Consider the following 122,448-nt stretch of genomic DNA (forward strand, 5'->3'; position numbering starts at 1 on the left):
CTCGTTTTGTTTTGCCAACATGAATGAAATTGCAGTAACCAGAACTCTAACAACACGGCAGCTAACATTGTCCGGTAGTTCTTGTGTATTTAGCCGTTTACAATAAAATCTCTTTAATCTCTTCATTATAAGATCCCCTCACAAGGAGATCCCCTTACAATATCTCGACTGAAAAAAAGTGTCATCGAACTACTTAGACTTGAGAATTCAATTCAAACACATGAATATAGTTAGAACTTTATAAATATAATTATACGAGATGGTTCGTAATATTAAGTTCAAACCTGTTTACAATTCTTAGTTAGAACTTTTAAGGCAAGTTTTAGATACAATAGGATGGTTTACAAATAGTTCACGTGAAGCAAAGAGCATCACCCAAACATAAAGATAATTATAATAAATGCTTATCCTATACACTGTGCAAGTGAGCTTAAAATGATTATGCTTATGAAATATTTCGTGAGTAATTTCAACAGTTTTTTACATGATGAATGTTGAAAAACTTTTTCACCTATTCCAGAGCACCTATCTTGTCTGCATGGACGCTCTTGTGGTATGACGTTGAATTGATCTCCGTTTAATTCGCAGATTTTGACTCTTTCTTGTGTGCACTGGCTGGTGCAAGTATCCCACTTGGTCCATTCTGAATATCGTCCTTTTCCACGACAAGGCCTTGTGTCCAGCCTACTTCCTTTGCAATCGTCGCCCTCAATATTATTCGAGTAAAGACATCTTCTAGATCGTGTTTGTATTCCTTCATCGCAAGGTGGAATGCAAGCACTCCATTCGCTCCATCGTGTCCAGGATTGAACTGCAAAAATAATAACCACACATTTCACAAACGAAACCGTTTTCTCCTTCATCAAGCATGAATTTGAATACTTAAGTGCTAATGAATATAGGAAAGTAATTTTTGAAACGCTTAATGTGATGTGATGGCTATTACTCGTTTTCGAGGATGATAGTCCTCGCAATAAGTCTTGCGAAGACGCCTGTGCGTGGGTTGATTAACGTGGACTCGATGGCGCACACTCAACAAGCACACATAAACTTGACAAGGCCATCAGCTTTGTCAAATGGCAAGCCAAGACGATTGGAGCTGGTGACATGCTGCAGCCTTCATCCGCCTTCACAGTCGTTGCGCTTGATTGACTTCCTCCGCCTGCTCCGCCGTTAGGGACTTGGGTACTTTGGACTAAACGTTTAATAGAGTACAGCCCAGGGTCAGCGTCTGTTTATTCTAACAGATTTTTGTTACATGTTAAATGTTGAAAAACTTTTTCACCTATTCTAGAACATCTTCCGTGTTTGCATGGACGCTCTTGAGGTATGACGTTGAATTGATCTCCGTTCAATTCGCAGATTTTCACTCTTTCTTGTGAACATTGGCTACTGCAAGTATCCCACTTTGTCCATTCTGAATATCGTCCTTTTCCACGACAAGGCCTTGTATCTAGTCTACTCCCCTCACAATTGGTGCCCTCAATGTTATTCGAGTAAAGACATCTTCTAGATCTTGTTTGTATTCCTTCACCGCAAGGTGGAATGCAAGCACTCCATTCGGTCCATCGAGTCCACGATTGAACTGCAAAAATAATAACAAAACGTTTCAAAACTGACACTGTTTTCTTATTCAGCAATCAAGTATAACGTCAATCTGAGTACTAAAGATGATAGCAATGTAGTTTACGAAACACTCAATAGTCTATGTGTTGAATTTTTGTTATTCCATCATTTTTTTTTACATGTAAGTGTTGAAAAACTTTTTTACCTATTCTATGGCATCTTCCGTGTCTGCATGGACGCTCTTGTGGTATGACGTTAAATTGTTCTCCGTTTAATTCGCAGATTTTCATTCTTTCTTGTGTGCACTGGCTGGTGCAAGTATCCCACTTTGTCCATTCTGAATATCGTCCTTTTCCACGACAAGGCCTTGTGTCAAGTCTACTCCCCTCACAATTGTTGCCCTCAATATTATTCGAGTAAAGACATCTTCTAGATCTTGTTTGTTTTCCTTCACCGCAAGGTGGAATGCAAGCACTCCATTTGGTCCATCTTGTCCAGGATTGAACTGCAAAAAGTAATTACACGTTTTACAAACAAAAGTGGCTTCTTCTTCAGCAAACAAGACATAACTGTTAGAACCCTCGAGAGTCCATGCATTTTGAATTCACCTGCATAGCCAACATTCTGTTTATATTCTTCATGCTTTTCAGCCATTTTGATCCTAACGAGCACTCTCTTAATGTTGTTAGTATAACAGAGAGTACAGCACAATTCATGGATGCAACACTCACAGATACACTACTGCCACTAGAAGTGGTGACTGTATACATAGTGGAGTATTTAAGGTTTTATGCGTTGAAAGACAATCTGTAGATAAAGAGCTTTCGGCCACATTTTCAATCGATCTAACAACAAAATACCGGCACAGTTGATTTTTGTTACAACAATTATTTTGCCAGGATTAGAATGTTTACCACTATCAAACTGGTGTACGGTCGATTGGTCGACAGACATTTGGTCGACAGCACGTTTGGTCGACAAGACATTTGGTCGACAGGACGATAGGTCGACAGAACGATTCATTTTAGGGTTAGGGTTAGAGTTAGGGTTAAGGTTAGTTAACTAACCCTAACCCTAAAATAAATCGTTCAGTCAACCTAACGTCCTGTCGACCAAACGTCCTGTCGACCTAATGTCTGTCGACCAATTGTCCTGTCGATCAACTGACCGGGTACCAGCAAACTCAGGGTATAGGCTGTAATGCTCTTAAAAACGACACAGAACAGCCACCAACATTAAACTGCTCACCGTTTCTACACAAACCCCCGGAGCATAAGCGAGTGTCCCTGGAAGGCCCCTTGCAGTCGTTGCTAATTACTTTTGAATTAGATCCGGAGCGGCACGTTCTTGTGCGAGATTGCAGACAGTTTAATCCACACTTTTTAAACCTGCTCCAAGAGGTCCAATACGAAGCTGGGAAACAAAGGTGTTAGAGATTGTTAATACAAACAAGTTAAACACATCTGCTCCGTTAGCTCAGTGGTTAGGCGCCCGACTCAAGATCACGTGGCACTGGTTCGGCTCGGGGTGTGGCTTGAGCAACACGTGTCAGAACTGCTTTCCATTCAACGGCACCTAATGGATGGAATAATTCCCCGGCAACAACACTTCAACAATCGGAAACTTTACTCTGTCAGTCTCGGTATCCGGCCTTGCGTCAAGAGCCTCTGCAAGTATGCGAAACTACCAGGAATAACCTGTCAAGGTTTTGTCAGTCCGAGGATGAAGATTTAAAAACCAACCGAACCAACCAAACTTCTCATCATTGCTTACATCAAAAAAACTACTGCAGTCTAACAATCGTCATTGTCAAATTATCAAGTGATTGTTGATTTTAGGTTTTACTCACGCGATGGAAAAAATTGCCTTCCACAGAATTGAAGTGGCCTCCGCAATGAAGCGTCTGATCTTGTTAATGCTACGAACCTGTAGGGCCACCTAGGGTCCGTTCGCATTTCCATCGGCCCAGCATCGCATCTAGTTCAAGCGATATGATTGATGATTTTGGCGAGGACAAGGTTCTTCATTGCTCCAAGTTGCACTACTATTCAGTACAATGAGAAAAGTAGTGCAGCTTCGAGGCAATGAAAGACTATTTGCTCGTTATTTTCAAGTTTTGTTGGCCGACTACAAATCATCTTTTCAGATATTATGGTAGTCAGAGATGGGCAAGATCACCGGTATTGGTGATCTTGAAGATCAAGATCACCCAACAGTGTGATCTTGAAGATCAAGATCAAGATCGTGATCTTGAAGATCAAGATCACTTTCAAGATCACTTTTGTGGTAGGCCTACTTGAAAAAATGTAGTTTTTGATCGATGAGGGTGCAAAAAAAATTGACTCGTAAGCAATCTAGTTAAAGGTGATTGGTATTGCAAACTTTTGTTTTTAACTACTCGAGCACTGGCCTAAAAACTGTGGAAAGTTAATGACTGTTGCTATCATCAATCGTTGCTGTAGTTTGAGTAGGATCGTAAGTTTGCAACCTCAAGGCCGAGGGTTATTTTTGGACTACTTCGGTCGTGTATAGTCCGCCCGTATTGGATGCCTGCGCATAATTTGAGCTGCTATACAGTTCTATCTTCATCAAGGGCTTTCAGACCATCCAGCTCTGATAGAGGTAGGCGCAAATGGTTGTTTTGATTTGTATCTAATGGAATAGTTCTCCAATAGATCACTTGAGAAAGAAACCTCAAGATCGAACAGCGCTGGTTCGGCTCTCTATAAACCGTTTCAAACAAAATCAAAAACTATATAAAAAAGGATAGCATCTATTTACACATTTTATGTACTATTTTTTATTTTTAACCTATATTATCCTAAACAATTCTCAGTCTGGTTGGTGCACTGCAGTGTGGAGTGTGCAATAAGCCACTTCACGTGACCAAAGTCGACTATACTGTAGAGTAAATTTTTTTTATCATCGCTCACTTAAACTTTTCAAACATCTAAGATTGGATCAACGAAAGCAAACAAGTTTTTGGAATTCACAAAACAGATATGTAAACAAACTTTAGTCATTTTTTGTCATTCTTTGATGGACAGTCGTGGGCTAGGTTACCACAGAAAGCTTTTTCAATTTTGAAATGGCAACACTAACCAAACTCGATTGAGACTTCAAATCGATTTTTATTAGACGCAAGAGTCATATTAGCAGTAGCTAAATGGTAGTAGTTACCATTAATTAGGCTACTCCGTACAGTACCAGTTCAAAAAAAATGTCTCTATAATATGTAGTAGGTCAACTTAAATTTCAAAGTGATCTTGATCTTATTGACTTTCAAGATCAAGATCACACAAAAAAAAGTGATCTTAGATCAAGATCACCAAAATAAATGTGATCTTGTGATCTTCAAGATAAAGATCACTTGTGATCTTCAAGATCAAGATCACTTGTGATCTTCAAGATCAAGATCACGCCCATCTCTGATGGTAGTTGTTACTTGTTCGCATTGATAGTTAATTTGACCGACAACAATAGCAACTTTAAAATAACATTGAAAAACACAGCCTTTTTTAATTGGACTTTTTGTAATTTAAGCTGCATTTCGATGTTAGGTAAAGAGCTGTATCACTTGTTTGTCGTATCCAGGCTTACACCCGGTGGTTGAAGATTTAGATTAAGTGGATGGGAAAGCAAGGAAGCCAATCTTCGTGTCTACCTTCAGGCATGTCTTCAAGTGTCCTGCCAGAGACACAGCCGCATGCTCTTGAGCGGTGTCGAACCGGCGCCCTTTCGATTGCCGTTCCAGGCCCCCACAACGGCTATGCAGCCGACAGCTGTATCACTGTCACGCGTGACAGAGAGAAAAAAAGTAGACGAGCACCAAGCTAAAAGCAATGTTAATACTACTTACGGATCTCTAGTGTCGTTTCGTATGAAAAACGACAATCTTTCGAAATCAGGTCTTTGCGATATCCTCGGCCCATCCATCATCACACAGTCAGCGTACCTAGGGAGCTCAGTCTCGTAATAGTTGTGTCTGGGTTTAGTCGGGATTTGTCGTTTAGTCCGACTGATCAAATGCTGATAGCGATCTGTGAGGTAGAATATTGGATTTACAAGAGGAAACAAACGCAGATACAGTAAGATTAGCTATAACTTTAAAAACGAAAATTGATTGAATCTTGATTCCCGGACTAGGAAAGCTTCTTGCAGAGCTTAATCCTGGCATTTTCGCATACTTGTAGTAGACTAGAGGCTTTGAATCACTGACGCAGGCCCGGTCACCGAGATTGAAAAAGTGAAGTATCCGACAGTTGAAGTTTTGTTGCCGGAAAATTATTTCATCCATTAGGTGCCGCTGAATGGAGAGCAATCCTTAGAATGCGTGCTCAAGTGCACACCCCGAGAGTCGAACCAGCGCCGCTTGATCTTGAAGATTCGTCGTTTTAGAAGTCGCTCCCGAACCAACTGAGCTATCTGGGCGGAAGCAAAAGACACGCAAAGAAATAACATAAATCAACAACAAAGCCATATAGGCAGAAGCACTAATCCTAAAAAGAAGGGTATAGGGCCTAGTCAGGGGCCTAGTTATAGGGCCTAGTTATAGGGCCTAGTTATAGGGCCTAGTTATAGGGCCTAGTCAGGGCTATAATTAGATGTGGTGCAATGAATTGTTATTTATTTATATGTTTTTCTTGTAAATGTTGCAAGTGTCAGCAAATTATCTCCTACTTTCCTCAAGTGGTTGATCTTCTGAGTAATGCGCTATGCACGTACGAGCAGGATACAACAGGTTCGATTCTGGGACAAGGTAGCTAGCTATTTTTTCTTGCCAGCACTCCCGAGTAGATCCCCCACCAGAGGCGCTGCAAGTATTCGATTTCAAAGTAAACAATTAAATTTTTGTAAATATTAAATAAAAACAATTTGTTGGGTTTGTTTACAATACTAGGCCTAATAGTAATTAAGCCTATGCGAGCAGTATAGGCTTAGTAAAATTACTATAAGCTTATAACGTGTCACACAATATTGTAGATACAAAATGGTTTTCGCTCTACAGGCTATTTAAAGTATTTAGACACATGATGAAGAATGTCTAAAAGCGGTTGATTAACATTCCAAAGAAAAACCTAACCCACATGAATTGTACAGAATTTTCAAAATTTGATTTCTATCAGCTCAGTGTGATACTATTATGCGAAGTAAAATGTTAGTTCCAGTAGACTAGTAATACAATAATGTGTGCTGAAACAAAAATTATGATAATATAATAGCCTATATATGATATCATAATAAATTGTAGGCTACAGCTTGCAATTTATGTAGTTCTACTGCTATGCTGAAATACCTGCAATAAACTGATCCAGTGTTCAAATGCCACAAGCTCTCTAGAACAGTATAGTCCACAGTGGTAGACCAATCATAGTTTGAATCGGGAACCTATACCAAGAATAAATGACATACGTTGGATAGTGGTGGACAAGTTTATGTTTTGGACGTTTTAGAATCAAAGACGGCAGCAAAAAAAACGAAACAGGAGAAAAAAAGGACATTTAGGCTACGTGCTTTATCTCTCTGGGTTACTCTTCAACTATTCGTAACAATTAATTAGATGACTTTAATATAGCACCGTGATAGGTTCTTCCGTGCTCTAATCAGTATCGCAAGGCTTATTCCAAAATATGTTCAGTTCAACGCTGGCAATGAGGGCTAGACCAAACTGCTTATGTTTGTATTTTAAACTGACATGACAATCACAAAGCACAGCCCGGAAGAACTGCGACAGTTAGCCTAACTGAAAATCGCCAATTATGGAGACATTTAATTGACGCCAATTTGCATCCAAGTCAGGGCCTGATTTAGCTGATGGGGGGCCCTGGGCACTTTTAGATCGGGGGGCCCCAGTGAAAAACAATTTTTTTTGCGCCACCCCCCCCTAAATCCGGGTCTGATCCAAGTGGTATGAAATCAATTAATATTATTTGCTAGTATTTTGGTAATTACCCAGGTCAACAATTTGAATCAACATTCTGGTGCATGAACAAAAAAATTGTTTCTAGGGTAAATTTGGGTCGTTGAGTTTGAAAATAACGTTCGTTTTGCAGTATCAAATCTGTTTCTTCTTTCGCTATAGCTTCAGTAAGAAACATAACATATTTGGTACGTGAAAATGGACTGTATTTTTGGATTCCCTACCCTCGAAGACCCCAAAAGTATCTTATCTGTTGTACCAACAATTGCATTGACCAATGATGAAAACCATCTTTAATGGTTTCTTCATTAATTACAATAAAAAATTTTCAAAAGTTTGATCGAATTGATTTAAATTTACTCTTAGTAAAGTACGTATAGCTCTCACCATAAAGTTCATACACGCCGTGAAATAAGCTCGAAGTCCTGCAGTCACATCTGCTTCTGTTAGGGCTGCTCTTTTAAAGCGGACTTCTTCTTGGAGTGAATGCTGACACCCTAAATTACATTAATGTTAATTGTATCAATCTCAGTTTTACTCTCAAAGTTTTAGCTTAAGCTACAAAGATAAGAAAACTATTTGCTTTTAATTATATCTAATGTCACGAGAGTCATGTGTGTGCCATAAATAAGTATTGACTTTATTAGATTTGACAATAAGTTAGATCAGGATGAATCAAAAGTGCCACTTCATTTATTGCATGACAACCAGCTCAGTGGCTGAGTGGTTATTGCTCTTGGCTTTATCTCTGGTAGATCTGGGTTTGATTCCAGGTAAGGTCATACGAAAGATTTAAAAACGACACCGATTGTGATCTTTCTTGCATATATAACGCAGTGATGATACGTCGGGTAAGTCGAGAAATGATGTGATGACATCTTGATTGTAATGCAAGATGGAAACAGATTGCTGAAGATCTCAACTGCTGTAGAGCAAACCATGCGACTATTCATTACGTTTTAACATTTGCGCCATTGATCAATGGACGAGTGAGAATTGGTAGTAGTCACCACTGCACAATAACGATGAACTAGAGTAGACAGCAAAACCTGCTAAAAATGACGGAATTCGGTGTCTGGGGAGTATAATGAAATTTATAAACAAGTTAGGTCGATGAAGGAAATACTTTTCCGTGTTTCAGTTATGTTTGCATTGTTGAAGTGCTTTCCAGCTTATTTAAAAATAAATCTTGAAATCTAAAGTTTTAGGTTAAATGTACCAACACTAGGTCATTTATGATCAAATAAAACTTGCCGATTATGAAATTTAATATGTGGACAATTTCTCTCCTTTGTATAACAACCGTAATTCTCTGATTAGAATTGCGGATTACTGGTCTACCAATAAATTTGGGATAAGATGATACTCGATAAATTAAGCAGAGAATTTTCTTAATTGGCCTGTCCATCCAACCATTAAAACCAACTAATAATCATCATTAACCAACCTTTAATTGTAAAGTTTCAGGGACGCACGCCTTTGCCACGATTGATTTGTATGTTTCATAGGACGTGCAGAAAAAAAAACCTTTTAACTAAAACAGGAAGTAAAAGCCAAAGGATAAACACGCAAAAATACCGCCAGACATTTGTTGCTTGTATCTCATATTACGCTACAAACAGGCCCGCAACCAGCAAATATTTTCGGGGGGGGGCATTTAATTTTTATCAAAGAACAAACATTAAAATAAACACACCAGTGCTGTGCCCTGTGATTCATAACTGCTTACTCATTTAAAATCAAATTTAAAAATGCCTAAGCCCAACTGAGTAGCTTATTCACCACGCTATCGCAGCTGCTTTTGATCTCGAATTATTTAGTTGTTTTAAACGCTTTTTATAGTGATGATGGATGCTGACATTGTGTATACGCTAACGAAACAGATAATGAGGATGCCAGCCTAATTTATCGAACACAATCGTTAGCATGGCTTCCAACCAGCGTAGCCTACTTTCGGTCTCCATAGTCTACACTCTACACTGCAGGGGTCACCAACCTTTTTTGCATGCGGGCCACTTTGGAACTAAGAAGGGCTGTGGCGGGCCGCACTAATAAAATTTTAGGTATAGGTTGACTCTCATGCTAGAGAAGAACGCATTTCGTACCCAGTATCTAGAGTTATATGTTGTTCATATTTAGGCTATGTTAGAATTCCACAGCAACAAAATTAATCGAACAACGCTACTGCCAGGCCAAGCTCCTTTTACAACACTTTTGACTTTTTTAACAATGCCTAATAAACGAGGCCACTTGTTTTGCGCACTTATAACGATCGGAAGCGAGCGGTTTCATCAGAATATTTATCGCAAGAGTGGTATTGTCACTTCGCTTCACAAAAGATATCTTGCAATTAACAATTTCAGTAAATAAGGAAATGTTTGACACATCGCAATACAGGCAACAATAGTGACCTGCAAACATATCAGCGAAAAATATGCTCTAATAACAGAAAAAAGAAACCAGGCACCATGAAACAAACTCTTGTGGAAATCATCGAAAAATCGCAACTCTGTCGTAATTCATGAAGAGTCTTCTTCCCTCTAAAAAAGCAATGAGTTGATTTTTCATCCTTTTTGTGAGAGTCTATAAAACCTTCTTTCTTTTATTATAGACAACTGTCGCTTGCGGTGCTTATCAGCGTGGCAAGAATTTGTTGATTAACCACATTTTGCAGTAGGTTACTTCAGTGTTTTTCAACCTTTTTTGAGCCACGGAACAGTTTATGCATTAAAATAATCTTGCGGAACACCAAACGAAATTTTATAATGATGCAATAATATAAACAGCACAACAACAATTTATTGGCTGTCAGCTTTCTCAGTGCGATATCTGGGCCTGTTTGGATGAGCACAAAGCTGATATTCGGGCAGGAATTGCAGAAAGACAAACGCGAAGCTCTTCCTCAACAGTTCTCAATTTTTCTCGTTTTTTAACTTTTATAGCAGTCATGCTTGCAAAACTCATCTCACACAGATAAGTTGTTGAAAATGGAAGCAAAGTCAAAATAGCATTGTTTGCCACAATAGGAAACTCCTTGGAAGTCATCACCCAAAAACGTTCCAAAGGTAGATCGGAACTGTTCTTTATCTGTAGTCTATAGTCCTGTTGCTCAACACAACAAACAGTGTACCAGCCTCATTTTTTTAATCAAAAATCGATTTCGCTTTTAAAGCATCTTCAGTTTGATATTGTCAAGAGAAAAATAATAATAAAAAATTCTTCAAAGGTTAAAAGTTTAGATATTATGACGTAACAATGCATGTTGCGCCACCATGGAAACAATGAAACAAATTATATGATCTATTACTACGTAATTACTAATGAAGAAAACGTAACAAGTAAAATTAAATAGCATGAAAACCAAAAGAGTCTACAAGTTTTATCAAATGAAGTAAAAGATAATTAATAAGTTTCTACACTGTCGATTCGATAATCAAGAAATTGACAAAATTAATGGATGTTCTAAAACAATTACGCAGGCAAATAACAATAAAACAATTAACTAATCAATGAAATCAAAAGTATTGACTGTCTATGCATAGTGATATTATTGAGATTTTGCTAAAAAACTTAACCAGAGCAATTGCATGAAGTGCACAGCAAACAAATGTGCTATAGTAGGCCCACAAGTGTTTTTCATTTAAATTTAGGCAAAAACATTTTTTGAACATTTATTTTGGCATCTAACAATTGATACCACAATTCTTCTTTGTGGTCAAGTTTGATTGGGTTTGGTTCTTCTACAAACGTGACTTCAAAGCAGTCTGATAATTGAAGATTTCCCAGTGAAGCATCAGTATGTATTTTTTGGTAATGTTGTAACAGTGCCGTTCTGTCGGTTTTGTCGGAGGAGTTGCCGCAGTTACCCGAATTCCAAATGGAGCGATGTTTGTTCCAACGTGCAGAAAATGAATTTTTTGTTTGTCCAACGTACTGCTCTTTGCAAATTTTGCAGGTAGCTACGTAAATTCCAAAGTTCTTACATGTCAAATTCTGTTTAAGACGAAAAAGTTTTCCTGATTGCGATGTAAGACTGTGTGTGTCACTGACCATACAAGAAAAGTTTTTTCTACCGCCACACAATGCACAATTTCCGCACCTTTTTGAAGATCCAATGTTTTTAATTTTTTTATTTGAAAAAGCCAAATCCTTGTAAGTCGTGACATAAGATGCAATAGTTGGTGGTCTTTTGAAGACAATACTGGCTGAAGATTTTAATTTCTTTTCTTTGTCTGAAAGCGTCAAAATGTTCGTAAAAGAGGAAGCCCAAATGATTCTTTTTTTGTCTGCGTTGGTTTTCTTCTCCGGTGCAAGTCTAGATTTCCAAGTTTTTGCCAAGTCAATAATGCTTTTGGTCATTTTTTTATTAAAGCCAGAGGCTATGCATTTATTGTACAAGCGAGTTAAACTCTTCAAGTAATATGGTTCAGTTTCATTTAATCGACGCATTCGAATGCATTCTCCATACACAATTGATCTGAACACACTCTGTGGATGATGTGAATTTCCATGAAGAAATTTTGAAATCTGTTCTTTATCTGAACCCTAAGTTTCTGCTGACGAAAATTACTCTTGATATTATGATGCAATAATTAATACAATAATTTTTGATATTATGATGCAATAATTAAAACTTTCTTCGTTTCAACCTGAAATGCGCTGCTTTTTGCGATCGCGAGGAGTGTGGATTAATTGTGTCAAAGGAGTGATTTTCGACCGGTGTTCCATGGAACACTAGTCAAACTAATAAATTTCTTGCGGAACACCTGACGATCTTTCACGGAACACCAGTGTTCCGCGGAACACCGGTTGAAAATCACTGGGTTACTTGCTTCGGCAGTACATATGCTAAAATTGGAGCGATACTGAGATGATTAGTACGGCCCCTGCGCAAGAATGACACGCAAAATCGTGAAGCGTTCCATGTGTCATTAAAAACAAAAAACTTTTTGCAGTACTAAGCTAAATATTTTCATTATACAATCAGAAAAAGTCTTTAAATTTATATATAATATTTTGCCAATTTATTATAAATTGAGTTGGTAGGCTACAGTGCTCTTCAACCTTTTTGTCCGTGGTACACCTTTTTTCAATTTTTAATAACTTTGTATACCTCACAAATAGCAATGTTTAATTGTGCACAGGAAGTAAAAAAAACTAATAATTAATTAATTGTTTGTTAAAGTAATTATAGTAGTCTTGAACTAGGCACAAGAAACTACGCATGCAAAAGTGTAAAAAACGTCAAAATTGAAGTTGATTTAATAGCTAGCTTGTTGTTGCATTGTTTCGGCAAGTTGGACAGAACGTGGTGTTAGCTCTTTCTCTATTCTTCCCCGCATTGAAGAATCAATGTCAAGTATCGAGTTTCGTTTGCTTGACTTGATCTCAACAAGACTGGAAAATCCTTCTTCACACAAATAAGTGGTAGGCATCTGCACCAAGACATCAATGGCTTTTTGCGCGAGTTTCTGTATTCGGGAAATTCAAAATAAGAAACCCAACATTCTGTGTAATCCACTTCTCGAAAAGAGTACGGTATTTTTGATTTAAATCAGCCCGTAGTTCCAATAATTCCTCATCCTCAGTTGGTTCGTCATTAAATGGTTGGATAATCCATGAGTTGCTTCCAGGCATTGTTTGTTATCTTCAGGAAAATACGTAGTCAAATTGTCGGCAAGTAATTTCAGGTGACTAACAATAAGGGCAGACAAGTTATCTTCAGTAGAAACGTCCTCGAACTCCCAGCTAAACTCTTTCATGTATTGACTTAATACAGGAAAGTCATTGAAGTTCCTCGACAAAGCATTCTCTTTCCAGAGTGCAATTTTCATCATCAGCGCATTGATCTTGCTAGTTGACCGAAATATATCACCCCTCTCCCTTGAAGACTGATGTTCACTTGGTTCAAACGATCAAAAATCGACGCCATATATGCCAATTTTGCAATCCAGAATATGTCACGAAACTTGGAAGCCCTTGGGTCACCGTGTTCAGTGTAAAATGCCCCTAATTGTTTGCGAAGTTCAAACACACGGGAAAGAACTTTCCCTCGCGATAACCACCGTACCTTTGTTGTGACTTCCACTATCACAGATCTAAGCTGTATACCTTTCGTATACCCCTCTCCAGCTGTATACCCTAGTTTTGATTTGGTATACACTTGGGTATACAGTATACCCGGTTGAAGAGCACTGGGCTACACCGACCTATTTTGCCAACAAAAACTTGCATAAAAAGAACACTGCTCGAGAAACACAATAACGGTGACACGCACACTAGTGTTTACATGACATTTGCAAACTTAAAATAAGCAACCCTATATTATGCTCACAGACAATTTCGAAAACAGACGTTTTAATCAACCACTGGGACAGTGTGGCTGGACATCGCATTGGAATAATTGTAAGAAACCTCCATCTAGAACTATAATCTGATTGGTCGGTCGGTGGAATCGTATATAAGCGAAAATATGCTTTCCGGAAAGTATTTTTTGCCTTCGTGCTCTTTAACTCCTCAAGAAAAGTATTTTTGGTTATACTTGTACGCTGATACCTTCCGCGGGCCGCAGCGATACAGCGTGACGGGCCGCCAGTTGGTGACCCCTGCAGTCTACAGTATGGCTGTACGTGTATAGTCCATTATAGTAGCCTACATTTCATACTGCATAAAACGCCTAAAAAATTTTCAAAAATTTTTGGGGGGGGCAAATGCCCTCAATGCCCCCCCCTGGTTGCGGGCTTGGCTACAAACTAAAGGAAAAGCTTATGACCATGTTGCACACCTGGCCAAGAGTGTTATTCCCCAAGCAACAAAAGCTGTCATTTTTATGTTTAGTTACCTTCTGCAGACGTTAAATCAATGTAAAAATGACAGATTTTGCTGTCTGGGTCCATTTTCATTATGTACGCTTCATTACATCCGGTCAATATTTGATTGTCACTGCTTTGAGTTTGTTTGTGATTAAGGAGTTGCCTCTAACACGGCTTTGGTACGAAGCAACTTAAAAATTAAAACTGTTCCATGGCTACTTGCGCTTTGCCCTTAGAATACCCCATAAGCATCACAAAGGGGAGACCAATTGGGCACTTCAAGGTCAGTTTGCTCTATATGCCATAAACGTTACTGCGACGTCGCTGCGTTGCCTACACCTAAGGGGTACTTTATTGGTTAGATTGTATATTCAATTTAAAGAAAATCAACCTGCTAGTATAAACCTATATCAATCCTATAATAACCTTGTTAAACTAAGCCAATCATCAGACTCCAACTTTTGATTCACGTTTGTCCCCTTACTCAGATCCTAAAGATCTCGATGGTTGTGAGAAGATATCAGTAAGTTTTGTTTTAGCGTAAGACATTTACATATAATAATAATGTTAAATCAGTACTGTACCTTGGTTGATGGCGATCATGGAACTAAATACTGCAACCAAAACGATAAAGTCCAATTGTTTCATATTTTTATCCTTGCAACAGCGCTGCCATTTCCAAATTACTGATTTTTCGCTCCACGTTTTGCTTATATCTGTTAATTACATTTTTTTCTTTCCCGATTGAAAAAATATGTTGACAACCTTAAAACTTGCTGGTGTTTCAAAATATCCGGTTTAATGAAACCCATCCATCGTGACTTTAATGAAACCCATCCATCGTGACTTTAATGAGAGCCATCCATCGTGACTTTAATCATGTTGTGGTGGACAAGTCTTGTGATACTAGAACTTGCCGGAAAATAATTGGAAAAGACTTTTTCTCTTTAGTGGCTTTAAATGCATGTCACCAGCTTTGCAATATTTTGGAAGTCTTTTGCTGGTCAAAACCGAAATTAGTCAATTGTTTTGTCTGTTTTATTACGTGCTAATGTTAAATACAATTGTAAAAACAAGATTAAAGCCACTCTTTTTTTAGATTTAAACCTCTTTTTTAATCGAGCTAATTATAATTGACATGCAAGATTTTAAACAAAAGATTGAATTAAAAATACTTTGTGACGTACTTGATCAATCCCATGGTTTTAACATGAGATGCGTCACAAATAGCAACAAACATAAAGATATGCGATTTTAAAAGTCCATAGTCTGTTACGTCACAATTTATGATTAGGCCACAATCGGCTAGACAGAAGGAAATTTCCAAGATTAAGTTTTGCTAATTCGGAAATGAAGTCAAGAATAAATGCGCACTGCTGATACAAGCTAGAGATTACCACGCAATGTAAATTAAATATTTCGAGGTTTTTTTCACATTGTCATATATTTGTGTGGATCTATTTTGGAACAACTTTCTTCTTTAGTTTTTCCATTTGAACAATCGGGATAACGAGCAAAATTAATGTTGGAACTATCCCATCTGCAGTCCGGTAAACGTTTTGTCAAGCCGAAATTTAAAAATTGCAGCCTGCTACAAACAAAGTTGAAAATACAATTTCATAAGTTTGGCCTATCTTTAGGCAGCCATAGTTTGTCAGATATCTGACTATGCTGGCGATGAACCATACTAATTTAACCAGGATGTATGGTAATGTATTACGTAGGTTGAAAAAAAAATGGAGATTCATAAAAAAATTGCTTCGAAAGTCATTTGAGTAAGCAGTGTTTACTTCGAAGTATTGCATATTAATTTGTTAGTTTTTGTGCGACACAAAAAAGTTTACTGTACCCCCTTAATCCACTGCTTAAACTATGCATGCCCAATAGGACAATTGCCCAATATCGTTGGTTAAGTGAATAAAATGTAGTTGAGCAAGCAAAGAAAGCGAGAGAGTTTTGTAAAGATAGAAAAAAGTACATACCAACCTTCATACATTACAAAAATTACATGCATTAAATGTTACATGAAAAATTAAAAGCCGCAAAACGCTGCACGAACTAAATATGCGTGGGCTCCTAGACGGAGGTGGGTCCCCAGCCGGGAGCTTGGCAAGCAGTAAATACGACCTTGCGTCATTTAAGTTAATGAGTATCGAGGTTTTGTAGAAACTTTTTCTTTTTTAAACAGCCAAAAAACATTGAACAGACTGAAATGACTGGGCTTCTAAACAGTTGTGCCCTCCCCCCAGCCAGGAGGTGCGGTTACAGCTGTGCCTTCCCCGGAGGTGCCGGAGTGCGGTTAACAGGCGGCCGCGAGGTGCTGTCGCGAGCTGTAGTTGTTGCGGTTGGTCGCGAGGTGTCGTTAACATATATTGCATAATGCATATAGCTTACCACTGCATACTGCATGTTGATACAAAAGTGTTTAACTTAATCTGAGAACTTTTCTACTGCATGTTTGCCTACCACGCTCATTTGTGAAATCTTCAAATTTATTAAACTAAACCAAAATTAGACAGTTACGTCATAGACCAGTCATTTTTCTGTTTGTTTGAAAGTAGATAGTGGTCACGTGGTCTGCCGGCCAACTTTCATTTAACGACTTCTTTACGGAGGTTACGCAACAATGAAACATCGTATCCTGCAAGATCGTATGTCGTCACTGCGTCCTCTGCATCGGGTAAAACGAGTCTGTGTGAAACAAAATAGAACATTGTATTGAAAGTACAAGAATCAAGTCAATATCCATTACGTCTAAAAAATTATTATCGCTTGCATTATAAATACTTTTTGTTTGTTCAACTGTTTGCGAACAATCAGTTTAAAGAAGATTTCGTCTGGAACGAGAGATGCATTCTTATTTGGTTAGGTCTTTAATGATAAACTTTCTTCGCTCACATTGCGTAAGACCCACTTACGGGATTTCGACAGATTCTAGTTCTTTCTTGTGTTCCAAATCCACAAGAGTTGCCACGAGGTAATTGACATCTTCCAAAGGAAGACCAAGAGCTCCAAGAAGTAGGTCTACCTGAAATATAAGGATATTTCTCGGTATTGTTATCAGTAACGAGATCAAAGAAGATGTTGTAGATTCTGAAACCCCACTGTGATACATGCGTGGTTACGAAAAATAAATCAATAAGAATGAAATAGTGCAGTACTCTAATGCAGCGGTTTTCAACCAGGTGTACGTGGAACGTTTTCAGGAGGTCTGTGAAAGTTTTCTAATTTGCAACATGATTGATAAATTACGACGTTTAAAAATTAGTTGTGCTTTATCAGGGTATTACAGTGGTTTTCAAAGTGTGTAACGCGATACCCTGGTGCATCGTTTCAAACTTCAAAAGGCTTCACACAAAGATTTCCTAACTAAACAACTTTTATGTAAAAGAGTTAAACATGGCCAGTTAAATCTTTTGATCAAGCTATGTAAGCCTATGTTCAACTTAATTCTTGAACTTGATTTACAACGAAATATTGATTACAAATAAAAAAGAGAAAATTTATTAGTAAATCTAGTTTATAACCAAACTTTGTCAATGTCAACAACAGTTGTAGGTGCGTCGCTTCGAGACTTACGAAACATTTTTTTAGGGGTCCGCAACCGCTTTGTGTGCACCAAGACAAAAAGGCTGAGAACAACTTGTGTAATGTTTATTGTTGATACTGTTATCATAACGTAACCAGGATTGTGGAGTCGTGTCAGAAATATACGACTCCGACCGCTCGGTTTATAATGGGCCGACTCCGACTTCGAGTTCAGTGTTGCCAGATGTATGAGAGTTGTCAGATCGTTTAAGTTTTTTTCTTTATTCATTTTATTTTTTAATTTAGTTCCACGTTGTGATCGAAATTGAAACGGCAATTTTCACAAAAACTAACAAGAACAAGCACTTCTATTTTCTGGAAAAGTTTAAGAGCGCAATACAGAGAATGAAAAACATTATTTTGAAAATTGATTGCAAACAAAAATTTAATGTTTGTAGTTTTGCATTAAGTCGGAGTCTGCCTTTTCTTTTAACAACTCCGACTCCAGACATGCCAAATTTGTTTTAATTCCGACTTCACGACAAAATGCCATGACGTCTTTTAACTTGGCTTTCTGCATGATTTGGAGCAGGACTCATACAGCAACCACTTACCCCGACTGTACCTCCTGGGGGGGCACGACCCTCCACGACAAGATTCTGTTTCCCGGTCAAAAGTAATTGAACCCAGACAAGACTTGGACCTCGTACGGCTGCAGCGTATGGAACACCGGCTCCATTTACTCCAAGTTGATAGGCGTTTTCCTGTGCACGGGCGCCGATCCGTACGTGGTCCACGACAATTGGGTCTTTGGGCACTGTCGATTGGGCGTGACATGCACGTTCTTGACCTGGTTTGGGTTCCTCGGCCGCAACCAGCCGAACATGAACCCCAGGTACCCCATGCACTCCATAACGATTCTGAAAAAGTGTGTTAAAATATAAATATGTAGGTTATTTTGTTTTATATGTTTTAATACTCTTTCTGTGCTTTTGCTCTTCTGTATAAGCAACTGCTTGTAAAGTATATTCTAAGTGGAAGTTAATTTTGTGTTGAACTTTGTATCGCATTTTTATGATCATATTGTCTAGATTACGTTACATTATCACAAAACAGAAAAAAATCTTAAATAGTTTTTATGAGTAAAACATTTCAAGTAAACGATAAAACTAAGAAAAAAATAACGATTTGTTTGACGCTTTATGTTTTGATGAGTTCGTAATATTCAAAACTATAAAACACCGGGCGTTAACATTGTCCAGTAGTTGCCTTTTCATCTGGCCATTTCATCATAAGTATTTTTTGTGTAAGACTCACTATTTTTTGTATCATTATTCACTTTCACACCCCTTGGACTGGCAAAAAAAGATATTTTTTTATCGAAAGATTTGAATATAGTTTATTTCTAGGGCATAAATATCCTACTTTAGATAGTCTGCAGTAGGCAATGATGATTTCAGAACAATTAACGTGAAGTAAAAGCGTTGCACAAACTTGAAAATGTATATGCTTGTGCTGTAATGGTACGCTGTAACATTACACATTAAAAACATACGTTTTCAAAAATATGCAAACCAACTCAACAAGTTTTCTTTTATAGTTTTATGCTATGAAATAAATAAATCACCTATTCTATGGCATCTTCCATTTTTGCATGAACGCTTTTGTGGTATGACGTTAAATTGTTCTCCGTTTAATTCGCAGATTTTCACTCTTTCTTGCGTGCACTGGCTAGTGCAAGTATCCCACTTTGTCCATTCTGAATATCGTCCTTTTCCACGACAAGGCCTTGTGTCAAGTCTACTCCCCTCACAATTGTTGCCCTCAATGTTATTCGAGTAAAGGCATCTTCTAGATCGTGTTTGCTTTCCTTCACCGCAAGGTGGAATGCAAGCACTCCATTCGCTCCATTGTGTCCAGAATTGAACTGCAAAAATGATAATCACACATTTCACAAACGAAACCGTTTTCGTCTTTTTTTGCAATAAAGTATAAAGTAGAACATCTAGTTAATGACCATATAGTTTTCGAAATACTCGATTGCCTATAAAGAGACTTTTTGCATTTGGAGTAAATTAAATTTTATTTACTTTAACTAAGCGTGTCCGCCATTTTCATCTTTAGTAACACTCCTGTAGTGTCAATAGATAGCACCACACAATACATAATTGAAGATGCAAAGCCTATAGATACACTGCTGGCGTATTTGAAGGTTTGTGCATTGGAAGAATATCTATAGCAAAAGAGCCAAATGAGCAACATTTTCAATATTTTTCTCACCATATAGCCTACCAAAGAATATACAATAGTTTTAACAGTTATTGTGCCAGACAAATTTTTTTGGCTGTTAACTTCTTGTTGGCTAAACAACCTACTTAAAAACTACACAGAACCATGTGTAGATGACTTACCGTTTTTACACAACCCCCCGGAACATGAGCGAGTGTCTCTAGAAGGCCCCTTGCAGTCGTTGCTAAACACTTTTGAATTAGATCCGGAGCGGCACGTTCTTATTCGAGATTGCAGACAGTTTGATCCACACTTTCTAAACCTACTCCAAGAGGTCCAATACGAAGCTGGGAAACAAAACTTTTGACACAAACTTGGTACAGTAATATGTTTTGCGTAAGATATTGGTGTTGTCTGATGTGAAAAAATGATTCAGCTACTACGAATATACTTAACTACTTATGCAATATAATATTCTTCCATTGTCACAAGTACAAGTATAGCATGTGAAGCCTCCACAAGTGTGCGAAACTGCCAGGATTAAGCTCTCAAAGAAGCTTTGCCAGTCCGAGGATAAAGAATCATTCAATCAATCAATCAACCAATCAATCGTCTACATTTTCTGGAGCCTGATCACTGTCATTATTATTTTAGAAGTTTCAATTAAGATATTGCTAAAAATCAAAGCTCAATTTGGAACATAACTGCTATTTGGTTTAGCTCGGAGGTTATTTTATCAGCAAGAAGTTTGTTTGTAAGATTATTTTATAGCTAAGTTGTGTTTGTGGTGCAAATGTTGACAACAATCTTATCTGTGGAGTGGCCCATAGTGACTGTATAACATTGGCTGCATCAAGGAAGCTTTTTTAGCCTAATACTGTAATTAGGAAATTAAAAATTCGTTCTTGATTTTTAGGTTGTACTTACAAGATGGAAAGAATTGTCTTCCACAGAACCGGAGTTGCCTCCGCAATAGAGTGTCCGATCTCGTCAGCGCTACGAACCTGTGGGGCCACACAGGGGCCGTTCTCATTTCAACCGGTCCAGCGTCGCATCTGAAGCAATATGACACCGTTTAGTATTGTTTTATGATAAATTGACTTCAGCGACAGCAACAAAACTTTGAGAGCATATCTAAAAAGCAATGCGTTTATCAAAACAGATATGATCCATTAAATATTTCTTTATTTTTAGTTTGTTTTTTTGAAATTTTCATGTCAATTTGACATCTACATGTCATCTAGCTAGCTGTATCGCTGTCATGCCATAGTAAAACAAAGAAAAAGAAGTTAACAAAGTAGGGGAAGTGTGGGACCTATGGAACACTTTTTTTGAAATGGTCATAACTTTTGTATTTTAACTTTAAACAACCTAAAAACTCTACCCCTCCAAATCCAAACTTTCTTACTGAAGTGCAGGCGTTTCCAAGATATCACCTTTCAAAGTGAATTCCTTATTTCGAAGTTTTCAGTAGAAACACTATGCAACAAACGTTATATATTGAACAGTGTTGCCACTAACAAATTTTGGGTAATAGGGTTCACATTGAACAGTAACATTTCGGCAACGACTGTATGCAGAGCTCATTTAAAACCGCAGTGTCTCTTTCTTAGTTTTTTTACCATTTAAATGACAAATCCAGCCAGAATAATGATAGCGCCCCTTAGAGATCACACATAAGAACACCTATGTGAAACAGTGTTCCACAGGTCCCACATAGCCATGATGTTTAGATAACTGGTTGTAAATTTGAAATGATGCACTTCACTGTGCTGCATTCTTGTCTATATACTGTTTAAATAAATGGTTTCATCGGAGATTCTGCGCTAAGAGTCTTGCTTGCCCTAAACTCCTGAAGAATTCTTACAAAGTTAGACCTCAAAGGTACATTTTCAAGCTCAAAGACATAAAAAAGCGTTTGCGTCTTTCAAAACAACCTTTTCCAGAATTTTTGAAGTTGATTTCTGCTTACATGTCAAAACGGTGTTTCCAAATATAAATATTTTTTAAAATCCACTTTTGGTTTGGGAGCAAATCTGGTGTTCCATAGGTCCCGGCGTTCCATACGTCCCACACTTCCTCTACCAAGCTATTTAAATAATGTCAATATGACTCACGGATCTCTTGTGTCGTTTTGTATAAAAAATGACAATCTTTCGAAATCAGGTCTTTGCATTATTCCTGGCTCAGCTATTGTCACACAGTCAACGTATCTGGAAAGCTCATTCTCGTAGTAGTTGTGCCTGGGTTTAGTGGGGATTTGTCGTTTAGTCCGACTGATCAAATGCTGGTAGCGATCTGTGAGGTACAATATTTAATTTACAAGAGCAAACGTGTACAGTAACTAAAGACAAAAGCACTAACTCTAAAAAGGATATAAAACCAGAGAAACAAGTAAATTATGCTTTGGAGACATTTTATTTAACAATCCTTTTCCTAGAATTGTAAAATATCCATTCAGGCATGCGTTATGCTGAACTTTGCTTCACAGTCTCTAGTGCAACACTAACTGTATAGCTGAGAAACAGTAAAATTAAAATAATCTTCATAAATTATTTCATTAATCTTAGAACTACCATACCAGTCAATTGACCGATAGGATATTTTTTTTGCAAATGAACAAGCACTTAAATGATAATCAGTCTAATTTCAAATTAGGTATGAACTACGTGTTCTATCAAGATAATCACTTCACACCAAAACTCTTGTTTAAAAACAAAAATATAGCTAAATCTACCATACCGATCAGTTGATCGGTAAATGTGGGCTACAATGCTGAAATGCTTTTGTAAATTTGGTCAAGAACGCAGAACAAGTCAAAAAAAGGTAAGTATAGGGCTATACAGTATACAAGGTCCAGTTAGCAGAAAAAGGGAAAAAAGGGACCATTGTACAAATATAGAACAGTCGTTTTGGTTAATTACACATTTTGTTTGTAGACATAAACATATCTAAACAGGAAGGTGTTTTATCAGTTTATTCAACGTTTTAATTCTTACGCAAAAACATTTTTAGTAGTTTCAAGATTAGGTTAATTTAAAAAAAGTAGTTAAAGAATTATTATAATTTCTTTATATAAATGTTGCAAATGTCAGCGAATTATTTCCTACTTTTCCCAAGTGGTTGATCTTCTGAGTAATGCGCTATGCACGTACGAGCAGGATACAACAGGTTCGATTCCGGGACAAGGTAGCTAGCTATTTTTTCTTGCCAGCACTCCCGAGTAGATCCACCACCAGAGGCGCTGTAAGTATCCGATTTAAAGTAAAGAACTTAAGTTTATCAAAGGAAAAATAAAACAATTTGTCGGATTTGTTTGTAGAAGGCTAAGCCTATGTTAAAAGTCCCTACAACGTCCCTACACCTAAAAACCCCTACAATCCCTACAACAGAGTTTTTTGCTCTATGCTGTGAAATAAGTCTTTGAAATATTTAGCATGATGAACAATATCTGAGAAGGTTTTCTTAATTTTCCAAAGAAAACTCTACTCAGATGCTTTAAGAAAATTTTTTAAATTCAAATTCTTTTCTGCCAAGTGCGAAAAGCTACTGTTATGCGAGATACTATGTTGATTGCTTTACTACTACAAAAATAATGATGTGTGTTGAAACAATATTTTCATTAATAATAGTATGTTATTTATAACTAGCCTAGGCTAGGTGGCTATATAATAGGTTACAGCCTACAGTTTAAGATATGTGGTTCTACTGCTATGCTGTGATACCTGCAATAAACTTCTCCAGTGTTCAAGTGCCACAAGCTCTCTAGCACAGTATAGTCCACAGTTGCTGACCAATCATAGTTTGAATTGGGAACCTATACGAAGTACGATCAATTAACGTTCAGTGGACAATGGCTTCATGGTCATGGACAAGTTGATCTTTTACATTAGATTTTATAATTCCGCCCCGATAGCTCGAGTAGGTTAGCGTGTGACTTCATACACGAAAAAGCTCTAAAAAGACCAAACTGCAGATGTATATATTTTATATTGATGTGAGAATTATGAAAAAACAACTTCAAGAACTTTTATTAGCTTTATTGATATTTTGATCAATGATAATTTTCAAAAATTTTATCAAATTAATTTAAATTTTAACCTTACTATGGAACGTTGTTCTTACCATAAAGTTCATACACGCCGTGAAATAAGCTCGAAGTCCTGCAGTCACATCTGCTTCTGTTCGGGCTGCTCTTTTGAAGCGGACTTCTTCTTGGAGTGAATGCTGACACCCTAAATTGAATCAACGTTGTATGAATCTAACTGAGTTATGCTTCCAAAGTTTAGATGTTCTCATCTCAAAGAAACTGGCAACCTTACTCTCGTTAGTGCCGAAGACTAAGCATAATGAAAACCTTATCTTATCATCCCCGATGCTTGGATCAAGTATGGGATTAATCTTTCATTGTGACCCGAGCAATATACATGCTCCAGAAACTTGCATGGTGATTATTTTTATTTTAATTTTGACTATGATAGGCCTATACTGTATAGCAGAATAGGCCTAGAATGAATTAAGAATCATTGATCAAGTGGTTATTATCTTTCGCTCTCGTGAAGGTAGGTCTAGATTCGTTTCCAGATGAGTTACGTTCAAGACTTTGAAAACTGCAAAAAACTAATCGAATCTATGCCAAACCGTGTTTGTGCAATATTGAAAGAAGGTGGAGGCCACATTAGGTATTAAACAATATGCATCTGTTAAATTATTGCAATAAGCTAAATATACACAAATTCAGCCTGTTTTCTTGACAGTTTCAATTAATTCGAACAATACTGTAGTACTGTATGCAGCATACCTTCAGATGCCTAATTTGACAAGGAAATAGACTCTATAGAGTGCAGACTGGCTAAAGCAAACTCTGCCTTCGAAAGACTTCACAGACGGGCTTGGAACAATCACGACTAACAAAAGAGAACAAAAATCATGGTATATGATGCAGTCATTTTAACATCTCTCTTCTATAGATCAGAATGCTGGGTGCTATATCGCCAGCATGTACGACTCCTGGAACGTTTTCACCAGCGTTGCCTCAGGCTTATTCTGAACATTCACTGGAGCAAACATATCCCAGACACTGAAGTCCTTCAACAGGCATCTATCTCTAGCATTGACTCATATCTGAAAGACAGCAAGGCTACGCTAGTTCGGCCATGTTTCCAGGACGAACAATCACAGACTCCCCAAGATCACCTTATTTGGAGAGTTTTTCACAGGCCACCGCAATGTTAGTGCCCCCACGAAGCGCTTCAAAGACACTGTATAACATCACTGAAGTTATGCAACTTTGACATTCAACATTGGGTAAACCTTGCTGAAGATAGAAATTTTGAGGCCGTCTGCATGTATGAGAAAAGGTGTATCCCCAACCAAGAGGAAAAGCGTCGCAATAGATAAAACTGTTAAAATTATTCATGTTTAAACTACTATCGTCGTTCCGAAGTACTGCCATGTATACTGTTGAAGGGAGATATCATTCAGTTTTGTGGTAACCCAACACATTTATAGTTATTAATTATGTTAGATGTAGTACCAGTAGCGTTAACAAAGGGTTCCAGTGGTACTTTGTGCCCCAAGCCAGAAATAATTTTAGAAGCCCGGAACATTTTCAAGGGGTCGGGAAACATAAAGAAATCACGGCGATTTCTTTAGATACGGTGCGTTTTTTCTAATTTCTTCACTTGAGATCCAGGGTGTCATTGGTACCGGGCCAAAATGGCCTCTCAACTGCCCTGTATAGTACTATAGGCTATATCTTACCTTGGTTGATGTGGATTATGGAACTAAACACTGCAACAAAAACGATAAAGTCCAATTGTTTCATATTTTTATCCTTGCAACAACGCTGCCATTTCCAAATTACTGATTTTTTGCTCCACGTCTTGCTTATATAAGTTTATCACAGCTTTTTTCTCTATTGTAAAATTACGTTTGCAGCCTTGAAACTAGCTGGTGTTTCAAAATATCCCTAAAAGCAGACACTTACTATTATGTCGTCATGAACGTATGGTGACTCTTGTCATGTGCGATCGGTAAGTCTTTCAATCCTGGAACATGCCCTAAAAAGACTGGTTTGTTCGGTAGCTTCAAATACATGTTACCAACTCCGCAATTTTTTGGAAGACCTTTGCTGGCAAAACCGAAATTAGTGAATTGATTTGTGTATTCTTTCTCCTGCTAATTTAAATATAATCGGAAAATTAAGATTAAAACGATTTCTTTTGAGTTTTAAATCTATCTTTTGCAGCGAGCTAATAGTAATTTACATAGAAAGTTTATAAAAAGGTTAAAGAAAAAAACATTTTGTGACGTACTTGATCTTAACTTGATCAGTCTCATGGTTTTAACATGATGTGCGTGACAAACAGAAAAAAGATTTGTCACTTGTAAAGTCTCTGATGTAAATAAACTGCTGAAAATAAACAAAACCAGTAGGATTGTGGGACCTTTATGCTTTATCACAACACAAAGCATTTCACACGTCATCGTAATGTTTTTGCAGATTGGCGAAACCTGGAGTGCGGCTGTTTTTGTGTGTTTTGCTTTCGTTGTGTTTTTCTGTGCGCTGCATGTTAGGATTTATGCTGAAACAATAATGATATGATATTATTTATTGTCGCTCTACAACAGCTAAGGTCTTTTAGCGACAGGGCTCATGTTTAATTTTATATCAAGTTTACGATGTTATCACATTATTACCCGATGTATTCTCACTACGTTATGCAAGAAAGAACACAATCGGTATCGTTTTTAAAGTCTTCGGTTTGACCCGACCTGGAATCGATCTCAGATCTACCAGCACCAGAGCCGAAGGCGATAACCACTCGGCCACTGAGCTGGTTTGTGCTGTAACAAGCTTGCTTTCTCGTGTTCCCTTCACCATGTTGCTGTGTGTTCATAACGCAGGCATGCTTTTGGCATTGCGAAAGTTCGACAATTTATTATTATTTTTCTTTTAATTGTCTATGTAGTTTAAATGTAAGTTTGACGATGCTTGGCATCTGTTGCATTTAGGACACGATAAGCAGCTGACTCGATGACTGATATACTGTAGTCTTCCGTTGCTTTCTGTCTGTTGTGGAACTTGGTTTTCAAGATGCTCGCATTTCCTCGTACTGACTATTCTTGTACCGTACTATTTTCACAACAAACGAAATAAAAGTTTTCTCTCTTCTCTCTCTCTTCTCTCTCTCTTCTCTCTCTCTTTAATTTTTCTAATTGAGGTGATTTTACGGCTTTTCGTTTGGAAATTTTTACCCAAAAACTTTGAAAGTTTCTGCTCCAAACAGGGCCGCTTTTTGACAACGGGGGAGAGGGGGACAATTACAACCTTTACCATGACTCGTATGCCTACGATAATGGCGGTCATGCATATATCAAAAACAAGTAAAGAATATTCAATGCAGGGTATTTTATTTGTTTTTCTGTGAAATTTCCTAACCAGGCCAAGGAGCACTGCCTTTTATCACATTAAGGCAGTTAGGTGCATTAGTGTACTGTACAGTAGACTATATTAAAGCAAATATCAAACAGTCAATTTTGTGATGATGTAGATTGTAGAGTGTAGAGTAGACAATGGACTACGTATAAAGCCCGTTTTTAGAAAAGCAGCCATCAAAAGCCAAAAATAGTGCGAAACTCAGAGCCAACAAAATTTCTGATGCTAAGGTTTTAAGTCTATTTATAAAAATGTATTACATAAACAGTTGAAATTTCTGGCTATGTTTCGACTGCTTTAAAAATAAAGTGTGTAGCCTAACTCCAATACGGCCACATTTAGGTTTCGTGTTATTTTCGGTGTAGCTTACAGTATATTTATAAAATCAATTTTCCAATCGCTTCATTGTCGAAAATTCTATATTTTTCCACAATGTCGCAAACATCAGTACCTACAAACTTTAGCTAATTGTATGAAGCAAACTGCAGAAAAGCAACAAGTTGTCAGAGGAATTACAGCAACAAAAAATGTCTTAGGCTACAACCTATAAACAAAATGAATTACTACTGTACAGCAGTTCGCCGTGGTGACATTTACCAAAAACGCTCAACATGAGTAAATGTAAACAACTTTTAGGCGGTAGTAGTCATCACTTGAGAAGATACTATATGTCAGTTTCCTTCCTGTAATTTTAAAACATAACTTTTCAAGGAAATTGCAAGGTTTTAAGGAAATGTGATATTATCACTTGATCCTTTAGTGATATTATTTTCAAGCCTCGTTTTATTTTGTCAGACTTTTGTTAAACATGATAAACTTCTACCATGCTTTTAGTTTAAAGCATTCTAAGTCAGGCCCGGATTTAAGGGGGGGGGCAGAGGGTGCAGGTGCCCCGGGCCGCCCGACTTTTGAAGTGCCCCCTACGTGGAAAAAATGTGGTTTGTGTTATTTTTTTTGCTTACAGCCTTTGAAGTTTCCGCAAAATGCTGTGCAGTGCTGGATTAATGCTACTGTAAACGTAGAGGAGGTATTTCGCGCCGAAGGCGCGAACAATTTTTTTGCTCAGGGGCCCCCCGATCTAAAAGTGCCCCGGGCCCCCCATCAGCTAAATCCGGCCCTGTTCTAAGTATTGCAATTTGTTTGACTTGGAATTGTAAAAAAGACAACCTTGCCTTAAAATTAAACCAACTCAATCACTGTAATACCTTTCGTTGCTTCCAGTTTTCTGTTGCGTAACATGTAAAATTCATAATGTAACACAATGGCAGAAATCAATGTCCAAATGATTTGATGGCAGCTGTCAGACACGTGAACTAGGTAAATTTGTATTTTTTTGTTTGAATATTAGGCCTACTGGCAACCTTGGTAGCAATAAAAACAGCTCCTTGCTACAGGCGACATAAAGTAGATTCTTTTAAACTCCACAACAGTAAGTTATAGAACCGTTTAAAAAAAATTAGCACCACGTCACTGGACATATTTAGTTCTATTTCACTGCCTCCATACTGACAACATCAGTGTAATGCTCATCTTCATTTACTTTACAACGGGCATAGTATTTTTGAATTTATATTTTAAACTATAACATTGCACTTGCTGTTTAGTTCTTGTTTATTTTTGACTATTTTTAGCTTTTGTACGGTCAAGCACGAAGTCTATCTTTCCAACAAATACTACACGTTAATGCAACGTCGCAAGAAGATAGTTTTTACGTTTTTTGTTGTAATAGAATGATTTTTTGAATATTACGTTCCAACTCAATGTGGCAAAGTGAAGACAAATGCTAAGTTTCCCAGATAACACATAAACGTGGAAACAATCTGGACAACCACGTTTATGACGGTTTATTCAGGGCGGTGGTTCCAATGAGTTTCTCTTTGTTAGGGTGCTGCCTATAGGGCTACTTTTTGTTCTTTTACGGTTTTGCCTTCTTTTCGTGTTGGTTTGGTTTTGAATCTTCATCCTCGGACTCACAAAGCCTTGATAGATTATTTCTGGCAGTTTCGCATACTTGTAGAGGCTCTTGACGCAGGGCCGGTTACCGAGATTGACAGAGTGAAGTTTTCCGATTATTGAAGTCTTGTTGCCGGGGAATTATTCCATCCAGGCATTAGGTGCCGCTGAATGGAGAGCAGTTCTTAAAATACGTTGCTCAAGCGCACACTCCGAGATTCGAACCAGAGCCACTTGATCTTGAAGCTTTTTCGTTCACGAAGTCAAGCGCTAACCAACTGAACTATCGGGGCGGATTGACCCTTGCTACAGCTGGTAATTTTTTCTTTTTCCAAGACCCGTTAATTACTAAAAAACTGATGTAATAAGTTCCTAAGTTTTTAACATGGTCAGATCGTGAAATGGTCAGAGATGGTAAACGGAAATGAACTAGTTGAGATTGAGAAGCGATGCTGCTGCATATACTGCTGTCTCTTTTCAAGAACAAGCGGAAATCTTTTTTGCTGCAGGCGCTGCAAAAAAAAAGGATTTCGGTGGTTCTAGTATGTCTGATTGTTTTGTGGTCACCGCACTTTCCGCTGTTGTCTAGCACTCTAGCAGATGCAGTAATAGCCTACACCCTACACTATAAACAATGGCTACTGTTTGTTGCGAGAAAGTGGCGATTAGCGCCAAGAAGAACATTATAGAAGTGCAATGGCAAGATGGCCACAGAAGCAGGTAAGCTATTAAATAAACACTTTTTATACACAGTAAGTTTGCTTTGTTGTAGTTAGAGCAAGTTTTTATTGACTTAATAGAAATCGGCAAGATCACCACTTTGGTAATCTTGAAGATCAAGATCACTAAGAGCTGGTGATCTTAAAGATCAAGATCACTAAGAGCTGGTGATCTTGAAGATCAAAATCACTAAGAGCTGGTGATCTTGAAGACCAAGATCACTAAGAGCTGGTGATCTTGAAGATCAAGATCACTAAGAGTTGGTAATCTTGAAGTTCAAGATCAATTTTTCTGTAGCCTACATGAAAAATATAATGCAGTTTTTGATCAATAAAATTGCAAAAAAAACTAGGTTTACTTGTAAGCAATTTGGTTAAAAATAGTTGGTACCGTATTGCTAACTTTTGCTTAACTGCTCGATCGCTGGCCTGATAATTATGGACTATTGCCATCACTATCAGGCCTATCAATCGTTATCGTAGTTTGGCTAGCATCGCAATGTCACACCTTAGGTCGAGGGTTATTAAAATACTGAAGGAGTGGCAAAAGTTTCAATTTTTTTTTTTTTTAATGAACGTCTTTGAATGACATCATTTTTGTCTCGTTCACATGGAAAGCATTTATTAGTGTAAAGTAGTTCTAACTTTCACTAAATTAAATCAATATTTATTGAACCAAGGTTTTGCTTCTTTGGTTTGCTTATTTTGCTTTAAATTTATTGTTGCTTTTTAAAAGGACACCGGCGACATGGCCAAATTTTTTTGGCTGTTTTCAGCTTTTCTATTGTCAATAAAGAAAAGTGTCTAAGACTCTAGACTACCTCTGCGCCGGCCCTCGCTTCGATACGCCGTAATGTGCAAGCTTACGTCAGTGGTCTGATGCCATTGCTAGACCATGTGTCTGAAAAAAATATTGGTGGAACAGGAACCATTCGAAGTAACTGTATTAGCAAAACAACACTGACCAATCAAAGTGAGTTGAAGAAAATGCCACGTGGGTCATATTCTTATGCATCCGATCCATCAAGAATTTTTCTTGCAAGGTGGCACTACAACAGTACATTGACACTTACATCCAACTGCATAGGTGTTGCTTTGTTTTGTATGGCACAGCGATGGAGCCAAAGCGAAAAAAAGAAGATCGATATCCCCCAACCTTATTTGATTCAGATGTAGGCTACAATAAGTGCATGGGCGGAGTCGATCGCATTGATCAAAACATCGCCAAACTCCGAATCGGGATCCGCATGAAAAAATGGTGGTGGCCAATGTTTTCGTGATTACTCAATGTGTCAGTGCAAAACTTGTGGCAAGTGTACCTTGGAATCAGGGAAGAGCAAGAGCTTGAAACTGGACTACTGCACTTTACACGCAGAATCTATCATTACTATTTAGCTTGCCATTCGTTCAAGAAAAGAAGTGGTGCGGTGAGATCAAAGGTTTCACCAGAAATCCGTCATGACAAGCGGAATCATCTGATAATATCCTGCAAGGCTCAGGTGCGCTGTGCAATCTGCAGTGGGAAAGTACAGCAGAAGTGTAGAAAGTCTGACATTGGTTTACATAATTGATTGCTTTGTCCCTTATCACAGCAAATACAAGCATAGAGTACTATGCTACCAGCACAAGCGTATCATTGTTATTACGCAGTAACGGTGTTGACTCGCATTATCTTCTTCTATCGAGTCTTCTAAAGTTTGTTGATACACCACAGATTGACACATTGACACATTCTTCCGCAACGGAGTTGTACACTGAGACTCGCATTATATGATGCTTGCTAATTTTAATAAAATTTAAATTTAATTGCAAAACTGATTGAGAAAATGAGTTGTTACTTTCAGTGGCGTATAGCTAGGGTTTGTGCGGGCCGGGGCGGACCATGATTTTTCTTCCCCTGATTGCGTTAAGTAGGAACCAGCAAATAGAATTTTAATAAAGGTTTCAAAAAATATTTTACTATGCTTTTTCGTTTACATGTGAAAATTCCGCCGCCTACAAGCTGCCGACCGGGTGGGACTGCTCACTGGGGGACCGTCCTCCCACTAGCTACGCCGATGGTTACCGTGAATGTAATATGTTTATACAATAATTTTGACACGTTCTTCAAGAAAGATCTGACAAATATCTACCGAAACAAACACCTGCTTCTGTTAAGGTATCGCGAGATTTATATTTGACCATGTAGCCGGTGTCCTTTTAAAAGGCAAACAAAAAATGCATTAAAAAAGCAAAAATCACCAGATTTTTTTGATCTAATTAGAAAGTTATGACAATACAACTTTGTGGCTGAAATATCACCTAAGAAGAGCAATGGGAACTTGTGGCGGCTTTAAAGTGTAAAAAAATTGACTTTATGTACCCAACAGAAACTTGGCTAAACAAAAAATAGTTCCGGAGTTTTATATTAAAAGAACTACTGATTCTGACAGGAAACATGAAATATAAAACCTAAAGAAGCATCGTGAATGCTTCTACGTTGCAAGCGTTTTCTTTTCAACACATAATATAAAGCTTTGCAGCTCCAAAAACGCTGTGTCAAACAGTTTGTTGCCTTGGTATTGTTCTATACCAGGGGTCACCAAACTACGGCCCGCGGCCGGAACCGGCCCGCGAACTGATTTCATCCAGCCCGCCACGTGCTGCGGAAATAACAGGCTCTGCACTACAACTGTTAAGAAAAAAGTTACCAAACTGTTTGTAAAGGACTGACGTTGCTGTTTATCATTAGGCCACCGCAAATGGGGACAGCCTAGGTCAAATTTGGAAAGATGTAACGTTTTTTTCAAGAGCACGATGCCCTGTAGTGTATCACAGCAGGGGATAACTTTTCCAGCAACCATTCGATTTTCATCACAGCTTTGCTATGACACCGCTGACTTTGTTATTTATTGTGCTCAATTCAAGTCAATGGAGATTTTGAATAATTGTATATCTTTTCTTTTCGCAATTTGCATCCGGCCAGCAGCTGTTAATCTCGCAGCAATCCGGCCCTCAAAGAAAAAAGTTTTTGTATACAAATAAAAGCCCTTTTGCTTCGCTTTCGATTTGAAATTGCTTGCAGCATAGGTTTATGACGTCATTGGTCAGTTAACCCTGAATCATCATCAACCTTTAAATCCTGCTTGATTGTAAGATGAAGTGAGAAGCTTGTTTACCGGGTATTTATCTCACATTCTGAGTTGGAGGTTAGCCTACCTTTTCGCCATTCTAGGAAGAGTACGAAAACTAGTTGGTAATTTCAAGGTGGAGCCAACGAGGAACAGGTTGAGAACTACTGAGTTAATGATTCGCACTTAAATTTCACTCTTGCCGAAACGAATTGTTTTTGTGGCTACGAACTGTTTTAACGCTTTAATTTCTTAACCAATTTTGAACCTCTTTCAATGTGCTCAAATTGTAAAAATATTTTATAGGTGATTTTGGTAGAAAGGTTAGTTTGATTATGTAGATAACAGAGAAAAGTTTCACTTAAAGAAATCGCAGTTTATCTCACAAAGTATAAGCAGCGTGTTCAACTTATCTAAGGCAAAGTTGAAACAAATACTTCGCTTCGTGACTGAACAAGAGAGCCCAAGTAATTTTTGCAAAAGCATGTTGCAAAATCACATCGGTGCAAAAGATTTAAATCTTTTCTCAAACTAGTCAGGTTCACTATGTCAAAAAAAAGAGTTTCGTTCAAATTTTTTGGAGATTAGCAAACCTATACATTTTCGGAAAGCTTAGACCATGAGGAATCCGAAAAACGTTGATTACATTTGCAGAGATGTCCCCATGGCCGCCATTTTGAATTTTCAAAATGGCCGCCGCAAAATATATATTTTGATATATCTCGGCTCCTAATAAACTTAGAAACTTTATCAAACATGCTAATTCTATGTTTTAAGGGTCAAGAAATCCATTAGAAGCATACCTAGATACCAAGCGTTAACTACTTTGCAATTATCCTCCATATTGGTTTTCAAAATGGCCGCCGAAATTATATTTTTTTACATTACTACTTGCTAATTGAGATATAGATTTCATTCAACAATAACATGCTAGTACTAAGTTATTTTAACTAAAAACTTCATTAGAAGCAAGCCTGCACGCCATTGTCATATTTTGGACAAACATTTTCCAACAGCTGCTGTCTTGAGTCTTATTTCCAGCATTACAACCAACATCATTTTCGCAGGCTATCCCACACAGGCACAAGTCGGTGCAGGTCAAGTTGTTTCTTCGACACGAACATCTCTGGGTTGAGCAATTGGTTTTGCATTGGCATCAGTCTAGCTGAATAATGGCTTGTGGTTCAAGTAGAATCTTTGTGGTGATAGGTGAAATCCCACTTTCATGCTGATGGTAGCCATGCCGAAGTGGATCAAGGAGCTGTTGCCACATGACAGTGGTGTGGCACCAGACACGACTCTGAACTCGCACGCGTTCAACGTGCTCCTCTAATGCACCAATTGTTGGAGGCAAGTTTTGATTCTCCGCCAAGTTCTTGCAAAACAGGTGCCATTTCAGTTCTGGAATGTTGTTTATGTGGACACCCTTCGGGCAGTACATCGTGCAGACAAAGCTGCCAGCATTTCTTTAACATTTGGAGATAGTGTGCTGTCCTCAGATAAGTGTATTAGTGCACTGATTGTTTCCATTCCTGCCTTCAAGTACTGTTGGAACCACTTGGTTTTGTCCAATCCTGAGAATCTGCCAACATTATCAGCTCCACTGAAAGTATGGAATACGGGTAATGCCTTTGCCTTCTCTTGTCCTAGAGCTCTCCATATTGGTGCGATCACCAGTGTAGCTGATAGCATGGAAATGGACGAGTGTTTGCAGAGTTGGTCGTAGTTTGCAACAGCAAGGACAAGAACGTCTGTGTCCAGACTAAAGAATGTGGACCTAACGTTGTTAGGTCCACATGTCTATCTTGTGGTCGATATACAGGACATTGATAGATAATGTGGTGTGCAGTTTGAAAATCTGAGCCACACGCACAAGATGGTGAATCGGCGAGGCCCCACTGGAACATGTTGCTGCTAAAACGGCCCACTCCAGTCCGCAGGCGATTGAGCTTCACCCATTCCTTCCGGGGTAGTGCAGAGTGCGGACCCATTCCTTCTGGTCAATGTCCCGGCTTGATCTGGATAGGACCATGAAGCGCCCGTAGGGATCTTTTGTTTCTTTCAGATCGACCGACTGGTCACGAACCTTGACTGTTTCCTACTTGTTTTTTTACATGTAAATGGGGTTGTTCTGCTTCTTAACTGGTGCCCATAAGCTGACATCACCATTAATGCGTTCTGCAGCATACTCTTTGTAGAGCTGTTGTCCCTGCTCATTGACGGTCAGGATCAGTTTGACATTTTCTTGTGGAACACATGCGTGTGTGATGAAGTTATACAACTCATCACCTTCAACTGCGAATGGATTTCCGTGACTCAGTATGGTAGCTTTTTTCTTGTCAACAGCTTCATGCTCTTTCCTGACAATGGCTGGTTGTACTTCAGGGTGACTTTTTTTTTTGGAAGAAGTGTCTCCAAATTGCTCTTTGAACTTTTCTCAGAGGCGCGACATCTTTGGTGCAGCCAGGAAAAACCGTTGCCGGGCATTCGTGTTGTTAGAAATGCCAATTAGTCCAGAGCGGACTTTCATCATCTTGTTGAACTGCTCTCATGCACGATCTGCACCAATGGACACAAATGGGATCTCATCCTTGGTAACAGACACATTGCCTTCTTGAAGTTCGCACCAAGTCTCTGGGTAGCTGATCTTCAGGTCATGCATATCTGCAATATACCGTGGCCAAATGCGCTTGTATTTTATACGATCTAGGGCTTATTCAGTTCCTCACCAACTTGCAAATGGAGATTGAGATCTGCATTCCGGGATACTTCGACAAAGAATAAGATCGTTTCCACACAATGAACATAGTTCATCATTGACTTGAACATTGCATTAAAGGACTTTTCCGTTTCCCATGCTTTCGATTGCTGCATCACATCTTCATCTATGAGGATGCGTTCCAGATGGTCATGAGCAGTCGAGATGGATTCAAGAGTAATGTTTCTGTTATCAGATAACGATGTACATGCCTCCTGGACCTTATCTGCTAATCTTGAGCAGATAATCTTCAGATGTGGTTTCTCTGTGAAAAACTGATTCAAGGCCAGTTTTACAAAGCTATGTAGGCTAAGTGTGGATGTGTGCACGAAGAGTTCTCTTGTCGTCCGCACACTTGAGAATTTGTCTTGTGATCGCAGATCTATACACATCGGCTTCGATCCAGGCATCATCAACCCCAGAGTTCTCTATGAAAGTTCCGAGAGCTCTTAGTGCAGCCATCACAGCATGCAGCTCACCCAGTCTGGAAACAATTTCTCTTTTCAGGTCGACCCGTGCGTCTAGCAACTATACTGCCTTTTCGTAGAGGGCCATGTCGAAGGTTATCACAGTTGGGTACCCCTGGCCAACGAGTAACGTCTTCTGCTGGGATACTTGTAGAATCACAGTCAGCATAGTAGGCCACTCGTGGCAAATTCAGGTAGCAGGGGCAGTGCACCAACGTGAGTGAGTGGTTGGCAAGATGAGATGAGTGACTTGTACCCTGCCCATCCGGGGATCTTGCTCTGTTCATCATTTTCTCTTGCTTTGGACAAAGTAGATGCTGTGACCCACCCTAACTGGGTCAGTTCATTTGACTGAGCAACACCTATTGTGTTGGCCTCAAACCTCCGTGCTCTGTTGTCAAGTTCTGATTTTGGCTTGGCACATGGCTTAATGTGCACATGACATGGAAAGATTGATAAGTTCTTACCTGCAGTAAGTTCGAGCTTTGGTGCGACTAGTTCTCCTGGAACATTTGCTTTCTGATACACTGCAGTGATTGTTCCATGTGTGGTGCCTTTCCAGTACGCGGACAACAAATACGAATAAATACTTTTTCATTTCATTATTTTCATTTTTTATACTTAATTACGGACAAATACGACGTAATACTGAAATAAGTAGTAATGTAACGAAATATAATTTCTGCGGCCATTTTGAAAACCAATATGGCGGATAATTGCAAAGTAGTTAACGCTTGGTATCTAGGTATGCTTCTAATGAATTTCTTGACCCTTAAAATATAGAATTAGCATGTTTGATAAAGTTTCTAAGTTTATTAGGAGCCGAGATATATCAAAATATATATTTTGCGGCGGCCATTTTGAAAATTCAAAATGGCGGCCATGGGGACATCTCTGCAAATGTAATCAACGTTTTTCGGATTCCTCATGGTCTAAGCTTTCCGAAAATGTATAGGTTTGCTAATCTCCAAAAATTTTGAACGAAATTACGTAACGAACCTGACTAAACCAAGCAATCGCAGCTTATCGCGTGATCTTGCGATATCTTGTTTGTTTACATTTTCAAAGAAAACGATTTCCTGCTTTGTGTTGTAGTCACTACGCATTGCAGGTTCCATTCCTGTTGGCTGCGTTTCAATTGTCGATGTGATCGATGCAAGCGAAAGATTGTTGGACAAGGAAATGTTATACGAACGGACTTTTCAGATCAACTTGAAGTTGACAAAGTTGAAATCAACGGAGCTAAGAGTAAAATATAATTTTAATATATTTTTATTATTATAATTGCACATATGCTTTGTTACCACGTAGGAGCTATTTTTTATTTGTTGTATATTATTTTCTTTAAATATTTTTGTTCTCCACTTATTGGTCTCAAGTAAACTCTAGTCTAGAGTCAAACAAAATATTTAAATTGTTAAAACCAGTGTTGAAAATCGATTTTTTTTTTATCTAAAAAATAAAATTCGCAAAAGTTTTGTATATGAAAATTTCTCCTTCTTCTTCTTCTTCTTCTTCTTCTTCTCCAAAGCGGAATGATATATAAAGTAGAAATGGTTTAATCTGATCACAACACCTTGAGAAAGTTAAGCAAAGAAACAGCAAAAAAAAATAACCGCGTTGCTTTGCACGTTGTTTTTCATTGCATGGCAACTTTTTAAAAACGTGGAAATGCGAAGCATTGCATTTACATAAATTTGCTGCGTGGCAAATCGTTATGTTTCAACATTAGAACCTATATAGCTTAGTACCCAAATGCTTCAGGGAGACTCATTAGTCATAACATAGGCCTACAATCTTTAGACCACATTCTAATTGCCATTTGATATACCACCAATTTTATGTGGAATTTCACCAACATTTTTTCAATCTATTCTGACATAACAATAGCAGCAGATTCTTGAACAATATGCTGATGTCATCACTCATCAAGGACATGATTCGTTTACAGGCGGTAAAAGCACTAAATAGAAACCGGTTGTCAATGACAAAATGCATACTTGTGCGACATTATTAGCCTTACGTCATCAAGTTACAATTGTTTAGTCATGAGCAACGAGAAAGGTGTATTTGTTAAAAAAAATTAAGTAAATCTTTTTAGATGGTCTCAGTATTTGGATAAATGGCGACGCAACCAAAGACCACGTGACTTTCATGGATTGTGATTGGTTGAGAGAGATGTGTTATTGTGACCAATGTCTTTACAAAATGATCCAAGAAAAGGATATGAAAGTCAACGATCCCTCCATAATTCCAATAATCGATTATAAAAGCATGGATAACGACGAATGTCTATTTAGGTAAGAACTTGGTTCAAGGAAATCATGGATTAGTTTTTCTTGTTGCTTGTTTATATAAACTTTATTATTGGTTTTGCGCTTTCAACAAAATCTAATTATTCTTTCACTTGGTATCAGCCTATTATAAACAACTTGCTATAGGCCTACAGGACTGCATAATGCTGCATGTGAGAAGGTCTGTGGCCTTGCTGCCCTATATGTTATAAAATTTTACTGCATTTCTTGAAAGAGTCAAAGGTTTTCCTTATATTTGCTGTTCATGAATAAATAGTAATATAAAATGATTATGACTGTTGTTATATCAAACATAAGCAAGAAAGAAATATTGTTTGCAGAATGCTTGAAGATATTTTTAATGTTGGTTTTGTGGTTGTGTCTAACGTCCCATGCAAAGAAGGTTCTGTTGCTGAGGTAATTACTGTTGGAAATCTGCAAATAATCTCTTTCTCAATTTTGCTAGAAGCTCTTCATCACGAAATACCAGTTAGATTTATAAATTACCTCATTGAAGCTGTCTCATAAAACTATCAGCAGTAATTAACATTTTTTTATAACATCTAACTTCTCATCTTAATTTGTACCCAACTTAGGTTGGCGAAACGCTGGGGTCTCTCGTCATCACTAAACAGTTTAGTGTTATCACTAAACAGTAAGAGCCCACTACTTTATTTCTAAATAAAATGAGGCGAGGTGATGCTCATACAGCACTGATACCTTGATTTACAATATTATAAAGTTACTAGATTATTTTTTTGAAAAATTAGCATGCTTGTATTTTTGTTATTAATGTGTCGAAAACAAAGTGAAGTTAATTGTAAGACATGCATTATATCAGCCATAACCAAGAAATATTGTTTGCAGAATGCTTGAAGATATTTTTAATGTTGGTTTTGTGGTTGTGTCTAACGTCCCGTGCAAAGAAGGTTCTGTTGCTGAGGTAATTACTGTTGGAAAGCAATACTATTTAGGTTATAGGCTACACCAGAAGTGCCATCCTAATATGGCACCTGACTAGGCCTTGAAATGTTACCAATAAAAAGCAGCAATCTTTGGTTGCCAAAGTTCTAAAGACTAGACAACAAACAACAGCAGCAATAATTGTATTTACTGTTAGTTTTTTTACTTGTGATCTTTCAAGACACCACAAAGCAAAACAATCACAGCCTTTAGAATAAGTGATAAATCCTTTGTAGTTTTGTAATATAGAAGGAATGCTGGGATAGCCTACTGTTTGCATTTGTGTGTTTATGATACATACAAAGATAAGGAGAAAAATTGTTGCTATAGGTAAGGGGAGAGAAAAAAAAATCACCGCACTAACACACGTAGCCTACGTGGGTCGAAAACGTTTGTGTCATTAAATTAGGAAATCAACAAATGAAGAGCTTGTTTCCAAAACAGGGTTGTCAGATTAGTTGTAGCCTTCCCTTCCAGATTGCATGCCAGTTTGATTCTAAATTATTCTAAATTTATTCTAGACATTTCATTTCAAGTCTAAAACAAAATACCATTAAATACGCAGTGTATATTGTAAATATGATATAACTTACAATAAGTAGTGGTGAGAATCTTCATGTTGAAATGAAAATATCCCTAAGATAAGATGATGCCAGCACATTTTTTATCAAGTTTTGTAGCCTTTGTTCATCCAAATTTTATGTCTGTGCCTGCGTGCTTGTTGAAAAAGTTTGTCAAATGATTGGCAGTGTAAACGATGTATGCTGACAAATGAACACAGCAAGCGAAAGAGCAACTGTTTTTTCTTTATATCATTAGAATTCTTGAAAAATGTACGTAGGGTTGCTTCCTGCTGAGAAGCCTTGCCCAGTTTTTGCCCGTTTGTGTAAGAGCTACCTTTAATAAGTTAATCGCTGTATATCTGCTAAAAAATTTCATACCATACGTACATACAAATATTAGCCTACCCTAAAAGTGTTTCCAGAAAGCACTACATATAATCTATTATTTGAGTGTAATTTTGCAAAATTTTTCCAGGGGGCATGCCCTCGGACCCCCTAGAATACGCGTGCCTTCGGAACGTTCTTACCCCCACGAGTTTCATTGCTTCCCTTCAATCCCTTGCTCAACCCACCAGGATACGCCACTGCGTAGAGCCATATTCTTCCTACAATAAACTTCACATACGCTTGGATTTTTGAACTTCTTATCTAACTGCTTCGATGCAACAAAATATGAAAATCAATAAATATCGTACCGGTACTTAACAATAACTACGGTACTGCATTCTGTAACAACCTAAAAACATAACAGATTAAAAGTAAACTTAACATACATGGAAATAGGCTACAACCCAGTGTTAGGTGAGCGGAAAGTCCTGTCAGCTAACTAGGTTGCGTCACACTTCTCACAGACAGGCTTTCGTGCCAGAGAGCGTGCAATTCAGCAACACAGTTTCAATCAAAGAGACGGAACTAGGGCAGAAAGTTACGCGCACGCGTTGCAGCTAGTAAATGCAATGAAAAAAAGACAATTACCGAAACAATCTAGACTTGTCTAAACAATCCCAATTTGCTTCTAAAAATTATTCCAGATTCCAGACATTTTTTTTCCCTACTAGACAGTTCGTTTTGATTCCAGATCTGGAATCAATTATTCCAATCTGACAACCCTGTTCCAAAACCGCTTACATCCACTTTCGGTGATTTCGAGAAAACCACGAAAAACGTTTATGACAGTTTCGCTTGGTAAATGTAATGCGCTTTTGATTTCTAACGATGTATAACTACCTACTGAATTGAGCCATGACGTTTGTCCAGATCTAAGGAATATTAGATGGCTTAGAATCGCCTTTTTATAAAATTAGAAATGTGGATATAAGCGGTTTTGGAAATAAACTGGAGAATAAAAATTGCCAGAATGACAGAAACCAATTTTTGAAACCATTTTTCCAAGCTGACCACCACTAATTCATCACCACAATCCAAATCCACTTTAAACAAAGCAAAAAAACACAGTTATAAAGCTCAAGTAGACTACTAAGCACCGTTGGTAACTGCAACAATAGGCTGCAAGCCTACAACAGTGCTTATCAGTGTTGCCAGATAGTAGATGCTTCAAACTACCAAACACATTTCAAATTTTGCCAAACTGACCAGAGACTGACTGTCAACTCACCAAAAATGTTTGCCAAAATTCTGCCAACTCAAAATTTTACTGCCAAACAACGTAAAATTCTGCCAAATCTCGAATTTGGTAGTGAAATTTGCCAAATGGTAACACTGCTGCTTATCACGAAACGATGACGAAAACGGTTTAACAATCAGCGATATGTCACGTGACACAATGGCTTAATATGATTGGTTAATTGTGGATACAAGTGGTTTTGGAAACAAAGTGTGATGGCGCGTAAGCGGTTTTGGAAGAAAACGCAATTTTTAGTGTCGAATTTGAAGCAGAAAAAGAAGGTTTTGGAAAAAAAGGAATGGATAGTAGGTACCTATGGTAATACTCTACCTAATGACACTCTAAACTCAATTTTGGTAAAAGTGGCGCCTAAGCGGTTTTGGAACTGGGCTCTTCAAATAGATATTAGATAGGAATTATAGTTATAGTTATTAATAATTAGTTATTAATTGTTATAGTTATTAGATAGAATATCAACAAATAGGCCTAGATATTATTTTTAACTTTAAATCAATCAAAAACTGTTTCTTTGAATTATTTCCGCATGTTGTTCGTCAACATGGTTTTTCAAAACTTGTGAATTTTAAAGTTTTGACATTTTAGTTTGCAGAGAAGTTAGGCCCTCTCCTGGACAATACATACGGAAAGGTAATTAATTTGCTTCCGCTGTTTAAACAATTTATTTGCTTATTATTTCATAAAGATTGGTGTTTTGAATTAGAGATGCAGCGAACCCAAAATTTTTATCCGCACACCGCACCGCAACTGACTCATCTATCCGCGCACCGCACCGCACACCGCAATTTATCTGGAACTTTGACACTGCACCGCACCGCACACCGCAAATTACAAAATTAAAAAAAAATATTTTAACGAGTTATTGTTTAGAAAGTCAATTGTAGGAAAAAGCATCCATGGCATATAACTGGTAACCTAGTACCAATACAGTTGTGCACTAATTGGCCAGGCTAACCAGATCATATTCTCTTATCAGCAATGCATCTAAGTTCTAAGACATAATACAAACTAAGACAAATAGAATGTTCCTGGATCCAGTATCAGGACTTTTGAACACTTTTTGTAAGCAATAATGCAATTATAATGCCAGTGGCTATATGAACTACACACACAAGAGTAAAACTTATAGCCTGAACTCACTGGGCTAACTGATATAGTAAATAATGCGGTAGTTGCGCTAGGCCTATAGCCTGGTAACTGAGCTTATCAGCTAGGCTACTAACCAAAAACATTCGTACAGCTTCCCTGACAAGCAAGCCCTAAAACCCTGTCAACTGCAAGCCATTTGCAATTTGCATTTGCATAGCTTTCCATCTTAGGGTTTCCGAAGGGAAAAATAACTGATCCGTGTTTCCAATTTAAATTTGAAGTTTCATAGCTGATTCTTGAAAAGTTGAAAGTTTACGTTTACGAAAGTTTAATTTCTTGAAAGTTTACGTTTACGAAAAATTAATTTCTTGAAAGTTTACGCGGCAAGCGGCGCGGCGCGGCTTTGTCATTTCAACCTTCCACGCGGCGCGGCGCGGCACGCGGCGAAAAAGTCAAAAGCGGCCGCGTACGCGGCGCGGCGCGGCTTGCATCACTATTTTGAATGGCAGTTGACTTTATTTCTTGCCATAAAACAAGGGCACCTGTGGCAACACTATTTTCACTCAATCATTTTTGAAACCGACTAAATGCAAACTGCAACTCTGCTGTAAGATTGCATTTATTTAAAACAAACGACATATGGTAAAAACGTTATCATAAGAATTGTATGAATACAAGGAAATGTAGTAGAACTCATGATAAAATGACAGTAGGCCTACTTGTATAGAAGTAGCTTAAAATTGTATACACTTGTAATTAGCCTCAATAAAACATCATACGTCCCATTGAAATACAAAGCAGAAAAGATGCTTGTATAAGGAATATCAGATCGTTTAATTTGTAAGCGAGGTCATCCAGAGTCCGTTTCGCAACAAAATGTTGTCCACTTAGTGAGGTTCTTGTTGAAACGGAATTGAATACAACTTTATCTTTTCTATTGTAGGCTACTATTTACATTATTGAAATTGCCTTTAGGCTATTTAATTAGCTAAGATACTTGTGAGGTGCTTTTAACTGCTTTGCAAGACAAGTCTTGGCCTGCAACAAACTAAATGCTCTATCAACCCACTATCAACCCATTTTACATTCTGTAAAAGTGACAAGTTTTGTTGTCTGGGAATATTTCATCTTAAAAATCGCCATACGACTGCATCATTCGCTTGCAGTTTTGTTTGGATAAATCAAGCGTCACTGAGACATTTATACGTATAGCATGTAGCCAAAATACACGTAAAACCCCATAGCATAAGCTTCATAAGTCTCATGAATAAAATAAGTCACGCCCCATTTCAAATAAAATGCATTAGGTGTTTGTTTCAGTTTTACATTAGTGTTTGTTAAACTTTATTCATCCTTTTCGTTGCCCATTAGGCTACAACGATAACGCTCTATCAGAGACTAATTGCATCTTTTTAAGGTACCAATGACAACAGCACAAATATACTTGAGCCACATGCCCACATCCATAACAAGAACCATGCTCCGTAACACAACAATAAGAAACAAAGCATATAATATAATACTTTACCAATTAATAAATAAGTAACAGGTCAGTAGGCAATCAACAAAATATTTTTTGTGTGCAAAGGTGTTTAGTGTCGTGGACTTGGGAAAGACAGATCATGTTGCAAATTCAACAGCCGGACTTCCTTTCCACACCGACCAATGTCATTATGAATCAGGACCAGGGATACAAATATTACACGCTCTTCGGTGAGTTCCCTACCAAACTACGCCAATAAAAGCTGCATCTTATTAATACTAGAGCTTCTATCGGCATACTAACCTTGTTGAAATCAACCGTTATAAACGTTTGCCACAATAATTTATTTATTTTTTCTAAAAATGCTATCTTCATATTTTTGTCATAACATAAACATAATTATACACAATATATTTCTAATGGTTTTATTGTAAACAAGAATGTAGTTGCAATTAAAATTTGATAGCATTTATTTTTTTATACTCAAGCACGTACCAGGTAAGTAAAGTTTTGGATTACAGTAATTGGGAAGGTGCGAAAAACAAGCTGTAGGCTATAACCACCTGCAAGCAAATAAAATGTGTTTCCAAGACAGAGCCTAGTGCAGTGGTTCTCAACTGGGGGTCCGCGGACCCCTTGGGGTCCGCGAAGCAATTTCAGGGGGTCCGTGAAAGCTTCCGAGTTTGCAGCATGATTGATAAATTACGAAATGTAAAAATTGGTTGGTTGTGCTTTGTTTGTGTATTAGGCTACCGTGATTTTCAAACTGTACTTCCCAACGAACCGGTGCGATGTCCTTTGAAAGTTCAAAGGTTTGGTTTCTAACTAAAAAAATATCATATAAATGAATAATTTTTTAATAAGGCTATGTTCAATTTAATTTTTTTGAGACAGTAGTCTATTGGTCAATGCTTTTAACTTAGAAATACAAACGTTGGTCAGCAGTCTATCACCACTCACAGTTTTGCGATGACAAAGATTATAACGTATTGATATTGATTAGAAACGAAAAAAGGAAGAAATTGTTTGTAACGGTCGCAAAATTCTATTGGTTTTTGATAAAATTTATAGAAAAACATCAAATCAACATAATTATAGATTATATAGCCTACTGATTTTTGATATGCCAACGTAAAGCTCATAACATAATTTCTCTAATGTCATCAATAGTCATAAGTGCGTCGCGAGTTCACCAAATTCTTTTAAGTGTGTCGTTTCGAAACTCATAAAACATTTGATTCCATTATAATTATAGGAAAAGCGATATACCAATATTTCAGATAAAATTTTTTTGGGGGTCCGCGACCGCTTCGAAGGTACCAAAAGGGGTCCGCCAAAACAAAAAGGTTGAGAACCACTGGCCTAGTGCAATCGCAGGGTATCCACTGTCCAAGTGACAACCTCTCAAAGCTGATAACATTACTACTGCACTTACCACACAGCTGACTTACGTTTCATATTTGAGCACATGGTGTCACTGGTGAAGCATTGCGTAACATCAGCATCAGAAAGGAACATAATTGATTTGCCATTTTTGCACACCTCACGACAGCATGGTCAGCTCCGATAGCTCAGTTTGTTAAGCGCTGGATTTGAGAACGAAGATCAAACATTCCTAGTTCGACTCTCTGGATATGCGCTTTAGCAACGTATTTCAAGGGCTATATACATTCAGCAGCACCTAGTGAATGGAATAATTTACAGACAACATTTTAACACAATCGGTAACTCCATTGTCAATCTCGGTGACCGGCCCTGCGTCAATAGTTCAAAGCCTTCACAAGTACGTGAAACTACCAGGATTAACCTCACTAAGAAGCTTTTCTCACTAAGAAAGACTAGATTCCGGCAATGAATGCAGTTTCAACTTGTACCTTGTCACATAATACTTTTGATTTTACTTTAAATTTCAACATCTCGGTGTTTTAATATGACTGAGTTTATTGTTTTCATTGTTGATCAATTCGTTTCTATATTCTTTGTAGTTATAGCTTTTCTAAAATATTTCATTCGATTCCAGATTTGACGAGTGTGTGGAAGGAGGGGATTCCCAACTTGTCGACATGTTTCGCATCATGGAACTTTTCAGGAAGGAATCCCCCGAAGACTTTCGCGTCCTCACCCGAGTTCCGTGCACGTTCTCAATGGTAAATTACAAACCTACACGAGGTGCCTCAAGAAAGCCGATCATCCAAGTCGATTACGACGACCAGGTATGTTCCATTGTTCCTGTTTAAAAACTTTTGTACTTACTAATGGGAAACTGTATGTTTTCAATGCGATGCTCACTCGGCTCTGTGCTTTTTTTCATCATCATCCAATCGGGTGCACTGAATTTTAAAATGAGGTTGCCAACTATCAAGAAGTTACAGAATTTGGAATACTTCAGTTTCCCTAACCTCAGCAGTGGACTTATTTGTTTGGCAAAATCGATTCTACAAATTTTGCATCTTAAATAAGTTCGCTTCTAAAAAAAAGAACAACAAAGGCATGTAAATTTCACTTTGTCTGGAGCTACACGTACTTGAGAGGTTAACTGTTATTTTTTTATTCATTAAATGATATTGTGTTTGCATTATGCAACAGTTGGTGTTGCCTTCCTTGTTGCTTTCAACATTTTGATATCATGATAATAATGTTAGATGATCATGATTACGTGATTTTACTCATGAGGTTCATTGCCCAATAGAGAAAGTCTTTTTCCAGCTCCCGGTCAAATTCTAAATGTTGCATTGCATAATATTTTTGACATCAAGGTTGTACATTTTCTTTATTAAAAATAGGAAAATCAAAATAAAAAGGCGAAATAAAGAATTGATTTTCAGTTCCATTTCCATTCATCCAATCAATTCAAAAAATAATATAACTTGTCATAACATAGCAGGGGCTAGAAAAAGGCAATGAAAAGTTTAATAGAGTATGCCTAACATAGAATTGCACAAATACGTTTATTTTTGCTTCTTTTTCTTCAGTTGTAATTTTGAGTTTTCAATACAATGACTAACAAAAAGTAGGCATCCATTGTGCAGCATAATCTTTTTGCACAGTTGAAAAAAATAATTCAACTATGTGTGCTTGTAATGTATTTGCTGAGGGAGTTCTTGAAAGATGAAAAACGGTTCCTTGGAAAATTACGCAAATTGGTTCCATTTTTTAGAGGGGGTTTTAAATGGGTCTATTCGATATAAATTGCTGCTTGCGATTGTATTTTAACTACATATACGTGCCTGTCTGAAACGAAGCATTCTTTCTATTGCTATTCTAAGACCGTGGTTCTTCAAGAAAAAGATGCAAAAAATATAATGTTTCTTAGATTGTAGCTTTTGCTTGGAACCCCGGCACTGAAGACACTCTCCGCGTTCATGAAGAAGACGTAGAGCCTTTCTATAGAGCGCACAAGAAACTTCAAGCATTGATCGAAAGACAAGATTTTGTGGTGAATTATATGACATTTATTGAAATGTTCGTTTTAGTCTATTTGCATCTAAATTGAAATGGGCAACGAAAATAGTTTGGTTGGATTCATCAAATCAATCATTTAATCTTAGATTGTTTACGGACTGTACTATCCGGTGGCTGCATACAGTGCACTAGCGTGGACTTGCGAACCTGCCATACGCAACTATTATATAATTCACACCAATAGTCTATTGAATTGCTAATAGTGAGTAGGCTAATGCCATTTTTTGAGTTTTTTCAGCTTTTACTTTGTAATTTTTGCTTATGTTATGTGATGTTTATTTTCTTAGCTTTGTACCACAGATTAGCAAAAAACATGAAAACGATCAAATAATTTTTTCTTCTGTTTTTGTTCCTCAGACTCACTTTCGATTGAAGAGTGGTGACTTGGTGATGTTCAACAATAGAAGAATGATGCATGCTCGAGCGTCGTATCGAAGCAACGGCGGCGTGCGCCACTTGCAGGTATGTTCGTATGCTTAGTTATTAAATTTCTTAAAACGTTATCAGGCATTCAACCAGCACTGCCGGCCCCAGACAAACTATAGTAGCTAGATTCTTTGTTGGTGCTATTTTATGACAAGCATTGGCCCTAATATAGTCTGAAGCCATGTCTTATATATATGCTCATATAGTCTACCATACAGCAATCGCATAGAAGGTTTCATGAACGTTTGTGATTATGACCTCTACCCTATGGTCTGAGCGAATTGCGTTCAGACAAGAAGGAGGATTCCTTTACCCCGGCAGTTGATTGCAATTGAAAGGCTACCAAGGTCTTCAGGGATCTCAAACTGCTCAACACACAAATGAATAGCAACAGACTTGCTTGTAATAATGGTGTTCTAAAATGGATAGGACGTTTATTTGCATGGATTCGTTTTGTTTATAAAAACAATCAACATTCTATTGTGAACGTCACATTATTTACTCTAGGGTTGCTACATCAACTTCGAAGAACTGAGGAACAAATATGTAGAACTCGGAGGAAAGCTTGGAAGGAAGGTCATCGCTCCAAAGATTGGAAACAAAAGTGCAATTTGATGAAAAACATATTTATCAATAAAGTGATGGTTTGGCAGCCGGTTGTTAACCACTTTCTCACTTACATTAATTTAATTGGAAATAAACACTTGCAGTTCAGTTCAGCAAGCCAACGCCCTACCGCTGCGTAGCCGAGTGGTGAGAACGTCTGCGCGACGTTCGAAAGGACGTGGGTTCGACACACGGCTGTCTCGGCAAAGGCACTTAATGGCAAGCCAAATAAGGGGAACAGCTGACTCGAAGACTATATGTCACTTCGCTGCTTCCTGTCGTCTGTCGTTTGTTGTATCGCAGTGTAGCTTACTGCATGTTATCGCAATGGGCGAAAATAAAAGCATGATTATTATTATTTATTACTAAAAAGGGCATAAGCATTTCTCTCAGAGAAATCAAGAGCTACAGACGGCACTCTGCTCCACAATCGATAGCATCCCTTGCCAAAGTTACAGCCACATGCACTTGAGCGATGTCAAACTATCGCCCTTTTGAAAGCGAACTAGAGCTTGCACCACTCGGCATTGCAGAACACAGCAACACTTGCATCTGGGTGCAAACATATGCTTTGGAGTGGGAGACTTGATCAATAACTAGGTTTGATGTTTGATTTAGCTGGTCGGCTGCATAGGCGAGTGGTGAGAGCGCTGGAACGGCAATCGAAAGGACGCCGGTTCGACACCGCTCAAGAGCATACGGCTGTGTCTGTGGCAGGACACATGAAGACATGCAAACTAGGTTTGATGAGCCAGAAAATGTAGGTCAATAGCTTATTGAGAATTGAAAACGTTTCGGTGGAGTTGATTTTTACTAGCCTATATTAGCTTTTTCCTGTATTGGACTAAATTGTCATTCCAATAAAGCTGTTTGCAAACTAGCTCGTGAGTTTTAAATTGAACAAAATTCTGGTTTAAAAAAGTTTTGAAATTGCTTTTGTTTTGAATTATTTTAGATCAACAAACATATTACCTGACAAAGCTCCTTTCCATTTGACACTTTTTTTTTTCTCGTTTTTAAATTAATTACACAGATCAACCATTTGAAACCAACCTTCTGGTGCACAAAAAAAAATCTTTTTAGGTAAAGTTGGAGCCATTTTACGTTAACTAATATATAATGTTAAAAACGAATCATATATACACAAGGCTCTTTCATTTAAGATGAAACTGAACGATTAAACATAACCATAAAAAAGTGATTAATTCAATTAAAAGAGAAAAATGTAAAATATTTTTAACTTACAGTATCCCAAAAAAAATATTTGTGTAATTAAAGTTTTGTTCTCAAATATCAGAGCAAATATTGCCACCAAAATAGCCAAACAGACTTGTGAGGATTTGATTAGGCGATACACCCGGTGCCGGTGGAGAGTCTATAGAGGGTGCTCCATGAAAATTATCAACAAAGTAGTTTGAAATTGAGCATTCTGAGAGTATATTCAGCCTAAATCATTAGTAGCCTAAAACCCTGTCAAATGATGCTGTAACAGAGTGAATGGTTTAATTAAGTTAAAGAAAACCAAACCAGTTCTAAGAATTAATAGAGGGCTAGGTTGCTGGTACTAGCCTATACTGGTTGCCAGTGGCGTATATTCAGGGTGTTCAAGGTGTGCACTGCACACCCCAAGAAATCCAGAAAAAAGAAAATTTCCATCGGTTGTCGATGTTTTTTACTTTCATGATATTCTAACATCTTGCTGCATGCTGATTGCTTTCTTTTCAATTGCAAAACTCGTCCCCTTCTAATTTTAATATTCCAACGTTTGAGGTCATCGCCTTTAATTTTTTTCGGTCATTACCTTTAAGCTGGGTGTGCACTGACAGCTTGGCGAGTGCTATTTAAAATAAACAATTAAGAAAAATGACGTCACAAGGCAGCGAAAACAGCAATGGTTTTAGCATGGTTTTAGGTCAGCCAGGCTGTGCACTCGCTGATATGCACACCTTGGCGCGTCATTGGGGGAATCCCAGGCAATAGCAAGTTTTAGCTTGTTGGATTAGAGTTTGAGGTGATCAATGATCAGCGTTGGAATAACTTTTGCTAGAACTGAAGCAAAGGCAAGCTTTCTACGACGATGTAATTCAAAAATTTATTGCACAAACAAGAAGAATCGAATTATGCTATAGATGAATTTTCCTTCTGTAGTCGAGGTGTTAAACATTTTCGTTTTTACTAAGTAGTAGCCTACGGCGGATAAAAGTACAGCCGACCAACATAGCAATCGACTTTCTTGTCTTGTTTATTATCGAGTTGCTTTGCTATTGTTTTTTGTTTTAACTTTCACCTGTTTGTTTTTAATTCGCTTGTACATTTCTCAAGGTGTTGCGACCGTGCCTAATCCTTGCATGAAGTAAATCATTTCCATCTCGAGCACGCTTTAACTTTCGCGTTTTTTCAGACTCCTGCTGTGTTATGGCTAGTAATATTGTTCGTTTTGATGGTCGGAAATAAAAAGTGAACTGAAGTATGTGACCTTAGAAATGCAACTTAATGTTTGATATTATTGATTGATTGAATCTTTATCCTCGGACTGGGAAAGCTTCTTGCAGAGCTTCATCCTGGCAGTTTCGCATACTTGTAGAGGCTTTGAATCACTGACGCAGGCCCGGTCACCGAGATTGACAGAGTGAAGTTTCCGATTGTTGAAGTCTTGTTGCCGGGGAGCTATTCCATCCATTAGATGCCGCTGCATGGAGAGCAGTCCTTAACGTGCGTTGCTCAAGCGCACACCCCGAGAGTCGAACCAGCGCCGCTTGATCTTGAAGCTTCTTCGTTCCAGAAGTGACGCGCTAACCAATTGAGCTATCGGGGCGGATATTAAGTCTTTCATTCAATGCGCTGTCAAATAAATATCTATTTTGTATTCTTCTCCATTTCGACAACATTATTTTTGTCAGTTCTGTTCATGTTCAGAATTTGTGCTGAAAATGCTCTCTGAACGCACCAAATTCAATGTTAATTTTAAAAAATTTCTGGGGGAGGCCCCCCAGACCCCCCGCTGTTGCTTTGCCGTCACTGAACACCCTGTCAAAGTGGTCACGGTACGCCACTGCTGGTTGCTCCAATGGTTGGCTTCAGTTTGTCAATAAATACTTTTCGCACGAAATACAACACTATAGGCTACTTAATCTTATGTTCGATCTGATGTGTACGCAGTAGGCTACGTAGTAGGCTACGTAGTGACAAGCATTCGATAATAGAGTAGGCTACCGGTAAGAAAACGTTAAACAACAAATTTTCATGTCACTACCTCGGACTGCTGTTAAAGTGAAAGTGTTACATGGCTAAATACCGCAAAAATTTGATCAAAATTACATTTTTTGTAATAAATTTTACTACATCGTTTCAATAGCTTAAAAGTCTGTTAGTCGGTTGCATATTATACAAAATAGTTTTTGGAGGGGGCATTTACCTCTGCCTATGCAGGTATGGCAAAACTGCCAAGAAAAAGCTTCAACACAACTTGTCTCAAAAGATTCCTGCAATCAAGCAATCCTACGTTGGCTTCCTTGCTCAACACATAGTAGAAGGTGCAGTATCAGTGACCTTAGGAATCTCTATATTAATATGTCTCATCTATTAATTGGACAGATTTGCACTGAGCATTAAAACGCAAACCAAGCACTCATCCATTAACAGTTTTAATCCATCTTGACACTTTTTGCACCAACCCATGTTTTCATAAACCAAGGTTACTGTTTATCAATTCACAGACATGAATCACGATTGCAAAAAGTGTGTCAATTATAAAATAATTCTTTAAACTCCAACAAATCCACCTCGAATGTGTATTATAAAATGTGCCATTAACTGGCAGTGAGGTCAACATTGTGACAACGGCAGTAATGTTTTGACGTCCATCTTGGACAATCAAGTCTTAGTCATGGCAAAAAAAGTAATAATGTACCAACATACACGCCATGACAAAATAACTTTTTTTTCGTTAGTGGTTGCACTTACTTAGCTACCGGTACAATTAATTATTATTACTAGTGGAAAAGCTGATCTAATGATTAGCCTACTTCAAGCTCTTACGACTCGACTGCCTGTTTTGTAGCGGATAAGTTATTGCTCTGTTGCAATTAACTGTGGTGTGCACGATTTTATGATGTGAAGCCAATGCAAGAAACTTCAGGTAAACAAAAAAATGCATTGCGGCAACATATAATTAGCAACAAATTGATTAACAAAAAAACTAAAATCAAAGCATCAAATTGCGCTTCTGTTTCCAATCTTAGGTGCTATAACTGATTTCCCAAACTTTCTTCCAAGAAGCACATATTTGCTGCGTAGTTCTTCCGCATTTATATAGCAGCCCTGCAAAATACCATTTGAGCTGAGCCTCAAAGCAAATTATTGCAACACTAGTGTCAATATTCAAGCACTATGGATAGGCCTATTCGTTTATAATTCGTTTATATTGCAAGACATGTAACCGAGTCGTTCATATCAAGCATTGTTGTGGGTTTGGCAACTGTCAGAAGATGCTTCATTTTCTTGTTTATTTTGTTTAAGGTTGTTATTCTACTTTAATTGACGCCATTTTATCCATTCCTCTGGTTGTATTTATGTCGGACAAGTGCAAAATAGGCTAAATACAGATCTTAATATTTTTGAGTGAAAAAGATTGTACTATAGTCTTGAAAACTCCAATAACAACAAAAACTGCTTCCAATACACTCAAATTAGTGACAATGAAGTTGTAGCCTACCTGCAAACGGCGCACTCCACCATTGCTTCGATACGACGCCCGAGCATGCATCATTCTTCTGTTATTGAACATCACCAAGTCACCACAGTGCAAGCGAAATTGAGACTAAGGAAAAAAAACAAACAAAGGAAAACTTTGTTAATAAATTTTAAGACAGCATGTCGGGATTTTATTACGGTTAAGGGTTTATTGTTCGACAATAAAATGATTAAGCTTTGGTAGAAAGTTTGCTTTGTTCAAGCATAGACAAGCAAAACAAAGTAACTTTAGCGGGTTTAACGTGTTTTTATTACAAAGAGATACAACGTAATTAAAAAATCAACTCAAACGTTTTCAACACGTAGGCTACGTTAAACCGGTTAAGTAATTCCTGATGAGAACACACGTACCTGTCGAAAACGTTTGAGTTGATTTTTTAATTATATCTCTTTATAATAAAACATGTTAAACCCGTTAAAGTTACTTTGTTTTGTCTGTCTATGATTCAATAAACTGATTATGTGATACCCAACAAACCCATAAAATAAAAAGTTTGTTGAAAGAATAGATAGATCAAGCTACAAGGATGTAACTCAGAGGCACCTTGTTTAGAGAAATACAGTTAAACGTATAACGAGCCTTCAAAACCTTGCCTGGTTGACAAATTTAAAGCATCTTAAAATTGATCAGATATCGTTCCTACATACAAAAAAGTTTATCCAGAGATTTAACGTGTCCATCGCTAAATCAATAAGTTCAAAGCTTAGTGATGGCATGCGTGCAAAAACAGTTTCTCAATTTTATACAAAATAGTTACAAATGCCAATCGATATCTTTAAGAGTTTCAATCAACCCAACACCAAACAGTTTTGCTTATCCACCATAAATTCTGGTCGATCAGCCATAGCTTGCAGTTTCTTGTAAGCTTTATAGAACGGTTCTACGTCTTCCTCATGGACACGGAGCGTGTCCTCAATGCCAGCATTCCAAGCAAATCCAACGATCTGAATAAAGTATATCAAACGCTATAGCTATAAATAGTTTAAATACCATAAAACGAGGCCGGGAATCTACAAAGAATCGAAAACAAATGATCTGTATCTATGAAGGAGTCAACTCACTTTCAAAAGGATTGTTTTAAAGAATAAAGTTTAAATTACATTCTGCTACTAAAGTAATACCCTGCTTATAACTAAAAAAAATTAGTACAACAATATTGGCAGAATTCCCTTATCTATTCAGCAAGGTGAGCTTGACAAGAGAGGACGCGTTAGACAGATCGATGTGGAGGCAGGATGTGAAGGCGATTGCGGCACTTAGAGGTAAATCCGGCCACCTTCAGTAACGGGGACATTACCGGATGAAAACTGGACTACTACTAGCCTACTATTATATGTCGCTTGTTCCGAATAAGAATTTTTGTCTAAGGTTGAAATATTTGTACTTTTGGATATAAACCTGATCGTCATAATCGACTTGGATGATTGGTTTTCTTGTGGTCAAATGGACGGGAGAACTACGATCATAGTCGATTGTTGAGAACGTGCACGGGACTCGGGTGAGGACGCGAAAGTCTTCGGGGGATTCCTTCCTGAAAAGTTCCATGACGCGAAACATGTCGACAAGTTGGGAATCCCCTCCTTCCACACATTCGTCGAATCTGAAATCAACAAACATGCAAATTGGTGAGATATGAAGCTATTACTAAACTCATGTTGGAATGAAAACATCAGTTGGTCTCTGGAAAGCATCCAGCGTTATTTTAGATAGTGTGTAATATTTTCTTTTAGGTCTGTTAAGGGCTATATGTCTAGCCGAAAACGTTCGCGTTATTTTATTTTTGTTTGTTATAATGTTAAATGCTGTAGTGTTGGTCAGCTATGCTTTTTCATGGTTGAAAAAAGTAACATTTCTACCCAAATTATTTTACTTTACTGTAGGTACAAAAGTATACAAAGCTTGATAGATGATACCTAAGAAGGTATGCTGCGTTTGAATTTTGCATTATTTCTGGGCTGATGGATACAATATCAGGTAGTATCGTTTGTACTGTTAAACACAGTTCGTCTTCATATGCGGCTCAGACTTTCTGATTGTGCACATCACATTATCTATCAATGTCTAATTCACCGACCCTAGGATAGAAATTTGGACGCTACAACGTTCTATGAACTCGAAATCCATCGGCTGCTGTACCTGAATCTAACAACGTGACCTGTTGCGGCCTCAGCACACACAAGATGAATACAGCTCTTCTTCAAAATCGAGTTCAGTAAATATCAGTGTTTAAGATACTCACTGAATAGCGTGCAGTATTTGTATTCCTGGCCCAGCTTCATAATGGCACTGGTCGGTGTGGAATGGAAGTCCAATTGTTGACAATGCGATGTTCTCTGATACTTTCGAGGAATCAACAACATTGAAAATCTAATAAAAAAATAAACAGCATTTAACAATGTTCACTTCAAAATAATGGAATTGCTCCGATAGCTCAGTTGGTCAGTGCGTTACTTCGTGAACGATAAAGCTTCAAGATCAAGCGGTGCTGGTTCGACTTTCTGTGTGCGCTTGAGCAACTCACGTTAAGGATTGCTCTCTATTTAGCGGCACCTAATGGGCGGAATAATTCCCCGGCAACAACACTTCAAGAATCGGAAACTTTACTCTGTCAATTTCGGTGACCGGGCCTGCGTCAGTGGTTTAATGGCTCTATACAAGTATGCGAAACTAAAAGGAGTAAGCTCTTGAAGAAGCTTTCCCAGTCCGAGAATAAAGATTCAATCAATCGAGTATTGGTCATTTTCAAAAATATATTGCAACATACGCTCGTATTTGTATGTGTATAGGCATATAAAAAACAAAACCTTTCAAAAAAGAAAAATGGAGAAAATATTTTTAATATTAGTGTGAAAATAAGAAGGAGCTGTCTCAAAATAGACGGAATAAGACACAACCAGCCAAATTTTAATGCGCTGTGGTTTCTTTAACTTTCTGGACCCTAAATCATCCCCGTCCTAGTGCAATAGTCCTTCTTGGACCCCTTTGTCAACTCTACTGGCTAACAGACTTAATGATACTGATTTATCAAAACTAAGGTGGCTACCACCACTTGCAGTTTACGGCTGCAAGTTATCTATTCGGTGACGTCATTACAAGCTTATTTAAGCCAAAGCCACCAGATCGAGACAACCGACGTGCGTTTGTTACGTCACTTCAACTGATAGTTTCGTTAAAGTAGGAAATGTAAACATTACAAGCAGGTTAAGATATCGAAAAGAATGCAAACTAATTTTCTCAAGGTTCTCGATAAAATAATAATTAACTCAATAGGTCTATCCTTCACTTCCGATCAATAGCGTTTTGCTAAAGACAAGGCTAAGCAGAGATGCCATGTTGAGGCCATAAGATTATTTGGTAATGTACTTCTTAGGATTAGGTTAATTATTGGCAAAACAGTAAACTTGTGGAAGTTTGCTGCATGTATTAACAAAGAATAAAACGTTTCGACAATTCGACCTAAAGCTCTTATGATGAAGCACAATATCACTGCACCAGATTTGCAAACTAGCCAACAAGAGAACTTCTGCATTCATAATAGTCCTACCTGAAAGATAATAATTGGAGTAAAAATTTACACGCCATTCAAAGGCTTTTCACTTCTTGCTATCATTGTTATGAATGGTATCAAGGTTTCAATTTGGTTCGATATTCATTTTGAAGCCTGATAAAAGATCCAATTTCTCCAAATGGTTGATTTACAAAGTTAAAATACTTTCTTTAGCCCCTTAAAAGTGTGCCACTGTCTGCAGTGATAGATAGATATATGTACAGTATAAATAACATGCAATGATACTAAATATTGTTTGTGTATAGAGTCAGACTCCTTTAAATCAGACTACTTTATCTGACTCTTCTGAAGAAGGCCAGATAAAAAGCCTGCAGCTTCGAGCTATGTGCAAACTTCTAATCGCAATGTTCAAGTTTTGTACCACAAATCAACTCTTCAACTATTCGTATATTATACTATAATTCCAGTCAGCAAAGCTGGTCCTTTTCACATTGATTCAACGTATGCAGACGATAAGTCAATGTAAAAAGAATCAGTTTTGCTGGCTGGGATGGTCGAGTGAAAGAAACTGGTCACCTTACTCTCGTAAAGAAGAGTACAATAAGAATAGTTTTATTACATTTCCAGAGGTTTTACTTTTGCATATATATAGCCTGCTGTAATAAATATAAGCGGGTCAAGTGTCTTGGCCGTACAAGTTTGAGGAAAAGAAACTTTCGAGCTTTTAAATTTTAAGTTGGTATAAGGTGGCTCATTTCCACTAAGAACATAGGCTACTCACTTTTCCGTAGGTGTTGTCAATCAATGGAGCTAAGCTTTCAGCGACCTGAAACACACAAGAAGAGAAAACGCAAATTCCCAAGGTTACTGGATTTGAACTCCTTTTGATGATTAAATTATACCTCTTCACGTCATAACAAGCGCTTTGTTGTCTAATTGTGTAGTTAGTTGTGGTCTTCTATGATATACAAATTGGCAAAATCGTTTTTTTTTGAAGTGCCCTATAAAACGGCACACGGAGGCTACAAAAGTGAATGTATGGCTTATAAATAATAAAATAATTTCATATATTTATTCTTGTAATAAGATAGTAGCTATTTTTATGTTCTCTCTTCAAACATGTCAAGTACGTCATAACTGAGGTTTCAGTGAATTACTGTACATTGTATTGTATTAAAGTAGTCAGTGCTCAATATTGATTCGTAGTTGTATGTTTAATTTGAAATGAAACAACGCAAAAACAAAACGTACAACAAAGAACACCAAGTCCATGGTGCACAGGTCTGGTTATTACTGTACTTTAAAGAAAAAAGCATAAAAGCACTTGTTGTTTGGAAAGGTCAAAAGAGATGCAATAGCTTGCAACAGCTCAAATATGAAGTCACAATTACCTCGAGAACGGTACCTTCTTTGCACGGCACATTGGACATGACTACAAAGCCAATGTTGAAGAAATCCTCCAACATCCTGCAAACAACACATGTACAGTAGAAACCATCTAACTCGATACCTGAAAGAGAATCGAAAATGTCGTCGCGTTAGGCAGAACGTCGAGTTAGGCATCACGTGAATTTTCCACCCAAATAAGGCAAATCCTGTGTATTTTTGCTTATTAGTAGACGCTATTCATCTGCGTAAGATAAAGTGAGTGTTGGATGAGAATAAGTTGGTACCATAAAAAGAACAGTTATGGCAGAACATAGCGTCTGGAAAGCGGAAATGATCGCGTGGGTTTTCATTAATGAGCGGATTATATCTTGCTACTGAAGCGAACAGCTGTTTGAAACAGTGTTCCGAAATATATCCGGTGTCGAATTAGCCGGGTTGGCTATGTATGAACCGATACAATTTTACCTGGACCAGGGAAAAAGCGTCGACTCAGGCAGAATGTCGAGTTAACCCATGTCGAGTTAGGCGGTTTCTACTGTACTTACACTTTATGTTTGTTCTCAAATTTTCAGTAATAGAATATATTATTTTGATTTCTAAATTACATTTTATGTTAAAAGCAGAACTTAAATAATGAAATGGTGTTAAGTTAAACCTGTCACATTCACATCCATGTTGTTTTTGTTGAGTTTGCAATCAATAGTATTCCAATGGTCGATTTATTGGCAATTTTTTTGATGATTTTATATGCAGTTTGGTCGTGTACAGACACACACGATAGCTGGGAATTTGAATTAAATTGATGGTAGACTAGAAAGTTTAGTTTTCATATCCACATCCAAGTCAATTGAAACGTATAGATAGATAGTCGGTATGACACCGGTATTTTTACCGGTATTTTTAGGCAACCAAAATCTATAATGTTTAATATAGCACTAGAAAGTATTTCAATACCACATAAGCTTTGATCATCGAACAGAAAAAAGACAATTTGGTGACTTTTTCGTCCTCTCAAAACACAGTGGTTGTTTGAGGTCTTTTGGCTGCTGTTTAATCTCCTCGACCGCAAAGCATGATAAGATTAATCCATAGTCTACTTACCGAAATAAATACTCATCTTGTGCCATGTCTTTATAATCGATTCTTGGAATTATGGAAGTATCGTTCACTTTCATATCTTTTTCATGGATCATTGTGTACAGACACTGGTCACAGTAGCACATTTCTCTCAACCAATCACAATCCATGAATGTCACGTGATCTTTTACAGTGTCGCCATTTATCCAAACACTGATACCACCTGTGATAATAACTGATTGTCTGAGTTTCCTGCATCATTTTAAAGAGTCATAAAAATAATATTTTGAGGCTTTTATTTACTGCATGCGTGGAATTTACTGCACTGAAGAGACCATTAGGGCGGAACAGTGGCGTCCTGTTTGCATTTATGTACTTTGTATATGTATACTTTATGTGCTACTTCCTATTTTTTAAATGGTATTCACTTTTAGCTTCGTTGACTTCAACTTTGTCAACTTCAAGTTGATCCGGAAAGTCCGATCTTTTCACATTTCGCTCTCCAACAATCTTTCGCTTGCATCGATCACATCGACAATTGAAACGAAGCCAACAAGAATGGAACCTGCAATTTATGTTACCACTGAGCAGAGCACAGACCAAAATGGGACTCGTACAAAAAATTAGTTTTACAATCATTAGTATGTGTAGACTGTAGCCTATACTGTGATGATTAAATCAGCAATTTAAGTATAGGCTAGTAGGCTACTTATAATACGAATCGTCATATTCATTCATAGCTTGTCACGCCAGTGTCAGAGCCACATCTTTGGATACAAAATTTTAAGCATTTCATTTTAGGGTGAAAAAAATTGGTAAAAAAGCTTTGATAATGGTGATTTTATGTTTAACCACGTTAGGTTTGGTTAGTACGACAAGGAACATTGTTTTGTAGTTATCCCTAATATCGAGTAGAATGTACTCAAAGAAACATCAGCTTGCTGTTAAACTCCTGTTGACACGTGACACGCTTGCCACTTCAAGTAGCCTACAGTGAAGATAGCTAAGTGTAGGTGGCTTTTTAACGTTGCTTACATTATAACCACACAAGCTAGGCCACACGCAGACAACAAACACATAGGCTTCCCTTACAGCAAATCAACTGTTTTTTTACATTGATTCAGACGTTGAATCGATGTAACAAACGGTTCGTTTACTGGTTTGGTTACAACTTGACTTTAAGTTGAAATCCAGCGTTTGTGCTGCAAGTAACAAATCATTGCAAGCCAAACTTGTCAAGCCTGAATAACCTTATTCTAGTACAGTAAGTCTGAATTCTGGACTAAAACGTAACATTGGAAAACGACGTGAAAGCTTTTTCATATAAGCCAAATACTGTAGCAACTATCACTTCTCAACTTACCTGCTTCTGTGGCCATCTTGCCATTCCACTTCCACAATGTTCTTCTTGGCGCTAATCGCCGCTTTCTTGCAAATAGCAGCGGTCAAGTCAGACATTGTTGATGCAACACTGTAAATGGATCCGCGACAATGCACGAGCGCTCGAATGGCAAAGCTTTTTTCGGTTGTCTTCTCGTCGCAGTGATTCGATTGAATGTAAGCACATGTAGCCTACACAAGCCAACAAGCAACGAATGCAATTTCCAACACCGTAAAGTGCAAATCGCAAACGGACGGTAATCTACAGTAATTATTATTTTTTTAAAAAAACAGGCTTAAAGTTTGATATTCTTATTTCTTGTCATATGTAGGCTAATGCTAAAGGGATGAATATTTACATTTACTGTAGATTCTTGCCAACTTAGGCTACAATACAACCGTGGGCTCTGTAAAGACGTCTAACTGAAGCCTCCCTTTCGAACATCATACAAGCGCTTCCACCTTTCGGCTACGCAACCATGCACTGTAATTGCTAGTAATATAAAACATGACATGATTTTTGGTGTAAATTAACCTAAACTATTGCAAAGTTGACGCAATTTAAAGACTGTATTTATTCTGATATTGCGGCGATGACAGCGAAAGGGATTGCAGGCAAACACATTGTGTGGCAGTTCACCTCACTTCACACCAGACGAATGTAGCCTAAATTAGGTTACATGCTTTGGGAACAGGCCTCATTTAATTTAAAATGTTTCCAAGATTTTGCAAAAACGTTTTTTTTCTCATTTACAAATCACCTTTGAAGCCTGCGCTCCGTTTTTGAGAGAACACATTTCAATCACAATTGCAGCTGAGTGGAACCACTAGATCACTTTATCTCTAGTGGAACTCGGACCCAATTTGGGTCAATGCTCTCTCCAACATGTCTACACGGCCAGTCGGCCACTAATGAAGCTCTGAGCAACTTTTCTGTTCTGCTGTGGCGTTAACCCTTGAAGCTTCTTCTCAAAGAAGCCATATCGTTCCTTTCACAACAGAAAATAAACCAAAACTATATAATCCACTCCAAAACGTGTACTCATTCTCAGTGGCGTAACTACCCATTGGATCTTGTGGATAAATCCAGGGGCGGCACGTTGCTAGAGGGCGGCAGAATTTGATAACGTTTTTAAACGAACAAAGACAGTCACATTAGTTTATTCTCAAACAACTGACAAAGAAATCTAGATTCTTATGAATAAGGAAAAAATAAATGGAGAAAAATCTTCCAGAGCGTAATCGCAATCATAAAGTGTTTTAATTAATTAAACTACCATTCAACGTTTTATAAGCAGAGAAAACTTTTTCTCAAACCGTAGAAAATTTCATTATCAGATCACCGCTTCAATGCGTGATGGAAATCTACAGATAAATCTGCATCAAGCATTGCAGAGTGCAAAAAACAGTGTTGCAGAACGCGTTTTCGAATATTAAATTCTCATCAGTGCAACTACGTTTATGAAAGCAATAACAACGGTTAAATTTAAAGTTTGAGAAAAAGTTTTCTCTGCTTATAAAACGTTGAATGGTAGTTTAATTAATTATTTCTGAAAGTTCCTTGGTTTCATATTATCTGAATAAAGTGTTTTAGTAAACAAAATCTTCCTCTTTGTGGTCATCTGGAAGATTCTAATTCAAGGAACCAGGAAAATTTTCTTGAAATTTTAAAACTCCTTGCAAATTACAGTACAGTCATTTACGAGCACATTTTAGTACCGAACTCGCCAAAAAGAGCATGACAGCATACCTTTCACCAGCTATCCAAAATGAATTAGTTGAGCTTTTTGGTAAAAAGGTTAAAGATCACATGCTGGAGGAGATAGACAGCAAAGTATGTCTCAATTTTACTTGACTGTAGCCTACTCCTGACGACTCTCATATCGATAAAATGGCTTTTATTGTTAGATAGCTCAAAATCGACAGCAATAACGAAGTAGGCTACAAATAAAGGAATCCTTTCTGAATTTTTTTTCCACTGCACGGAAAAAATGCAGACGAAATTACTATGTCTATTCTCAATGAGCTTCAGCAAATAGCTTAAACATAATGATGTGTAGAGGCCAAGCATACGACAATGCTTCCACCATGGCAGGAGTCCGTACTGGAGTACAATGCAGAATAAAAAAAATATTAGTTCTGAAGCCTTGTTTATCTCGTGTCAAGCCACTCACCCTTGCAGGAGTTCACGCAGTTGGATCGTCGTCGGAAGTTTCTGAACCATTTTTTGCTGTTGTGGAAAGGATTTATTTCTTCTCTTCTGCTTCTACTCACAGATGGGAGGTGTTGCTTAAGTATGTGCCAAATGTGGTAAAACGAGTGGCTGACACACGATGAAGTGCGCACTATGAAGCTGTGAAAGCGCTTCAGCAATATTTCATTGGTGTGGTGGGTGCATTAAACAAACTTTGTGATCAAAATGAAAATATTGATGCACGAGGAAGAGGGTGGAATCTTTGATGCGATATTTTACAATTTTGGTTGGAAGTCCCAAAAGAATCTTATGACACTCAAAAATAATTACAGCGAAAAGGTCTGTCTCTGGGAAAATGTACCCACAGGATGGAAGCATTTATTGTTTTTTTTTTAACAATGAGCGCAATGCGCTGGTAAAGCAATGCATTGAAAGAGCGATCAAGATCTGCAAAAAGCAAGGAATACTGGTCGAAGAGAATCGGATCAGAAGGAAGAAAAGGATGCCTGGCGAATATGCAGACGTAGTCACTCGGCTGTTGAAGAAATCAAGAGATGCATGTTAGAAGCTGTGGACCGGTTTCGGAGTGAAGCGGAAAAGTGTTTCAGCGATATGTGCTTGCTAAATGAAGTATTCGGCTTTTTAAATCTCTACTCCTTGTTGCGAAGTGACAGTATCGAAATAGATATGGACAAATTTGAGAAAATGTATGCTGATGACGTAAATTTTACTGAGTTAAGACTAGAAATCTCTAAATTTAATCGACTAGTACAATCTAGTGGTTTTACATTTAAAAATGACGCTAAAGCACTGCTGGACGTGCTGCAGTGGTTAAGCAAACATTGTTTATGTGAATCAACACCTTATTCATTGATGAGCCATAAGCTTCACCTCAATGTTGCCGTTTTCATCGCAAGCTGTGAAAGAAGTTTTTTCAAAACTAAAGTGATAAAATCTTACTTGAGATCGACTATGGGAGAAAGCAGGCGGTCTGCGCTAGCAATACCCTACTGTTCATTGAAAGTGATTTAGTCGAGACATTATCTTTTGATGATTTAATTGCTGAATTTGCTTCAATGAAAGCTGGACGTATTGAATTTTGAACTTTCAATAAAAACTAAACAAACACTGCTGTAGCCTAATTTTTCTATTGTGTGGAATTTTAATCAGCATTTACGACAGTGTTAAGGGGGGGGGGGGGGGCGGCATTTCGTGCAAAAATCCAAGGGCGGCATATTGCGTTGCTACGCCACTGCGAGTCATTCTATTGTACGTTCTTCTAAATCGAGGTTGTTTGTGCCACTCGCTGAGTATACTTTGTAAAAAAGACAACGTAAACCTATTAATTTGCACTTTGCTGATGATGAATTAATGCGTTCAAAAACGTTATCAATAGAAACGGAGATGCCTGAAGGAGTCCCTAAAAACCAGATCTGATGACAAGCACATCGAGACACAGAAGCACGTAGGCTACTACGTAGGTCGTGAACTTTTAAGGTTCCGAGCTCAGTCGTCTCACTTCTGCCTCAACCACGCAGAGTAAATAGGATGAAAACTAAAGACTTCTTATTCAATGACAGCTAGTGATTCAACTAGACCAGGGGTCCTCAAACACCGGGTCAAGAAACGATTGCTGCCGGGTCGCGAGAGCACTTGATCAAAATAATGGTTAAGAATCTGAATTGGTTGAAAGTGGGTTCTCAACGATAAAATAAATTAATTACAGTGAAGCCAATTACAATACAAATACAATTAATTACAATACAATCATGTAGTCTACATGAGTAGGATTCTAACCTGCTGCATATCTACCTGAACAGTGACGGATCCAGGGTGGGTATGTCGTGTGCCTTAGTCATGTGCCACCCAAAGACAATTTAAAAAAACATGTATTTTTTCTTCATTTTTGCAAAAAAATTTCGCTGGCTTTACTCGCTCCATTCCCTGCTACAACCTAATTGCAGCTGGCATTTGAAGCGCATGGCTTTGGCAAATGAATTTAAATAGGAAATACAAAATACAAATAGGAAATTTAGTGTGTTTTAATCGCTATATAACTTATTGGTAATAATTTGTTTAAAAGGGTGTTAAAAAATAAATTACAAGAGAATTTATTATATTTTGAATGCTCAAACATAAAATGTTTTTTATGATGATTAAATGTGTAAACATAAATAGTTAGGCAAACAATATTTCCCAAAACCCTCTTGTAGGCGAGTAAGAATTGACATAAAAATAGCCGAACCCGGACATTTTTGATAACAACCATTTTTCTTCATAAAAAGATGGGTTACCTGTTTGACACCCCAAATCTAAAATTCGGCAAAATTCGGACATGGGGAAAGGCCTTTTTGGCTGGGGCAAATATTGATTGGCGCGCCATCTAGCGGAAGAAAAACATATGTATTTTCTGTAGTGCTAATTCCCGAATTTCAAGTGAGACAAGGATGATTAACATAGTGTCTAGAATAACCCTTCAGCAAAATTTGCTATTTTACGTTGATTCAACGTCTGGCGACGTTGAATCGACGCAAAATAACGTATTTTGTTTGCTGAGTGCCTCATGTAACAGAAATAAGGCTCTAATGATAATGTAAAAAGGTGGTCCCATATTTGATTCAAGTGTTGGGTATAAGAAGATAAGGTTCTCATTGTACTAAGCCTTCGGCACTAAGGAGAGTAGGGTGGCCAGTTCCTTTCTTTCGGCCAGTGGCCAGTTCCTTTCTCTCTCTCACATGCAGCAATTATGCCCACCCAATTTATTACACCTTAGGTAGAGGTGAGCGGTGTTTTCAACAACCAGCTGAAGCCGGGAGTCGAACCAGGTTTGCATAATTGGAAAGCTAACGCCTTATCCGTTGTGCCATCCCACAGTGCAGTGGTTGTAAAATTTTACAAAATACTTATTAACTAAGATTGATTTCGGAAAATGTAATTTCGTCTGTTACAAAGTATCTGACGAACATGAAAATTATGGGCACATAAAGTTTGGTAATGATTTATACCTTGAACTTTCACAAAGAAAAAACTTTAGAAAAAGCATAATTAAGGAGTTGGATAACAGCTATAACATCATACCAGCCAACTCATTAAATCCATTGCATCATCGCCAAAGCTGCACAAAAATACTTACCAGAAGAAACAGGTCGTTACATAGGTAGGCTATAGCCATTCTTACGTCGATGCAATATCGCCAGACTTTTATTGTCAATTGGCATTTTTATACATCAGGTCACAAGATCGAGTATTCTCTTGGATGTACTATCATCCCTTGGTTGTTGTGCAAGTTATGGTCAAGTAATAGCGTTTAAACCAGGGGTTCCCAACCTTTTTTACACCGTGGCCCCTTTTGAAAACTTTGATAAATCAATGGCTCCCCTGTTTTTTCAATCTTTTGAAAAAATTAAGAAACGTCATTTTAATCAAAAAAACTTGTTTATGCAGTTAGCCTATGAAGATTTGGGCAAAATATGCAAGTATTTTTATTAAAATTTAATTTATTTCTTTTGTCATGTAGTGTTGAAGTAGATTTAGTGATGAAAAATTAAAAAAATTATTATTTTTCAAATATTTCCATGGCCCCCTTGAAAAATGCTTATGGCCCACTAGGGGGGCATGGCACCCAGGTTGGGAACCCCTGGTTTAAACGATCAGCTACTGTAAGCCAAGCGAATGGTGATAATATCAATGAGGTAATGGACTCTACAAGCCATCCCGGCTCTTTCAGTCAGTGGGTAGCAGATATCTTCGATTTTACCGAAGATACTCTGACAGGTCATGAACTCATGATACAACGGCATGTGATGAGCATTATAAATTGTCAAACACCAAGAATGGCAACTCGACCACTAGTTATTGAAAAACGACACGTCAGTGCAACTGAATTACTGGAATCATGCAATTTTGGCAATTTAGTCAAGTCGTGATCGTATACTGCTGCAAAGACAGGTACCGTACTTGGAAAGACGTACGAATCAAGCAGCTGAATGCCTCTTCCGTGTTATTTACGCACCATGAATTGCTTGACACTCTATGGCTGAGTTCAAACATATTCAATTCTAAGCCAGTACAATGGCAAGGGTTCATGGCTATTGTAGTTAAAGGTAAGTTACAGGTTTCATTAGTATTATTTAATCCTATGATACTGCTTAATCCAGCAACAGATGAAGCTGTTTACAATGCAATGATATTCGTTCAAGACCAAGCGAGAAAAATGAGCATACGTTGTGCACTGCTAACGTTTGACCAACCCTGGATCAACCACTCTACTTCAGAGCATTCAAGATTAAACAGGACAATTTTGGTAGTTTCAAAAATGTTCACCTACGACTTGGTGGTTTTCATCAACTGATGTCCTTTGTTTTTCGGCAGTCGAGTGTAGCAAGAACTTAGCGATAGACACGTGTAGGCCGTAAGGTGCAAACTGATGGAAAGAAGTGGTTTAGACTTTAGATGATTTATGGTAAACTGTGTAGGCTATGCATCGAAATCTTTGCCAAAAATGATGGAGAAGGTTTGTAGGCTACAACGTTTCAACAGGGCATTATTGCTGATACTCGTGTAATTGTGGATAACGCCTTAATTGGTAACGATATTATTCGCAAAATATGTGGAAAGAAACTGAAAGACATTTCGCTAAAAAGATCTGACCAAGCAAGTAGGCTACCTTTGCCGTGATGCAAAAAGCCTTAAAATATGGAGATGAAGAGATACACATGTCATCCACCGAAATCTTTCACAGATTACTGTCTATAGTCTGTTTGCAGGGGTCACTGGAACTGGACATATGTTCGTATGAACTTGCCAATGTTCCACCATCACTTTTCTCAGATAACAGAAGTATACGGAAATCTCAGACATCTGCATTGTTCAAATACATAATCTCGCAAAATGAGGATATTTTGTGGACTAATTCTCGATTATCTTGTGTTTCGATTGTATTTGATGGCTGTGCTCTCATTCACCGACTTCTCTGGCCAAAAGTTGGGAATATGAAAAATTTGTTTGAAATCTTCATTCAATATCTTCTACGCGAGGAAAATACCAATATCAGCGTTGTTTTTGACAATTGTGATATTGAAACAACCAAAAGAGCAGAGCAAAAGCGCATAAAGCTGACCACCACATCTTGTCCCGACGTTGCAATTCGCTTAGACATACCCATCCCGGCAAATAAACCCGCATTTTTATCAAATAAACGTAACAAGCAAAAATTTATAAACTTACTCTAGGAAAATCTTAGTAACTTAGTAATGACATTACTGTGGACAAGGCCGAAGGAGAAAGAGACGCTGATGTTGCTATCGTTCGTAAGGTTCTGGAAGAACATGAAACCTGTGGTCAAGTATAATCTAACTGTGATGGCTGACGATACTGATATACTCATCCTTTTGCTTTATCAGGTACCATGCGGAAACAGCATTTATATGATAACGTCTAACGTGAAAATTTCCATTCGTCGAGATCAGCTTTCTCGGAGAAAATATGTACCGATCTTTGCTATTTTGCCACGCATTCTCTGGATGCGATACAACATCTTGCTTTTAGGAAACGGGAAAAGTAAAAGTTTTTAAAATCTTGAAAGATCTGGACAAAGTGCAACGTAAGCTAAATGTGCCGCCTTCGGAGACAAGGAAGCTTTAAAAGAAAAGACACTTCCAGAATTGGAGAAGAATTTGTCCAAAATCTGCACAAGCAAGTGTTTTCCATGAATATACTTTAAATTTATTGCGCTACCATTACGCTGTATCCCCGTAAATATATATCAGTTGAAAGAATGCCTCCAACAAGTAGAGCATGCTACTTTCACAGCCTTTGTGTGCATCATCAAGTGTCAACATGGCGTCATTTGAAAACTGTGCTGAATCCTACTTTCTATGGATACAAGGAAACAGCTTCTGGTCTGGTCTCAATAATGACAGATAATCAATGTGCACCCAAAACCTTTCTGAAAGAAACTAGCCGCAATTGCAGGAGCGCTAAATGTTTATGCACATCTTGTGGTTGCTCCAAGAAAGGCTTTAAATGCAGTATTCACTGTGCTTGTGAAGCTCAGTGTGAAAATTCATCACTTTTAGAGTGTTAAATACCCAAGAGCTGTGAGTGTAGAAATAAACTTACTTTAATAAAAATAGTTGCATCCCTAGAACGGGACCTCAAATTGTTACTGTGGTAGTTTTTGCAAGTAAAATATTTTTTGTAATAAATGATTTGTAAATGAAAATGAACGCATATATTAAATATACGCTACCTTTTCTGTTGAAGCAAAGCAATAGTACTGAATAAACGACATTAAATGGTCTCCAGATAAGCATTAATTTCTCAAATCGCTGATGTTTATCTTTCTATTATACGTTGATTCTACATCTGTCAACGTTGTATCCCCATTTGTTTCAGTTGCTAATGTTGTTGAAGTGTCATATAGCGTACATTGATTATTACACTTTAACGTAGGCAATTATAATTGCGTGAAAATAATTAGACTGTAATAAATGGCCAAATACGCCACAAACATGGGCGTCGGCAGAAAAAATGCAGGGGTGGGGGAGAAGCGGGGGTTGGGAGGGCACAATTTTTGAAGCCAAATTCCATCTTGTAAGCTGCAACATAAGTTAAAAAAAGTTCTAAATTTAAAGTAACATTTGAGTGGTCAGGTGCAAAAATTGTGAAAAAAATTATTATTAACGTATGATGGAAATGGTTGTTGCGCCTACGGCGCAAAACTATTTAGAGAAATCAAAAAACTGAAGTAGAGTTGGTTGAAAACTTATAAGAAAGTGTTTGCGTGGAAGACAAATCCAATTTTTGAAAATTGCACTCTCCCGAGCAAATTACATGTAAAATCATAATCCTTGGGGAGGGGGGTAAGTGCCCCTTCCCTGCCGACACCCATGATCACAACCTTTTTTAAAAAGTTTTAATACACTTATTTAAGTGTTAATTACGTGTACATGCTTCCAAAGTTGCATTTTACTTAGAACAAATATGTACAACCGCTAGATGGCGCGCTATGAAAATTTAAAATGCGGTTTTGGGGCAGTTCCCCAAGTCCGATTTTTGCCGAATTTTGGAATCGTCGGTCTGACTACCAGACAAGCCTCATGCAACTAAAAAATGGTTGTTATCAAAAATGTCCGGGTCCAATGTCACTTCTTACTCGCCTATTGTGGCTGTAACGCATTAAAATGTTCTGAGAAAGAAAAGAAAAAATGCAACTCATTGAAAGGATTTTCGTGTTCGCCTGTAGCGCTTCCGCTTGCAAAGGTACTTTGTATAAACAATGGCCGCTGTTCGTTGTGAGAAAGCGGCGATTAGCTCCAAGAAGAACATTGTAGAATTGCAATGGCAAGATGGCCACAGAAGCAGGTAAGGTTTCAGTTAGGACTTGTATAGCCTACCTCAGACTACAAAATCCGTCATTTTGACATTGATTTGACGTTTGCAGACGTTGAATCAATGTGGAAATGACAGATTATGTTGTCTGGGTACGTTTTTTCATTTAACCCAGCAGACTTTTAAATTTTATTTCTTTTGAAGTTGATATGCAAAGTTCACTTTTGCAACTTGTCGTACCAACACGCAATTGAATGGGGACGTTTTGTTTTGTGCATTGTTATTTTTACCCAGACAGCAAAATCCACTTTTTACATTGATTCAAGGTTTACAGACATTGAATCAATGTCAAAATGGCGGATTTTGCTCTCTGGGTAATTTGTATCGGCTGTGCTGATGTATAAAAGGAAAGTTCTCAAAATATTCTGTAAGTAGGCTAATATTTATTTAGTTTTTGATGTTTTGTAAGTCGGACTGAACTATTTCAAGAGACCACAAGTTATAGTAAAAGTTAAACCTTATCGTGGTTTGGACCAAATTAGTTCAAGCCATGATGTGTGAGCCATGTGTCGTCCGAGATGCAGGCTACAGTATTTTGGCTGCACATAAAACTTTTGGTTTATCATGTGAACACTGAGTGATCATGCACAATTGCACGCTTGTATGGCGGCGCATAGTTTTCTTGGGTATCTTGACGTTTTGCTTTGCACACTTGATCGAATTTCCGCAAGACATTTTAAGGTGACAATGTAATGGTTTAGGTTTACAATAAAGCAACTGGTATGTTTAAGCAATCAATCAGTTTTTGATTAAATGTAAGATTTATGGTTTCATCCACGAATTGTTTTTACTGCTTTAACACGGTTCTTCTTTCGAGGTTGCAGTAGTTACTGTCCAGTCTCATTCTGCGGCCCCATGGGCCCATTCGCAGGTCATTCCTAGGATCATCAGTTTGTTAGGGTATCAAAACTATCAATATTTTTCAATTACTTTTTCTTGGATTGCCAATGACAGCAGCAACTGTGAATCAAGTGTCCCGATGATCAGACAGAACATTCTTTATACCAGTATTTGGAGCTGGTTGGATGAAAAAACTCTTCTTGCAGCATGCTTGTTTTGAAATGATAGGCTCTTGTCTCAGAAATTATAATCTTGCCGTTACTACGCCGACAAAGGTGATAAAAAGTTGAGGTCATATAATCGGTAAAACATTTCACAGATCGCTTGCTGTCTCAGAAAGCAAACTATGACATTACCTTGACTTGAGGAACGGTTGCATAAATTTCTTGAGTGCAAGGGAAAGAAGTGATTTTGGTGTAGGCCTATACTGTGCTTGAGGGTGTTTAGGGTGCAGTGACAAGGTTATTGAAGTATTGAAAGAAGCATTTGCGAATACGACAAAGACAAAACAAAAAACACGATCATTAAAATATTAAAACAATCGCACCGATTCAAGATCAATCGGCGTGTTCGGCTTTCGGGATGTGCGCTTAAGCAACGTATTTCAAGGACAGCTCTCCAAAGTCTCCATTCAGCGGCACCTGGTGAGTAGAACAATTCTTCGTCAACAACATTTCAACACTCGGAAACTTCACTCTGTCAATCTCGGTAACCGGCCCTGCGTCAGTGGTTCAAAGCCTCTACAAGTACGCGCCGCATCTGCCAGGTTTAAGCTCTCAAAAACGCTTCCTTCGGTCTGAGGATTAACATCAAATCTATCAATCAAATGAGTGTTGCGGAAAGAACTGTGCGCAGCGATAGCCTATTCAGCATACCAACCTATCGCTGGAGCGTATAACATCTGTTTTGTTTACGTTTTCAAAGAAGCTATCTGTTTTATTTCCTGATTTATGTTGCGGTCGTTACGCATTGCAGGTTCCATTCCTGTTGGTTGCGTTTCAATTGTCGATGTGATCGATGCAAGCGAAAGATTGTTGGAGAGCGAAATGTCAAAAGATCGGACTTTCCAGATCAACTTGAAGTTAAAAAAGTTGAAATCAATGAAGCTAAAAGTAAATATGCAATAAAAATAATATTAACTTTTAAATATGTTGTGGGTTGTTTTAAAATTAGATAAAATTAGAGATAATCAGATAACGTATACCAAAGTGTTTTGCCAGTCAATTGATATCTTACGGTCAGGGGCGTAATTAAAGAGGGGAAAAAGGGGAAACTTTCCCCTTCCCCGAAATATTTTAAATAAACATTTCGCAGTCACACTCTGTTACAGCATCATTTGACAAAGTTTTATTATTAATTTAAACTGAAAGTACTCTCAAAATGCCACATTTTATGATGTTTGATTCAAATTTTTCGGGAAAAACCCCTCCAGATTACTCTGTAGGGTTAGGGTTAGGGTTAGGGTTAGGGTCCACTTTTGTTCCACACGTTACCAGGATCACTCAGATATACAAAAATGATAAGTTACCCCCTCTCCCCGAAGTTTTGTGCTAGCTTCGCTCCTGCTTGCGGGTTGCTTATATTTTATCGGAATCTGAACTGATGAATTACCGGCGTTTGGTTCATACGAAAGCCACATGCTCTTGAACGTTGTCGAACCTACACCTTTTGGAGCGTCGTTCCAGGCCTCTCATCAGTCGGCTATGCAGCCGACACATTTGTTTAACAATAAAGATATAAAAAGTTTGAATTGGTCATTGCTTAATTTATATTTTAACAGTTGCTTTCAAAGTTGAGTGGAGTGAGATGTAACTTTCTATTTAATCGTTTTCAAGATGGTCTCAGTATTTGGATAAATGGCGACACTACAAAAGATCACGTGACATTCATGGATTGTGATTGGTTGAGAGAGATGTGCTACTGTGACCAGTGTCTTTACAAAATGATCCATGAAAAAGATATGAAAGTGAACGATACTTCCATAATTCCAAGAATCGATTATAACAACTTAGAAAACGACGAGTGTCTATTTCGGTAAATATTGGGTTCGTGTAAGGCAGGGATGTCCAACCTTTTTTTATAGCGGGCTGCATTGTCCCTTAAAATAATTCAATGGGCAGCAGAACCTCTTAAATTTCAAGAAAAATGGGTAGCCTACATAAAGAAACACTTAAAAACCATTAATTTCATCTTTGAAAATAGGAACAAATAACACACACATAGAAAGAAACAAAAATTTATTTCTATACATTACAAAGTCAATGAGATTTTTGACATTGTTTTCCAGCTTAGGTGTTTTCAACATTTGCATTAAAGGACGCTTTCTTATTTTTTCTCTCATACTATACTATTACTGCGCCCATAAAAGCTGACTGGTACATTTTATTTAGGCTAACATTCAAAGTTCAAAATACTACTTGGAGTGAAAATGACGCACAAAAATCTCAGGCGGGCGCAGGTTGGACATCCCTGGTGTATGGCATAACTTTCATTCTGAACTAAACTACTGTATTTTCTGAACAGGACTACTGAACATTTCACTGTACCTGTTATAAAGTTACACTGAAGAGGATTTAATCCCAAAATCGCGATATGCAACTTGATATTTCGGTTGTATTTGGAATATTTACCTTGAACATATATAAGTGCCATAAGTATCGTCAAACGAGTTGAAACATGAGGATTACAACAAAACAGTTTATGTCTGACACATCTTATGCAAATGACTACACTGTCTGCATTTTAATTAGGCCTATTCCTTTTGCAGATTATGTATGCATTTATTTTTTTTGTTAATATGATGAGAATGAAAAGTTTAATTTCCTACATTTAGAGAGTCTGCATCTGTCATTTAATAATTCTTTGGCGCATTCAAACAAGCCCATAGTTTGAGAGATACCATCGCAAAACATTTTAGGTGTTATCACTAAACAGTAAGAGCCCACTACTTTATTTCTAAATAAAATGAGGCGAGGTGATGCTCATACAGCACTGATACCTTGATTTACAATATTATAAAGTTACTAGATTATTTTTTTGAAAAATTAGCATGCTTGTATTTTTGTTATTAATGTGTAGAAAACAAAGTGAAGTTAATTGTAAGACATGCATTATATCAGCCATAACCAAGAAATATTGTTTGCAGAATGCTTGAAGATATTTTTAATGTTGGTTTTGTGGTTGTGTCTAACGTCCCATGCAAAGAAGGTTCTGTTGCTGAGGTAATTACTGTTGGAAATCTGCAAATAATCTCTTTCTCAATTTTGCTAGAAGCTCTTCATCACGAAATACCAGTTAGATTTATAAATTACCTCATTGAAGCTGTCTCATATAACTGTCAGCGGTGATTAACATTTTTTTATAACATTTAACTTCTCATCTTAATTTGTACCCAACTTAGGTTGGCGAAACGCTGGGGTCTCTCGTCGACAACACTTATGGAAAAGTAAGCAATGCCAATTGTTTCTTGTTGCTCTTCTTTACAACGTCTTTACATCAAATGCATGTTAATTATATTGGTAACTATGCACTAACGATAGAAGCATTGCGAAATCAAAACATCGAAAATAGACATCAATACAATCTGAAGCGTCGTCGCGTCGTCCTAGAGACGAAGATCTTCTGCTTCACTTGGTGAAGATAACTTGGTAACTGTCATCGATGATGATCTGTGGTTTGTTCCTTCGCGCCTCATTTCAAGAAATAACAGATGTCATCCCAATTTTGTTCTACTGGTGAGCAAAAATCCTGATGCTCGTACTAATGGTCTGTAGAGACACATTTACTTCGACAGTGACAGGTAGGCTACGGTTTCGGCATTGGGCATTGAGGAACAAAGTCAGCTTGTAGGCTATTGAGATCACGATTCCACTTTCAATTTGTGATTGGCCAAATTAGCAGAGGATATCTTTTTGTTGAAATTGAATTTTAGCCCAAATGGGTATCTTGTTTCGACGGGAGTACTTGTTTTAAGGAGCATCGACCTTGTATGAAGGAACTTGTTCCGACCAACCTTACGAATCGAGAGATAATGGAGAAAAAAATATTATAAAAGTTATTCAAGATTGTGAGATGCAGGCATTCAAAGCACGTGAAGCACTTTTAATAGCGGTGTCGATGTTCAGACAGCTCTTTGGCACCTCAACAAGGACAAAGTATTTAGTTGCAAAGTAGACGAGGCTGCTGCACCCAGTCTGTCAACCGTGTTCCCAGGCTAAACTTATTGAATACTTCAATCATGAAGCAGGAGATTACATTATTTTACGGTGTGACAGCAATTGATGGAGTTACTTGGAGCAATCTGTTACTACAAAACTTTATACGTCGAGGCACAATACAAAGCCGTTTTTTTACTCTCGAAAGGACGTTCATGATTCACGATTGATCTTCCACGAAGAAAATCTAACTCCTTGAAGAGGAGTCGATGAAGAGGCTGTTGGTTTGGTTGACACTACCGTGAATGAGATGTTTGAAGATTTTAAAGGGAATGAAGAAGTGGGACAACAGTGTTGAGACGCAAATAAGAGAGGGCCATTGTTAAATACGCGGATACTTCTCGAACACACGTCTGTCGAGCAGAGAGCTGTCAATAGTCGAAAAGAGTAAACCAGGATTTGTCCCAGCGATCGGACTGAAAACCGGCTGCTTTTTCAAAGATTACAATAAAACGGTGTGGTTCGTAACGGCCCAGCCAGTTAAAAAATTTAAACGTGTAAAATGACAATACGAAAGAGATCGATCAGGATTTATCAGGCAGCATGGAGATTATTATGCAACACTAAACTAGTGCAAAAACCCCAAACACAATGCCGTAAATATTGTACTGACGTAGAGTTACAGACAAACAGTGAATCTTTTCTTAAAGACTCATAACCAAGCCAAGCTATGTAATAGATTGAGTTTTGCTTTTAGCGGCATGATCGTTGCTTACTTCACAATGTAGCATTGATACCACCGACCTGTTTTAGCCTGATGCTGTGGGTCGCTGTGGTAGTGGCGATTTGTCACAAGCTTTCGGAACACAGTTCCATAGTCATGTGCTGTGACGAACCGCTACTACCACAATCCACAGCGAACTTACAGCATCAGACTGAAACAGATAGTTAGTATCTAGATTGTGAAGTAAGCCAAGTTATTTATTTGATAGTGCCAGCAACTACTTCAAAATTTGTTTAAAGTTGGCTGAACTTGAATAAATAAAGCTTGGAGACATCGTGGTAATGACTTTGGTCACGTAAACCTGTGTGCTTCCTTGCATGTTCACATAAAATGTTCTTCTGAACTTTGCCTTCTATTTGTCAAATAATTTCTGGACCGGTTGAGTCAATAATTATTTTGGTGAACACCTGTTTCTTCCCACGGTGCTAACACACTTACCGGTCAAAACGAAAAACACTGCAACACTTGCTTGATTTATATGGCTGCTACATTAGCTATCATATGCAAGGACCTAGAATGATGGCGCAACAATTTCCTGGAACCTTAATCGATCACTTTATTAAAATGTTTATTAGTTGTTTTGTGCAAATTTACATTGGTCTTTTCATGCCATGTTATTTTTACTTGTATGTTCTGAAAACGTTTAATATTATTTCTTTTACATTTTTATTATGTTATTTACTTGGGTATTTTCTGCGTGAACAAGAAATAATATAAAACTAGGCTATATCAGACTTAATGGCGCTACTAAGGTTAATATATCTTTACAACAACATGGACTCTTTGTCAAAGCTCCATCAACTAACTTTGTGTTCTATGAATTTGTAAGTGTGATCACAATTTAAAGTTTGTTTTGCTGTGAAATAAATTTGTTTAAACTAGTCATAACTGGTTTGGCCTTGCAAATGTAACTTCAGAAATGCAGAAGCCAGGTGTTTAAGATATTTTATTGATTTCATGGCTAAGACACATTTAGCAGCAAATCACCTATTAGATTATTTTTTTCCAAATTTTAACAATTCTTCCTTTTTTACATAAAGATATTCAATGTGATTGACGTTGGAAAACATCCGGATCACCTTTCAGATTCCTCAGCCTGTCTTCCACTACACACAGACCAGTGTCATTACGAGGCAGGACCCGGGATGCAATTACTGCATGCTATTCGGTTGGTGAAAACTAATTGAAAGTGAAGACTACCGGTTGGTTGGTTGGTTTTGGATGTTTATCCTCGGACTGACAAAACCTTGATTGGTTATTCCTGGTAGTTTCGCACACTTGTAGAAGCTCTTGACGCAGGGCCGGTTACTGAGATTGGCAGAGTGAAGTTTTCCGATTGTTGAAGTGCTGTTGCTGCCGGGAAATTATTCCATTCACTAGGTGCCGCTGAATGGAGAGCTGTCCTGAAATGCGTTGCTCAAGTGCACATCCCGAGAGTCGAACTTGCGCCACGTGATCTTGTGCCGGGCACGTAACCACTGAGAGAACGGGGCGAACTGTTGTCAGTTGTTGTTGAACATATATTTGATTATAAACATACATAACTAAGCAACAACACTACATTTAACATTATAAAGTTAAAAAATTTATTTGTTGTTATTATAATGTTAAATGTAGTGTTGTTGCTTAGTTATGTCTGTTTATGGTTTAAAAGAGTTACCTCTCTACCCAAATTGTAATATATTTGATTGGTCATCTATGAATGGACCTAAACCATATCTATCAAAACAATGAAGTTTTATGATTAGCTTATTCGAAATGTTTTTTTTTTTGTGATTTCATAATATTTTTGCACTCATGATTTGTTGGCTAGTTTTTTTTCTTGCTAGGAAACTGATCTCCTTTGTCAATGTACAGTTTTAAACGAAATTATGTGTTTGGAAAGCACAAACTATGCATACAGTTGATGTGTTCGAAACTTTGGAGTGTAAGGCAAGAATGGCGATAGACATCGTGTGTCAGCCAACAATCTTCTCTCTGTAGTGTTTTAACGATGATGCCTCAAAACATTAACTACCGTATATCAGGAGATTTCACTGTCGTCTACATTCCGTTTTGCTGCAAACTTGGCTCGTAAATGTTGACACAAAGTGATTTTTTGTTTACAATATATTACAATACAACACGTGTCTTCGATTTTTTGTATTTGATTCCAGATTCGACGAATGTGTAGAAGGAGGGGATTCCCAACTTGTCGACATGTTTCGCGTCATGGAACTTTTCAGGAAGGAATCCCCCGAAGACTTTCGCGTCCTCACCCGAGTCCCGTGCACGTTCTCAACAATCGACTACAGGTCTGATCGCGGTGCTCCCGTTCATTTAATTACAAGAAAGCCGATCATCCAAGTCGATTATGACGATCAGGTAATCACCCTCATTGTTCGCTTCCTTTATCAGGGTTCGATCTTAGCACTGGTCCTCTGGCCAATGTCTAGTGCGAGTTCCCCGCCGACCAGTACGAATCGTTTCGCATTGGTCCGACTGTCCAGTGCAAAATATCATCGTATTATGTCGTTTAATCGTTTAGAGTGCGTGGTTCTCGTTTGCGCTGCTCTTCAAACAACAAAACACGTGATCCGTGCGTTTTAAACCGTAAGAAAAAAGCAATCGCAACATCACGTGACGGTGTTAAATCATAAGAAAAAAGGTAATCGCAACGACACGTACAAAATTGTCGAGACAAAGCTGAGGTCAAGGCTCCGGGCTGACCACGTAACAGATCTTCTGACCATCCAGCTACGGTCAGCAGAAATAAAAGATTTCGACCCCAAACCTGCCATACATCTATGGCTGGCAAACGATTCATCTGTGAGGTCAAGAAGGCCTGACACTGGCTATGTGTTTACAAGGCCAGACAAGCACACATCGGATTTCGATTATGACCCCGTGATCGTCCCGTCATCAGATTTCGATTATGACCCATCATCGGATTTAGAAATTGAAGAAGAGCCCCAAGTAAATTGAAGACTCAACGTAGATTGAATGTCTTGCCTAGATTGTCACAATCAATGTGCGAGGTCTTGCCACGGGCTGCTTGTATCTCGATCGAGCGTGCTGTTTTGATTGTAAAATTCTTATGCTATAGGTTATCATCGGTCATTATCCTGAGGTAACCTCTGATTACGAAATCTGTATTATGTAACGTGTATTCTAGGTCATTCAATTGCTACGTGCAGATCTAGAGTTTTCTTTAAACTTGCTTGTTTACGCCGCTCAGTGCAACGTGACCGAACGATGAGTTCGTGTGATGCAACATTACGTAACCTTCTCGATGTTACTAGACCGAAACAACTTTCTATAAATAGTGGTGTAGTTTGCGTAATGATTATTATTGAGTTGATTATGTGATTATGGTAGTTGTATTATGACGAGTTGATTATGAGAGTTGTGTTATGAGTTGTAGATTGGTAGTTGGTGCAGAAATTATTGTTGATTGAGAGTTGAAGAAATCGAATACAAGTAGATGAGAATTGGTGCTGATATAAATTGTGTTCGAAATTAGAGTTATTTGAGAAGCCGTTCGTTAAAGTCCTTCAAGAAGTTAGATTATCATTTCACTAGTGGAACCTTTCGACATTTAATTGACTGCTTTTCGGTTATAACCCATTAAAGTACGTCATTGAATCTTTCCAAGTCTTTTTCCTGGTAAGAGATAGAAAGAAATCGTGACATTCTGGGTGCTCGTCCGGGAATATAACCGAAGAAAAATCGAAGATCAACCGAAAAAAAAAACAAAAAACGAAGAATACCGAAAGATTTATTGAAAGAATAATAAATTAGCAACAAGCTGTCAAGATGGCGGATACCGTCAAACATGAGAAGATTGAAGACTTAGGGAGCATGGCTGAACGAATGGGGCTGACTGGTAATGAGAAGTCTCAGTTTGTGATGGAAGAGTATCACAAGATAATGGACCAAAAAGCTCAGCGAGAAGCTGACGAAAGAGAAGATAGAAGAGCTGCTCGTGAAATAAGGAAAGCAGAACTTGAAGCTGAAGAAAAACGAGCACAGCGTGAAGCTGAAGCTGAAGAAAAACAAGCACAGCGTGAAGCTGAAGAAAAACAAGCACAGCGTGAAGCTGAAGAAAAACGTGCACAACGGCAGTACGAAGCAGAAGCTGAAGAAAGAAGAGCGCAATATGAATTGGACAAGTTAAGGCTTGATTTATAAAAACAAAAACTGGACATTGGTGAGCGATCTAATTCTACTAATGATAATGTTCGAGATGTTATTGTGGCGCAAGTTAGACGTCCAGATTTGCCATCATTTGTTGAAGAAAAAGATGAGTTGGATAGTTATTTGTTAAGATTTGAAAGATATGCTACAATAGCCAAATTGGCGAAGTCGACGTGGGCTACCCAGCTAAGCATGTTATTATCGGGACAAGCTCTTGATGTATATTCAAGACTTTCCCAAGAAAAAGCCATGAATTACGACAGATTGAAGTTAGCTCTGTTAAAGCGATACAATTTTACCGAGCATGAATACCGTCAAAGATTCCGTGAGGCAAAGCCCGAACGACACGGAAGCCCAGGTCAATTTATTGAACGTTTAAGAAACCTTTTGTTAAAATGGTTTGAACTTTCGGGGGCCGATCAATCATTGGACGGATTGGCAAACCTTATAGTTAAGGAACAATTCACAGATTCATGTTCAAAAGATCTGTCTGTTTATTTAATGGAGAGAAGTCCGAAGACTCTAGAAGACATAGCCAGTGTGGCGGAACAGTATTTAGTTGCCCATGATGAGAAGTTGTCGACCGAAGAGATGTTGTCAGTCGATGATGACGAGGAGGAAACAAATAATTTTAAAGGAGGTGCGGTTCCAAGAGAAGTACGTTGTTTTAATTGTAATGGCTTAGGTCATAAGGCTGTTAACTGCCGGATGAAGACTGACAGAAATCATCAGGAGTCGAGGAAGTGGTGCAATCGTTGCAATAGGCAAGGACACGAAGCGAAGGAATGCAAGAACAAGTCATTTTCCCTATCCAATCAGTCTGGAAAAGATAAAGACACGGACGTTTATCGATGCGGTTGTGCGTTAATGATTCATGAACTCACGCTTGGGAATGAGAGATCGGATGAACATGATCAGTTGGAGAAGAGAACGGGAAAGAAGACAAAAAAAGATGCTTACGAAGAAATAATAGCTGAAGATTACCTGCCAGTAGTGGATGGAAAAGTTGGAAACAAAAAGATAAAAGTTTTACGTGATTCTGGTTCTACGGGTATAATGGTGAGGAGAGATTTGGTTAAAGACAGTCAGTTAACGGGAAAAACTGGAATTGTGATGTCGATAAATAACACTTCAATCCAAGGACCGTTAGCGAAGATATATATCGAAACTCCGTATTGCAGTGGGACTGTGAAAGCGTTATGTTTACAAAACTCTTTAGTTGATCTTATAATCGGAAATGTTATTGAGAGAAATTCTGAAGTTATTTGTTATTCTTGTGGCAAGAATGGTCACTGTGCTCGAGATTGTTCTGCAGATAATCAGCGACGATCTCACGGTCATGGATACAATGAGCGCGAAGAACCGAGGAGAATAGGCAGGCGACGACCATTTGGAGTTTGCTATAGATGCGGTAGACGCGGACACTTCGCCAGGGAGTGCGTTGCTGACGGCGGACATTCGGAAAACAGACGTTGCCGTGACAACCACTGCTACCGATGTGGAGAGATTGGACACATAGCCAGGAGCTGCCCTTTTGATGAAAACCCATGCTTTCTCAAAGATTACAATAAAACGGTGTGGTTCGTAGCGGCCCAGCCAGTTAAAAAATTTAAACGTGTGGAATGACAATACGAAAGAGATCGATCAGGATTTATCAGGCAGCGTGGAGATTATTATGCAAAACTAAACTAATGCAAAAACCTCAAACACATTGCCGTAAATATTGTACTGACGTAAAGTTACAGACAAACAGTGAATCTTTTCTGAAAAACTCATAACCAAGCCAAGCTATGTAATTGATTGAGTTTTTCTTTTAGCGGCATGATCGTTGCTTACTTCACAATGTAGCCTTGATACCACCGACCTGTTTTAGCCTGATGCTGTGGGTCGCTGTGGTAGTGGCGATTTGTCACAAGCTTTCGGAACACAGTTCCATAGTCATGTGCTGTGACGAACCGCTACTACCGAAATCCACAGCGAACTTACAGCATCAGACTGAAACAGATAGTTAGTATCTACATTGTGAAGTAAGCCAAGTTATTTATTTGATAGTGCCATCCAGCTACGGTCAGCAGAAATAAAAGATCTCGACCCCAAACCTGCCATACATCAATGGCTGGCAAACGATTCATCTGTGAGGTCAAGAAGGCCTGACACTGGCTATGTGTTTACAAGGCCAGACAAGCACACATCGGATTTCGATTATGACCCCGTGATCGTCCCGTCATCAGATTTCGATTATGACCCATCATCGGATTTAGAAATTGAAGAAGAGCCCCAAGTAAATTGAAGACTCAACGTAGATTGAATGTCTTGCCTAGATAAACTGTTGTTACTGTTATTGCCATTGTATATTTCCATGTTATTGCCACCATTTATTATTGTCGTTTTAAGGTGGTTTTCCCTGAGTTGGCCTCGTGCTTCCCACGACAATCTTGTTTTTATCAGTAAACGGGACGGACCAGTGCGATCTCGTGCGGACCAGTGCAAATGGTGAGCCACTTGTCCGGTTGGCCAGTGCGAAAAAAGTTAAGGTCGAACCCTGTTTATGATCTCATCAATTTCTGCACAATAACAACTAAAATCATCTGCTGAAAACTTTATTTTTCACTTAACTCTAAATGGCTAGAAGAACCAAAGACTCCATTTTGAAATATTAAAAAAATCAGCTTGAATTCTGGAATAATTTACCATGCACTGTGGCAAGTTTCGTCTTTCGTTTGTGTTTTGTTTCGTCTTTGTTTCGTCTTTGTTTCGTCTTTGTTTCGTCTTTCGTTTTTATCAACACATTTTCTTTAGCATTGTTGGTCTAGAACCATGTTTCCCAACCTGGGGGTAAATTACCCCCTGGGGGTAATTTGCCTGTTTTCGGCGGGTAACGAGACCGGAGGTTGTAAACTTTATAAAAGCGAAGGAATGGAACAGTCGTCTTTACAAGGAACTGTGCAAGAAGATGGGAGAAATATACGAAGTATTACTGTACTACACAGAAGTACGATGGCTGTCTCATGGCAAAGGATAACCCGCCTGGTCGAACTTCGTGAGGCTGTCCATGTTTTTCTGATAGAAAAGAAGTCCGACTTGACTGAATACTTCTCTAACCAACAGTGGATTTCCCAGCTGTGCTACCTGGCTGATATCTTTGGTGAATCGAACAAAGGCAATCTTTTAATTCAAGGCAAGAATGTAACTGTGATCGACACCAAAGTAGCCGGAGCAGCATTTATCGCAAAGGTTAAATTCTGGAACAAGCGAGTTGGAAGAAGCACAGTTTTAGACGTTTGACATGTATCTCGGAGGCAATGGACTTGAGTTGACAGCGGCGTTGAAGAAGGACATAGCTGACCACTTAGGCCAGCTAGCCAAGAAGATGGACAACTACTTTCCGAATTTGAACACGGCTAGTTTTCAATGGTGCACTGAGCCCTTCACATGTGATGACAGCCAGGTGGATGATGACGACTTTTCGGCCAAAGAAGAATTTATCACTCTCCGAATGAACAAAGCGTTGAAACTTGATTTCAATGGGAAAGGCTTAGAAACCTTCTGGTTTAGCAGACTCCAGGACGCACCAACATTAGCGACACGGGCATTAAATATCCTGACAGCTTTTTCAACAACGTATCTCTGTGAACAAGGATTTTTAACTGTCTTGGGAAGGAAGACAAAGAAGCGCAATCGCCAGGATGTCGAAAGCGACACAAGAATTGTCCTCAGTAGCCTACCACAAAGCCCAGGATCACAAAGCTGGCGCCTGAAGTCCAGGCCTGACCTTCGCATTGAATGTTTACTACGCATTGTTATCTTGTATTCAGTATTGTATTGCATTTTGATTGTCATTGTTAGCCCTTTGAAATACATAGCAATAAACATTTTTGTTTTTGAAAATTGATCGTGGGGGTAATTGGCTCACTTCAGGGTGGAGATTAGGGTAACAGCCAAAAAAAGGTTGGGAACCACTGGACTCTAGAACATATACCAAATCAGTTAATTATAGCCTATTCTTACCTTGTATCATCTATGTAAAGTTACATTTTCAACTTGTAAACTGTACATATTGTCTTAAATGGCTTGGAAGATCAAGATTGCCAGCGCATTTATCTGATCAAGTGAATAATCACCATCATTTTCCTCTTCATACAATGTCATGTCACCTGCATAGCGAATCTCTTCAGGGTAGCCTACAAAGCTTGGTGTAGACCTAGTATGTTACAAATATGAGTCTTCACTTTGTTAGTGTTGGGATATATTAATCAAATTTAAACCCTTGACAGCCTGTTTCACCTAAAGTCCTAAACGGATCATCAGAAGGTTCTTATTCAAATAGAATCAATCAAATAGAATTCTATTTGAACAAGAACCTTCTGATGACCCGTTTAGGTGAAACAGGCTGTCAAGGGTTTAGATAGTAATAACTATATTTGATTTAATTCGCTCTGCTTTGCTTTTTTGCTTAGCATTGAGCACTGTTTGTAGTATTAATAGTTTTCATTGTTTTAATCAAATTTATGTATAGAATGAACTTTTCAGGGTTTTCTCAGTCCGAGGATAATATTTAACCAACCTCCTTATTTAATTCATCTCATTTTCAGTCAAGAAGTTTTCTCACCAATTTTTCAGGTCTTTGTCTAGCATTGTTCAATTAGAAGTATGGAATTCTATTGTTTTCGCTACAATCCTGATTGTGCCATAAATTTATTTACAGTAGCCTACTGTTGTACAATATTGTACATTGCTTTGAAATTTTTATTCGCTCTGTTTGGTTGTTTGGTTATATGTCGCTATCGAAACAAATTTGACTTGACTCTATATCGGTAACTATTTTCCAGATTGTTGGATTCGCTTGGAATCCAGGCATTGAAGACATTCTTCGAGTTCATGAAGACGATGTAGAGCCTTTCTACAGAGCTTACAAGAAACTGCAGGCAATGGCGGAAAGACCAGAGCTTATGGTAACCCAAAACAACAGTTGTTGTTATTAAAATAGTTGTCATCTTTTTCGTTGGTGCTTGACTACGTGTTTAGTGTTGGCTGTAGAATCAGGATTTTATATAAATAGATAAAGATAGAAATAATTTTTGGTTTTTGATTAACAACTGGATGACAATTTTGTAATGTGAGCTATAGGTCTATGTCATCATCATCATCATCATAATCCATCGTCGGTTTGTTCCCCACTAGTGGGGGTGGCCGATTGTTTCCGCGCAGCAATTGTCTTAATCCCTTTTCTCCATTTCACCCTGTCCCTTGCATCTTCCTCCTTCAGTCCGACTTTTTTAAACTCATCCTTCACTTGTTGTTTCCACGTTCTTCTTGGACGACCGCGTTTCCTCTTCCCATCCACCTTTAGATCTAGCGCCTTTCTAAGAAAACTTCCTTCCTCCCTCCTTATCACATGTCCATACCATCTTACTCCATTTGCCCTTGCCAGTTGGTCTATGGTCTCTCTCATCTCTAGCATATCCAACAATTCTTCAGTCCCTTTTTCCCTTCTCGTTTTCACCCCACACATTGCTCTCACCATTGACCTTTCCGTTCTTCTCAGGATTGCCAGTTCACTCTCTCTCAATACCCATGTCTCGCTACCATATAGCATTGCAGGCCGCACACAGCTCCGATATACTTTTCCTTTCATCCTTAGTGAAAATTTTCTGCCATGCAACATTTCCCCACATTCCCTGAACTTTTCCCAGCCCAATCTTGCCCTTGTTGTCACCGCTGCTTCACATCCACCACTTCCATTTATCCGATCACCCAGATAACAGAAGTCTGTCACTGTTTCGATGCCATGGCAGAACTCATCATCATGGCCTTCCACTTCATTCCTTCCTTTACTGCATTTCCCACAAACAAAACACTTCGCCAATCTTGTTGCGGCTCTCTTGACATTAGCACATCTTGCATGTACCCACTTTCCACATTCCTTGCATTGCATTGAATTTCTCATCACTCTCTTGCCACATATTCCACAGGGATCTACTTTGCTCTCAACAACTGTTCCTTCTGCTCCACTCACCATCACTTTTGTTTTTTCAAGATTCACCTTCATACCCTTGGTTTCAAATGCTTCTTTCCATTTCTCAAACTTTCTCTCCATTCCCTCCATACTATTACTTGTCAAGACCAGGTCGTCTGCATACAAAATTTCACTCAATAAGCCCTCCCTCACTCCTTCAGTTACAACGTCAACCACAATAGCAAATATCAGAGGTGACAAAACTGATCCCTGGTGTACACCAACCTTCACAGAAAACTCGTTTGAATAATTTGATCCAACTCTCACTTTTGTTCTTGCATCCTCATACATAGACATCACAGCTCTCACTAATACCTCCGGTATACCTCTTTTCCTCATTGCCCATTCCATCACTTTCCTTGGTACTCTGTCAAATGCCTTTTCTAAGTCGACGAAACACGTCTATGTGCTATGTGGAATTAACCTATGCTGTATTTAGCAAGATCGCAACAATTAGTATGAAAATGATATACACAATCGTATTTTTCAATACACAAATTTTATGAACAAAGGAAAGTATGGAATCAAAATCAAAAGGTCAACATCATTGGAACGATGAGAAAACTTATACTTTAACAAATTCTTGTTCGTCTATCTCAATTTATGCTTCGTTTAGCATCTAAACCAGTGGTTCTTGAACTTTTTGAGACACACCTCCCTTTTACAAGTCTAACAAAATTCGCGCCCCACCTTGTTTCAAAATCAAAAAACATTAAGCACAACAGCAATTCGCTTCCAGGTAAGTTGCATGTAACTGTTTTTTGGATACTAAATGTTTAATTCGAGGATTAGCACGGTAGCAGAAAATGCACATCTTAGATCGGCTTCACAGTCAAGTTTGTGTCTAGATTTTGTCTTTATGTTCATGAAAGTAGAAAAACCATTTCCGCACAAGTAGGCCTAAGTGAATGAAAATGGAAGAAGTGTGCGTATAGCCACAGCACCCACACTCTTGTAAATGTCTGTACATGTTTCACCCAGAACTCAGTTAGTGGCATTGCTTCAAAGTCGTCCCTTTCAGTGGAATTTCCTATTAGCTCCAAGAATTCCTCTTGTAAATTGTCTGTGGGGTTTCTTCTCCCGAGCTATCATGTGAGCAATTCCGAAAGACGTTTCTACATCTTACGCCGACGACGATTAGCGAAAGCATTCGCTACTTGCAATCTTTATTTTTTTAAAAGAGTCTTTTTTGCATTGAAAAAAGCAAAAGGTTTATTTTGATGGTCAACGTGTTTTTTTTTCAAGATGTCGCTGCGAACGAGTTGGTCTGAAAGCGTCGTTGCTCAGATTTTGAAAATATATGACGCATTGTGGTACAACTTTGTCATTTACCGTACTTATTTACTATGGCATCTATAAAGTCAAAATTTAGATAATTTTTGTTATACTTTTTCTTTTCCCCCTAATTTTATGTCAATAAAATTGATTAATTAAAAATAAACCCAATTAAATCAACGCTAAAAAAAAAGTTTACGCATGGTAGGCTACTGTTGTAGAGTTCGGGATATTGCTGCACTTTTAGCCGCTGTCATTGTCAGTCGTTGCCATTATTATTTACAATTAGAGCGAGGCTGCTGTGCCAGAAAACCGTTGTGTTACGAGAGTTAAGGTGTCGCAGAAACATTTAGCAACGTCTAAAACATCACAAAGAATTGGAGATGTGACAACACGCTCTACAAACACTGGTACTGTTGTAACACAAAGTTTCATCTTCAACAATCGACTGTCCAGTGTAGTTGTGAAGACATGTTTAGTCATAATTCATGCAGAATTTTTCAATTTCTTGCGCCCCCCTTACGAGCCTCACACGCCCCCCAAGGGGGGGCGCGCCCCCCAGTTTAAGAACCACTGATCTAAACGTTTAAAACACTGCAAACCAGTGATGACATTTCTAGAATAATGAACATTTAAAGACCAGAAAGTTAATTAAGCGCCGGTTCGACACCGCTCAAGAGCATGTGGCTGTATCTTTGGCAAGACACTGAAAAGCGTGCCATGGACTGCACAGTGGCGCCCTTTCGAGGAATAGCTTGTGATTTCTTTCTTGATTATAACCGATAAGCTGCTTTAGAGAAAAATACCTACGGCCCTTTCCAGGGCTGTGGTCTACTGAACTTAACATTATGTCACATTTCAACTCTTGTTCTTGGTGAACATGGTGTTCGTTGTGGAGTTAGTTGCCTGCTTATACAGCTTCCCGACGAGCCTAATATATTCTGTTAAAGGTTTTAAAATGTTTTTTCGTTGATGTAATCTCATTTTAAATATAAAATACAAAAAACAATGGTTCATTTAGTTAATTTTCCGTTAAGTCAATGAAGCCAACTTTTTTGAATTTTGAAGTCAATTTTTTTGGATTTTTATGGCAATGAAAATTTGCCCTGTACTAACTACTAATGCACCAGCTAAGACAAAAAGAATTACTTTCGAACCCTGTCCCCACTAAAAATCCCGGAGTTATGCGATTTACCCTTGATTTTATGAAACCCTTAAATACTAGGGTGGCTCATTTTCCTTGATATTCTTTAAAATTTTTGTCAGCTTGGAATAATGTTCCATTTTGCTCACTGATATTTGCAAACCAAAAAGTTTTGTTGGGTTTTGACTTTTGACCCGAAAAATTCTTAATTTTGCAAAAAAATTAGTAAATTTCGAAGTGGTTTAGCAGTATCTGATCAGGGGATTTCCCAAAATTTGACCACGTGATTTTGACGTAACTTCCTCTGTTAACTTCCACGTGGAACATCTTCACCCTGCTCCGAGTCTGAGAGTCACTAATAGTGCATGCTTTTAATGTCAGTTTAGTTGATTTTACAGCCTTTTTGCGGCCAGTGAATCTATAATTGATAAACATCATCAAACGATTCAAGAAACTGAAAGCAGTAGATATTCACAACACTGGGATAGAAAAATGCTGCAGAGCATACAACATGTAGGCACTGGCACACCCCAAGAAGTTATTGCAGTTTTCTTGACGGCAACGCATGAAAACAGTGCAATTTTGCTTAACATTCAAAAAGTAGATAATGGTCATAGCACAGCTAAAGAGCTAACTGAGATGATTCTGGACACTTTGGACCAGTTTAATATTGATAAACATGTAATCATCGGTTTGGTGTTTGATACAACATCAGATAACACATGAATTCATAAAGGAGTAACTGTGGGTCTGAAAAGAGCATTTGGAAGTAGTCTATTGCAACTATTAACCCTAACCCTAGCTTGTCGACTTCATGTGCTGGAACGTTTGTCTGGAGCGGCCTCTGCTTTGGTGTATAGCACTACAAAATCACCAAATGAGGCAGCCTTTAAAGTTTTTCTCGACCGCTTGCTTTTCCTTGACAAACAATACTTCTAAGTGTGTGAAGTAAAATGCAGGAAGGAAAAACACTACATGTGAAAGCACCATTTTTTTTTGTCAAGCCTCATCACTTGATGATACTTCAAAAATGATTATCAAGAAATTTTGAAGCTTGCCCTCATCTTTCTTGGTAGGCTAAGCATCCTGTTTTTACTTTGTAGCCTCCACATTATTGCAGAAATATCACGTTTCTGTCGTAATTTTCTTGCGGAAGATAATTGATATTGCAGGCGGTGTGTTGCCAGAAAGAAAGGTATTTAGAATGAAGGCACCTGGTGCAAGGTATTATGCACGCTGGATGGCGAAGGTAATCTAGACTATGGAGATTGCCATGCTGTAGCACAAGTTGAAAGAAGAAATTTCACAGTCTCAACTGATGAAAATTGTGTACCTTGCTAAGTTTCTATGCCTGTTCTATGTCAAGGCACGGTCGAGCAGCTTTACCCTTTCAAGCTCTTGTCGAGGATTTGAATTTATACAAAATATTGCTTACCAATGTAAAAGAACATAAATCTGAGAGGTTTCCACAATTCAGCCAAGACATGGCTAACAAATTCGAAACCACTTTTGGCATCTGACAGAGCGTTTGGTCGACTTTTATCTTTTCAGTAACGCTGGTGTGCAACAAAAGCAAAGTATGGCTAGGACCATGAAGAGATACAGCAAAGAATCTTTTTTGAAAACTGCTGAGCAGCAGATGCACATTTTCCACGCAGCTGAAAGACTTATTTGGCCCACAGTCTCGGTTGCTTTTCAATGTTATTAATGAGGAGCCTGTCTTTCTGACCAAACGGGCTTCTCTCAGGGAAAAAAAGATGAGGATTATAAACGCATCAAAGGACGACTTTCTCAAGGTTGTGAATAACTCTTCAGAACAAGCTCTTGGGCTTGTCCAAAGGCACCGGAACGATTTTTGACTGGTGAGGGGGGCAAGATTATGAAAAAAGGGCACTTTTGTTGCTGAAAGACCTTTTTTCAAGTTTTAAGATAAGATAGGCCTATAGCGATATTGCTCATCTATCAGCTCATTATCGAGTAATGATACAATAAGTGTCCGGTATAGGCTACAAAGAATAATGACACAGAAGGGCTCATGCTATGTTATGATGTTATAATTGTTATAATCAATTGTGTCGTGAATATTATTTTGAGGCAAAAATGAAAAAGTAGACTAAAAGCGAATAGCAGAAATTGTTATATTGCAAAATGTGCAGCAGCTTACATGATCTTAAAAGGGCACCATCCCCCCATCTGCAGCAAAATAGAGGGCAGAAGTGGCATCCACCCCCATGCCCCCCACTTCCGGAGCCCCTGGGCTTGTCACAGACTACCATCAGTCTGCGGTAACAAAATCAAAAATCAACAACAATTTCTTTATCAAAGTGAAAGACCTGCGTGAACAACAAAACAGCCTCTTGCCGAAACCGAATTCAGAACGGTGCACAAAGAAAGACATGTCTGAAATGTGATAGAATTCGACATTTTGAGAGTAATACACGTATCAGTAGGCTATTCATGGAGTTAAATTCAATTCATAGAGTTTAATTCATCAATAAAACTACTTTGCTTGTCACAAGTCTGCATTACTGCCTCTTATTGTGTCCATTAAGATGCTAGAGTGCATTAGAAGATAGCGAGTGAGCAGTTTCAGGGATAAGCGAAAATTCGATATTTTGAAAAAATTCAAACCGGGTGAACCAGGGTCAAACGCTTTTATGGTGAAATTTGGTGTAGGAGATACATTTACCAACAGGAAAATTATTTCAAACTGACCAAAGATTCAAAAAAAATTTTTTTTTTTTAGATTTTCAGTCAGCCTATTGAATACTATTGTTTGTTCCACCTTTCTTTTTCCTCAGTTCCACTTTCGATTGAGGAGCGGTGACTTGGTGATATTCAACAATAGAAGAATGATGCATGCGCGAGCATCGTATCGAAGCAACGGCGGCGTGCGCCACTTGCAAGTGTGTTCTTATTCTTAGTTGTTAATCTAATTTCGTTAAATGGACAAAATTGATCAAGTGGGCGTACTGATTCATTTATAGACCATGTGCTTATATGCAGTAGGCTATAGTTCAAAAACGTTTATGTGACTCAATAACTGTTTCTCAGTAGCGACTTAAAAATAATCTATTGTAGTTCTTTGAGTATTTTTAAAAAGTAATTTCATGCCAAAAACCCACGGCAAATATTGATTTGTGAAGCTAAAATGATATTAATGACATCACATACATTTCAGGGGTGTTATATTGGCTCTGAAGATCTCCGAAGCAAATATGTACTTCTTGGAAGAAAGCTGGGGAAAATAGTCACAGCAATGAAGATCGGGAATGGGAGCGCAATTTGATATGCTTGTGCCATAAATAGCGCAATAAAACGCTTTGACCACCCGATTCATTGTTACGCTTTTCTAGGACGCATCGACCTCCAGTATAGGCTTTATCTTTCCAATGATTATTTCAATCAATCAATCAATCATTTTATTTTTCGTCATTAATGCGTCCGGGACGAAAAAGATACTAACTACAAAAATCGATATAGACCTACCAGCACGTTAATGAACGGGAAAAGGTGGCAAAACCTTGAAAGGTTTAAAACGTGCCTGAATGAAAAATTATGTAGCCTAGTAGGCTATATTATATCAGTAGTTAGCACGGAAACAAAACCCAAAAAACAAATAGCAAAAAATAAAACAAAAACAGAGAGAAGCACACGTGTAGTTATGAATGACAGCCTAATGAAAAGTGTTATGGATTGAATTTGCCAGTTCCAACATTGATGTGGATGAGCAGTCATAATAATAATAGGATGGAGAAAGAAAACCGGACATAAAAAAAACCATCCTCAGGCAAAAGCCCGTTTCAATGTGGCCCAGGTGAGCAGGTGTTGAGCTCTCTCTATGGTTAGACTGCACATCACAGTTTTTGCTCAAAAAACATTGAGGAGCTTTATCCAATAGGCCTAGGCAGTACGAATGCTACACATGACTGAAAGATAAGTTCTATGGGACTCGGATGTTGTGCTAACGATCTTAACCCAACAAATACAAAGTAGGCTACAATCTTTAAACAGTAAAAAAAAATATCACGGAAGTTCAGAACTAAAACGTTTCATAAGTTCAAAATGTTTTCTTTGTTTCGACACAAAGTTCTTGGTCTTGCTGACACTTTTGCGGGATTAACCACGATACGATGGTCTGGAACTTGTGCTTCAGCGGAACTATTGTAGACTAACTCCTTCTTTTTCTAAATCTTTTACAGTGTGCGGGGCTCCCTATAATATAACCTACAAGGCATTACTCAAAACATGAAACAATTTATTGCATAAAATCATTCTCATTTTTTGCTTATAATGCACAGGCTGTGTTAGAAAAGCTTAATTGCTATTCAATATTTGTTTTGGAGGTTTTTCCTAATAGACGATTCCAGCGCAGATTAGGCTACACACTACGAATTGGAGGTTACAGTGGGACAGCTAGTACGCTTCGTTGAAAGCAGTAGCGTTGATAAGGATCCAAAGGGTACTTTTGTACCTGGATCCAACATGATTTTAGGGGCCCTTAACCTTTCCAAGTGGCCTGGATTTAAAAAAAGAATACGCGTATGCCTTGGTCACAGCGGAAAATCATAATATCTTCGTGGGAAAGTTGTAACATAAAATTCCCGAATCCTTTCGTCTGTATGCGATGACACCGAAAAAATACTCTTCTGAAAACGTCTTTTCACGAATTGCAATTCAAGAAAAAATAGCCACAGGCTGTCGAAAAAGGAAGAGCAACGCGGTACGCACTCAAACTTGTCACCACAATACAAATTACTGAGATAAAAGACGGAAATTTTGTCTAGTTGGTAAGCACAAAGAAAACAGTTTTAATATTCGACCAACCTTCCAACGACCATTCTAAAATGACGAAACTGACTTGAGATATTTCAAATGCACGTAACCAGCTTCTGTGACGTAACAGTGATGCAATTTCGCAGGTGTTGAAAGAGATTGTGCACTGTTTTACAGGTCTTACGAAGTATGTTGCAATCTCTGCACATTTTTTAAAATATTTCATGACGTAAGTTATGTGACGTTTGATTTTGACAACGATTGTCCGTAACATAGTGACCCCAGTTATGACAGTCTGACATGACATAACTAAAAAAGAATTGACGACAATCGTGAGCCAATAAATGAAAGACACGCGATACACAAATTGTTTGAATCACTCACGGTTAGGTTAATACGCAAATACAAAGGGCATGCAAAGAATAAACAGCAATAAGAATAATACACTACGATCAGTGGCGTAGCCAAGGGGGGGGGGTTTTGGGGGTTACACCCCCCCCCCCTTTGGCACGCGTGTGACGTCACGATATTGAGAATGATGCTTTCAGGCTAAAAAAAAATTGCCTAATTTTAAACAAAATTGCATTAAAAGAGCGAGTTTTGCCAATACCAAACATTCAAACATCTCAGCCAGGAATTAGCAAAAAGAAAACACAGAGACTTAGCTTTATTTCAGAAAAATGCCGAAGAAAACATAATCTTATCCTTTTGCTATGCTACCGGACAGCACCATTTTACAGGAATATTCGTACCCACATTTTTGTTGAAAATGCTCTCAGAATGCACCAAATTCAAAGTAATTTTTCAAAATTTTCTGGGGGAGGCCCCCCAGACCCCCGCCGCTGGGTGGTCAAACCCCCCCTTTCAAAATTCCTAGCTACGCTACTGACTACGATACATGAAATTGGTACCATAGGTACACGCTATATACAATGGTTACGATAATAACCGACTATTCTTGGCTCAGACAAATGTCGGCCACCGCAGACAGAACTAGGCTCAAACCGTAACTCTTAAGTGTTCTTTACGAGGGCAAGGCACGAAATATCCCTCAACACACAGTCTACTTTCACTTTCCCCGTACTCTAATCATAGTTGCAAACGGCAACTTTAGCTGTCCGAACCACAGGCTTCCCTTTCTTAATTTGTGGGACTACCTCATGCACCCTCCCAAGTTGATACTTCCCACGTTTACCGATGTCTTGGAGAGAACCCACCACCACAAGTTGACCAGGCTGCAAATTCTCGGCCATTTTTAACCATTTTTTGCGTTCCTGAAGCCCTGGCAAGTAAAAATCGATAATCCCTTTGCGACTCAGGTAACTTTATTTGAAAGAAGCATTTAGTCACATCGGCCATGACACCAAATCTACCAAGCCGAAACCTAGCCAAGACATCTACCAGAGGGTTTAACAAGTCAGGACCTGAAAACATTACATCATTTACGCAAGTTCCTCGGAATTCAGACTTGCCATCGTAAATAATGCGCTTTTTTAATTGTGACGTCACAAAGTATGGTAAATACTACTCAAATCCCTTTACATTTTCTGCTTCACCAGCACGCTCAATATAACCATTAGATTTAAGATCTTTTATGGTGTCAGTAAGGAAATGACGAAGTTCAGGTTGTTTTAAAGCCTTCTTTCTTAAAGCAGCAGCTCTATCTGACGCCAACACAAAATTGTTAGGTAGTGTAATATCCATAAAGCGACCGAGTCGCCCCTTTTTGTTTTATTCATAATTTTCTCTTGACGTCACAACCACGTTTTCTTATGACGTCACAACCAATTGCTTTGCTGGTTTTTCAGTTCATCGCTTACCAGCAACTAGGCAGCCGTAACTCAGATAAGAAGTAATTGGCATAATATTTAGTAGTTGAGATTGTGTTTATCAAGGTTTGTAGTGAATTGCCATTTCTATTTCTAACTGTTTGTTAATTGTTCTATATGTAGCCGACCCCTGCAACACTGCTTTATTATTTTATTACGGTTGAATGCCTTCCACGTGTATTCTTTGAACTTGAAGTCACCTGACCAGCAGTTTGTCTCATGTAAGTGAATGACTGTGCGAACGGCTTCGTGCTAATAAAAGTTATATATGCACAGATATTACATTAATTATGCAGAAAATCTAAATTAAGCTTAAGTCAATAATTAATTGTGTCTGTTAAAAAACTAGTTTAACCGCTAGCATTTGGATCTGTTCTGTGTGTTGAATACACTGAAAATACTTAAAAAAAATTGTTGAAAATTTATATATTGCATAATCATGACCTAAAAAACATTTCACAATTAAATTTTTCTTAATTATGTTAGTACTTGTCGAGAAAAAGACCGTCCTACATATAGGACGCTAGGCAAATCCGCTATCAAATTTCGCAAGTTTCTTATGCGTAATGCGTAGGCCTAATCGTTATCGCTCAAAGTGATCAATGGGAAATGTCTTGTCATCGAGAATTTTATTGAAATGAAAGTTCACAAAATACGAAGATGAAAATTAACAAAGCAACACATCACTGATACAAGTCACTTAGCGGATCGAAATCGCTTTGAGGCCAAATTGGCCTACGTCAAGATGCCCTCCATGTAAAAACGCCAAGAGGAAACTAAAAAATTATCAAAAATTTCAGTAAATTACGATAATTATGTTATTGTTCTAAAAACAAACACAACTACTTTGTTATACAGCGTAGAAATCGTAGGGAATCGCTGTTTGATACCGCTTGATGCGTGGGAATTGATTGACGCTTTTGCTTCATTTTGCTAACATGTGTGCCTAGCGACCTATATATAGGACAGCACCTATCTTTTGAACCAATTTTCTCAAAAATTTTGCGGCCAATTAAATTTAAACATTTGCTGTAAAATATGTTGATATATAACGAATAAAGACAATGACAAATATTTTTGGAAGCTTATTTGCATGTGCGGATTTATTAATATAATTCGACATGCACTTTCAAAATTTCAGACTTAGCAAAATCGGAAAAATTGAAAATGATGTCACGTCTCAACCCAAAACGCAATTTTTGAAAAAAGTTGTGATATATGCTGCAAAAATACTCATAAATGTATTTTGACTTCGTCTAAATCTAAAAACTGAACGTGCGAAGAAAAATTTTAATTTGAGTAGGTGTCCTACATATAGGACGCTAGGCATAAATGGGTTAACTAAAACAAACATCTATGTCATACTTCGGGTCTGACCGACACCCTAATAGAAGACTACATAGAAAGTTAAACTAGTTCACAGCTGAAATGGACGAAACTTCTAGTGTTGCCAGTGGATCATCACTGGGCTTTTCCGCGTCCAGCTTCTCTAAAAAAACAAAGGCAAGGCAATAAGCTGAAATAAAAAGAAAACAAGCTCAAGTGTAAAATGCTAGAAGAACTCGCTTTAGAGCAAAGCCAAAGAAGGCTCCAAGCAAAAAAAGAGCTCCAACTTGCTGTCATCGAAGACGAAGTGCTCAATGACATCCCTGTAGACCTGGACAATATGATTAAACAGAGCTCACAAGATTGCCCTCCGGTTCATGCAAATGCCGCTACTATGTACCAACAATTTAAATCCGAGGATTTACAAAGACCCTTGAAACCTGAAGTGCATGCTAGCCCTACCGACTTTCCTCAACTGGATGACCGCTACTTCAAAAGGTCTGAACGCGGTGAGTCTTTATTTAAAAATTGTGTTTATCTTGGCCACGACGAGATAAAACCATCTCCAGAACCTACTCCAACCTGCCGTACTAATATGGATGTAGGTTTCATTCCAAGCCATTCTCCAGTACCTGTAGAACCCCCACAAGCTTTTCATTCATGGAATCCCACTCCCAACGTAACTGTGACACCCAACCGTGTGACATCCAACCATATTAATCAACCATAAGCCATGTTCCACCGCGTCAGAGTGAAAGACGAAGACTGCAGAGCTCTTCAGTTCCTGTGGTGGCCAAAGGGCCAACTGTCCCAACCACCTGTACCACATCGCATGCTTGTGCACATATTCGGTGCTACGTCATCACCTTGCTGCGCAACATTCGCCCTGCGCCAAACTGCCAGGCAGTTTGGCGCCACCTTTGACAAACAAGTATCCGAAGTTGTAGAAAATGACTTTTACGTGGATGATTTGTGAACTTCGGTCGACACCGAAAACGATGCCATAAAAATGATTGGGGATCTTACTGGATTACTGCAGATTGGTGGATTTCGTCTGACCAAATGGATGTCTACAAGTGCAATTGTAATGAACACTATACCAGAAAAGGAAAGAGAAAAATCAATGCAAAACATACAGTTAAACGAGCCTGTCAAGGAAAGAGTTCTTGGCGTTCATTGGAGCGTCACTGAGGACCATTTTCAATTTACCACCACAAAGATCCCCCATGATTATAAATTCACTCGACGTACTATTTATTCAGCTGTAAATGCACTTTTTGACCCGTTAAGATTTTCGGCACCGGTGATCTTGGTAGCAAGGCTATTGCAAAGAGAAATTATCAGGCAAAATTATGGGTGGGACGATAAGCTTTCAACAGAAGAAGCCAACAAATGGAAAACTTGGTTCGAGCAATTGTCTGATCTGGAAAGGATTGCTATACCCCGCTGTTTCGCACCTGAAGGCTTTGGCAGTGTTTTCAATCGGGAGTTGCACCATTTCTCAGATGCTTCTTTAGAGGCATACGGATTCGTTTCATACTTGCGTTTAGTGGACGATTCGAACTCAATACACTGCTCTTTCATTTGTGGAAAGGCCAGGGTTGCACCATTAGAGCAGAAAACAATTCCTCAGCTGGAACTGGTCGCAGCTGTTCAAGCCGTGGAAGCCGACAAATGGATACGAAGCCAGCTTCAGTATGCTGATTGTGAGTCATTTTTTTGGACAGACTCATACGCCATCCGTCTCATGATCAGAAATAAAGGCAATCGTTTTCCGATATTTGAGGCTAATCGATTGGTAAAAATCCATAGGCAAACTGTTCCCAGCCAGTGGCGGTACGTTAGCACAGCACTGAACTCAGCCGATGCAGCATCCCGAGGAATGACCGTTCACAAGTTTCTTCAGTCTAAGTGGCTGTGCGGCCCAGAATTTATATGGCAATCAGAAGACCGTTGGCCAGTAGCACCACGAGTAGGCTACAAGCTAAATCAAAGCCAGAAGATTCAATGAACATTTGCACGATATCGAAAGGAAGCGAAGACCCGACCAAGGAAAATGGAGTTGACTGCCTCATTAAGCACTATTCCTCCTTACGTAAATTAAAGATTGCCACTGCATGGTTAAAAAAATTTTTCAAGTACCTGAAGAATAAAAAACCCGTCAAAACCGGAAAGCTTACTGTAGACGAGCTCAATTCTTCCGAAACATCTATTTTGAAGTTCGTCCAAAGACAGCAATTCCTACCGATGATAACCATGTTAAAATCTGCTGGCAAACTTTCAGTATGTAAGCTAAAAGGACATGGACTTTCCCACATGTGGATGAAAGTTAATCCTCAATTCAGCAAGGGCTTGCTCCGAGTTGGCGGAAGACTCGACAATGCCACGATAGACGATGACGCTAAGCACCCCATCATTCTGGCCCTTGACCACCACCTCACAAAACTAGTTATCCGCAAATGCCATGAAGACTGTGGTCACTCTGGTACACATTTTACGTGGGCCACGCTGCGTCAACGTTTCTGGATCAGAAAGGGCTGTGCCGCACTTCGAAAGGAGATAAACGATTGCATGCTTTGCAGAGAACGGAGTGCGCCAAAGGGTCAACAGCAAATGGCCATCTTGCCTTGTGCCCGACTGAGGTCTGCTGCACCTCCATTCTCTTCTGTAGGCATCGATTATTTTGGTCCCTTTTTAATAAAAAAGGCACGAAGTGAAGTCAAAAGGTACGGCTGCGTGTTTTCATGCCTGACAACCAGAGCCGTGCACATAGAGGTGGCCCAAGATCTGTTTACAGACTCATTCATCAACGCCTATCGACGGTTTTGTGGGAGAAGAGTACAACCGCAAGAAGTATACTCAGATAACGGCACTAATTTTGTAGGTGCAGAAAGAGAATTGAAACGAGCACTACAGGACTTGAATTGTGACAAAATCGAAAGATATTTTCTTCATAAAGAAATCAAATGGCACTTTAACCTACCCACTGCTAGCCATATGGGGGGAGCTTGGGAGCGCATGGTGCGATCGATTCGGCGTGTTTTTAAAGTGTTACTAACAAAGGGTCATTCCTTAACCGATGACACATTCAACACACTTATGATAGAAGTTGAACGAATCCTTAATTCCAGGCCTCTAATACCAGTTAGCTTCAAACCAGGTGAATACGAACCGATCACCACCAACCATCTCTTACTGCTCCACGGAAACACCAGCATGCCAATCGGCCTGTTCGATGCAAAGGATTCCTATCGACGCCGAAGATGGAGACAAGTGCAACACCTGACAGACTTGTTTTGGAAGCGTTGGGCACGCGAATACCTACCCACTATTGCATTAAGATAAAAGTGGCCCAACGCTCAACGAAACCTGATTGCTGGCGACGTCGTCCTCATTGTCGACGACAACGCTCCGCGCGGTTGCTGGAGAATCGGAAAGGTTACTACACGCTTGCCCGATAAACACGGAATCGTACGACAAGTCGAACTGAAAACACAATTTGGTGTCCTAAGAAGACCAGTTTCAAAATTGTGCTTGATTTGTGAATCAAACCAGCAACAACAAGCGTGACGCATTCCCACGTAATAGGACGTCGACCCTAGCGTGGGAAAAGGCGGCGCAATACGACAATCTCGCGAACGTTTCCCCGCGAGCACCTGAGGGCTCAACCCAGTGAAGACAGTAGATTAACTACGCCTTGAATTTTGCTGCTCGTCTGCCTGAAGGATTCGCCTGCTGGTGTACGTCAATTCGTGTGAACTTTCTGTTCACACGAATTGATAAAGCGTTTAAACGACGCTTTATCATACGGTTCAAGGCCAAGTTCGCACACCAAATCACTCGAAACAAACGTCAACTGCGAACCAGGATCATGCTGACAAGTGACAATACACCAATTTCGATTTGCCCATTATTGGATTCAAAACACGAGCAGCAGTAATGCGGTTAAAGGCTGCTTTAAAGGGATACTAAAGGAAAAACCTGACTTAGCGATTTTCCACGTTGTTTGTGTCTAACTTGCTACCATAAAACGATTTTCAATAAAATTTTGCCCCATTGCAGTCTGATTAGCATTCTGCGCGTACTTTTGTCAGAGCTTTCAAAACCAGAATGGGCCTGAACAGCGAAGCGTGCGACTGTACAGTCTACGTCACAAAAGACGAGCAATCAGCTGATCACGCAACAGTTGTTAGGCTACTGCCGGCGATTTAACTGTAGGCTATGCATGTATGTACCGTACATCAAAACATCAGATTCCAACATGAAACAGTTTGCTCAAAACCTCAGATCTGATGTTAAAACATCAGATGTGGTAACGTGGCTTTTGTTATTGCTGTCGTTTGTGACGTATTCTCGAGCAGTGTTTGCACTTTTTGATCATTTTGAAAAAAAATGAAAATAAATGAAACATTGGACTTTGGGCCTTGCCAGCGCTACTGTAGGCCTATTGCACATGCAGAATCCCATACAACTTCACTATCACTGATGATCTTTAGTAGGCCTACAGGTACAGCCCATATACCGTATTACAGTGGGTGCCAGACTATGTAACTCTCTGAATATAGGAGGCTGAGGAAAACAGGTTAAGAACCACTGGACTCTAGTGGATCATGCATTTTTTTAAATCAATTTTTTTAGTTCCAATTTTTGCGTGGGTCAAAAAAGTTTAAACTCGCCGGCCACGGTTTGCACACACCTGTTCTATACATCATACCCCATTTTCTACTGATAAGCAATAGGCTATGCCGCTACGTCAAGGGACGTTTTACACATAGGCTAATGTTAAACAAATGTGAAATTTGGACTTGTTAAGCTTGGTTTCAAGGCTTATTAAGCTGGTTCATTCATTTAGGTACCGTAGCCTACGTTATGCTAATAGCCTAGGCTATCGTTCAATTCAATTTTGGTTTTCACTGCAAACGCAAGCCTGAAGAGAATGACAAAGTACACTCATAAATTTGGCACTAACAACAGGAAAATACGGCAAAATGAAAGGATATAAACATGCCTTTATAAAAACAGTGTTCGAAAACTAAACAACTTATTAGAAATTTGCATAGCCACCAAACTTATATACAGTAGGCTAGGCTTCTTGCAAGGAATTAAAAGTTAATATGCAGTGGACTGAGCAGTAGGGTGGAGTGAAAAAAACTTTTTATAAAATTTTTATTAGCTTGGGGTTGGAAAACTTGCCAATTAGCCTACTACTAAAACTAATTATGCAAAATTAGAATGTAATCTGACGAGAGCTTTATCTGCCACCAGCCACTTGAAAATTTACCATTGGGCCATTCCTTGTCAGTTCACACAGTCAAGAAATTTCACCTACGGTCTCTATGAAATTTCAGTGTAAATTTTTACTGGGGTCATGGGTAACCGGGATATTAAAAGGACCTTTTTTTGCTTATTGTCATTTCGACCCATGTTTCACATTAAATACCTCTCAACCCCTTTAATATTTTGTACTGAAATTTTTTCAGTTCATAGAGATTTCTGTAAACAAAATTTCTACTAAATGTCAGCCAAAACCAATCAAAAATAGGGTCTTGGCAAGGTTTTAAAATTTTGGAAAATTTTAACCGAGAGCTGGAAACGGCCACATTCGGATGTCTATGACCTTTTAAAGTGACAATATGAACAATGTTGTTTTTTCAATATATGGCAGAAGTAGGCTACTATCACCTTTAAAAAAATTAGGTTCTTACCTAATTTACTTAAGCAGGAATAGGACCTCAAACATGGCCAAAAATAAAAAAAATTGTGCCCCTCGGCAGACACCCCTAAACTAAATGCTTTATAACTCTCGTGTTTCTTAATAAATTTCACTCAAATTTTGCAGGCGCTCATCATATTAGATAGTGAAAAGGTGTGTAAAATTTAAGAAAAATTGAAGAGGTCAAATTTCTTGACTGTGTGAATTGACACGGAATGGCCCAATGGTAAATTTTCAAGTGGCTGGTGGCAGATCAAGCTCTCGTCAGATTACATTCTAATTTTGCACGATTAGTTTTAGTAGTAATTGGCAAGTTTTCCAACCCCAAGCTAATAAAAATTTTATAAAAAGTTTTTTTCACTCCACCCTACTGAGCAGTCACTCCACAAAAAACTATAGGCTAAGGCAACGATAATGCTAAGGTTAGACGCTCTCTAAGTCCCCGGTTAGAGTGAGTGGTCGTTGGTTGATTTTAATCTTTATCCTCCGACTGACAAAGCCTTTTAGATAGTTTTGCATACTTGTATAGAGGCTTGTAACGCAAGGCCGGTTACTGTGAAGTTTCCGATTGACAGTGAAGTTTCCGATTGTTGAAGTGTTATTGCCGGGGAATTATTCCATCCATTAGGTGACGCTGAATGTAGAGCAGTCCTGAAATGCGTTGCTCAAGCGCAAACCCGAGAGTCGAACCAGCGCTGCTTGATCTTGAAGCTTCTTCACGAAGTCACGCGTTCACCAATAGGGCAGGTCGATTTTATACTTTTTTTGGAATATCGAAGTGAATAATGTACCGGTAGTTAGATTTAACTGAAAAACTCACTTCTGTGAAATATCAACCATACCTGACGAGAAACGGCTTGCGGAAATTCATTTGAATTTTTTTCGATTTTTGAAAGAAAATTGGATTACCGCTAGATGGCGCAAAATCAAGTTCGAAAATGGCTGCTTATTTTTCGTTTAAACTGCTTGGACTCAATCACTCAGGCACTCAAAATGAAAACTTATATGCTCAGGCGTATTCTTCGAAGTAAAAACTTAATAAAAATGAAACAAATGTTCAGTATACGCGAACAACAGTGAGTAAAGACAAATTGGTTGGTTGAGCTACAGCTCGGACTGCAATTCGTCGTAAGAGTGCCGATAGTGACCTTTAGACGGAAACGGCGGGCGCATATTTCTGCTGAGAACTTTGGCAACAATTGTTTTGTGACGACTTTCGAAACCGTAGGAAACTTGTGAAGCTTCCGAAACCAGTTTTACGCATCTCTCCACACTTTGCGAATGTGAAGGTACATCAGGAATGTTCGGTTTCCGATCGTTGTCAACAAATGATTGAAGGTCCTCGTTTGAAACTTCTTGTGTCAGTGGTGGATTTGCGCCTTCAAGATCGCTGATGTCCACTAACTCTTGCCACTCGTTTGCATTCCAGTTGACCATTGGAATCTTTTTCGCTGCCCTGTGCTCGCTAGAAAAGTATAAAAATAAGTTAGCGGCTGCTATAGGCTAATAAGTATAATCTGTATTGAAATTACGTTATCAGGTTAGCAAGATATCACACAAAAAGTAAACATTATCGGCATATGTATTAAAAGTAAGAAATTGACTTTTGACAGTTTCTAAAATATATGACTTAGGTACCTTTTTCTAGATGCAAGAATAAGCTTCAAGGCAATGTTCCGCACTGACACTTGCTCATCTTTAATCATTGCGTAAACGAAGTTAGCAGGCAAAAGACAAAAAGCATTTCCCTGAAGATTTTCCTGCACAATTTTTTTAATATCATCAAATGCAAGAGTTCTAAGTCTTTTTATGGACCTGAAGAGAATTTTTGGTGATTCATGAAACTTGGAGGATGACTTGATTTCAAACCATGCACGTGCATAGACTTGGACAATAAAATGAACTAACTTTGTTAAGGTTAGTGTCGGTTGTAGTTCCCGCGAGTATAGGCAAAGTATTCGAATAGCAAGAGTTAGCCATCGAGCATGATTTAAAGGACCAATTTTCCAAGCAGCCCATCGATCGTCAATCCTACCTGACCCAATACCTTTGCAGTATTCGTATAGAAGTCTCTGATCGCAGCTTAAGTCGTTCAATACTGCAGCAGAAATATAATGTTCTTGTATAGGAGTATCAATCGTTTTGAATGATACTTGAGGAAGTTCATGAATGTTCTCTTTGCACTTTTTTCCAATTACTCCGCTGAAACTTCGTGGACCAGTTGTTCCTCCATCAAGTTTTTTAAACAAGGTTTTTAATGGCAGTTCATTTTGGTGCAAAGCACATCCAACTGTGTGAAGTCTCCGGTTCAATAATTCCTCCAGCTTTACAACCAAACCTCCTTTCCATCCAGTGTTGACAGATGTATTGTCTACAAGTATTGCCTTGATGGTCTCACAGCTGTCATATTCTTTTATCACGCTTAATGTTTCGTTCGCAAGAACATGACCAGTCGCTCCTGCAGCTGGTATTGACCTATGTGTCAGATATTTACCAAATGATTTTCCATTTTCAAACGTGAATGTGAGATGATGCTCAGTTTTTCTGGTTTTTCGTAGTACTGTCTCACCATTATCGGAAAGAAGTTCGGAATATGTGAGGGTGTTTTCATCAATTTTACTATCGACGCCAAGACAAAACAGTTTAGATTTTGCTGCTGTCTGTATTTTTTCGCCAATAACTTTGATTTTTGCTTTGGCTCGATCCAGTTTGGACTTATCCATAATAATGTGACGGAGATCAACTTCCGGTCTCAAAAGATGTTTTATGTCATGTAATAATGCATTGCCAAGTGCTGCACCAAGCGATGATGAACTGTCACTCCTCACAAGTTCTAAAGCAAAAAAAGGAAATTTTACGGTGCTGTATTCGCAGGTCGGCACAGGGTCCCACTTGTGCTCGTCCTAATATAAAACATGATGACATTAAAAAAAGTAACTTAACAATAAATCTGTGATACAAATCTAATGTTAAATTATAAACATCCAAACATCAGGGATTTATGGCAAACAAAGGTAAAATAGTATCAGTATATTACTTTTTAGGTAATTTTTACTCCTAGTGCACTGAGCTTATTAAATAACATTAACTTGATATGACGCACATGTTGATTTTTTTCATGGTACCAATTCATATGTAGCCTATCACTTTCAATCGACTAAATAAATCGTGCTTACCTTGTCTGACTCTGAACTTGACGTGCTTGAGCTACTTGTCCGTACGGGTAGTCCTGATGGTCCAGGTATGTCGCCTTCCTCCTCGTGGAAGTCATGGGAAAGTTTTTGTAACCGTTTTTCAACATTTTGTGCTTTCGTAGCTGCTGATCGATCAACCAATGACATTTGAAAGATACCTTTAGGGCCAATTTTTAGTCTTTGATCCCTCAGATAAGCTCTTTCTTCCAATGGAACTTTGGCATTTGCAGAGCATACACAGAGAATGTGCTCTTTCTTGCAATCCAAGAGCTTGCAGTTGATTCGAGTATCGCTGCATGCCACAACTTCCAGCAAACAAGTACATGCAGATATATCAAAAAGTTTGTTTAATTTGCTGTCCAGATTAGCTTTCGCTCAGCCTTTTGCGTGTTTACGGTTTATATCCTTGACCAATTTCAATAAATCTTTAATTTTTCTGTTGATGGCTTTATCAGAAATCAAACGTAGGCAAGGATTTACTGCCTTCCAGATGCTAATTAAATCCTCGCTGATGCGCAAGACGATATCCCAAATGTTTTTTTCAACTTTTGCATTGTTAAGGTGGTAATAATATTGAATTAGTTGTTTATAAGTGCTAGGTTCCGTTTTGGCAAGTTCGCAATGGGCCTCCTCCATAATGCTGATCACTTTGTTGTCGTGTTAAACGCGGTTTTTCTTTTGGCATGTTTCAATAAGAGTTTGTAAACAAGAAAGTTTATTACATACTAGCTGAAATTAAATAAGGTTTGAAAAAGCTTTATTTAGATCAACTGACTCACTGGCTTTTCAAATCATTGCTCAAAACGATCTATTAGGCTATATCTATAAGACGTAGATTTCCAATGCTGTTTGCAAGCACTTTCTAGTTTTTATATATTATTAAAATGTTTATTTCCCCTGAATGACAGCAGATACTCTGCTGGCCTAACAAACCTTCGATGGCACAGAGTCTCGAAGAAGTGTTTTATTCGTGAATTCGAATTGCTGAATTTAGAACACCAAGTTTTTTAACTCGCATTTTTTAGAATAGAGTTTTAGAACTTGTATATAAGAATTATCGTAATGGTTATTTTATGTGTGAAACTTGTTTGTGCAGAGGTATATAAAGCATTTTTAAAATAAAAGAAAAAGCAAGCAATTACGTAATTTAAAATTGGCAAATTCCAACAGTATGTTTGCGATTGTAGAACAGCAAAGGTGAAATCATGTTATGATCTCGTCATGGAGGTCAACTGCGGAGATAATAAATGGTTGTTACTTCACAGCAACAACTTGAAACTGAAGCTATTTCTTTAAAAGTTATTGTTGATGAAATCACACGAATTTACGTCATAATGCAAAGTTTTGCTACAACGGAGAAAATTGAGCCATCAATCACTATAGAACAGGATCACTGGTGAAGGGCTGCGGTTGGGTCATTGCTTAGTAAACGATCCATCAACAACTTTTGCTCAAAACAAGTGAGCTTCCTAAGAAACGCAAATATTATGGGAGAATTACATTTTGTAAAGTTAAAAACAATGAAAATTCGGTGCTGTCAAAAATCTGTGACGTCATGCAAAAAAACGCAACTACTTGTAGGAAGGGTGCAAAAACGCGGAATAGAAGTAAAAGCGGAAAACCTATTGATTTTTAAATATTTGTAGGCATTATTATTGATCTAGCGCTAACTTAAACTGTTTGCTGTGATCGATGAATACTGCCTCCACCAAATATGCTGTAGCTTTTTCATTTCTGCTCGGATTCTAACAATTTTACTATCGTTAGATGGCATTATGCTTCATCTACTCGAATGGATTAATTGCCAATCTAAAATAGGCATTACATTTATGTAGCGCTAACTTAAACTTTACTATTTTGTACCAATTCTCAGCAATTCATTTTTTACAATAAAAATACCAAACCAACACAAATTAAAAGAGTATGTCTTGGTTTATTTATATGTTAACTTTCACATTTATATCTAATCCACAAAACGAGCAATCGTTGTTCAAACGTAACCGCTCGACGAAGCTTTTTTCCAATGCATTTTTCAAGGCGATTCGATCGTGGTTCAGTATAAGCCGCCCACAGTTTCATGTGATCGATGAATACTGCCTCCACCAAATATGCTGTAGCTTTCTCATTTCTGCTCGGATTTTAACAATTTTCCTATCGTTGGAAAGCATGATGCCTCACCTACCCGAATGGATTAATTGCCAGTCTAAAGTAGGCATTACATTTATGTAGCGCTAACTTAAACTTTACTATTTTGTAACAATTCTCAGCAATTCAATTTTTACAATAAAAATATCAAACCAACACAAATTAAAAGAGTATGTCTTGGTTTATTCATATGTTAACTTTCACATTTATATCTAATCCACAAAACGAGCAATCGTTGTTCAAACGTAACCGCTCGACGAAAGTTTTTACCAAAACAATGCAAACACAAAGCGATCAGTTTCGAGTGTTCATTACAAGCCGCCCACAGTTTGATGTGATCAGTGAATACTGCCTCCACCAAATATGCTGTAGCTTTTTCATTTCTGCTCGGATTCTAACAATTTTACTATCGTTAGATGGCATTATGCTTCATCTACTCGAATGGATTAATTGCCAATCTAAAATAGGCATTACATTTATGTAGCGCTAACTTAAACTTTACTATTTTGTACCAATTCTCAGCAATTCATTTTTTACAATAAAAATACCAAACCAACACAAATTAAAAGAGTATGTCTTGGTTTATTTATATGTTAACTTTCACATTTATATCTAATCCACAAAACGAGCAATCGTTGTTCAAACGTAACCGCTCGACGAAGCTTTTTTCCAATGCATTTTTCAAGGCGATTCGATCGTGGTTCAGTATAAGCCGCCCACAGTTTCATGTGATCGATGAATACTGCCTCCACCAAATATGCTGTAGCTTTCTCATTTCTGCTCGGATTTTAACAATTTTCCTATCGTTGGAAAGCATGATGCCTCACCTACCCGAATGGATTAATTGCCAGTCTAAAGTAGGCATTACATTTATGTAGCGCTAACTTAAACTTTACTATTTTGTAACAATTCTCAGCAATTCAATTTTTACAATAAAAATATCAAACCAACACAAATTAAAAGAGTATGTCTTGGTTTATTCATATGTTAACTTTCACATTTATATCTAATCCACAAAACGAGCAATTGTTGTTCAAACGTAACCGCTCGACGAAGCTTTTTTCCAATGCATTTTTCAAGGCGATTCGATCGTGGTTCAGTATATAGTCCAGTCAAACTAACCAAAAAAACTGGAAAACCCGGAAAAAAATAGTACAAAGCTAAAATTTTGCCACAAGCATCAGTGCATGGTCTGAAACAAAATATCAAAAATCCGCAAAAATCCACCTTGGGCAAAAAAAATTATGGGATTTTTGAAAAAACGAAATTTATAAAAAAATTATCAAAAATGACTGAATGGCAATATAGGCAAGTGATATATGAAATTGAAGCTAATGATGAGGCAAATACAATAAGGATAAATTTAGGTCAAAATGAAGTTATTTCAACGAGGTATGGTCCTTTCAACATAAAAAGCCTATACATTAAAACAGGGGTTACCAAACTTTTTTCTCTGAGGGCCGGATTGCTGCGAGATTAACAACTGCGGGCCGGATGCAAATTGCGAAAAGATATACAAGTATGTAGAATCTCCATTGACTTGAATTGAGCACAATAAATAACAAAGTCAGCGGTGGAATAGCAAAGTTGTGATGAAAATCGAAAGGTTGCTGGAAAAGTTATCCCCTGCTGCGATACACTACAGGGCATCGTGCTCTTGAAAATACATTACATCTTTCCAAATTTGGCCTAGGCTGTCCCCATTTGTGGTGGCCTAATGATAAACAGCAACGTCAATCCTTTACAAAAAATCTGGTAACTTTTTCCCTTAACAGTTGTACAGTAGTGCAGTTGTTATTTCCGCAGCACGTGGCGGGCCAGATGAAATCAGTTCGTGGGCCGGTTCGGGCCCGCGGGCCGTAGTTTGGTGATCCCTGCATTAAACTAATAGGACAGCAAATATTTTCGTCTTACACATTAAAGATATCAAATATTTTTCTGTGTATTTCAACAGGAGTAGTAGTGTTTTTGCATTCTTCTGATTCAAGTGAAAGAGGCTCAATATTTTTACACATTCCTGTGCAAAAGGTACAGGCTGAAACACACTTCAGTCCATTCCTCTTGCAGGAACATGCTGCATTGCACCCTTTCTTGCATTTACACCTAATAATGTTCAACAACTCTGGAGGTGCTGGTTCCATGTCCGTCATGATAGGAAAGTATTTTCCACATACAATCTTCCATCCCCAGTTTTCAGGATTGATGACCGTAGCAGGGATAGGATGCTTCCATTGCAAGACCTGTAGATGCACCCGCTGTGCATGATACTTGGCAGCACATTCTGTTGGCGGTAACTTCTCTGGACGAACACCAACAGTTGAAGATGCGACTGCAAATATGTAGCGATTGTATCGTAGCTCACAGAGTTTCTCGTCCTTACCACCATATGCTACATTAAGACAAACGACTTCTGACCTGAAGTTGAAATTTCTTCTACGTTAGTGTTTGTTGAATAGAAAAGCTGGCTTATTGATCTGATCTCCTCTTTACTTTTTAGATGTTTCAGGAGTGCCACTTTGCCATGTCCAAATGTAGCCGAGGTGGTGTCACAACCACTCCATGCATGCAGAAATAAGATGTTTTTTACTATTTGTTGACCTATGCTTTCCGCAATGTCACGAATTCGGAACATCTGCAAACCAACCTTCGACTTTTTTGTTGCGTGTGAGAAAAAATATATATCATGTAGTATATCCTGCCCATCCCAGTGGTGAATGAGCAATACAAGAATGTCAGTGTCATCTGAAACAACCACTGTGTTATGTCCGGCAGTAGAGAGTGTTAATGCTTGTTTCGCTATCATGGTGTGTGCATCCTTGTCACTTTGGTACACATCATGACCATGTTGTTCCAGACCTTTCATCAACATTGCTATGAACTGAGTCTTGTTTGAGTCATTTTTTAGAAAAGCCTGCTGGTTATCTGGAACGATGAGATATTCTGCAATCTTTGTGTAAGCAGCTGTTTGTCCACCTTCTCTACGGCTGTGCTCGTGATCCTTCGTTGAAGCTGCGTATCCATCAAAGACAACAGTAGAACCACCTCCATAATTATTTTTCATATATCCCACATACTGACTTACAACTTCCTTGTATGAAGAAGCTGCTTTCAAATAGACACGATGCAATAATGCGCCTCCATCTATAACAAATTTGGAATCTGTTAACTCGGAAAGCTCTACTGGTGGCACACCCTCTTTTAGAACGGAGGCAAGTGATGATTTCTTTCCTTTTCTCATCATGTCATCCTTGAACAGAGAAGTTGGTATAGGAGCTAACTCATAAGCAAAAAGGGACTTAATAATGTCACTCCTTTCAACTTGAATCAACAATCTGGAAAACAGCAGCATCGGATCTATGTGTATGGTGTCATCTGCAATTTTTGTTCCTTTTCGAAGATTCTCCAGAGTCCTTACTTGGTCAGCTCGCTTAAATGACATTTCCGTGTAAGACTTGTTGTCCATTTTCTTCTGCATCATGATTCCAACCTCTTCCACAATGTCGCAATTAATGCCGTCTTTCTCATCTGATGCTTGTGCAGATGACAAGGATCGTAGAGCCGGGTCAGTGGCATCGAATGGGTTGTGATTCTGTAACCACGTGATCATTTTGCTAATGTTTTCAGAATCACGTTTAATTCTGCTGACTCCCATTTCAGCGTGTTGTTCACTGGTGGCCACGTGCAGTTCAGTAAAATCACTCATGGAATGATGGATTCCAGCACACCGGTGCATACTATAGATCCATAAAATCCTAACCGCTTCTGTACATCTATGTCCCCGTGTCAGTCCACCTCGGCTTTTTAGGGTTCTCATCAAGATCTGTTCTATCGCAAGGTCTGTGGAGATGCCACACCAAAATTTGTCAGACCTTCTAACAGTATGATGTCCATGAGCTATGAATTGATTGTACAGCCATGGATGACTTTTAGGAAGATCGTGCATTAGTTGTAGATACAGTCGACTAGATTTGGCATAATTGTTGTGGCCTGTCGCTGCAAACAGATTCATCATTTGTGTAGTAGCTACAAGGTGCATGTTCCAGTCGCCAGTTCTTTCTGCTCTAATAAACAATTTCAAAACAGAAATGTACTGCAAATATTGCAACCACAGTTTAGCTGTGCGCGAAACATTTGACAAATATTGCTTGTAAAGTTCAATTCCATTTTGCAAGCGGTCGAATGACGTCGAATGCGACAAGTGAAGCAGTAACTTCAGTGATTCTAAGACAAGACGATGATCCTGTAGCTTCTAGCGACGTAATCTTGGCAGTTCCAGTATACATTTAACAGATCAAACCTCAAATAGAATATTACTCAACTTACTCTTATTCAAAACAATCTTATTGAAAGAGAAACCTAGAATCAATAAAACAGGATTAGCAGTAAAAAATAATGGATATGCCACATGCCTATGTTGCCATTCGGTCATTTTTGATAATTTTTTATATAAATTTCCTTGTTTTTTCGAAATTGCCATAATTTTTTTTGCCCAAGGTGGATTTTTGCGGATTTTTGATATTTTGTTTCAGACCATGCACTGATGCTTGTGGCAAAATTTCAGCTTTGTACTATTTTTTTCTCGGTCAAAACCTAATTTGACTGGACTAATAAGCCGCCCACAGTTTGCTGTGATCGATGAATACTGCCTCCACCAAATATGCTGTAGCTTTCTCATTTCTGCTCGGATTCTAACAATTTTACTATCGTTGGATGGCATTATGCTTCACCTACCCGAATGGATTAATTGCCAATCTAAAATAGGCATTACATTTATGTAGCGCTAACTTAAACTTTACTATTTTGTACCAATTCTCAGCAACTCATTTTTTACAATAAAAATACCAAACCAACACAAATTAAAAGAGTATGTCTTGGTTTATTCATATGTTAACTTTCACATTTATATCTAATCCACAAAACGAGCAATCGTTGTTCAAACGTAACCGCTCGACGAAGCTTTTTTCCAATGCATTTTTCAAGGCGATTCGATCGTGGTTCAGTATAAGCCGCCCACAGTTTGCTGTGATCGATGAATACTGCCTCCACCAAATATGCTGTAGCTTTCTCATTTCTGCTCGGATTTTAACAATTTTACTATCGTTGGATGGCATTATGTTTCATCTACTCGAATGGATTAATTGCCAGTCTAAAGTAGGCATTATATTTATGTAGCGCTAACTTAAACTTTACTATTTTGTACCAATTCTCAGCAATTCATTTTTTACAATAAAAATACCAAACCAACACAAATTAAAAGAGTAGCCTATGTCTTGCTTTATTCAAATGTTAACTTTCACATTTATATCTAATCCACAAAACGAGAAATTGTTGTTCAAACGTAGCCGCTCGATGAAGCTTTTTTGACAATTTTACTGACGTTGGAAAGCACGATACTGCATCTACCCGAATCAATTGGTTGCATGTCCATTGTCCAAGGCAGTAGCGTATTTAGGGGGGAGGATAAAGGGCGATGGCCTCCCCCTAATGATCAGGTAAAAAAATAAAATACAAATTTTGCAAAAAAAGAAGTTGTAGCGCAATAATTGCTTGGATGATTCATCCTAGCGCGGGGGGCGGGGTATACTTTTTGCAATGTAATTTATCAACAGTTTTTCATCCTTTTCTTGACAATTGCATGGCACAAATTCACGATAGATTCAATGAGCACTGCTCAGCTTTTAAAGTCAGCACATTTCTGCCTTCATTGATTCATGAAGATGAGGACTGCACGATCGACGAGATTTTCGACTTCTACCATGGAATGCTGGATGTTGAACCAAGCAATTGAAGCGTTTAGAACGAAAAGTGACTAAGTCACAAAATACTACTAAGGAGATATTGACATATACAGTTTTCAATTGCATTGTAAAATCAAGATTTAAAAGATTTTTTTCTTTTTACCATATGTCAGTGTCTACAACCCCAACCTAGTTCTGATCGCACTATTAATTGATTTTTTAGTTGAACTTGTCAAAAAATATTGATAATATTCTTTTTTGGACTTATGCACTTTTCTTCAAAATTGGCACTTAGGCACTTTTAGACACAAATGATGGACTTAAGCACTTTTGCAGAGAGCACTGTCACAGGCTCCACCCTATAGGTAAGCTATTTAAACATATTTCTTCAAACCTCGTACTAATATGACATTGGAATAATCTGCAAAGAATTATTTTGGGTTAGAAATATCTTGAAAAAATTAGGCTGGTAGCACATAATAACGGTTACTGGTAATTAATGGCGTAAAAAACAAGTAAAGTACAGAGACTTCCCCACCTTCATTGGCAATGTACACTGTACAGTAGAATAATAATTGGGTTAGGCCTACTAGACTAGCCTACATAATAATAATTTGGTACACTCTCAAAACCTTCTTTCCTTCATTAGTAGTGTAGTATAGAAGTAAAGAAGACTGGTAGATAGGCTAGGACCTTTACAGAATAAGTTCTAAAAATAATAGTCCAATCTAATAGGCTACTTAATCTTCGGTTAAGTGTACTTCATTTCGTTATCTGCTGGCACCAACACTCCATCGAATAGCCTAATCAGTAATCATGTACCATGAATATTGAAGTCTGCACTGCTAAACTTTTTGCAAACTGGACTGCTGAATTTGATTCGAAAGCAGTAGGCCTATAAATACTACCGGTATTTGATCAATTAAAAGCTGATAAAAACACTACCGTTTTTAACACTACCAATGATCCCAATCCTTCACCTACCCTACCTAAACCAGAGGCAGTGTCCCAGTCTAAATAACAGGTAACCACCTAATGACTTTATATCAGGGTTACCAGATACTGAAGCTATAGTAAGGCCAAATTCATCATAAAATAAGGCCAAAAAAGGCCAAATTTTTTATTTACTTCTATTAAGGCTAAATAAACGCTAACAACTTAATTAAAATATATTTTTTTGTAAATGCCATTTAACGATCAAGCATAACAAAAAATAATTTAACTGTCAGAGCATAATGACCGGTTCGTTTGGTACAATATATTTGTACCGTATACTATTTTTCTCAGCAGACAAAATAAAAGGTTTCTCTCTCTCGTTTGCATAATCTGTTTAATAAAAAATTACTGTAGTAGCAGAAAAACTAGAAACCATTATCACTTTAATTCATCATCAGTATGCCTTACTTACTGTATACTTACTCATTTTCAATACTTGGGAATAGGCTATACCTTAACCATTCAAAAAAATGATTAAAATAAAACTGTTTCTGATAAAATTGGTTCTTTAACCGGTCAAAATTTGCAGCCATAAAAAGGGTCAAATAAGGCCAGATTTTCTGGCCTTATTTGCATCAATTTTTTTAAGCCAACTGCAATTTAAAACGGCCAGATTTTTGGAATTTGGCCTAAAAAAAGCCATCTGGCAACTCTGCTTTATGTCCTCTAAAATGGAACCCGATCAAAAAGCAATATAAAAATCATGTCACGTGGTTAAATGACTCGACGCTATTGGTCAGAACTGACTTAGTTACTTTTAGAAGAAAAATGACGTTTCCGCTCAAAACCTGTATTCGAAAATGATGACCTAGCAAACTTCATACCAAAATATTTTTGTGTCTGGTGACAAAGGACAATGAAAACAATACGTTTTTGTACTTAACTCAATTCGAGTGAAAATGTGACTTAGTCACTTTTCGTTCTAAACGCTTCAATTGCTTTGCAGCTACTATTGAATTGCGAAGATGGAGAGCGAATTGGCTTGCAGTTTCTGTGGATAAACGACCTGCGACTCTTGTGGATGCGTATCAAGCGGCTGAACAACTCGGCACTTATCCGATTATCCATAAATTATTACTTCGAATCTTTGCTACGCTTCCAGTTACAACTGCCTCCAATGAGCGATGTTTCAGTTCACTAAAGTAGCTGAAAAATTATTACCGCACGACCATGACCGAGCCACGTTTGGATGGTCTAGCTCAGATGTATTTAAATAAGGATGTTGTACTCGAGCATGATGCAGTCATTGATATATTTGCCAAGCACAGCCATCGTATTAAACTGTAAATTGTCATTGCGAATCGCAGAGAATGTTCAAAAGGTATTCGAGGTCGGGAGGACTAACTTATTGTTTATGTTCTGAAGTGTTTCATATCTTTTGTTGGTTCATTGATCGGAACAGTAACTTACTTCTGCGGATTCGCTCTTGATTTTGGAACCTCTCTCCCCTTATCTGACAGTTTCAGCTAACCCCCTCCCCCCGTTCTGACGCATCATATGACATTTTGATATACCCCACCCCTATTTAAAGGCTCAAACAAGTCTAATTTCAACCCAAGTAGAATAAATTTAAACCAATTAACTGCCATTTTCATCAAGTTTGAGCTTTCTGTGTACTACCGTTGACTACCCCGTGTGTACTACCCTCAGACCCCCATTGGACTCCAGCCGCCGATTCAGCCGCTGCGCGGCTGACTGACTGTAGATGAAGCCTAATGCCACCCAACGATAGTAAAATTGTTAGAATCCGAGCAGAAATGAGAAAGCTACAGCATATTTGGTGGAGGCAGTATTCATCGATCACAGCAAACTGTGGGCGGCTTATACCGAACCACGATCGAATCGCCTTGAAAAATGCATTGGAAAAAAGCTTCGTCGAGCGGTTACGTTTGAACAACGATTTCTCGTTTTGTGGATAACATATAAACGTGAAAGTTGTTAGGTTAATAAAACAAGACATACTCTTTTAATTTGTGTTGGTTTGGTATTTTTATTGTAAAAATTGAATTGCTGAGAATTGTTACAAAATAGTAAAGTTTAAGTTAGCGCTACATAAATATAGTGCCTACTTTAGATTGGCAATTAATCCATTCGGGTAGATGAAGCATAATGCCATCCAACGATAGTAAAATTGTTAAAATCCGAGCAGAAATGAGAAGGCTACAGCATATTTGGTGGAGGCACTATTCACCGATCGCATGAAACTGTGGGCGGCTTGTAATGAACACTCGAAACTGATCGCTTTGTGTTTGCATTGTTTTGGTAAAAAGCTTAGTCGAGCGGTTACGTTTGAACAACGATTGCTCGTTTTGTGGATTAGATATAAATGTGAAAGTTAACATATGAATAAAGCAAGACATAGCCTACTCTTTTAATTTGTGTTGGTTTGGTATTTTTATTGTAAAAACTGAATTGCTGAGAATTGGTACAAAATAGTAAAGTTTAAACCATCAGTTAATGGCTGCAGTGTTTTTTTGTGAATTAGGGTTAACTGATTCGTATAGATGAAGCATAATGCCATCCAACGATAGTAAAATTGTTAGAATCCGAGCAGAAATGAGAAAGCTGCAGCACATTTGGTGGAGGCACTATTCATCGATCACATGAAACTGTGGGCGGCTTATAGGCTACTGGACCACGATCGAATCGCCTTGAAAAATGCATTGGAAAAAAGCTTGGTGGAGCGGTTACGTTTGAACAACGATTGCTCGTTTTGTGGATTAGATATAAATGTGAAAGTTAACATATGAATAAACCAAGACATACTCTTTTAATTTGTGTTGGTTTGGTATTTTTATTGTAAAAATTGAATTGCTGAGAATTGGTACAAAATAGTAAAGTTTAAGTTAGCGCTACATAAATATAGTGCCTACTTTAGATTGGCAATTAATCCATTCGGGTAGGTGAAGCATAATGCCATCCAACGATAGTAAAATTGTTAAAATCCGAGCAGAAATGAGAAAGCTACAGCATATTTGGTGGAGGCACTATTCACCGATCGCATCAAACTGTGGGCGGCTTGTATTGAACACTCGAAACTGATCGCTTTGTGTTTGCATTGTTTTGGTAAAAAGCTTCGTCGAGCGGTTACGTTTGAACAACGATTGCTCGTTTTGTGGATTAGATATAAATGTGAAAGTTAACATATGAATAAACCAAGACATACTCTTTTAATTTGTGTTGGTTTGGTATTTTTATTGTAAAAAATGAATTGCTGAGAATTGGTACAAAATAGTAAAGTTTAAGTTAGCGCTACATAAATGTAATCCCTACTTTAGACTGGCAATTAATCCATTCGAGTAGATGAATCATAATGCCATCCAACGATAGTAAAATTGTTAGAATCCGAGCAGAAATGAAAAAGCTACAGCATATTTGGTGGAGGCAGTATTCATCGATCACAGCAAACTGTGGGCGGCTTGTACTGAACCACGATTGCTCGTTTTGTAGATAACATATAAACGTGAAAGTTGTTATGTTAATAAAGCAAGTATTTTTATTGTAAAAATGAATTGCTGAGAATTGGTACAAAATAGTAACAGTTTAAGTTAGCGCTAGATCAATAATAATGCCTACAAATATTTAAAAATCAATAGGCATTCCGCTTTTACTTCTATTCCACGTTTTTGCACCCTTCCTAAAAGTAGATGCGTTTTTTTGCATGACGTCACAGATTTTTGTGACGTCACTAACCAAGGCGGCCGATCCTAAACCAGCACCGAAAATTCATCATCCTTACAGGCGTAATGATATGCTAAATACTCAATCTAATGGATAGCCTAAGTATATAGAGACGCGTCAGCCTTATAAAAAGCATTACAGAGTATCACTGAATTAAGTGCTTAATTTCAATTCGCGCTAAGCAACAACGTTTTCACTGTTGAGCTAACAAATCCCGCTAACTTACTACGATTGGATAGACCTACATCATTCATTGCATGGAAAAAGTGATCGCGCGTGTGCGGTTGTCACATCAACTTCCGCTAACGGCGCTACAAATCAGCGTTTTTGAAAAAAAACGCGGGGAGTAATTTTTAAGAATTTAATCGTATTTCCGCAAGCGATCGCTGCACTTGACTAATTTTTTTTACTTGCAAAAGATGTTTTTCACCTATTGGCAACTACCGGTACTTTATTCCACATCAAATTTTAAAATCGACCTGCCCTATTCACCAACTGAGCTATCGAGGCGGTCATAGCTTATTCCTAGTAGTTTCGCTTACTTGTAGAAGCTTTTAACATAGGGCCGGTTACAGAGATTAACAAAGTGAAGTTTCCGCATGTTGAATTGTTTTTGTTAGAATGGAGAACAGTCCTGAAATGCGTTGCTCAAGCGCACACCCCGAGATTGGAATCAGCTCCAACTGGCAACTCTTATATTGACCCTTTCTGAGGGAAGCTCAAAAGAACTTATGGTTCCAATAACTTCCAAATGGAATGGAATTTGAAAAAACTGCCACTGAAACCGAGAGCGTGAAAAGAAGCTTCTCCGAATCTCCGAGCAAAACTTGCTTTTTCGTCCATTTTTTTACTCAAACTATGTCTATCTACCTGCATCATCATCATCATCCGTTCAGTCGTTTACGACTCTCGGTCACTCTATACGTCATCTTTCTCCACATCTCTCGATCCCACGCAGCCTCCTTCAATTTATGCACTCCCATGCCACTGTCATTTACAATCGTGTCAAGCCATCTTGTTTTCGGGCGCCCCCTTCCTCTTCCTCCGCTCACCAAACCAAGCATGATGTCTTTTTCCATTGATTTGCTTCTCATTATGTGGCCAAAATATGAAAGTTTCTGCCTGACGATTCTAGCTTCTAGGGATATGTCCGGTTTAATTTGTTCAAGAATTTTCTCGTTTGTTATTTTGGCTGTCCAAGGAACACGCAGTAACCTTCTCCAACACCACAATTCAAATGCGTCAATCTTTCTTCTGTCTGCTTTGTTCATTGTCCATGTTTCGCATCCGTAAGTTGCAATTGGGAATATTATAGTTTTGATCAGCTTCTTTTTTGTTTCTAACTTTATATCCTTGCTCTTCCAAATGCTATTCATTCCAACAAATGCATTTCTTCCCAGCGCTATTCTTCTCCTTATCTCCGGTGAGTTATTAGAATCCCAGCTTATTTTTGAGCCTAAAAATATGAATTCATTCACTGTTTCAATTTCTTGATTTTCGATCTTGATGTTTATGTTATCTGCTTTACCAGTTGTTATAATTTTTGTTTTTTTGATGTTGAGTTTCAATCCAGCCCTTTCACTTTCCTTTTTCACTTTGATGATTAAGTCTTCAAGATCTTGTGCGTTCTCGGCCAAAAGGGTAGTGTCATCTGCATATCTCAAGTTGTTTATAATTCTGCCACCGATTTTCACTCCTATATGAAAATCGGTGGCAAAATTATAAACAACTTGAGATATGCAGATGACACTACCCTATCTACCTGCAAATTTTACAAATTCCTGACTGTTTCCACAGTGGCAACAATCTGACTCGAATTTAGTTAGTTTGGACAATGAAAACAAAAACGCAGAAAAAAATTACCGTACTCTTGGAGAATATTATTCTCAAATTCTCAACTATTGTGTCAATCTACCTGTATAAGTGTATATAATTTACAAAATTGCCCCTAGCTGTGAGCAGTAGCGTAGCCAGGAATTTTGAAAGGGGGGGGTTTTGACGACCCAGCGGCGGGGGGCCTCCCCCAAAAAAATTTTGAAAAATTGCTTTGAATTTGGTGCATTCTGAGAGCATTTTCAACAAAAATGTGGCTACGAATATTCCTGTAAAATGGTGGTGTTTGGTGGCATAGCAAAAGGATAAGATCATGTTTTCTTTGGCATTTTTCGGAAATAAAGCCAAGTCTCTATGTTTTCTTGTTGCTAATTCCTGGCTGAGATGTTTGGTATTGGCAAAACTTTTTCTTTTAATGCAATTTTGTTTAAAATTAGGCAATTTTTTTTAGACTGAAAGCATCATTCTCAATATCGTGACGTCACACACGTGCCAAAGGGGGGGTTGTAACCCCCAAAACCTCCCCCTTGGCTACGCCACTGGCTGTTAGAGAGAATAAATTGGGGCTGTTGGGAACAATGTTGATGTCCCCAAAAAGAAATTCAAGGCCGCTGAGGAGAAAAAATTGTGATTGAGAAATTTTAGAAAAGTTTGGCAAAGATCAAACCTAGCCTGAAAACATTGACGTTTGTGTGCTGAAAATATTTTTGGTTGAGTGATAAAGATACAACACAATTCGGATCTAAGTACCGTACAGTATGATACAAATTTTTTTATTTTCAAATTTCAGTTTTAGATTTAAGCACTAGGGTACGGTAGGTAAGTATGGTACTATGGTAATGTATTGTGCTAGATTGTTTTTGTTGGCTTTGGTTTGTTCAGTTGTTTGTTTTTATTTCTAAACATCACAACAAAAAACAATATATGCCAAACATAGCAGTGGTCTAGAAAAAGTTGAAGCAACAAAACACTGGTCAACGTTATAACATGCATAATACTAAAGCAAGACATTCAGTTTAAAATATAGCATGGTCGCAGCATCTTAGTAGAATTTTAAAAATTTAGAAATAAAAAAACGAAGTGCGATTGAAAAAAAATCAAGTGATTTGTAGCAATTTCAGTGATTTTCTCTGCCTTAAAGGCAAATATGGGAATCTCCTTTAGTTCAGTCGTTTGTGACAGCATAAGATATGGTGGTTTGTCAGTTTGCTTTAAAATCATCTCGTTGATATGGTGGAAAGTTTGGTAATGTTGAGAACCAAAAGTTATGTCAACTAGGGTCCATGTAGGCCTATGTATTTGCAACTATCGGCGTAATTCTGCTCGCCTTACAAATTTGCAAATTTCACTTGGATAAAATTTAAATGCACTGCTTCCCAAGTAGGTGTAAAGCTAGTTTTTGAGTTTTATATGTCGACAGCAACGCTCATATTTTGCCTTGTTTGTAAAGAAAGATTGCCAATGCAAGTAAAGTGAAAAACGTTTGGAATACGGTGTAACGGTCCAGGAGTTACTGCGGTCTGAAAGTTACCGTAACTTCTGGACCGTGTATACGCAGTCTGAAAGTTACTGCCAGTCCAGAAGTTACTAAAACAGGGTTTTCAGATTTGACGCTTGGAGCAGATTTGTATAAATGATTTCAACATTGGAAACATGTTGAACTTGAATTAAGGCTTATCCACCATTGCATCTTAACAACATGATTTACAGCAGAAACGTAATTGGGAATGAAGCAAAAATAAGATGAAAGTTAAAAGATGAGTTTTGTACCAGAAGTTGTTGCTGTTTTGGAATGAAATTTGAATTTGTAACCTAACAATTTACGTAGGCTATCATTTTAACCTGATTTGTTTGTATTATACCATTTGAAGTTGTGTCCGTGCCTTACGTGTGTTCGCAAATAAATTTGCATGGGGAGGTGATTGACTAGATGACCACTTAGCCTATAGTCTTTTGCTGTCATCCTGATTGTGCTATAATGCAACCTACGATTCACCATGTAGTATTATGAGTGTTTTATTGACTCATTGTAGGCTATATGTCTCTGTTGAAACAAATAATTTAATTGATCATCGCTACAAACATTTCAAAGTTTAAATCGTGG

General features: G+C 38.2%; 8 protein-coding genes and 1 non-coding gene across 9 annotated transcripts in view; 6 read left to right on the forward strand and 3 right to left on the reverse strand.

Annotated features, from left to right (window-relative positions):
- LOC145770263 (SCO-spondin-like) overlaps positions 1 to 10,531 on the reverse strand; it is a 17,394-nt gene extending 6,863 nt beyond the window's left edge. Inside the window, exons 1-9 of the mRNA XM_082581861.1 lie at positions 10,376 to 10,531; positions 6,863 to 6,954; positions 6,247 to 6,380; positions 5,426 to 5,606; positions 3,416 to 3,543; positions 2,815 to 2,979; positions 1,772 to 2,071; positions 1,286 to 1,585; positions 512 to 811 (exon numbers count right to left, since the gene is read on the reverse strand). Of these exons, the coding sequence (XP_082437987.1) occupies positions 512 to 811; positions 1,286 to 1,585; positions 1,772 to 2,071; positions 2,815 to 2,979; positions 3,416 to 3,543; positions 5,426 to 5,606; positions 6,247 to 6,380; positions 6,863 to 6,954; positions 10,376 to 10,531 (1,756 nt within the window). The remainder of the gene's footprint in view (positions 1 to 511; positions 812 to 1,285; positions 1,586 to 1,771; positions 2,072 to 2,814; positions 2,980 to 3,415; positions 3,544 to 5,425; positions 5,607 to 6,246; positions 6,381 to 6,862; positions 6,955 to 10,375) is intronic.
- Positions 10,532 to 12,310: 1,779 nt separating this feature from the next.
- On the forward strand, positions 12,311 to 12,417 carry LOC145771447 (U6 spliceosomal RNA). Its single transcript, XR_014289234.1, has one exon. It is a non-coding gene; the product is annotated as a U6 spliceosomal RNA (small nuclear RNA).
- A 4,418-nt stretch (positions 12,418 to 16,835) lies between these two features.
- Positions 16,836 to 25,882, reverse strand: LOC145770264 (uncharacterized). The gene is made up of 11 exons (XM_082581862.1): positions 25,819 to 25,882; positions 24,181 to 24,290; positions 23,781 to 23,872; positions 23,166 to 23,299; positions 22,173 to 22,353; positions 20,983 to 21,110; positions 20,238 to 20,402; positions 19,454 to 19,753; positions 18,441 to 18,746; positions 17,217 to 17,326; positions 16,836 to 16,989 (listed from the first exon to the last, which is right to left on the reverse strand). The coding sequence occupies exons 1-11, from the start codon at positions 25,880 to 25,882 to the stop codon at positions 16,915 to 16,917; spliced, it is 1,665 nt and encodes a 554-aa protein (XP_082437988.1). The 3' UTR covers positions 16,836 to 16,914.
- Positions 25,883 to 30,035: 4,153 nt separating this feature from the next.
- Positions 30,036 to 49,358, forward strand: LOC145771364 (gamma-butyrobetaine dioxygenase-like). Its single transcript, XM_082583117.1, has 10 exons — positions 30,036 to 30,169; positions 37,615 to 37,751; positions 38,605 to 38,803; positions 39,665 to 39,740; positions 42,551 to 42,595; positions 44,643 to 44,767; positions 46,558 to 46,750; positions 47,851 to 47,973; positions 48,357 to 48,461; positions 48,933 to 49,358. The coding sequence occupies exons 1-10, from the start codon at positions 30,084 to 30,086 to the stop codon at positions 49,038 to 49,040; spliced, it is 1,197 nt and encodes a 398-aa protein (XP_082439243.1). The 5' UTR covers positions 30,036 to 30,083; the 3' UTR covers positions 49,041 to 49,358.
- A 3,824-nt stretch (positions 49,359 to 53,182) lies between these two features.
- On the reverse strand, positions 53,183 to 61,238 carry LOC145771362 (2-(trimethylamino)ethylphosphonate dioxygenase-like). The gene is made up of 10 exons (XM_082583115.1): positions 61,122 to 61,238; positions 60,187 to 60,323; positions 59,783 to 59,981; positions 58,684 to 58,759; positions 58,074 to 58,118; positions 56,024 to 56,151; positions 55,183 to 55,384; positions 54,606 to 54,728; positions 53,746 to 53,850; positions 53,183 to 53,351 (listed from the first exon to the last, which is right to left on the reverse strand). The coding sequence occupies exons 1-10, from the start codon at positions 61,214 to 61,216 to the stop codon at positions 53,244 to 53,246; spliced, it is 1,218 nt and encodes a 405-aa protein (XP_082439241.1). The 5' UTR covers positions 61,217 to 61,238; the 3' UTR covers positions 53,183 to 53,243.
- Positions 61,239 to 70,556: 9,318 nt separating this feature from the next.
- LOC145771363 (2-(trimethylamino)ethylphosphonate dioxygenase-like) lies at positions 70,557 to 92,442 on the forward strand. The gene is made up of 10 exons (XM_082583116.1): positions 70,557 to 70,697; positions 72,540 to 72,676; positions 73,400 to 73,598; positions 74,710 to 74,785; positions 74,965 to 75,009; positions 77,543 to 77,670; positions 78,659 to 78,866; positions 85,508 to 85,630; positions 91,915 to 92,019; positions 92,295 to 92,442. The coding sequence occupies exons 1-10, from the start codon at positions 70,612 to 70,614 to the stop codon at positions 92,400 to 92,402; spliced, it is 1,215 nt and encodes a 404-aa protein (XP_082439242.1). The 5' UTR covers positions 70,557 to 70,611; the 3' UTR covers positions 92,403 to 92,442.
- On the forward strand, positions 82,064 to 83,171 carry LOC145771365 (uncharacterized). Its single transcript, XM_082583118.1, has 3 exons — positions 82,064 to 82,253; positions 82,731 to 82,959; positions 83,073 to 83,171. Exons 1-3 carry the CDS (start codon positions 82,216 to 82,218, stop codon positions 83,127 to 83,129), a joined length of 324 nt encoding a protein of 107 aa, XP_082439244.1. The 5' UTR covers positions 82,064 to 82,215; the 3' UTR covers positions 83,130 to 83,171.
- Positions 92,443 to 98,053: 5,611 nt separating the features above from the next.
- Positions 98,054 to 99,055, forward strand: LOC145770266 (uncharacterized). The gene has a single exon (XM_082581863.1). It carries the CDS (start codon positions 98,054 to 98,056, stop codon positions 99,053 to 99,055), a length of 1,002 nt encoding a protein of 333 aa, XP_082437989.1.
- LOC145770267 (uncharacterized) lies at positions 99,052 to 100,389 on the forward strand. The gene has a single exon (XM_082581864.1). The coding sequence runs from the start codon at positions 99,052 to 99,054 to the stop codon at positions 100,387 to 100,389; it is 1,338 nt and encodes a 445-aa protein (XP_082437990.1).
- The last annotated feature ends 22,059 nt before the right edge of the window (positions 100,390 to 122,448 follow it).

This window comes from Aplidium turbinatum, chromosome 5 (assembly GCF_918807975.1).
Source record: "Aplidium turbinatum chromosome 5, kaAplTurb1.1, whole genome shotgun sequence".
NCBI lineage: Eukaryota > Metazoa > Chordata > Ascidiacea > Aplousobranchia > Polyclinidae > Aplidium > Aplidium turbinatum.

Bases quoted from the DNA above. Each gene is read 5' to 3' on its own strand.
- LOC145770264 (XM_082581862.1), bottom strand. From the start codon at position 25,882: ATGAAACAATTGGACTTTATCGTTTTTGTTGCAGTGTTTAGTTCCATA. The intron at 24,291-25,818 runs GTAAGATATAGC...GATTCAATTTAG, and splicing joins CATAATCCACATCAACCAAG to GGTGTCAGCATTCACTCCAA. The intron at 20,403-20,982 runs GTAAGTACAACC...TTTGTTTCCCAG, and splicing joins AAGACAATTCTTTCCATCTT to CTTCGTATTGGACCTCTTGG.
- LOC145770266 (XM_082581863.1), top strand. From the start codon at position 98,054: ATGATTGGGGATCTTACTGGATTACTGCAGATTGGTGGATTTCGTCTG.
- LOC145771364 (XM_082583117.1), top strand. From the start codon at position 30,084: ATGGCTACTGTTTGTTGCGAGAAAGTGGCGATTAGCGCCAAGAAGAAC. The intron at 46,751-47,850 runs GTATGTTCCATT...AATGTTTCTTAG, and splicing joins AAGTCGATTACGACGACCAG to ATTGTAGCTTTTGCTTGGAA. The intron at 48,462-48,932 runs GTATGTTCGTAT...TATTTACTCTAG, and splicing joins GCGGCGTGCGCCACTTGCAG to GGTTGCTACATCAACTTCGA.
- LOC145770267 (XM_082581864.1), top strand. From the start codon at position 99,052: ATGAACATTTGCACGATATCGAAAGGAAGCGAAGACCCGACCAAGGAA.
- LOC145771363 (XM_082583116.1), top strand. From the start codon at position 70,612: ATGGCCGCTGTTCGTTGTGAGAAAGCGGCGATTAGCTCCAAGAAGAAC. The intron at 74,786-74,964 runs GTAATTACTGTT...TACCCAACTTAG, and splicing joins AAGAAGGTTCTGTTGCTGAG to GTTGGCGAAACGCTGGGGTC. The intron at 75,010-77,542 runs GTAAGCAATGCC...TTTTACATAAAG, and splicing joins TCGACAACACTTATGGAAAA to ATATTCAATGTGATTGACGT.
- LOC145771365 (XM_082583118.1), top strand. From the start codon at position 82,216: ATGAAAACCCATGCTTTCTCAAAGATTACAATAAAACG. The intron at 82,254-82,730 runs GTGTGGTTCGTA...TTTATTTGATAG, and splicing joins TCAAAGATTACAATAAAACG to TGCCATCCAGCTACGGTCAG. The intron at 82,960-83,072 runs GTAAATTGAAGA...TGTCGTTTTAAG, and splicing joins AAATTGAAGAAGAGCCCCAA to GTGGTTTTCCCTGAGTTGGC.
- LOC145771362 (XM_082583115.1), bottom strand. From the start codon at position 61,216: ATGTCTGACTTGACCGCTGCTATTTGCAAGAAAGCGGCGATTAGCGCC. The intron at 59,982-60,186 runs GTGAATACCATT...TTATTATCACAG, and splicing joins TGAAGTCAACGAAGCTAAAA to GTGGTATCAGTGTTTGGATA. The intron at 55,385-56,023 runs GTGAGTATCTTA...TGTTGATTTCAG, and splicing joins CAAATACTGCACGCTATTCA to ATTCGACGAATGTGTGGAAG.